Consider the following 144179-nt stretch of genomic DNA (forward strand, 5'->3'; position numbering starts at 1 on the left):
TATGAATGGGAAATCCTGTTTGACGAACCTGTTGGAGTTTTTTGAGGATATTACTAACACAATTGATAAAGGGGTCGGTGGACGTAGTATACTTGGATTTTCCAAAGGCATTTGATAAAGTTCCCCACAGGGTGTTGGTTAGCAAAATTAAAGCACATGGAATAGGAGGTAATATACCGGCATGGATTAAAGATTGGTTAACAGGCAGAAAGCAGAGAGTAGGAATAAACGGGTCATTCTCGCATTGGCAGGCTGTGACTATTGGGGTACTGCAGGGATCAGTGCTTGGGCCCCAGATGTTCAATGATTTGGATGTGGGGACCAAATGTAGTATTTCCAAATTTGCAGATGACACAAAACTAGGTGGGAATGTGTGTTCTGAGGAAGATACAAAGCAGCTTCAAGGGGATTTGGACAGACTTAATGAGTGGGCAAGAACGTGGCAGATGGAATATACTGTGGAAAAATGTGAAGTTATCCACTTTGGTGTAAGGAATGGATGTGCAGAGTATTTCCTAAATGGTAAGAGATTAGAAAGTATAGATGTACAAAGGGACCTGGGTGTCCTTGTCAATAAGTCACTGAAAGCTAACATGCAGGTGCAGCAAGCATTTAGGAAGGCTAATGGTATGTTAGCCTTTATCGCAAGAGGATTGGAGTACAGGAGCAGTGAAGTCTTGGAGTACTGTATGTAGTTTTGGTCCCCTTACCTTAGGAAGAATATTATTGCCAAAGAGGGAGTGCAACGAAGGTTTACCAGACGTTCCTGGGATGGCGGGACTGTCCTATGAAGAGAGATTAGGGAAACTGGGCCTGTATTCTCTAGAGTTTCAAAGAATGAGAGGTGATATTGAAACTTACAAAATACTTAAAGGGATAGACAGGGTAGATGCAGGTAAGATGTTTTCCCTGGATGGGGAGTCTAGAACCAGGGGACATAATTTGAAGATAAGGGGGAAGCCACTTAGGACTGAGATGAGGAGAAATTTCTTTACTCGGAGGGTTGTGAATCTTTGGAATTCTCTATCCCAGAGGGCTGTGGAAGCTCAGTCATTGAGTATGTTTAAAGTAGAGATTGACAGATTTCTAAATACAAATGACATAAGGGGTTATGAGGATAGTGTGGGAAAACGGCAATGAAGTGGATGATCAGCCATGATCATATTGAATGGCGAGGCAGGCTTGATGGGCTGAATGGCCTATTCCTGCTCCTATGTTCCTATCCTAGACTTCTCAAAAAAGGTGATTGCAGAGATAGTGGATGAAATGGTTGCGGTCTTCCAAAATTCCCTATATTATAGAATGATCCCAGTGGATTGGAATGTAGCAAATGTAACACCACTATTCAAGGAAGGAGGGAGAAAGAAAACTGGGAACTACAGGTCACAGACCTAAAACGTTAACTCTATTCCAGTTCCACAGATGCTGCCAGACCTGCTGAGTATTTCTAGCATTTTCTGTTTCTGGTTCAGTTTTCTGACATCTGCAATATTTTGCTTTTGAACAAGCCAGTTAACCTGACATTGTCATCAGGAAAATGCTGGAATCCATTATTAACGAGGTGTTAACAAGGCACTTAGAAAATTATAATATGATTAGGTAAAGGTAAAATGTTTTTATGAAAGGGAAATTGCATTTGACAAATTTATTAGAGTTTTTTGAGGATGTAACTAGCAGAGTAGATAAAGTGGATGCGGTATATAGTATAAAGGGGATATAGTATACCCTAGAGGGCTGTGGATGATCAGTCGTTGAGTATATTCAAGACTGAGATAGATTTTGGACTCTAGGAGAATCAAGGGATATGAGTACCAGACAGGAAAGTGGAGTTGAGGTCAAGATCAGCCATGATCTTATCTCATGGCAGAGCAGACTCAAGGAGCTGTTTCTTACGTTAAAGCTGTTGCAGTGTTGGTGTACTGGGAGCCAATGCAAGCACAAGGCTGATTGGGTGAGCAGTATTTGGTGTGAGTTAGGATATGGGCAGCAGTGTTGGATAAGCTCAAGTTTATGGCAACTATCACTTATAACAATCATCAAAAAATATCAATATGTCAGGACCAAGGTGAATGTGGAAACCGTCCACTTTGAATGTGCTGCTGTAAAGATTTATAAAATACAAATTAAAAAACCATATGATATGGTGGCACCACATATTGGAGCTCAGATATGCTGGACCACTGATAGGACACAATTTCCCACAGGGTAATTTACTGACGTGAGCCATCCCATCATGGACAGGCACCATCAGAAGGCAAGCGCTTACCCTGTGTGAAAGCAGAAAAAATTAGGAGGACAGAATCTCTGCAGCCACAATCAGACACCACCCAGTGAATGGTCATTGCATGACAGATGCTTGATCACAAGTCATATGAAATGTCGTCTGGGATTGGTTCCTAATGCAGAATGCCACTAAGGGGGAGTTATGAGAAACTGAAATAATATGTTAAAAAATAAAGTTACTATATGGAAGTGTATGGATAAATAAAATGTATGTACTTCAAACTGAAAAACCCCCCCAAAACAATAAAGCTTAGCTCCTTTAAAGTGTGTACATTAGTTAGGTAGCTCACATACATCATTTTATCTGTGTGTCAGTAACAACACTGGTACTAGAATTTAACAGCTGCCTTTAGGGTTAACCCAGATAATTACCCCCTAAAAACAATCCCAAAGTTAGGATTAAACACACAAAAAATCCAGCAGCCTCAGCATATCACAGTTCCAAAAGGACACAAGCAACTGCTTTCCTAGTTTGGTGTAGGGAGTGGTTTCTGCACACCAATGGACAGCATCAATGTACAGCGGCCCTTTCAATCGCCTGTGTTACATACACACAGCAGAACAGTTCAATGTGGGAAAGGTGTTGAGGAAATGACTCAGCCCACAACGCACAACAACACTTCTTGGTATTCTGCTGCGTGCAGGCATTTGAGAAGTATTTTATTTGTCCTTTCTGAAACTGTTTTGCTGATTAAACCTAAAGTTTTCTTATTGTGGACATTTTTGATCTGAAAAAGCACATCATTGCTCACAGCTGAGCTGTGTTTCATGTCATAGTCTAATGATAAAACAGTAGACCAATGTTACACTTTCCAACAGAGGAACAGGATTTCTTTCTAAAGTATGAATAATACAAAGGTGCTGCACTGCACAAGTACAGGTGGTTAGGCTTCTCTTTATTCAAATATATAAGCAGGATTTAGTTTAATAGCACAAATTACATTTTGACTACAATTTCTTTTGCTAATATACAATTTAAAAAGACACAGTTCTAATCAATGCCTTTCATGAGAACTGGTTTTAACATCTATTTGATCTCTGGAAGTGTATCAACTTCTTCTCCTTTCTCTTCAGTCAATTTGTGGATTATTCTTGAACAGGTATTCAGCCTTAAAAATAAATATATATATATAAAATACATATTGGTATGGTTGGTCAGTTCTGGATGAGGGTAGAGTGAATTAAAGTTTATAGGAGTATTATGGGGAGGTATAACTGAAGTAGGGAGATGGTAAACCTTTTCTAGTTTTGTGATCATCTGATCATAGAGAACATTGATTAGAAAACCAAATTGAGAGAGGAGCCAGATATAACTGTATGTCTGACCATACCTTCATATTATTATATTATGTCACAGGAGGAACAGGTAAAATAAGTGGACTTTTCAGCTGCTTGATCCTTAAAAACTGCAGAATTGTGAATTTGCTTCAGACATGTAACTACAATTTGCCTCAGCACAGCTGGGCTAGGAGTGGGGGAAATCATCTGAGAACACTAATCCTGATTATTATCCAAGTGATCCCATGGTAGCTTCTGAAATATGGATTGTGGAGCATTCACTGTATATTTATGTACAAATATACAAAGGAGCTACATTTTTCTGAGAGAAATCAACAGAATACTGCTGGCACCTGACAACTCTTCACGAGAAGAGGCTAAAGTTGCTTTCATGTTAAGTGTATAACTGTAGTATGGGAATAAAGATGTTTGGTACTAAATCAGATGTAGTTTACTTGCTTCACAGCTCTTATTTCCTTCACAGCTGTTGGGCCAGTCACAGTTGTGGAAGGTTAGCCTGGGCTGCTGATTGGGATGGAAAACTGGTAATTTCACCCGCACACTGATCATGAGCTGGCATCAGTACTGATTACTGGAGGTGCAATATCCTCACAGTTCAATAATGTTGCATAGAGGGGGTCACTGTTGGTTTGTGAACTGGGGAAGGAGGGAAGGGAGGATAATTAAAAAGGTCAGGGGGTGGGGTGGGGGGGAGAGAATCAATTTTTTACTTTCCTTACCAGAAAATCCACTGGGTCATCGGGTCTGATCTTACAGCACTCAATCAGCCCTTTGGTCAGTGTAGGCATAACGTTCTGCATTAAATAATTTCGTAGTGGAACCGAATGAGCTTCAAGAAATTCCTGTTCTTGTCTCTTTACCTCTTCCAGGCGCTTGTTCTGCATTAAAAAAAAAACCCAGAGACATTAATTTTTCAGCTTACACACAGAAGGGATAAGGGACATGGGGATTGTGCAGGAAGGTGGAGCTGAGGTTGAAGAGCAGTCGTGATCATATTGAATGGTGCAGCAGGCTCAAAGGGCTAAATGGGCTATTCCTGCTGCTATTTCTTAACTTCTTAGCTACAAATACACACATATATATGTAAGTGCAGCTTTCATAAACATGTCAAGCAGTTATTTTCACAGGAACTGACTGTCAATTCCATCAACCTGAAGTAGATTAGAAATGATCAGGGAATGGCCATATTCAATAGAGGAATCCCCAGAAATGCAAAACAGCAAGAACGATTTACAGGGAAAAAAATTGTCTCTGAAAAAATTTCTGAAATTGCTAATATTTACTAAATCCAGACTTCATTCAAGCATGAAGGGTATAGTATTTGTGTTTTATTATGATTTGCAAATGTAAAAAAAACTACTTAAAGCACAAAACAGCTACATTTGCTCATAAACCAACAAAATCATTTGTAAAATATAAAGGAAAAGTGTCAAATGCTAAAAATCTGAAATAAGAACAAAAAATGTTGAAAATACATGCTATTAGCTTTGTAAAGAGTACAGACAGACTGTGACATTCTGGGTGTGTACCCTTTATCAGAACAATTTGTTAACACATGCGGAGGCTGTTTTAAAGCAGCATCTAAAAGTCTTTATTTGTTTGTGAAACACTAACATTAGAGATGGCCATATTAGCACTGGATATCAGTTCTAGATGGAGATAGTACTACAGTACAGTAATACTGGATATAGTATCTTGGAAAATTACAGGGTGAAAAATATAGGAGAAATGAAATAATATTTAAACTCCGGAATTTTCAAATAGCAAAATGCCATTAAATTATGTAACTGAACCAGCAGCTGTAATGCACCTGGTAATTTGTGGTTACCAATTATCCATGTTGCTAATAATTGATAGGATTCTAAGAACCAAGAGATTTGTTTATTTAAACATTAGGTAGAATAACTATGGGATGATGCAGAGAGAAATGTACCGAGGACAATCCTGAACCAACAATCCTGGTGGTTGCTAGCAGCACATAAAGACTGAAGGGAAAATGTACCCGGGTGTAACTATTTCTGTCACAAATATCAGGCAGACATGGACCTGCTGAGATTTTCTGTGCTTTATTAAAGAGATCTCACTGCAGATCATCAATTTAAATTCATGGTGGGAGCTTCTGATAGTGATCAGATGGCAAATTTTGGTGCCCAGTTAAAATTTTAAGGAACATTGTGGGCTATATGGGTTCCAGGTATTATTCGAACCAGACATAATGTTCTATCTTAGAGTATGTTTCCCTCACTTACCCACTCTTCCCAGCGTGCTAATTTTTCTGCAGCTTCTTCTGCCTCCCTGCGTTCTCGTTCTACATGTTCAGCAACCTCTCTGGCCAGGCGTTCATCTGCCTCTTTACGCTGCAACTCTTTCAGCTCTTCGGGTGTGGGCCCATAGTTTTTGGCAACTCCAACGATTTTAATAATTTCATTAACCACTGGGGTGTTTTCAGCATCGTTGTCTTGCGAAACGTCTGAAAGGAACAGTTACAGGCTGCATTGTCAAGTTTTCTTTTAAGCCCATTGCAATCTTCAACACAGTGGAAAATCAACAGTTAACCACAGCATCACAATATTTTGAGGTTTCCCCACCAACAATGCCTAATTATTTATGGAGACAGACGATTTCACTGTACTACATCAAAGAGCTACATTTAACTTTGTCTTTCTAACCAAAATGACCTTTGCATTGTGTTATAGCGATTTACGTCACTTTCCTCTATTTAATGTTCTTATCTACATGCTATTAAACAATTTGGCTGGCACTTTGTAACGCCAGTTACCATACCTGTATTCTTGATCTCTACCCATTATTCTTATCTGTGTTTTGGTCAGTCCTATCAATGGACTCTCCTCCTGACTATGGCAGTTCTAATGAACCTAGGCCATGAACAGACTTATCTTTCTCTTTAAGCTACTGATGGACCTACTGTGTATTCCCAACATTTTATGCTTTTATTTCAGATTTTCACCACTGATGTGTTTTTAAAAAATCTACACCACACTCTAATGAGTTACATCTTTTATTGTGCCACGGAAATCACTAATAATGATTCTGTCAGAGCTAAAAGTAAACCATTCACTAAAATAAGCATCTATATTTATGAAATATATGTGTAAGTACCCAAGATATTCCATACACGCTGTGCCATTAGCACTGACCAGGGGTCAGCAATGTGTCCGTACACAGACACCAGTGTCCATGGTAAAAATTTTGAGGTCAGTGACTGGTAATTTCAGGAACGAGAAATTTCCCATTGACTTCTTCTCCCAGGCCAGTCTGACTTAAAAAAAAAATCACAGTTGTTAGTTTCACAGCTGACAGGTGCTGGGAGCGATTTCTGAACTTCAGACAAGTTCGTGGTTTCTCAGTGGGTTCCAATTTTTTTTTAAAGCCCACTAGAAATTCACAAACTTGTCCAAAGTTCAGAAACTGCTATTTCTGCTGTAAGCACCTGTCAGCTGTGAAACTGACGGCTGCGATTTTTAAAAACTGACCAACCACAAAGCTGAGAGTTCCCGCTCTCTGCAAAGAGAGAGAGAGAGAGAGAGAGAGAGGAGAGAGAGGGGAGGAGACAGAGGGGGGAAAGGGAGGAGGGAGAGAGGGGAGAAGAGGGAGAGAGGGGAGGAGAGCGAGAGGGGGAGAGGGAGGGGGCGGGACAGAGACAGAGAGGGGAGAGAGGGGTACAGAGTGAGAGAGAGGTGGAGATAAAGGGGGGAAAGAGAGGAGTGGAGGGAGGGGGAGAGAGAGAGGGGGAGGGGCAGAGTGAGAGAGAGAAGGGAGAGAGGGCAAGAGAGAGCAGAGAGAGAGAGGGGGAGATAGAGGGAGAGTGGGTGGGGGAGAGAGAAAGAGGGGAACAGATGGGGGGGAGAGGGATGGACAGAGAGGGAGGAGAGAGGGAAGACAGACGGACACAGAGGGGACGGGGAGAGAGATGGGCACAGGAGAGAGGTGGACACAGAGAGGGGATAGGGATTGACACAGAGAGGAGGAGAGAGAGATCAAGATTACTCCTGAGAGATGGACATTTATCCGGATTCTCCGCATCGCTACATCAAGTGTGCGGGCATTGACGACTTGTGCAAGCAAAAACATGGCCAGATATCTCGCTAGAGAGAAATGCATTTTAAATCAGACTGTGTTTTAATGGCATTAGGGTGGCTATACACTTTATATACAGATTAATTGGCCCCATGTCCATCGCTGAGTCAATAATTTTGTCAAATGTTCCTGATGCAACATGTTGGTGCCTATCCCTGCGCTGAACGCAGCTGAGGTACTTCACCTTTGGGAAGGAGAGAAGGAAAGTCACAGGGAAAGTCAGCTATAAGCACTGCAGTTAAAAGAAATACATTTTCCAATAGCACCTTTCAAGACCCCAGGATCTCCCAAAGTGCCTTACAGCCAATGAGGTACTTTACCATTAACCTGTTTATCTTTCTCTTTAAGATAACATCTCCTTGTGCTTGGCTTGAGTGGAGGCAATTTGAGAGCCAGCCGCCTCCCGCTGCAGTTTGATTTGTTCAATTATAGCCTGGTTAATATACTGTACTTTTCATAGCATAAGCCATGGTGCCATTGGATGGTGGAACAGGCTCAAGGGGTTGAATGGCCTACTACTGTTCCTATTTTCCTGTAAAATGTGATCTCGAAATTATCGTGAGCGATTCCATGTGAGGCCCTCCAGTATGAATTAAAAATATGTGCAAGAAACATTTTTTTTCTTTGAAGTGCAAATTTTTCTTGCTAGGTATGATAGAAGCACAACAAGCACTTTAAACAATTAATATCCATTTCTAGTCCAGTACAAGGAAAGGTAGCAAATCAGATAGGTCAAGAGGTCTGATAACCATGGATACCAGGGAGCAGACCATGGTGGATGGCTCTCAGGTGGGAAGCTGTGACAAGGAAGCTGCAAGCTGGTGAGGTGGGGCACGGGCAAGTCAATCAACGCTTAGGTACTCAGAAGCAGGAGGTGGCAGAAGCAGGAGGGAGGGTCAGGATGGAAGGACAAACCTGTAATTGTATTGTCGATTGTTGTAAAAACCCATCTGGTTCACTAATGTCCTTTAGGGAAGGAAATCTGCTGCCCTTACCTGGTCTGGCCTACATGTGACTCCAAACCCACAGAAAGGTGCTTTGCTGGCCTCATGTCCAGCAAGCCACTCAGTTCAAGGGCAATTAGAGATGGACAACAAATGCTGGCCTAGTCAGCAATGCCCACATCACACAAACAAATTTAAAAAAACTACTGAGTGTTTTAAGTGGGAAAAATATGAACATTTTCCAACTCCCTGCTATATTTTCCAGGCCTTGGGTGGGTGGAACTGTGCAGAACAGCATCATTTACTTTGGAGGACTCAGACAAGTATAGTAAATAGCTAAGTTCAAGTATAACAGGCAGGATAGGAAAAAAAGGTAACAGAAAAGTGTTACTGGAAGTAAGTGTTACAGTTGCACGAAGTGCACATTATATGGCCCAACTTATATATTATAGCTGGCACTGCACCATTCTAGGCTGAGACACTCTACTTGGTGGCTGTGCTCAGAATGATTAATATCAACCACCATTGAGATGCAAACATCTTTACAGTTGCTGTAAACGACATCACGATTTGGCTTATTCAGCACATTGGTACCGTACTTTGCAAGTAAAAAAGAGCACAAGGCAATACACTTTCAACAATGTTTCAATATGTTTGTCTCATGATTGCTGCTTTGCAACTACCACCAGTGGCTTACAAATGAAAAGATGAGAAAAGGCTATCGGGCCCTCAATGCTCACCTTATTCATTAGGCCTTCCCCAGTGGTTAATAATGCAACTTCCGGCAGAGGCAAAACAAGAAACAAAGAAAACAACATAAGGATAATTTCTGGGAAATTCCTCCCTGACTCTAAGGCAATATCACAAGTTCAAAGAGGACATGATTATTCAAAACCTATCACTAGGCATGCTTAGCTACCTCCAACCTACACCCAATATCTTGCAATGTTCTTAGTAACTTAATACTGTACAGGACTGGAAAAAGCCATTTTCTGTAACCATCAGTATTACACTCGAATGTTATACAGCTCAAAATACTCTCTCTAACCCTAAGTTATATGGACAAAATCTCTAATTGTGTTACTGGTTGTTTTCAGTTTAAGTGGACACAGAATGAAAATTTTGCATAGCCCTTGCATATATTGAAATTCTAGTAACAGCTCTACAGTCATGTACAGTTTTGGTCTCCATACCTAAATAAGTATATGCTTGCTTTGGAGAGGGTGCAACAGAGAGTCACTCAATTGATTGATGGCGTGAGTGTCTCATGAGGAGAGATGGAATAGAACGGACCTACATTCTCTGGAGTTTAGAAGAATGAGAGGTTATTTCACTGAAACATAAAATTCTTTGAGGGCTTGACAGGGTAGATGCTAAGAGGCTGTTTCCCCCGGCTAGAGACTCTAGAACTAGGGGTGATAGTCTCAGGGTAAAGGTTTAGTCATTCAGGACTGAGATGAGGAGAAATATCTTCACTCATAAGGTTGTGAATCTTTGGAATTCTCTACCCTAGAGAGCTGTGGATGCTCAGTTAGTAAGTATATTCAAGACTGAGACTGATAGATTTTTGAGCACTAAGGGGAATCAAGAGATATGGAGATAGGATGGAAAAGTGGAGTTGATGTAGAAGTTCAACTGTGATCTTACTGAATGGCAGAGCAGGCTCAAGGGTCCAAATCGCCTACTCCTACTTGGCTATTTTATGTTCTTAAGTCAGTCATTTCATTGACATCAATAAGCTTACCAATATGCACAGGATGAATCTCAATCTCATCAAAAAAATTAAGGAGGGTTTCATCTTCCATATTTTGTTCCCTGTAGTGGGAAAGATGGCGAAAGAACCTATCTTGTGTATAATGGGTTCCAACGACAACACTCTCTGGCAGGTTCAAGACACGATTTTTCAGGAACTCATCGGAGGCTTCCAAAGAAAAGATATACTCTGTGGAGAGAAAGCATACAGAGACTTGAATTATTGGCAGAAGTCGTGATAGGTGGAGGGTCAGAGATATGGGAGTTTTTAAAGTAAGTTAAGTGAGGTTTTTTTTATAAGGGTAGATAGTAAGAGGTTGGGGGGAATGTGGGTGGTAATGGAGACAAGGAAGTGGTCAGAGGTAGCCTTGTTGGTGATTGAGACCTCAGGAGCAGAGAGAAGGCGAGGTTGATAAGATGGTGATGGTTGTGGGTTCCATGTATGATGAGATTGAGCGAGAGTAGGCATGTAGAGAAGCCAGAGGAGAAGGGATTGGGGAGCCTAGGTGTAGATCAATTCAATAAGGATGAGGAGTCACTCGTGGAAGTTTTAAATTGCAGCAATACATAAATATTCTGGAATTACCTTTCAGGGTCAGAGAACTTCAAACAAATGTTCCCCTTAGCAGTTAAGAGATGGAATAAAATCCACTATGGGGCAGATTATGCTTGCGAAAAGGGCCAGTTTGATGGGTCAAATGACCTTTTCTCCCTTAGCGCTATTAAGTTGGACCATCAACAGATAGATTCTGTAAATGAATTCAATAGATTTTGCAGGTATTTGCAGGATGACAGCGACAAAAAATAAAGTGTGACTGGTATTATTGAGATAGTTTTTAAAAATCAGAAATACAATGAAACATTACTAACCTGGAGTAATTGTCTTGTCGAATTGTGGTAATTTGCTTAAGGCACTTTCTTCTTCCTCCTCCTCTTCAGCTGCATTACAAGACAAGACAAAATAAGGATGAGGACTGACATGGATGAATTCAGGTTCTAAAGAACACTCTAGTGTCTCTGGTCTGGGACCACAGAAATGTGTGTGTGGAATTTAACTGATCGGGATTGAATGAAATCGATAGTAACATTAGACGTATATGCTTGTGTTTTGCAAGAAGACATTTGATATAGCCTTATCATTTTAGAAGTTTTGTCTGGCTATTTACCTCTCTCAGGTGACTAAATATGTTGGGCACAGCCCATGATATTCCAATTTCATCTGTTGAAAGAAGCGTGTTCAATGAGTTGATGGCATTTTTCATTCAACACTTGACAATGACAATAAATCCAGACCTCTAAGCAGCTCTCAAAAATCTTTAACCTACAAATGTTTGAGGAATACAATCAAAGTTTAAATCTGGTAAGCCCCAAATTTTCTTTGACTCCCACCTTCATGTTTTTCTCCCCTTATTTAGGTATCTCCTACACCCCATTTCCTGACCAGGTCATTTCTACTGTCAGACCTCACCCACTTTGGTACTGTGGACAGCTACTGGGAGGCATAGGTGGACACCATAGTTTGAGCTACCCTCTGAGTGATTTTCCCTTACATGCTGGTGACTGCACATTATCTGTTTTCAGCAGTTTCCTTAGATAACCCATCTGAAGTCAGGATCTTACTGTACAGGGAACTGAACACCTAATCAACATCCTATCACTCCATGGCACAACATTTGGCACATCTCAACTCTATCAGTAGGTCTCCTGAATATTCATGGGATTTTTGTCAGGATGATATAGGTACTGTATTTGTAATTTATTCCAAAAGTTTCTACTTGTAATTACATTTTCCTTGACTCCTCTGTTACTCATTTGCTTTGTTATTCATAAGCACAGTCTTAGCATAGAACAACTTTCACATAACACAATCTCCTCTAGTACTTTACAGGTACAATAGTGAGCATCAAACAGGAAGTGGGAGAGACAGCATGATTCAATATTAAAGAAACAATTAGGAATAATTTTATAGCTATAATTTTATAGAAACACAAAATTAGATAACTACCCCTATTATACTCTAAATTTCCAAAAATAGATATTTAGAACAGGTATCTAAAAATAGAAATAACTGATCATACTTCGGGCTGGATTTTACCAGCCCCCTGACGTCGGGGGTTGTGGTGGGGGGGCCTGGAAAATATCTCCGGGAGAGGCCCGCCATGGGCCTCAATGCTGGGACGGCCCAGTCTCATGTTATCGGCAGCGGCGAGACCTTGTGACGGCACCCTCCCCACCACTGCTCGGAGACAGAACCTTAATTTAAATATTTAAATAAATGTTAACTAATGCATAATCACTTATCTCGTCCCATTCAGAGATCCGAGGCAGAATGCTGGTGGGGAGGGGGGTGAAGTTTTCAGGGTGGGGGGAGAAGCGGGAAAACTCACTATTGGTTGCGGGGATGGTTGGAAGGGTTTGAGGGTCAAAGTTAATAAAGTTTGTGAGGGATAGTTCGGGATCAGAACAAAAGGTTCTTTTGGGGAGAAGGCAATTTATAGATTGATTACTCATTGGGAGGGTGAGAGAGGGGATTCAAAGTGCTATTAAAATTTTAATTGTATTTTTTGCAGACCTTTAAAAATTTAAATGGCTCTGAAGGGCTTGAAGCCCTTTTAAAATGACGCCAGTGCCTGTGCAGTGACACCGGACGCTGCTGCCGGAGCACCCGCCCCCGATGATGACGTCATCAGGGGCGGGCGGTCTGACCCCTCCATGGAAATGAGCCGCCATGCGAAGTATTGCAGTGGGTCCGCGGTGCACATCTCGCGCCTGCACCGATCGGTTGCGAGCTGGAAAAATTCAGCCATGGTGTTCTTCACAGTCAAAAATAAACATTTTGGCCATGAAATTCGGCTCTTTAATGCCTGAACGGATATGGCCTCCTGCTGAAAGACCTTCTCCCCCTCTTACTGCTCCTTTCTTCTCCAGCAGTTTGTCCTGCAAAAAACAAAAGCCTTGCTGCCACACAAAATGCAATAGAGCAGGCCATTGGGGAGATTAAATAACGCTTCTACAGCCTGGATTGCTCTGGAGGAGCCCTGCAGTACTTGCCAGAGCATGTGTCAAGATTCGTAGTGTTCTGTTGCATGCCGCACAATCTTGCCATCATGAGGCACAGCTCTTGCCACCAGCTATAAGACCATTAGCTGAAGAGAAGGCCAGACTGTCTGCGATCCAATCATTCAACTGAGATACGAGTAAATGCAACCCTAACTCCTCATTCACCCTCAGTTCCACAGCTTACCTTCTCTGTTACTGACCATCAGAGACATAATGGCCACAATGCAAAAATAAAAGCCACCATAAAATAAACATTCCAAACCAAATATATAAATGAAACCATACCATTTTGCGTACAAATGTCAACTAATTATCCCTGTGCTTTCCCTTAGTGCCTGCCTTCTGTGTGCCTATGCATGTCCTATGCTCCTAAACAGTGCAATCCCAGTGGCTGCATCATGGAAGGCTGTTGACTTTCAATGGAGGAGAGTGAAAAATGGCCTTGCAGGACAACCTTGAGCAACTCTCTTCCCTAGAAGCCCCGGCTTTGAACTACTCCATCTAAGCATGGGCAGCAGAAGTCTGGGCTGGTTGCCTGACAGTGGTGTGAGAGTGGTGGAAGGATAAATGCTGATATCCTGAGGGAGATGAAGGTACTGCCACTACCCTGGGGCAGCACCTCAGTAATCGTTGTAATTTGTTGGAGGAGAGACTGCTGGACTGCTGTGACAGCCTATTTGAACACTGGTATCCGCAGCCATGATGGCATGAGTCGAAGGCTGCATGGCAGCTAGCTCAACTTGTATGACTTCAGTCTGAACTTCCACTGCAGCATCCAGACACTGGGTGGCTTCTGCTTGTGCTGCAATGGAAGCTGAGACATCGACCATCAGAAGCTTGGGTCCACAACTGTGCTAATGGAGTTGGCCATCACTTCTACGCTGGAAAGGATGGGTTCCAAGCTCTGTGCAAAGCCTCTGTGCCAGACTCCTCCATGCTCCTTGACAGACTTTCTGGCAGGCCAGTCAATACTCCAAGCATTCCCATCAGCCTTCTTTGTAGGTCACCCCATTGAAATCCTCAACTGAGTTCTCTGCAGAAGAATTTGTTGGTGACATTAACTTTACCTTTCTGGTGAGCTCACATTAGTGCTATCCTTAAACCCTTCCCTGGCTGCCTGTGTCTCACCAATTGCAGATCCCGCCTCTATGCTATCCTTTAAAGTACGCAGAGTGTTAATTTCCGAGCTGGTAGCTGCGAGCGTGAGAGTAAGTGACAGTGTTTCTTCTTCATCACTGTCTTCCTGCTCTTGCACCTCTTGCTCTTCCACCACTGCCACGCCAGGTTGCAGTGCTTAGGTGTGTGAAAAGAGAAAGGCTCAATGGTAGGCTTGTGGTGAGGAGAGGGGTGAAAGCAAGGGATGCATGCTTACACCACTTGCAGCTTGTAAGTCAGAGAAAATTATAGGATGCGGGAAAGTGGGATGTGAGAAGCAAGATTGGATATGAAGATGCCGTCATCTTCGATCTTGCAGCCCTGCTGCCGCCACAGTTTCAACCCTGCCTGCTCCAATGATGGTGACCACCATCCCCTCCATTGGGTTAAGGACATGCAGCCGTAACTGTCCCCTGCTGGTCAGCTGCTGCTATCTCCAGTTCTGTACCACCTAGTCCTGCAGGAGAGAGGGAAGTGTGTCAGTAAGTGTAGTGCAATCTGTCTGGGTGATGTGGCTGTCATGGTTGAATAGCTGGCAGTGTGTGCAAGCTGTGAGATGTGGGTGTGAGGTTTGCAGCAGTGTGAAGTGTGTGATGATATAGTGAAGCATATCAATGGCCGCTATGAGTCCTGATTTTTAGATTTAGATTTAGAGATACAGCACTAAAACAGGCCCTACGGCCCACCGAGTCTGTGCCGACCATTAACCACCCATTTATATTAATCCTACACTAATCCCATATTCCTACCACATCCTCACCTGTCCCTATATTCCCCTACCACCTACCTATACTAGGGGCAATTTATAATGGCCAATTTACCTATCAACCTGCAAGTCTTTGGCATGTGGGAGGAAACCGAAGCACCCGGAGGAAACCCACGCAGACACAGGCAGAACTTGCAAACTCCACACAGGCAGTACCCAGAATTGAACCCTGGTCGCTGGAGCTGTGAGGCTGCGGTACTAACCACTGCGCCACTGGTAGGTGAATGATAGGGTTTTGATGAATTGTGTGTGAAGCTAGTGGTTCAGTTGGTATGATATGGCTTATGAAGATGCATTCAACTGACCCTGACCACTCATTGAATTTCTTGTGGCACTGCATCCAGGTCCACAGGGATAGACTCCTGGCATTGACTGCCATGGTTATCTGGTCCTACTGCCTTTGCAAAGTTTGTCTGGAGGGCCTCCCGCACCCCTGTGAATAGATGACATTGCTCCTTCCCTCCACTCTTGCACCAAGGCCTTCATGCAATGTCGGAAAATCTTGGAGCCTGCTCTCTGCCATGTTGTGCCATTATGAGTTGTCCCCAGGTCAAAATCACTTTTAGAAGAACATCCAATACCTGCTCCAGTCAAAATGCACCTCCCCTTTAAGAGGTGCAGGCTGGCTTTAATTCATGCTAGCCTCTCACAATTTTGCATCCCCATGCTCAGGCGTGCAGCCAATCAACAGTCCGCTTAGCGTTGGCTGCACAGCAGAATCATTTAAATTAGCAAGTTTCCATGCTGCCACCATCAGAAGCAACAGATACAGGGTAATCCTGCATTGTGATCCCCACACCCGTTTTCAAATTCGCGGCCCTTGTCTCCCTTTCTGTTCTGTTTCTCAGTTCTCTCTGTCTCTCTAATTCTTTCTATTTGTCGTTTATCCTTTCTCTCTGGATGGATCTCTCAAGTGTTGTTTCCTAGTTATTTCTATTTGTTTCTCAGTCACACTCACTCTTTCTCTTTCCAATTCTCTGTAAATGTCCCTTCCTTTGTCTCCCTTCCCTTCTGTTTGTCTTTCACTGCCTTTCACAATGCCTCACATTGCAGTTTTCCTTGTATTATTTTACTGTTTTTAAAAGCCAGCCAGACAGCAAAATGGCAGCCAATGTGATTTAGGGTCAGGTTTATTAGCTTCAGCTAGAATGGACTGCACCCAGCACCCAAATTCATATCGTCTGTTTGTCCTCCTGCTTTTTTGCTGCAATAGGTAGAAATAGAAAGAATTAGACAGTTGGAGACAACTGAGAAACAGAACAGGAAGAGAGACCAAGGCTGTGAAATTGAAAATGGGCATGAAGATCACGAAGCGGGATTACTCCACACCTGTTGCTTCTCATGGTAGCGGCACATAAACTGCATGGCGCCTTTTTTTATTTGTTCATGGGATGTGAACGTCACTAGGAAGGCCAGCATTTATTGCCCATCCCTAATTGCCCTTGAGAAGATGGGTGGTAAGTCGCCTCCTTGAACTGCAGCAGTCCGTTCTGTCTGGGTCCAACCACAGTGCTGTTAGGAAGGGAGTTCCAGGATTTTGACCCAGCAACAGTGAAGGAACAACAATATAGTTCCAAGTCAGGATGGTGTGTGACTTGGGGGGGAACCGGCAGATGGTGGTGTTCCCATGTATCTACTGCCCTTGTCCTTCTAGGTGGCAGAGGTCGTGGGTTTGAAAGGTGCTGTTGAAAGAGGCTTGGCCAGTTGCTGCAGTGCATCTTGTATATGGTACACACTGCTGCCACTGTGCACCGATAGTGGAGGGAGTGAATGTTTAAGGTGGTGATTGGATATTGATCAAGCAGGCTGCTTTGTCTTCGATGGTGTTGAGCTTCTTGAGTAATGTTGGAACTACACTCACACAGGCAAGTGGTGAGTAATCTATCACTCTCCTGACTTGTGCCTTGCAATTGTAGATGAATCGACTGACTGAACAATAGCAATGAACAGGACTGAATTTTGTTTTACAACACATTCATAAAATGTGTTATCATGGTATGTTCCTTTATTTATTTATTTAGAGATACAGCACTGAAACAGGCCCTTCGGCCCACCGAGTCTGTGCCGACCAACAACCACCCATTTATACTAACCCTACAGTAATCCCATATTCCCTACCACCTACCTACACTAGGGGCAATTTACAATGGCCAATTTACCTATCAACCTGCAAGTCTTTGGCTGTGGGAGGAAACCGGAGCATCCGGCGAAAACCCACGCGGTCACAGGGAGAACTTGCAAACTCCGCACAGGCAGTACCCAGAATCAAACCCGGATCCCTGGAGCTGTGAGGCTGCGGTGCTAACCACTGCGTCACTGTGCTGCCCTTACTTGCAGCATATATATTTGTACATGTACATACATCCCTAGCCTCGTTCTAATCAGCATCTATGTGTGCCTTTGGGCTGGAGTGTCAGGCTGCCCTGGGGCTAACTGGATTTCATGATGATAACTGTCAAATTATAATAGTAAAGTGTGCATAACTTACCACCAAAGAGGTCCTTGGTTTGTAAATACGTTTTAGGAAAGCCATCAAGAATAAAACCCTGGTTCTGGCAAGGCATAGATGTCAGCTTCTCTTTCATAAACCTGATGACATACATATCATCCAGATGACCTACAAAGCCAATAGACAAAGGGCACATCAGTTAAAATACAGAAATAAATTTATTTTTCTCCAAACAAGAGAGTAGTTAGCAAAATAAATGGGATCCTGGGCTTCATAAATAGAGGTATTGAGTACAAAAGCAAGGAAGTTATACTGAACCATTATAAAGTGCTGGTTAGGCCACAAGTAGAGTATTGTGTCCAGTTCTGGTCACCACACTTTAGGAAGGATTGTGAGGGTCCTTGAAAGGGTACAGAGATTTACCAGAATGGTTCCAGACTTGAGAGATTTTAGCTACAATGTTAGGTTGGAAAAGTTGGGGATATTATCCTTGGAGAAAATGAGGTTGAAGTAAGATTTGATAGAGGTGTACAAGAGTATGACAGGTAGACAAAGAACTGCTATTCCCTTCAGCTGATGGTAAAAAGGCTTTGGGCAAGAGATAGAGGAGGGATGCAAGGAGGAACTTTTTTTACGCAGGGAGTGGCAATGACCTGGAACTCGCTGCCTATGAGGATAGTGGAAGCGGAGACAATCAATGATTTCAAAAGCAAGTGGGACGGGCACTTGAGGGAAATAAACTTGCAGGGATGGGGGATAGATCAGGGAATGGAGCTGACTGGATTGCTCTACAGACAGACAGCATGGACTCGATGGGCCAAGTGGCCTCCTTCTGTGCCATAATGACTCTATGCCCCAGTAAGCACTTTAAGATCAGTAAGTTTCTTCAAGTGGTTGAGCAGGCAGTTCGTCTTCCATTTACTTCCGTTTCCTGATCCCATGGAAATCTGGCCAATAACTATTAAATTTAACCCAGGTATACCATGGAAGCCTGATTTAAATACGTTGGTTAAGTGCCCCACCTTTCCAAGGTGGAACACTCACACTGCATGTTACCTGCTGCTGTAAAAATGGCAACAGGCACATAAATGACAGGTTGAGGACAAAAAACGTTTTACTCCCCTCAGCTGATGTGGGGGGGAGGGGTGGGGGGGGAGGGGAGGTGGTTAATACCAAGGCCATTGTGTTCTTACAATAACACAATAATTTCCACGTTTATATTCGATGAAGATGTTTTGGTGATAAGAAGTGTAACAACTAACTTTGAGCCTCTTGGATGCTGTCTGTCCTATTCTAGATTCAAATTACAGAATATAAACATGTTGCTATTGGAAATGGCAAATAAAATATTAATTGCATAACTGGTAACAATTCTTGAACTTGCTAAACAGGATAACTTGTGAGCCACTTATACAATACCTCAGCTCTGCATCAGTACAAAACATACTGCATTACTTAAGACTGAAGTCAGCATGGGGTGTAAGCCCACCCATCTCGCATTACTTCAGCTTTGTACAATGTGCAGCATAACTATAAACTACCACATGCTCTAGTGTCGAAAAGGATTAAGCCACACACAGCAAACAATGTAACACAACTCCGGCCAGTTGTTCATCAGTTCAGTGCAGTAAGGTTACAAGCTGTAAAGGAAATTAAGTTTGATAAAAGTTAATCAAGTTGTTAATGGAGAGCAGTTTGCAATGCAAGCATATCCTGACATTAGGTATTAATCAGTGTTATTAAAATAAGCTACAGGAAAAGAAGCTCAATAATTTCAATCTTCACTGACTGCGGCGCATTATGGGTATATCCTGGCAAGACAAAAATCACAAATGCGGAAATTCTATCAAAGGCAGAGCTCCCAAGTGTGTTGGCACTAATCAAATAGAGGCGACTTTGGTGAATCGGACACATCCGCAAGATAGAAGACAGTCGCGTATCTAAAGACCTTCTGCATGGTGAGGTAGCCAGGGCCAGAGGACCAGTGGGGTGCCCAAAGCTCCGCTTCAAGGCTTGCAAGCACAACACAGAGTCATTGAGTCAGTTACGGCACAGAAGGAGGCCATTCGAATCCATGCCAGCTCTCCATGGAGCTACGCAGCTAGTTCCACTCCCCGGCTCAATCCCCATAGCCCAGCAAGTCTATTTCTCTCAGGTGACCATTCATCTTTCTCTTGAAGTCAGTGATTTGAAGGTCCTAAATGTTGACTCTCACACCTGGGAGTCATGAGCTGGCGAAAGAGGGGCTGCTGTGCACTACCACGATGACCAGTTGCTACAGCAATTTGGCAATAGGCGCCAACGTCAAAAACAACTCACAGCGTCACTTGGCAGCTTCACGTGCAGCATTTGTGGCAGAACCTGCCTCTCAAGGATTGGCCTTCATAATCATCAGCAAAGAAGCACCAAGAGAAGACACCCCATCTAAATGGATTGTTTGCTGTGTGTCCATCATCTTTCATTGATGGAAGGATGCCAACCAACAACCAACCAACTTATGGGGAAAGAATCAAAAATAGGAACAACTGGATTGGTGTAGTGAGAGGAAGTTATGCACTGCATCTACTTGGTCATACATGGACTTACAACTTGATGCAACATTTAAAAGGTTTTGCAACTGTTACCTTGATTTATTCATAAGTAAATATAAATGCAAAACAAAAATCTAACGACATCCATTACCACCATTTTGATCCATATTTTCTCTGATTTGGTCAAGGAGCTCCTGGGCATCTCTGACTCCCATCTCATCAACTTCTTCTTCCTCACCTTCTTCAGCTTCCTCAGTATCAGGCTGCAAACATTTTAATTCCTAAAATGATAAACATTCAGTTTGAAACAAAGCTGTAAAAACTACACAATTGTTTCTTTAAAAAAAGGAAGCCTCAGCTCACCCCAATATCTCAGTTGGTAAAAGCAACCAGCCACCACTGGTCTGTGCTGAGTTATATGTCCCAGCCAGGGTGGAAGGAGATATGCCCCAATTGGCTTCAGTGCCGCTGAGCTAAGGAAGTCAAGAACAACCATGGTTTGTAGTTCAACTGATATCTATTAACTCCTCTTCTGGAAAGGACATGATGTGTGCGGATATCAGCAGAAAACAAGACTATGATCCATAGTTAAATAACCTGCTGCCAACTGTTGTCTAGGCTTATACATGAAAAACAGTCACTTGATGAGGTTCCCGAGGGAAGCTGGTGCCCATGGAACCATACACTAGCATAAGTCAGGATATCTAGGAGAGAAAACTTGCAACAAAAAAAAAATGCAAAGAAAACTGCAAATTTGCAATGTTGCAATATTTCTGGAGAAGCAAATCAATGAAATCTGAAGAGATGTGACCATAGATATATAAGTGGTCCCACGTGTAAAAGCGAGGAGTTAGAGAAGCTGAAGCTTTACACTTGAAAAAGTAGACAATTAAGGTGGATCACATGGAAACATATGAAATATTAAATTGTATAGATTATTACTTCAAAGTGAGTCAGAAAAATTGGAGCAGAGGACATAAATAGAAATTAGTGAAAAGTAAACTTAAAATCTTGCTCAGGAATAAATTGTTTCCTCAAAGAGTGACACGTGTTTGGAACAGTCTGCCAGGCAGGGTAGAAGAAGCAAGAATATTAGGATTGTTCAGCATACAACTGGACAGTCCAATTACAGAGTTAGGGTACTGGAGGGATGATTTTGGATGGGTCAAGTAGTCTTTTCACATTCTTAACTTTTCTTGCGTCTAGTTAGAATAAACGTACCAGATTTGCTATAGCCTCCTCAATTACATCTTTTATTTTGATATGGTGCAGCTTGTAGTGCTTGGCTAGCTTTTCTGCCACGGAGGTTTTCCCCACTGCAGTTGGTCCCAGAATAGCGATTTTTAGTGGCTGTGAAAAAAATATAGTTCATTACAAAAACCTGTTGGCGGCACTTGTCTGAAAACAAGTCAAAACATCCTCCTAGGGTTTCAGAAAAATAACCAAAATCCTTTCGCCGGAAGGCAGAAAACAAACATGGAGGTAGCACGGCCGAAACACCTTATTTGCTAATTTAGCAAAGAGACATGCTCCAGATTTAACTCCAGGTGTGCTTTGGGTGGATGGATGGTGGGGTAAGTATTTGCTGGACCTCATTAACATGCTGCCAGTCCACTTCCCACCTGATACAGTTACTCTGAGGGCCAGATTGCCAGCACTTGGGACCTGTGTGTGACAATGGATGCAGGCTTGAACATCTTTGGTCTAGGCTCACCTATGAAGAATAGTTATTTGGGTGAGATAACAAAGGGAAGCCAACTGTATCCCAGCATGAATCAAGGTCTTCAGAACACAGCAGAAAATAGGAGAGGGAGGAACAACAGTAGAAATAAACACCGCACTCTACCAACTTTCTCACTGCCAACTGTAAGGAAAGAATGAATAGTCTAAAACAGACACAGGAGGGGGAGAGGAAGTGTAGATGGCGTCAAAACATCTTTACTGAATGCAATAAAACTGAAAATGCTGGAAACACTCAGCAGGTCGGGCAGCATTTATGAAGAGAGAAATAAAGTTCATGTTTCAAGTCGATGACTTTCATCAGAGTGCGGTTGTGTATGCTTTCCCCTTAGTTCATTCTTTCTATACATGAAGGAATTGAGTATGAAGATTAATGTAAAATTCCAGATGCTTAAATAGCCAATTGAAATCGCATAAAATAATTTCCACAAGAAATGATTAATCAAGGAGATAATCAACTGCTTTACCAGAAGTGTTCGAGATTGCTTGAATTCTTTGATAAGGTTCTGAATGTTCTCCACAATACCGGCTTCAGCCACCCAGTGGATGTTGAAGTTTTCCTTGATGTAGAAAGCCTCCAACGCCAGATTCACCAGCAAGTGATCAAGATCTGATTGCTGTTAGAACAGAAAGGAAATTTAAACATGAAAACTTCAAATTTTGTAAGGTGAAATGAAATAAATGGCCCATGGAAGGTTTACCTTTTAGGTGAAGCTAATATCACAATTGCAGTGTCCCAAGTGTGTAATGTGAAAAATCTGGTGAAACAAGTCCACTCAACATGTTAAACTGCCTTTTCTTCTTCAGATGATGAAGGAACTCCTGTATATTCATGTATTTTATAGTTTGCGATGTCTATAATTTGGAATGAGTGTAGAAAATAAGCTAGTTTCACCTCCTCCCTCCCCCTGACAGTCAGCACCCTCAGCATGTTTTGCAGCTGTTCCTGCCTCATGCCTTCTCTTCCGACAGTCTGTCCAGTTTTACTCTGGTCCCTCTCTTAAGCCAACTTGTCATTGCCTCTTATTTATCTCCTATTCTTGCGCCCCACTTTCTCCAGCCTTGCTTCTTCCTTTCAATCTACTTAGCCAACTACTCTAACTCTTTATCATTTTTTTCATTCTCTCACAGCTTGCTACTCTGTGCTTTCCCAGTAATGGTTTCTAAGTGCAGTGTGCTGAGCGTCTAAAGTTTGATAAAACCATCCCATCTTTATGAAAGAAACGAAGGCCGTACAAATAAGATTTTCAAATATGAAAGTTATAGAAGAAGGTAGAGAAGGCAACAACAGTGTTTTGGAAATAAACAACATGCTTTTTTTGTTGGAAATACTCAGCAGGTCAGGCAGCATCTGTGGAGAGAGAAGCAGAGTTAACATTTCAAGTCTGTGACCTTTCATCAGAACAGTTCTGATGAAGGGTCACAGACCTGAAACGTTAACTCTGCTTCTCTCTCCATAGATGCTACCTGACCTGCTGAGTATTTTCAGCACTTTCTGTTTTTATTTCAGATTTCCAGCATCTGCAGCATTTTGCTTTTATTTGTGCTTTTTTTGTTTTTAGGATGTGGGCAACACAGGCAAAACTAGAGTGAGCCTCTTATTTGTTACTTTGCTAAATAGAATGGAAACTCAAACAGTTAGCATATGTACAGGTTAAAAAGAGAAATAAATGGTGTACTAACTGTCAAGTCATAGTTCAGCAGGGCATCTCCTTCTGGAAAGAGCTGGATTTTGCCAGGTCCAAGTTTGCTGATTGCCTGTAAAGATAAAGATTATATTTACCAGGTCTCTGAAAATAATAGTACTGGATTGTAGATTAAACTATTCTTTAGAGATCTCCCAATGGTCTAGCGGTTAAGGCATTGCCTAAGATAGCAGTAAGCAATACAGACCAGAAGATCAATGGTTGAATTTCCAATGCTGATAGAGTTGATCTTATAATAAGAGGAAATATCTATATAGTGAATTATCATGTCTAAATATCTCAAAGCATTTCATGCAATTAATCACTTTTGAAATCCATTGACTATTATAAAAGCAAATGAGGCATATATACTGCACTAATAACTTCACACAAACAGAATTTAGATAAATGACCAATCAATCTGTGATATTGGTTGGGAGCAATGTTGTCCAGGACACCATGAGAACTCTGAAATAGAAGCAAAATACTGTGGATGCTGAAAATCTGAAATAAAAAGAGAAAGTGCTGGAAATACTCAGCAGGTCTAGCAGCATCTGTGGAGAGAGAAGCAGAGATAACACTTCAGGTCGATCACATTTCACCAGAACTCTGTTTTCCTTTGAAAATTGCCATTAATATCCACATGAGCAGGGCAACAGAATGACGCTTAATGTGTCAAAGGACAAAATGTCCAACAGTGCAACACCATCTCAATTTATCAGTGGAACTACCTATAACTTTTGTTCTAGAAGTGAGAGTGCTAAGTAGAACAAGATAACATGAAGTTTTGAACAGCAGTCTGGGCTATGCAACTGTCTTCAGTGGTCTGGCATTACAAATTTTGGGTCTGCATTAGATATTTTCCTATAAATGGGCCCTGTACCTCCGATGTTAAGAAGTTTACCTTTCCTGCTGAATATCTAATCATATGAAAGTGTAAACCAGCATTTGTTGAAATAATACCCCTTGTGTATATTGGATACTGTGATCTCATACATACCTAATGTGAATATCTTCTAGCTTCTAGAAGGCAGATCAATAAGCATTTTGTTTAAATAAGGCAATTTTAAAATAAGAAACTGATTTGCTAAAAACAGAATACAGTTTTTAGTTACATTGAATCCAATGCCAAACGCTTCTCTTAATATCAAAGATAATTAATTACATAAATTTGGTCCTCAATATAGGCCTATCTTCACTTATTTACTGAGCATACTAGCTCTAACCATTGGAAAAGGGAGCTCTCTGCAAATCTAGACAGTTTTAAATTGAAACTTGAGTCTTCTTTTCCAGCCAGAGAGACGCTGACTCCTACCCTCACCTATTTAAGTTCAGAATTGGTTCATTGTGCTGTCAGTCAAAATTACCACTGCTGTCTTCCGGCCCGCAGTTATGTGGGTGTCATGGCAACGGATTGTCTATCCAGTTAGGACTCCTGCAGCGTTCAATAAAAGGAAGCTGTTCTAACATTACTTATGCAAATGTCTCCATAATGTACTAATAAACACAAATGTTTCAACCTTATATAGTATTTAAGAAGAACAATTCTGTTAGCCACTCCATCAGGTCCCAGCTACATGATATAATCCATATTCCCAGGTAGCTGTTGGCTGTTTTTAATTCATTCTTGGGTGTGGGCATTGTCACACAAGGTTTTATTTTTGTACTAAACTCTTGGACTGCTATGTGTTTAAAAAAAACTAAACAAAGGATTTTGTTCAGTGAAAGACACCTGCAAATATAATTGGAATTCTTGGAATGTTTTGAAAGGAAGTTCAGAACAAGAGTTAAACCTTATGGGTGTTTTGAAAGGAAGTTAAACTTGTAAAAGGATAGGAAGGCTAGCAGTTTCAAGGAAACCCCAGGGGTTTGACCTTCAGAGATGTTTTTGAACCTGGGGGAGACACTGTGTCTGGACATGTGACCATGTTCAGGTAGGTCCTTTTTTCACTTTGGACTCTCGAAAAAAGCCTGTGAATTGGACAAAGGGCAGGCATTTGACATCTTTGCTTGGCCTGCCTGCAGCAAGAGAGAAAAGACCCAGAAAAGTGCTACCTCTATTTGTAAAGGAGACTCGCATCTCTTGAAAAGGAATCCTGCATTTGAAAGGTGGCAGATTCCTGGTGCCTCCGGTCTCTGAAGAATTTCTGTATCCAGTCAGTTTCCTGCTGCTTCCTGTATTCTAAGAAATCCTGAAATCTGAAGAATTCTTCTACTGCTAGACTGCTGCTTCAAAACCCCGAGCAGACCTGTTGCTACACCCATGAAAGAAGACCTATTTGACACCTGCTGCAGTTAAATTGGGGTGAACACCTACCCATCACAGACTGTTCATCAACCTCACCTGGAGAGACTTCGAGTAGCATCTGACTATTTGACTCTGGGACACCTAACCATACCAAAAACATCCAGAACGTGAAGCTCAATTATTTTTATTATTCCTTCTAATCCTAAGAAACAGCTGTACCAAAAATCCTTTTCCCCGGTTAACCGGTTTCTTTTCGAATGTATGTGTGTGTGCATAAGGGCTAAGGGAATAAGAGACTTTTCATGTATAGATTTACCTTGATAGTAGTTAAGACCTATTATTTATTTTCTAATAAATAGTTAATGTTGTTGTTGTTTAAAGAAACCTGGTTTGATGTGCTTTATTCTGGGGGAAAAATGCAGTGTTTAATTTGGCTATTTTGCAGTAGTTGGGAAACTATTTGATATGCTATGACCTGTGGAGCAGTGGGACTGAATTAACAGTCCATTATTCCCGCCTTGCTCGTAACAGTATTGCTGGCAAGGCTGAAATTTATTGTCCATCTTAGTTACCCTGAGAAGTTGTTGGTGATTCTTCTTCTTGTGCTGTTTTTCTTTGCAGCAGCTTGGTAGAACTGAGTAGCTTGCTAAGCCACGTCATAGGGCAGTTAAGAAACAATCATGTTGGACTAGAATCACATATAGGTCAGAGCAGGTGAGGATGGCTGGTTTTCTTCTCTAAAAGGCACTAGTGAACCAGTTGGGTTTTAATGACAATTCAACACATTCACAGTCACCTATACTGATATCAGCTTGCTTTCTTTTATTTTGAAATTTTTGTGCTAAATTTCATTTGATAGCAACACCTGAATATAAATCAACCCAAAATCCCTCCTAAGGCAAAAAGGCACCAATCTTGAAATGTGACCTGGTTAGGGAGGGGATACATACCAACCAGGATTGCTATCTCACCCCAGCAAACACCTCGGCAAATCCTTACTGCACAAATTCATGCTGACAATGAAGTTTAATGGATTCTTTTAGGAGGAAAGTGAATAGGTTCAAAGCTAACTTATTGCAAACATCATCTCATTTTCTACTGACAGTGTTGTGGAGATGCAGGTGTTGGGAGGGTTGTTCACAAATTTCCCACATGTCAAAATTACGTTAATACAAGCAAATGATGTGTCATTGGAAGCATTTATATACTGTATTATACTTTATATACTTTATCAGATTACATGACACAATCAAAAAAGAACATTACAACAGTGACTACACATCATTGGCTATAAAGCACTTTGAAATGTCTGATGGGTGTGAAAGTCGCCAGATAAATGCAAGTCTTTCTTTCAGGAAGGATCTCTAAATGTTACCTTGGCTATTTCTTTCAGCTTGTGCTTTGAGTCATCCAATGCAAGAATGTAGTATGATCTTGGTTTATGTTCCGATACATTTTGCAACACCCTGCAAGATAAGGCCAAAAAAAGTCACTCCTTTGAAACAAAACAAACACCATGGATTCACTGGTCCACATATTCACTGGAGCAGGAATAACCACAGGTTGTCCTTCACTTTCAACCTGTCTGGAAATTTGAGATAATTTAATAAACGAAAATATTCAATCCAAATGAATGTGACATTTCAGCAAGTCTACATTGAGGGGTGATTCTCTGTTCCCAACGGGAGGAGCCACACTTGACGAGATTGCAAGAATGAGATACTGCAATATTATACCCCAAGTTTGCTGATGACACAAAATTAGGTGGGAATGTGAATTGTGAGGAAGATGCAAAGAGGCTTCAAGGGGATTTAGACAGGCTAGAGTGGGCAAGAACATGGTAGATGGAATATAATGTGGAAAAATGTGAAGTTATCCACTTTGGTAGGAAAAACAGAAGTGCAGAGTATTTCTTACATGGTGAGAGATTGGGAAGTGTTAATGTCCAAAGGGACCTGGGTGTCCTTGTTCATAAGTCACTGAAAGCTAGCATGCAGGTGCAGCAAGCAATTAGGAAGGCTAACAGTATGTTGGCCTTTATTGCAAGAGGATTTGAGTACAACAGTAAAGAAGTCTTGCTGCAATGCATAGATCCTTGGTGAGACCACACCTGGAGTACTCTGCACAGTTTTGCTCTCCTCATCTAAGGACAGATATACTTGTCATAGAGGGAGTGCAACGAAGGTTCACCAGACTGAACCCTAGGATGGCAGGATTGTCCTATGAGGAGAGACTGAGGAGACTGGGCCTATATTCTTTAAAGTTTAGAAGAATGAGAGGCGATCTCATTGAAGCACACAAAATTCTTATAGGGCATGACAGGGTAGATGAAGGAAGGATGTTTCCCCGGCGGGGTTCTAGAACCAGGGGACACAGTCTCAGAATAAGAGGTAGGCCACTTAGAACTAACATTAGGAGGAATTTCTTCACTCAGAGGGTGGTGAATCTTTGGAATTCTCTACACCAGAGGGCTGTGGAGGCTCAGTCATTGAGTATATTCAAGTCAGAGATTGATAGATTTCTAGATACTAAAGATATCAAGGGATATGGGGATAGTACATGAAAATGGCGCTGGGGTAAATCAGCCATGATCTAGTTGAATAGTGGAGCAGGCTTGAGGGGCCGAATAGCCTATTCCTGCTCCTATTTCCTGTGCCCCTAGTAAAGCTGTTCCAGTACAGCTACAACAATGACATCTGCCCAGCAATGTGGAAAACTGCAGATATGTCCTGTCCACAAAAAGCAGGACAAATCCAACCCAGCCAATTACCACCATATCAGCCTATTCTCAAACATCAGCAAAGTGATGGAAGGGGTCATCGACAGAGCTATCAAGTGGCACTTGCTCAGCAAGAACCTGCTCACTGCCACTCAGTTTGGGTTCTGCCAGGGACACTCAGCTCCTGACCTCATTACAGCCTTCATAGAAACATGGACAAAAGAGCTGAACTCGAGGCGAGGTGAGTGTGACTGCCTTTGACACCAAGGCAGCATTTGACCGAGTATGGCATCAACGAGCCCTCGCAAAACTGGAGTCAATGGGAATCAGGGCAAAACTCTCCGTGGTTGGAGTCATACCTAGCGTAAAGGAAGATGGTTGTGTTTGTTAGAGGTCAATCATCTCAGTCCCAAGACATCACTGCAGGAGTTCCTAAGGGCAGTGTCCTAGGGCCAGCCATCTTCAGCTGCTTTATCAATGACCTTCCCACCATCATAAGGTCAGAAGTGGGGATGTTCACTGATGATTGCACAATGTTCAGCACCATTCGCAACTCCTCAGATACTGCAACAGCCTGTGTCCAGATGCAGCAAGACCTGGACAACATCCAGACTTGGGCTGATATGTGGCAAGTAACATTCACGCCACAAAAATGCCAGGCAATGGCCATCTCCAACAGGCGAGAATCTAACCTTCTCCCCTTGATGTTCAATGGCATTGCCATCGCTGAATTCCCCATTATCAACATCCTGGAGGTTACCATTGACCAGAAACTGAACTGGACCAGCCACATAAATGCTGAAGCTACAAGAGCAGGTCAGGGGCTGGGAATCCTATGGCGAGCAACTCACCTCCTGTCTCCCCAATGCCTGTCCACCATCTACAATGCACAAGACAGGAGTGTGGTGGAATACATTCCACTTGCCTGGATGTTCCGACAACACTTAAGGACAAAGCAGCCCGCTTGATTGGCAGGCCATCCACCACCTTCAACATTCATTCCCTCCACCACTAACACACAGTGGCAGCAGTGTGTACCATGTACAAGATGCACTGCAGCAACTCACCAAACCTGCGAACCCGACCATCTAAAAGGACAAGAGCAGCAGATGCATGGGAATACCACCACTTGCAAGTTCCCCTCCAAGCCACACACCATCTTGACTTGGAACTATATCGCTGTGCCTTTACTGTCGCTGGGTCAAAATCCTGGAACTCTCTTCCTAACAGCACTGTTGGTGTACCTACACCTCAAGGACTGCAGCAGTTCAAGAAGGCAGCTCACCACCACCTTCTCAAAGGCAATTAGGGATGGGCAATAAATGCTGGCCTAGCCAATGACAGCCACATCTCATGAACAAATTAAAAAAAAATTCCTGTTCTCTGACCTGCATTCCCATTGAGCACAGCTCCCCGAAGGGAGTGAGGAATCACCCCATACAACTCATTTTAGAACTATTTATTCCCACCTCTCCTGTTGCTACGAAAACCAAAGGAAGATGGCTGTGGTTTTTGGAGGCCAATCATCTCAGTCCCAGGACATCAGTGCAGGAGTTCCTCAGTACAGTGTCCTCAGCTCAACCATCTTCAGCTGCATCATCAGTGACCATCCCTCCATCATGAGTTCAGAGGTAGGAATGTTTGCTGATGATTACGCAGTGTTCAGTTCCATTCGCAACTCATCAGCTAATGAAATGGTCCATGCTCGCATGTAGCAAGACCTGGACAACAGTCAGATCTGAGCAGCTGACTGGCGCCACACAAGTGCCAGACTGACTATTTCCAACAACAGAAAATGTAACTACCTCCTCTTGACATTTAACTGGGGAGGCTGTGGCATAGTGGTATTGTTACTGGACTAGTAACCCAGAGACCCAGGGTATTACTCTGGGGACATGGGTTCAAATCCCACCACAGCAGAAGGTGGAATTTGAATTCAATTAATAAATCTGGAATTAAAAGCTAGTCTAATGATGGCCATGAAATCATTGTCGATTGTTGTAAAAACCCATTTGGTTCACTAATGTCCTTTAGGGAAGGAAATCTGCTGTCCTTACCTGGTCTGGCCAACACGTGACTCCAGACCCATAGCAATGTGGTTGACTCTTACATGCCCTCTGAAATGGCCTGGCAAGCCACTCAGTTGTATCTAACCGCTACGAAGTCAATAAAAAAGAATGAAACCGGACGGACCACCCGGCATCGACCGAGGCATCGGAAAAGACAACGGCAAACCCAGCCCTGTCGACCCTGCAAAGCCCTCCTTGCTAACATCTGGGGGCTTGTGCCAAAGTTGGGAGTGCTGTCCCACAGACTAGTCAAGCAACAGCCTGACATAGTCATACTCACAGAATCATACCTGACAGACAATGTCCCAGACACTGCCTTCACCATCCCTGGGTATGTCCTGTCCCACCGGCAGGACAGACCCAGCAAAGGTGGTGGCACAGTGGTATACAGTCGGGAGGGAGTTGCCCTGGGAGTCCTCAACATCGACTCTGGACCCCATGAAGTCTCATGGCATCAGGTCAAACATGGAGAAGGAAACCTCCTGCTGATTACCACCTACCGTCCTCCCTCAGCTGATGAATCAGTACTCTTCCATGTTGAACAGCACTTGGAGGAAGCACTGAGGGTGGCAAGGGCACTGAATGTACTCTGGGTGGGGTACTTCAATGTCCATCACCAAGAGTGGCTCGGTAGCACCACTACTGACCGAGTTGACCCAATCCTGAAGGACATAGCTGCTAGACTGGGTATGCGGCAGGTGGTGAGGGAACCAACAAGAGGGAAATACATACTTGACCTCGTCCTCACCAATCTGCCTGCCGCAGATGCATCTGTCCATGACTGTATTAGTAGGAGTGACCATCGCACAGTCCTTGTGGAGACAAAGTACCGCCTTCACATTGACGATACCCTCCATCGTGTTGTGTGACACTACCACCATGCTAAATGGGATAGATTTCGAACAGATCTAGCAATGCAAAACTGGGCATCCATGAGGCGCTGTGGGCCATCAGCAGCAGCAGAATTGTACTCAACCTCATAGCCCAGCATATCCCCAACTCTACCATTACCATCAAGCCAGGAGACCAACCCCGGTTCAATGAAGAGTGCAGGAGGGCATGTCAGGAGCAGCACCAGGCATACCTCAAAATGAGGAGTCAACCTGGTGAAGCTACAACACAGGACTATCTGCATGCCAAACTGCGTAAGCAGCATGCAATAGACAGAGCTAAGTGATCCCATAACCAACGGATCAGATCTAAGCTCTGCAGTCCTGCCACATCCAGCCGTGAGTGGTGGTGGACAATTAAACAACTAGCTGGAGGAGGTAGCTCCACAAATGTCCCCATTCTCAATGATGGGGGAACCCAGCATAGCAGTGCGAAAGATAAGGCTGAAGCATTTGCAACAATCTTCAGCCAGAAGTGCCGAGTTGATGATCCATCTCAGCCTCCTCCTGAAGTCCCCAGCATCACAGATGCCAGATTTCAGCCAGTTCGATTCACGCCGTGTGACATCAAGAAACGACAGAAGGCACTGGATACTGACTGCAAAGGCTATGGGCCCTGACAATATTCCGGCATTGTACTGAAGACCTGTGCTCCAGAACTTGCCGCACCCCTAGCCAAGCTGTTCCAGTACAGCTACAACACTGGCAACTACCATGCAAGGTGGAAAATTGCCCAGGTATGTCCTGTACACAAAAAGCAGGACGTCCAACCCAGCCAATTACCGCCCCATCAGCCTACTCTCAATCATCAGTAAAGTGAGGGAAGGTGTCATCAACAGTGCCATCAAGCGGCACTTGCTCAGCAATAACCTGCTCAGTGACGCTCAGGTTCTGCCAGGGCCACTCAGCTCCTGACCTCATTACGGCCTAGGTTCAAACATGGACAAAAGAGCTGAACTCAAGAGGTGAGGTGACAGTGACTGCCCTTTACATCAAGGTAGCATTTGGTTGAGTATGATATCAAGGAGCCCGAGCAAAACTGGAGTCAATGGGAATCGGGGGAAATCTTTCAGCTGGTTGGAGTCATACCTAGCGCAAAGGAAGATGGTTGGGTTGTTGGAGGTCAATCATTTGAGCTCCAGGACATCACTGCAGGAGTTCCTCAGGGTAGTGTCCTAGACCCAACCATCTTCAGCTGCTTCATCAATGACCTTCCTTCAATCATAATGTCAGAAGTGGGGATGTTTGCTGATGATTGCACAATGTTCAGCACCATTCGCAACTCCTCAGATACTGAAGCAGACCGTGTAGAAATGCAGCAAGACTTGTACAATATAGGCTTGGGCTGATAAGTGGTAAGTAACATTCGCGCCACACAAGTGCCAGGCAATGACCATCTCCAACAAGAGAGAATCTAACCATCTCCCCTTGACATTCAATGGCATTACCATCGCTGAATCCCCCACTATCAACATCCTAGGGGCCACCATTGACCAGAAACTAAACTGGAGTAGCCATATAAATACTGTGGCTACAAGAGCAGGTCAGAGGCTAGGAATCCTGAGGCGAGTAACTTAACTCCTGACTCCCCACAGCCTGTCCACCATCTACAAAGCACAAGTCAGGAATGTGATGGAATACTCTCCACTTGCCTGGATGGGTGCAGCTCCAACATCACTCAAGAAGCTCGACACCATCCAGGACAAAGCAGCCCGCTTGATTGGCACTCCACCCACAAACATTCACTCCCTCCAGCACCGACGTACAGTGGCAGCAGTGCGTACCATCTACAAGATGCACTGCAGCAACACATCAAGGCTCCTTAGACAGCACCTTCCAAATCCGCGACCTCTACCAACTAGAAGGTCAAGGGTAGAAAATGCATGGGAACACCACCACCTGCAAGTTCTCCTCCAAGTCACACACCATCCTGACTTGGAACTATATCGCCATTCCTTCACTGTCGCTGGGTCAAAATCCTGGAACTCCTTTCCTAACAGCACTGTGGGTGTACCTACTCCACATGGACTGCAGCAGTTCAAGAAGGCAGCTCACCACCACCTTCTCAACAGCAATTAGGGATGGGCAATAAATGCTGGCCTGGCCAGCGATGCCCACATCCCCTGAATGAATAAAATAAACCAAGTTCAAATTCCCTGCTATCAATATCCAACATTGACCACAGTCACATAAATACTCTGACAACAACTACAGGTCAGAGACAGAGTATTTTGTGGCAAGTGACTCACTTCCTGACTCCCCAAAGGCAGTTCACTACCTATAGGGCAGCAATATGATGGAATAATCTCCATTTGTCTGGATGAGTGCAGCTCCAAAAACACATAAGAAGCTCGACACTATCCAGGACAAAGCAGTCACTTGATCTGCACTGCATTCAACACCTTAAACAGTCACTCCGTCCATCACTGGGACACAGTGGTAGCAGTGTGTATCATCTACAAGATGCACTGCAACAACTTGCAACGCTTTCTTTGGCAGCACCTTCCAAACCCGTAACCACCGCCATCCAGAAGGGCAAGGGCATGGGCACATGAGAACACCACCTTGTCCAAGTCATCCACGATATTGACATGGAAATATATTGCTGTTCTTTCATCGTTGCTGGATCAAAATCCTGGTACTCCCGATCATCACCACATGGACCGCAGCAGTAAGAGAAGGTGCAACACCACCACCTTCTGAAGGGCAATTAGGGATGGGTAATAAATGCTGGCCTTGTCAACGATACCCATATCCGTGAATGAATAAGAAAAAAACAAGTCAGACCAACAAATAAGTACCAGATTGCAGTTTGTTTCTGTGATTCTGGCATTTGGATCTCTATCAAGATATGAACAGTTATTAATGGAACTAAAAAATAAATTGCAAAGGAACTGTAAAGGAAATAAAGGGGAAATAATGTGACATCACAGAAAGCTGTGACCTGATTGCCTGGTAGGGAATTTTTTTTAACTGAATTTGAATATAAAACATTGATAAAAATTGATTAAAACCCTAATTAACTAATTAATAAGTAGAGTAACTAAACCAGAGGGAGGAGATTACTGTATTTAGTTAGCATTTAATATTTATAGTAGGAATCTAGCACTAGGGACCATATAGTTATTATAACAATTTAGTAAGGATTTAATAAGTATTTATTTATCTTAAATTAATTTATTAATTAGTGCGAGAAATGTCAGTTAGAGGGGTGAAGTGCTTCACCTGTGAGATGTGGGAGGTCCGTGACGCTTCCAGCGTTCCGGACGACTACATCTGCTGGAAGTGTACCCAGTTGCAGCTCCTCACAGACCGCATGGATCGGTTGGAGCAGCAACTGGATGCACTTAGGAGCATGCAGGTGGCAGAAAGCAACATAGACAGGAGTTTTAGAGAAGTGGTTACACCCAAGGTGCAGGCAGATAGATGGGTGACCGCTAGAAGGGGCAGGCAGTCAATGCAGGAATCCCCTGCGGCTGTCCCCCTCTCTAACAAGTATACCATTTTGGATACTGTTGGGGGGGGATGGCCTATCAGGGGAAAACAGCAGCAGCCAGAGCAGTGGCACCATGGCTGGCACGGTTGTTCAGCAGGGAGGGACAAAGCTCAGAAGAGCAATAGTTATAGGGGACTCTATAGTCAGGGTCACAGATAGGCACTTCTGTGGACGTGAAAGAGACTCCAGGATGGTATGTTGCCTCCCTGGTGCCAGGGTCAAGGATGTCTCTGAACGGACAGGGGGCATTCTGAAGGGGGAGGGTGAACAGCCAGAGGTTGTGGTACACATCGGTACCAACGACATAGGCAGGAAGAGTGATGAAGTCCTGCAGGGGGAGTTTAGGGAGTTAGGTAGTAAGTTAAAAGACAGGACCTCTAGGGTTGTAATCTCGGGATTACTCCCTGTGCCACGTGCCAGTGAGGCTATAAATAGGAAGATAGCGCAGCTAAACATGTGGCAGAACAGCTGGTGTAGAAGGGAGGGTTTCAGATATCTGGACCATTGGGGTCTCTTCAGGGACAGATGGGACCTGTACAAGAAGGACGGGTTGCATCTAAACTGGAGGGGCACAAATATCCTGGCTGCGAGGTTTGCTAGCGTCACTCGGGAGGGTTTAAACTAGTGTGCCAGGGGGGTGGGAACCAGAGCAGTAGGACAGCAAGTGAAATAAATGAGGGGGAACGAGTAAATAAGGCCAGTAAGACTAAGAGGAAGAGTAGGCAGGGAGATGTTGCGGAGCACAGCGGGACTGGTGGTCTGAAGTGCATTTGTTTCAATGCGAGAAGTATAACAGGTAAAGCAGATGAACTTAGAGCTTGGATTAGTACTTGGAACTATGATGTTGCTATTACAGAGACTTGGTTGAGGGAAGGACAGGATTGCCAGCTAAATGTTCCAGGATGTAGAAGCTTCAGGCGGGATAGAGGGGGATGTAAAAGGGGTGGGGGAGTTGCATTACTTGTTAAGGAGAATATCACAGCTGTACTGCGGGAGGACACCTCGGAGGGGTCGTGCAGTGAGGCAATATGGGTGGAGCTCAGGAATAGGAAGGGTGCAGTCACGATATTGGGAGTTTTCTACAGGCCTCCCAACAGCCAGCGGGAGGTAGAGGAGCAGATATGTAGACAGATTTTGGAAAGATGTAAAGGTAACAGGGTTGTAGTGGTGGGTGATTTTAACTTCCCCTATATTGACTGGGACTCACTTAGTGCTAGGGGCTTGGATGGGGCAGAATTTGTAAGGAGCATCCAGGAGGGCTTCTTGAAACAATATGTAGATAGTCCAACTAGGGATGGGGCCATACTGGACCGCCCAGGTGGTCGAAGTTTCAGTAGGGGAGCATTTCGGGAACAGTGACCATAATTCCATAAGTTTTAAGGTACTTGTGGATAAGGAGAAGAGTAGTCCTCGGGTGAAGGTGCTAAATTGGGGGAAGGCTAATTATAACAATATTAGGCAGGAACTGAAGAATTTAGATTGGGGGCGGCTGTTTGAGGGTAAAACAACATCTGACATGTGGGAGTCTTTCAAATGTCAGTTGATTAGAATCCAGGACCGGCATGTTCCTGTGAGGAAGAAGGATAAGTTTGGCAAGTTTCGGGAACCTTGGATAACGTGGGATATTTTGAGCCTAGTCAAAAAGAAAAAGGAAGCATTCTTAAGGGCTGGAAGGCTAGGAACAGACGAATCCCTTGAGAAATATAAAGACAGTAGGAAGGAACTTAAGCAAGGAGTCAGGAGGGCTAAAAGGGGTCATGAAAAGTCATTGGCAAACAGGATTAAGGATAATCCCAAGGCTTTTTATACGTATATAAAGAGCAAGAGGGTAACCAGGGAAAGGGTTGGCCCACTCAAGGACAGAGAAGGGAATCTATGTGTGGAGCCAGAGGAAATGGGCGAGGTACTAAATGAGTACTTTGCATCAGTATTCACCAGAGAAGGACTTGGTGGATGATGAGCCTAGGGAAGGGAGCGTAGATAGTCTTAGTCATCTCATTATCAAAAAGGAGGAGGTGTTGGGTGTCTTGCAAAGCATTAAGGTAGATAAGTCCCCAGGGCCTGATGGGATCTACCCCAGAATACTAAGGGAGGCAAGGGAAGAAATTGCTGGGGCCTTGACAGAAATCCTTGCATCCTCATTGGCTACAGGTGAGGTCCCAGAGGATTGGAGAATAGCCAATGTTGTTCCTTTGTTTAAGAAGGGTAGCAAGGATAATCCAGGAAATTATAGGCCGGTGAGCCTTACGTCAGTGGTAGGGAAACTATTAGAGAGGATTCTTCGGGACAGGATTTACTCCCATTTGGAAACAAATGAACTTATTAGCGAGAGGCAGCATGGTTTTGTGAAGGGGAGGTCGTGTCTCTCTAATTTGATTGAGTTTTTTGAGGAAGTGACAAAGATGATTGATGAAGGAAGGGCAGTGGATGTTATCTATATGGACTTCAGTAAAGCCTTTGACAAGGTCCCTCATGGCAGACTGGTACAAAAGGTGAAGTCACACGGGATCAAAGGTGAGCTGGCAAGATGGATACTGAACTGGCTCTGTCATAGAAGACAGAGGGTAACAGCGGAAGGATGCTTTTCTGAATGGAGGGATGTGACAAGTGGTGTCCCGCAGGGATCAGTGCTGGGACCTTTGCTCTTTGTAGTATATATAAATGATTTGGAGGAAAATGTAGCTGGTCTGATTAGTAAGTTTGCGGACGACACAAAGGTTGGTGGAGTTGCGGATAGTGATGAGGATTGTCAGAGGATACAGCAGGATATAGATCAGTTGGAGACTTGGGCAGAGAAATGGCAGATGGAGTTTAATCTGGTCAAATGTGACGTAATGCATTTTGGAAGGTCTAATGCAGGTGGGAAGTATACAGTAAATGGCAGAACCCTTAGGAGTATTGACAGGTAGAGATCTGGGTGTACAGGTCCACAGGTCACTGAAAGTGACAACGCAGGTGGATAAGGTAGTCAAGAAGGCATACGTCATGCTTGCCTTCATCGGTCGGGGCATAGAGTATAAAAATTGGCAAGTCATGCTGCAGCTGTACAGAACTTTAGTTAGGCCACACTTAGAATATTGCATGCAATTCTGGTCGCCACACTACCAGAAGGACGTGGAGGTTTTGGAGAGGGTACAGAAGAGGTTTACCAGGATGTTGCCTGGTCTGGAGGGCATTACCTATGAGGAGAGGTTGGATAAACTCAGATTGTTTTCACTGGAACGACGGATGTGGAGGGGTGACATGATAGAGGCTTACAAAGTTATGAGCGGCATGGACAGAGTGGATAGTCAGAAGCTTTTTCCCAGGGTGGAAGAGTCAGTTACTAGGGGACATAGGTTTAAGGTGAGAAGGGCAAACTTTAGAGGGGATGTGCGAGGCAAGTTCTTTACACAGAGGTTGGTGAGTGCCTGGAACTTGTTGCCGGGGGAGGTGGTGGAAGCAGGTACGATAGCGACGTTTAAGAGGCATCTTGACAAATGCATGAATAGGATGGGAATAGAAGGATACGGTCCCTGGAAGTGCAGAAGGTTTTAGTTTAGGCAGGCATCAAGATCGGCGCAGGCTTGGAGGGCCAAATGGCCTGTTCCTGTGCTGTACTGTTCTTTGTTCTTTTGAAATATTTTTTTTAATTGTCAATTTTACATATTACTTGACTACAACTCAATGCCATAAGAACATAAGAAATAGGAACAGCAGTAGGCCATTCGGCCCCTCAAGCCTGCCCCGCCATTCAATAAGATCATGGCTCATCTGCCCCAGACCTCAACTCCTCTTTCGTGCCAGCTCCTTATAGCCCTCAACTCCCTGATATTTCAAAAATCTATCTACCTCCTCTTTAAATACTTCCAGTGATCTAGCCTCCGCAATTCCCTGGGGTAGAAAATTCCTGACATTCACTAACCTCTGAGAGAAGAAATTCCTTCGCATCTCAGTTTTATATGAGTGTCCCCTTATTCTGTAACTGTGGTCGAGATTCCCCCACTAGTGGAGACATCTTCTCAACATCTACCCTGTCAAGCCCCCTCAGAATTTTGTACATTTCAATAAGGTCATCCTTCATTCTTCTAAACTCTAATGAATAAAGGTCTAACCTGCTTAGCAGTTCTTGATAAGTCAACCCCTTCATCCAGGGAATCAGCCGATTGAATCTCTTTTAAACTGCCTCCAATGCCAGTATATCCTTTCTTAAATACGGGGACAAAACTGTACACAGTACACCAGGTGCGGCCTCACCAACATCCTGTACAGTTGTAACAAGACTTCCCTATTTTTAAACTCCAACCCCCTAGCAATAAAAGCCAAAATTCTATTTGCCTTCTTAATTACTTGCTGCACCTGCATGTTAACCTTTTGTGTTTCATGCACAAGAACACCCAGATCCCTCTGTGCTGCACTTTTTTGGAGTCTCTCTCCATTTAAATAATAGTCTGCCTTTTGATTCTTCCTACCAAAGTGCCGCAAATACAATTATTCATTGATTAACTAATAGTTGCAAAAGATACCTTTTGTCAAAACTGAATGAGCGTCCCAATGCAGCTTCATTGTTTGCAATGGGAGCTCTGATTTCAGACCAGGTTGGGATTTGATTTGACGAAACACCCTATCGTCTTGGTGCAAACAACAGAGCTGTTTTGAAGCACAAAGGGATCCTCCCTGTTAATGAAATCACTTTGGCATTAAGTTAAAAAGACTTGCATTTATATAGTGCGTTTCATGACCACTGGATGTCCCAAAGTATTTTACAACCAATTAAGTACTTTTGAAATGTAGTCACTGATGTAAGGGAGGAAATGCAGCAGCCAATTTTTGTACAGCAAATTCCCACAAACAGCAATGTGATAATGACCCAATAATCTGTTTTTTTGTATTGTTGATTGGGGCATAAATATTGGCCAGGACACTGAGCTAACTTCCCTGCTCTTCGCAATAGTGCCATAAGTTCTTTTATGTCCATCTGAGAGGGCAGACAGGCCTTAGTTTAACATCTCATCGGAAAGATGGCACCTCTGACAATGCAGCACTCCCTCAGTACTGCACTACAGAGTCAGCCTTGACTTTTGTGCTCAAGGTCCGGAGTTGAACCTGAACCCACAACCTTCGAACTCAGAGGTGAGCATACTACAAAATGAGCTACGGCTGTGGTAAAGCTATGTTTAAAGTTGATTTTTTTTTTCAAAAAACATTTCCGTTAAACTTCCTGTACTCTTTGTTCTTTACTTCTGAAAACAACTGTTCATGCCTCAGTAGAGACCCAAACACTGGTGCAACTGAAACAACAGAAGACAATGAGACCCAACAAGATAGGACTTTGATTGGGGAAGACAGTTGATGTTATTTTTAAAAATGTCAATTGATATTTTTCAACTGTATTTTTTCCCCAAACACAATGAAGTCTTTTGAACAAAATAGTATTGTAAGAGGCTATCCTAATAGCTCAGCAATTTTATCATGTATCTGAGACATTCAAACCAGGAAGATCTGAGGTGAAAGTCCTTGTTGTGAGGTCAGTTAGTTCATCTCAGCTTTGGGCAATGATAGGGGCGCCATATCACACCCGAGTTAGCAATGGCAAATTTGACCAGGCTGCCCTTCCTGAACACTCCCCAGTGAGTGCTGCTGGAAGTGTAGGGTAGAAATTCATCTTGGATGGGTGCGCTAAATGAGTGTCATTGCATCAGCCGCTTGTTATCTTCCCTGATTCAGTTCTATTAAAGTAAATGGATATCGACTGGTGGCTAAAGCAATACTGCCCATTTTACGATACCACCTGAGACCAATTTCATTTCTGTTGTACCCAGACTTTGTTAAGGACAGGTCAGGCTTAGCTGTGATATTGCTGTGGTCCAATATTCTGCCAACACTCACTCTCAGAATTCACACAGAATAACTGAATTGTTTGTCAGCTGTGGTTCAGTTGGTAGCACTCTTGCCTCTGAGTCAGAATGTTGTGGGGACACTCCAGAGCAGTACTGAGTGGGTGCTGCACTGTTGGAGGTGCCGTCTTTTGGATGAGACATTAAACTGAGGCCCTGTCTACCCTTTCAGGTACTATTTCAAAGAAGAATATGCGAGTTATCCCCTATGTCCTGGTTAATATTTATCCCTCAATGAACATCACAAAAACAATTATCTAGTCATCAAAAACAATTATCTAGTCATATCACATTGCTGTTTGTGGAAGTTTGCTGTGTGAAAATTGGCTGCCACGTTTCCCACATTGCAGCAGTGACTGCACTTCAAAAGTACTTCACTGTCTGTAAAGCACTTTCAGATGTCCGATGGTCATGAAAGGTACTATATAAATGCAAGACTTTCTTTTACTTTTTGAACAGCACTTGGACAATGAAAGAAAATTGACAAGGAAAAAAGGAATTCTCTCTCCTGTTTCCTTTTGTTTTACACTTACGCAGCTAAGTCTTTGACATGAATGGTTGGAACAATATTTTTTCCATCTCCAAAGCATGGTATTGCTGGATTCAGCCCAAGCCAGGCCTCCTGAACACAGAAAGAAAATCACATGAGGTCAGAATTACATGTACTGGCATACTGTTTTAAGCACTTAAACCCCATGAGAATCATATCACTGCATTAAACACAACAATCACACATATGGTCATCAGTACTAGCAGACCAAGGCAACATCCATTTTTGACACACCTAGTGTAACTCAGGTGTGAAACGACATAAACATCTTTGAAAAATATCAGACAATGCCGTCCTGGTCATGGTGAAATTCAACAACAACATATATTTATATAGCATCTTTAACATAATAAAGCATCTCAAGGCACTTCACTGGAGCGTCACAGAACAAAATGAAACACCGAGCCACATAAGGCGATATTGGGCAGATTGCCAAAAGCTTGGCCAAAGAGGTAACTTTTAAGGAGCGTCTTAAAGGAAGAAAGAGAGGTAGAAAGGCGGAGAGGTATAAGGTGTGAAATCCATAGCTTAGGGCTGAGGCAGCTGAAGGCACGGTCACCAATGGTGGAGCAATTAAAATCAGAGATGCTGAAGAGACCACAATTAGATGAGCGCAAATATCTCAGAGGGTTGTGGGGCTGGAAGAGATTACAGAGGTAGGGAGCAGCAAGGCCACGATCGGCTTTGAAAACAAGGATCAGAATTTTAAAATAACTGTATTGCTTGACTGGGAGCCAGTGTAGTTGAGCGAGCACAGGGGTGATGGATGAACGGGACTTGTTGTGAGTCAGGACACAGGCAGCAGAGTTTTGGATGACCTCAATACTCAAGTCTAGAGGTAACAAAGGTACGAATGAGGGTATCAGCAGCAGATGAGCTGAGGCAGGGGGTGGAAATAGGTGGTCTTGGTGATGGAGCGGATATGTGGACAGAAGCTCATCTCAGGGTCAAATATGACACCAAGTTTGTCAACAGTCTGGTTTAATCTCAGAGTTGCCGGGTAGAGGGATGGAATCAGTAGCTAGGGAATGGAGTTTGAAGCGGGGACCAAAGACAATGGCTTTGGTCTTCCCAATCGTTAATTGAAGGAAATTTCTGCTGTTACTGGATGTTGGACTAGCAGTCTGATAATTTAGCAACAGTGAAGGAGTCAACAGAGGTGGTGGGGAGGGAGAGCTCGATGTCGTCAGCATACATGGGAAAACTAACACAGCGCTTTAGGATGATGGAGCAGAGGGGCAGCATGTAGAAATAGGAGGGAACCAAGGACAGATCTTTGGGGGACACCAGAGGTAACAGTGCAGGAACAGGAACAGAAGTCACTATCATAGAATGTCTACAATACAGGAGGCCATTCAGCCCATCATGTATGTACCAGCTCTCTGCAAGAGCAACTCACCTAGTGCCACACCCCAGTCTTTTCCCCATAGCCCTGCAAATTTTTTCCCTTCCGATAATTATGCAATTCTATTTTGAAGGTCTCATTGAATCTGCCTCCACCACACTTTCTGGCAGTGCATTCCAGATCCTAACCATTTGCTGTGTAAAGAAGTTTTTCCTCATGTCCTCTCTGGTTCTTTTGCCAATCAATGTCCTCTGCTTCTGGATCCTTTGGCCAATAGCAACAGTTTCTCCCTATCTACTCTGTCCAGACCTTTCATGATTTTGAACACCTCTATCAAATCTCCTCTTAATCTTAGGAACATAGGAACAGGAGTAGGCCATTCGGCCCATAGAGCCTGCTCCATCATTCAATATGATCATGGCTGATCATCCACTTCAATGCCTTTTTCCCACACTATCCCCACATCCCTTTATGTCATTGGTACTTAGAATCTGTCAATCTCTACCTTAAACATACTCAATGACTGAGCTTCCACAGCCCTGAGGTAGAGAATTCCAAAGATTCATAACCCTCTGAGTAAAGAAATTTCTCCTAATTTCAGTCCTAAGTGGCTTCCCCATTATTTCCAAATTGTGACCACTGGTTCTAAACTCCCCAGCCAGGAGAAACATCTTACCTGCATCTACCCTGTCTATGCCTTTAAGTATTTTGTAGGTTTCAATGAGATCACCTCTCATTCTTCGAAACACTAGAGAATACAGGCTCAGTTTCCCCAATCTCTCTTCATAGAACAGTTCCGCCATCCCAGGATCAAATCTGGTAAACCTTTATTGCACTCTCTCTATGGCAATAATTTTATTATTTATTTATTTTATTTTATTTAGAGATACAGCACTGAAACAGGCCCTTCGGCCCAGCGAGTCTGTGCTGACCAACAACCACCCATTTATACTAATCAACTATTCCCTACCACTTACCTACAGTAGGGGCAATTTATAATGGCCAATTTACCTATCAACCTGCAAGTCTTTGGCTGTGGGAGGAAACCGGAGCACCCGGCGAAAACCCACACGGTCACAGGGAGAACTTGCAAACTCCACACAGGCAGTACCCAGAATCGGACCGGGTCCCTGGAGCTGTGAGGCTGCGGTGCTAACCACTGCGCCACTGTGCTGCCCTATCCTTCCTAAGGTAAGGGGACCAAAACTGCACACAGTACTCCAGGTGAGGTCTAACCAAGGTTCTATACAATTGAAGCAAGTCTTCTACTCCTATACTCAAATCCTCTTGCGATACAGGCTAACATACCAATAGCCTTCTTAATTGCTTGCTGCACCTGCACGTTAGCTTTCAGTGACATTGACGAGGACACCTAGGTCCCTTTGTACATCGACACTTTCTAACCTCTTACCATTTAAGAAATACTCTGCAAATCTATTCCACCTACCAAAATGGATAACCTCACATTTTTCCACATTATATTCCATCTACCATGTTCTTGCCCACTCTAGTCTGTCCAAATCCCCTTCAAGCCGCTTTGCATCTTCCTCACAACACACATTCCCACCTAGTTTTTTGTCACCTGTGAACTTGGAAATAATACATTTGGTCCCCACATCCAAATCATTGATATACATTGTGAACAGCTGGGGCCCAAGTACTGATCCTTGCAGTACCCCACTAGTCACAGCCTGCCAACGCGAGAATGGCCTGTTTATTCCTACTCTCTGTTTTCTGCCTGTTAACCAATCCTTAATCCATGCTGGTATATTACCTCCTACCTCATGTGCTTTAATTTTGCTAACCAACCTCCTTTGGGGGACTCTGTCAAAAGCCTTCTGAACATCCAAGTACACTACATCCACCAACCCCCCTTTATCAATTCTGTTGGTAACATCATCAAAAAACTCCAACAGGTTCGTCAAACATGATTTCCCATTCATAAATCCATGTTGACTATGCCCAATCAGATCATTATTGGCCAAGTGTCCAATTATCACATCTTTTAGAATAGATTCTAACATTTTCCTTACGACTGATGTAAGGCTAACGGGTCTGTAGTTCCCTGTTTTCTCTCTCCCTCCCTTCTTAAAAAGTGGAGTGACATTTACTACCTTCCAATCTGCAGAAACCATTCCAGAATCTACAGAATTTTGGAAGATGATCACCAATGCATCCACTATCTCCATAGCTACCTCTTTCAACACTCTGGGTTGTAAAATATCAGGTCCTGGGGACTTATCAACCTTCAGCCCCATTAATTTCTCCAATACAACCTTCTTACTAATACTAACTTCCTTCAATTCCTCATTTTCCCTAGTCCCTTGGATCTCTAATTCTGGGAGATTTCTTGTATCTTCCTCAGTGCAGACAGACACAGAGTAATCATTTATCTTCTCTGCCATTTCTCTATTCCCCATTGTAAATTCTCTTGACTCTGCCTGTAATGGACTCACATTTGTCTTAGCCAAATGTTTTCTTTTGACATACCTATAAAAGCTTTTACAGTCCATTTTTATGTTTTTTGCTAGTTTACATTCATATTCTATTCTCCCTTTATCAGTTTCTTGGTCCTCCTTTGCTGCATTCTAAAATCCTCCCAATCCTCAGGTTTACTACTATTTCTGGCAACTTTACAGGCCTTTTCTTTTAATCTTATACAATCCTTAACTTCCTTTGTTATCCACGGTTGATTGCCTTTACTTTTGGGGATTTTGTGCCTTGAAGGAATGTATAGTTGCTGTAAACTATGTAATATTTCTTTAAAGACTATCCATTGCCTATGTACCGTCATACCTTTTAATGTATTTTCCAAATCCACCTCAGCCAATTTGCCCCTCATACCTTCATAATTTCCTTTGTTCAAATTTAACACCCTGGCTTCAGATTGAACTACCTCACTTTCAAACATAATGTAAAATTCTATCATATTATGGTCACTCATCCCTAAAGGTTCTTTGACAACAAGATTATTAATTAGCCCTTTCTCATTACATAAAACTAGATCTAAAATAGCCTGTTTTCTAGTCAGTTCCTCAACATACTGCTCTAGAAAACCATCCCTAATGCAATCCAGAAACTCGTCCTCCACAGCATTAGTGCTCATTAGGTTTATCCAGTCTATATGCAGATTGAATTCACCTATGATTATTGTATTACCCATGCCACACACTGCTCTAATCTCCTGATTAATACCATGGCCCACACTACCACTACTGTTTGGTGGCCTAAAATCAACTCCTACCAATGTTTGTTGCCCCTTGCAGTTTCTTAGCTCAACACATTTTGTTCTTCCGATCGGAGATCCTCCCTTACTAATGTACTGTCCCATCCCTTATTATCAGCGCAACAGCACTTCCTTTTCCTTTTTGCCTGTCCTTCCAAAAGTCGAATATCCTTGAATACTCAGTACCTAGTCTTGGTCACCTTGTAGCCACGTTTCCCTAATGGCAATTAGATCATACCCATTTACCTCTATTTGTGCCTTTAAATCATCTACCTTGTTGTGAATGCTGCGAGCATTCAGGTACAGTGTCCTTAGACTTGCCTTCTTGCCATTATTCTGCATTCTAAACCTAGTTGATGCTTGCCTTTGTTTCGCCTGCCTTCTAATATCGCTTGCTACTTTTCTACCTCCTGTTACCAGCTTTACTTCCTTCCAATTTGAGCTCCTCCTCAGATTCCCATTCCCCTGACAAGCTAGTTTAAACCCTCCCCAACAACACTGGGAAATCTCCCCGCGAGGATATTTGTTCTGGTCCTGTTAAGGTGTAGCCTGTCCATCTTGTACAGGTCCCAGCTGCCCCAGAACTGATCCCATTGCCTCAGAAATCTGATGCCCTCCCTCCAACAACAATTCTACAGCCACGTGTTCAATTGATCAATCCTCCTATTCCTATGCTCACTAGCACGTGGCACTGGGAGTAATCCTGAGATTACTGATCTTGAGGTCCTGCTTTTTAATTTCCTTCCTAATTCCCTAAAATCTGATTTCAGGACCTCATCCCTCTTCCTACCTATGTCATTGGTACCAATGTGGACCACGACCTCTGGCTGTTCACCCTCCCCCAGAAGGATGTCCTGCAGCCGCTCCGTGACATCCTTGACCCTGGCACCAGGGACGCAACACACCACCCGGAGTCATGTTTACTGCCGCAGAAACGCCTGTCTGATCCCCTGACTTTTGAATCCCCTATCACTCTTGCTCTTCCACTCTTCTTCCTCCCCTCCTGTGCAGCTGAGCCACCAGTGGTGCCATGGACTTTGCTCTGGCTGCACTCCCCTGAGGAACCATCGCCCTCACTAGTATCCAAAACGGAAAACCGAGGAGAAAGACACCAGTTTCTCCAACCTATCCACATAACTGAAGTTCCTCATCCCTGGAATCATTCTCATGAATCTTTTCTGCACTCTTTCTAATGCCTTCACATCCTTCCTAAAGTGTGCTGCCCAGAACTGGACACAATATTCCAGTTGAGGCCAAAGCAGTGTTTTATACAGGTCATATGGTCATTTACGGCATAGGAGGCCATTTGGCCCATCGAGTCCATGATGGCTCTCTGCAGAACAATCCAGTCAGTCCCACTCTCCCGCTTGATTTCCATAGCCCTGCAAATTTATTTCCTTCAAGTGCCCATAGAATTTCCTTTTGAAATCATTGATAGTTTCTGCTTCCACCACCCTCGTCGGCAGCGAGTTCCAGTTCATTACCACACACTGCCTAAAAAGGTTCTTCCTCACATTCCTCCTGCATCTCTTGCCCAAGACTTTCAATCTGTGTCACCTAGCCCTTGTAGCATCAGTTAATAGGAACAGTTTTTCCTTATCTATCTTATCTAAGTCAGTCATAATCTTGTACACCTCTAGCAAATCTCCCCCCCAATCTCCTTTGCTCCAGGGAGAACAACTCCAGCTTTTCCAACCTAACCTTGTAACTAAAATCTCTGGAACCATTCTGGTAAATATTCTCTGCACCCTCTCAAGGACCCTCACATCCTTCCTAAAATGTGTTTACCAGAACTGGACGCAATACTCTAGTTGTGGCCTAACCAGAGCTTTATAAAGGTTCATGCTTAACTCCTCTGCTTTTGTATTCTATGCCTCTATTTATGAAGCCCAAGATGCCATATGCTTTGCTAACCACTCTCTCAATGTCCTTCCACCTTCAAAGATGCACCCCTAGGTCCATCTGTTCCTGCACATTCTTTAGAACTGAGCCATTACGTTTATATTGCCTCACCCTATTTCTTCTGTCAAAATGCATCAACTCACGTTTGCTGGTATTAAATTCCATCTGCCACTTGTCTGCCCATTCTGTTAGCCTTTACATGTCCTGTTGCAGGCAGCTCGTAACATCCTCATTGTTTGCCACACCTCCAAGTTTGGTATCATTGGCAAATTTTGAAATTCCACTCTGTATTCCAAGATCTAAGTCATTTATATATAGCAAAAAAAGTAGTGGTCCTAGCACTGACCCTTGGGGAATACCTGTCTACCATTCTTCAGTCTGAAAAAAATAATTTACCATGTCTCGCTGTTTTCTGTCCTTATTGGACACTGACCCTCCTATTCCATGAGCTTCAATTTTGTTAACTAACCTTTCATGTGGTATCTTATCAAATGCTTAAAATCTATATAGACAACATCCACCGCATTCCCTCATCAACCTTCTTTGCTACTTCATCAAAAAATTCATCAGTTAGATTAGTCAAGCATGATCTGCTGGCTACCCTTAATTAACTTAATCCTCTCCGAGTGCCTGTTGATATTTTCCCTGATTATTGTTTCTAAACCTTGCCCACCACTGTGGTTAAACAAACTGGACTGTAGTTGCTAGGACTGTCCATGCACCTTTCTTGAATAAAAGTGTTATATTTGCCACTCTCCAATCCTCTGGCACCTCCCCCAGGTTTATCACTGTTTTAAATTTAAACAAAATCCTTTCATGGGATGTGAGCATTTATTGCCCATCCCTAATTGCCCTTGAGAAGGTGGTGGTGAGCTGCCTTTTTGCACCGCTGCAGTCCATGTGGGGTAGGTACACCCACAGTGCTGTTAGTAAGGGAGTTCCAGGATTTTGACCCAGCGACAGTAAAGGCACGGTGATATAGTTCCAAGTCAGGATGGTGTGTGGGTTGGATAGGAACTTGGAGGTGGTAGTGTTCCCATGCATCTGCTGCCCTTGTCCTTCTAGGTGGTAGAGGTTACGGGTTTGGAAGGTGCTGTCCACGGAGCCTTGGTGAGTTGCTGCAGTGCATCTTGTATATGGTATACACAGTTGCCACTGTGTGTCGATGGTGGACGGGGTGAATGTTGAAATTGGTGGATCGGGTGTCAATCAAGCGGGTTGCTTTGGCCTGGATAGTGTCGAGCTTCTTGGGTGTTGTCGGAGCTGCACCCAGCCAGCAAGTGGAGAGTGCTCCATCACACTCGTGACTTGTGCCTTGCAGATGGTGGACAGGTTTTGGGGAGTCAGAAGGTGAGTTACTCGCCGCAGAATTCCCAGCCTCTTAACTGCTTGTAGCCACGGTACTTATATGGCTGGAACAGTTCAGTTTCTAGTCAATGGTAACCCCCAGGATGTTGATAGTGGGGGTTCAACAATGGTAATGCCATAGAATATCAAGGGGAGATGGCTGGATTCTCTCTTTTTGGAGGTGGTCATTGCCTGGCACTTGTGTGACGCGATTGTAACTTGCCATTTATTAGCCCAAGCTAATGAATGTTGTCCAGGTCTTGCTGCATATGGACACGGACTGCCTCAGAAGCTAAGGAGTCACGAATGGTGCTGAACATTGTGCAATCATCAGTGAACATCTCCACCTCTGACCTTATGATGGAGGGAAGGTCATTGATGAAGCACATGAAGATGGTTGGGCCGAGGACACCACCCTGAGGAACTCCTGCAGTGATGTCCTGGGACTGAGATGATTGGCCTCCAACAACCACAACTATCTTCCTTTGTGCTAGGTATGACTCTAACCAGTGGAGAATATTCCAACTGACTTCAGTTTTGCTAGGGCTCCTTGATGTCATACTGGGTCAAATACTGCCTTGATGCCAAGGGCAGTCACTCTCACCTCACCTCTTGAGCTCAGCTCTTTTGTCCATGTTTGGACCAAGGCTGTAATGAGGTCAGCAGCAGATTAGCCCTGGTGGAACCCAAACTGAGCGTCACTGAGCAGGTTATTGCTAAGCAAGTGATGCTTGATAGCTCTGTCAATGACGCCGTCAAGCAATTTGCGGATGATTGAGAGTAGACTGATGGGGCAGGATTTAGTCATAGTCATAGTCATAGAGATACAACACTGAAACAGGTGCTTCGGCCCACCGAGTCTGTGCCGACCAACAACCACCCATTTATACTAATCCTACATTAATCCCATATTCCCTACCACGTCCCCACCATTCTCCTGTGGGAGGAAACCGGAGCACCCGGCGGAAATCCACGCAGTCACAGGGAGAACTTGCAAATTCCACACAGGCAGTACCCAGAATTGGTGCTAACCACTGCGCCACTGTACAGGACATACCTGGGCAATTTTCCACATTGTCAGGTAGATGTCAATGTTGTAGCTGTACTGGAACAGCTTGGCTCGGCGTGTGGCCAGTTCTGGAGCACAAGCCTTTAATACTATTGCCAAAATGTTGTGAGGGCCCATAGCCTTTGCAGTATCCAGTGCCTTCAGCCGTTTCTTGATATCACGTGGAGTGAATCAATTGACTGAAGACTGGCATCTGTGATACTGGGGACCTCAGGAGGAGGCCGAGATGGATCATCCACTCAACAATTCTGGCTGAAGATGGTTGCAAATGCTTCAGCTTTGTCTTTTGTACTGATGTGCTGGGCTCCCCCATCGTTGAGAATGGGGATATTTATGGAGCCTCCTCCTGTTAGTTGTTTAATTGTCCACCACCATTCACGACTGGATGTGGCAGGACTACAGAGCTTAGATCTGATCCATTGGTTGTGGGATTGCTTAGCTCTATCACAAGCTGTTTCCACTGTTTAGCATGCATGTAGTCCTGTGTTGTAGCTTTACCAGGTCGACACCTTAATTTTAGGTATGCCAGGTGTGGTGCCCAGCAAGCCCTCCTGCACTCTTCACTGAACCAGGATTGATCCCCCTGCTTGATGGTAATGGTAAAGTTTGGGATTTGCTGGGCCATAAGATTACAGATTGTGGATGAATACAATTCTGCTGTTGCTGATGTCCCATGGATGCCCAGTCTTGAGTTGCTAGATCTGTTCAAAATCTATCCCATTTAGAACGATGGTTGTGCCACACAACACGATGGAGGGTATCCTCAATGTGAAGACAGGACGTCTTCTTCACAAGGACTGTGCGGTGGTCACTCCTACCAATACTATCATGGACAGATGCATCTGCAACACGCAGATTGATGAGGACTCCGCTTTTTACTACCCTTTTGCTATTGAGATGCCTTTAGGAGACTTTTAGGTTCCCTTTTATGTTAGCTGCTAGTCTTGTCTCATACCATCTCTTTGCTTCACTTATTTGCTTTTTCACTTCCCCTCTGAACTTTCTACATTTTGCCTGGTTCTCAATTGAATTATACACCTGACATCTGTCATATGCACCCTTTTTCTTCTTCATCTTACTCTCTTTAGTCATCCAGGGAGCTCTGGATCTGTTTGCCCTACCTTTCCTCATCACTGGAATGCACATTGACTGTATCCGAGCTATCTTCTCTTTAAATGCAGACCATTGTTCAGTTACAGTTCAGACCATTGTTCAGTTTTGCCTGCCAATCTTTGATTCCAAATTATTTGGGCCAGATCCATTCTCACTCCAGTGAAGTTGGCTCTCCCCCAATTAACAACTGCAAGTGATACCCTGGCTACGATTGGATAGATAAGAATGGAACCATGCGAGTGCAGTCCCACCCGGCTGGAAACAGTGGAGCGGCATTGAACAAAGATGACGCGGTCAATCGTGTCAAAGGAATATAGTTGCTGATCAGGGACAATCCAATAAAGGCAGTAATTAAAGGAAGCTAGAATAAACAAAAGATGAAGAGACTCAAAAGGAAATGTGGTGAAAGGAATGAAGTTGAGATCTCCAGTGGTGTACTTGCTCATCTCCAAATTAACAAAGGTGTGGTTATCCTGTGTTTCCTTTCCAAAATTGAGAAGCCACAGTGATGGGCATAGGCCCAGGAGATAGTTCATCACCACCATGTAAAAGAGTAGGAGATATGTGCCGGGAAAGCCCCATTTCGCCAAAGTTACAGCAGCCGTTTGGGAGAACCCTTGAGAAAATTCACCAGGATCAGGTCAATCAGAGCAACAGAAGTGAAAGGAAGACCGGAGGAGAGGAAAGGACGATTCACAGAAGTTACAAAACACCTTTGGCATAGCATCAGAGGAATTACTAATGAAGACAGCAGTTAGAATCCTAGAATCTAACAATACAGGAAGCTATTTGGAACATCATGCCTGTGCCGGCACTTTGTAAGATTTATCCAATCAGTCCCACTCCTCTGATCTCTCCCCACAGACCTGCAAATTTTATGCACCTTTTCAGTAATATCTGAAGTAAAACAACTAACTCCTGGTGATACAATTCAGAATATATAACAGCACACAAAAGAATTGATGATTTGGGCTGAGTTACGGATTGTATATACTCAACAACCGTCACAGTGAAAAACATGACTTTCCCATATTTTTTACCTTGAAAAAGTAGTGAAATACATCTTCTTCCATTCCATAAACAAGCCCAGATGCAATAACGTATGTAGTGAACTTGCGTTTCTTCTAAAATAAAAGGGATGCAAAATATTCTCTTCACAAATAAACTGATTGATCTATACAGCATTAATACAATTAAATTATACAACATGTTACTATATAAAACAGACCGTTCCAAGCATTGACCATTTAACTTCACTCATTCCTCCACTGAAAAAGTCATCAGTAGCCAGGCTCTGTCCACACACTATCATCAGTAGCCAGGCTCTGTCCTCACACTATCATCAGTAGCCAGGCTCTGCCCTCATGTTATCATCAGCAGCCAGGCTCTGTCCTCACACTATCATCAGTAGCCAGGCTCTGTCCTCACACTATCATCAGTAGCCAGGCTCTGTCCTCACACTAGGGTCAGTAATCAGGCTCTGTCCTCTCGCTGCCATCATTAGCCAGCTCTATACTCATGCTGGGGTTAGTCGTCGTGCTCTGTCCTCACACAGGAATCATTAGCCAATTTGTGAGCTCATGCTGGGATCAGTCGCCAAGCTCTGTCCTCACATTGGGGTTATTTTCCAAGCTCTGTCCTCACGCTGGGGTCAGTAGTTAGGCTCTGTCCTCATGCTATCATCAGTAGCCAAGACCTGAACTCACACTCATGTCAATTTGCATTCTTCCATTCTCATCCATCCGCCATTCCCAAATTGCTGTCAACACCCATGTACTGTCCCTCTGATTTTTCTCTCCTACAGGGAAGGGCCTGACCTTCACTGGATACTTCACCAGATTTGCTGAGTTCAGTAATTAACCATGTGGGGAAATCCCATGCACAGACCTGGCCCTACATACACCCCTCCCCCATAAAAAAAGTTGTATTGCTTTGTCTATATTTTATTCATTATGATCAATTTCCAAAAATCCATTTCTTCACTTGATGTTCTTACTGGCTATATTAAACTTGTAGGGATATATAGGAAGAGGAGTAGGTCATTTAGCCCCTCGCATCTGTTCCACCATTTGATTAGATCATGGCTGAACTCTATCTTAACTCCATTTACCTGCCTTGACTATATAACCCTTAATTAATAAAAATTTACTATTCTCAGTTTTTAAGTTTTTAATTGACGTAGTCTCAATTGCTTTCTGGGAGAGAGAAAATTGACAGTGTGGATCGACTGGCCAACAGCAAAACTGAATTTTATTTTGGGAATGAAAATTAGGTGGATTCTATGCTAGGACGCTGATCCACAATGCCAATTCTGCACTCAGGGAGCAAGTTGATAATCTATCCTGTAAAAGCTATCACATGGCATTGCCTGAGTAATGAAGTTGGTCCTTATATATTTCACTTTTTCTTGACAACAAAATGCTGTTGGAATGTGAAACTATGCATTAAATGCAACACAACACACTCAAACTTGAAATACTACAATTTTCCCCCTTACATACTCTGAAAATAAAATTTCTCAAAGCTTATTAAAAATTGAGTTAGTTGAAATGGAATTTGTTTGAGTCACTCATGGCTTGATACATATAATGGAACATGATATTTATAGTCTTAGAGATTCATCGCAGAGTTAGGAACTGAACACCCAAAACACTGAGGTAAAATAGACCTTACATAGAGTCTGCAGCACAGAAACAGGCCATTTGGCCCAACTGGTCTAAGCCAGCATTTATGCTCTAACAAACCCCCTCACACATCCTTCTTCAGATGTCAGCACATCCTTCCATTTCTTTCTCCCACATGTACTTATCTAGCTTCCCCTTAAATGCATGTATGTTATTTGCCTCAAATACTCCTATGTTGCGCATTCCACATTCTTGCCACTGTTTGGGTAAAGAAGCTTCTCCTGAATTCGCTATTGGATGTCAAACCATTATAGCTGCACACAGGAAAATTACTTTTCTAAGATTCAAATTTTCTTCTGAAGTTACATACAGTTTTTCCAAGTTTGATAACCAGTTTCTCAAGGCTAATGTGATCCTTAAAGTTTGGATGAGCCTTTCTTCTACGGTAGTCATCTTCCGTTAAGGGAGTGTCTGGATCCTCCTGCAAAAAGAAATTAGCAGTTGACTTTATTTTCACGTGCATAAAACACATTAAAGCAGCAATAACCTGCTCACTGATGCCCTGGGTTCCGCCAGGACCACTCAGCTCCTGACCTCATTACAGCCTTGATTTAAACATGGACAAAAGAGCTGACCTCAAGAGGTGAGGTGAGAGTGACTGCCCTTGACATCAAGGAAGCATTTGACCGAATATGGCATCAAGGAGCCCTAGCAAAACTGAAGTCAATGGGAATCAGGGGGAAAACTCTTCACTGGTTGGAGTCATACCCAGCAGTTGTGGTTGTTGGAGGTCAATCATCTCAGCTCCAGGACATCACTGCAGGAGTTCCTCAGGGTAGTGTCCTAGGCCCAACCATCTTCAGCTGCTTCATCAATGACCTTCCTTTAATCATAAGGTCAGAAGTAGGGATGATTGCTGATGATTGCACAATGTTCAGCACCCTTCACAACTCCTCAGATAATGAAGCAGTCCGTGTCGAAATGCAGCAAGACCTGGACAATAACCAGGCTTGGGCTGATAAGTGGCAAGTAACATTCGCGCCACACAAGTGCCAGGCAATGACCATCTCCAACAAGAAAGAATTTAACCATCTCCCCTTGACATTCAATGGCATTACCATCGCTGAATCCCCCACTATCAACATCCTGGGGGTTATCATTGACCAGAAACTGAACTGGAGTAGCCATATAAATACCGTGGCTACAAGAGCAGGTCAGAGGCTAGGAATCCTGCAGCGAGTAACTCACCTCGTGACTGCCAATGCCTGTCCACTATCTACAAGACACAAGTCAGGAATGTGATGGAACACTCTCCACTTGCCTGGATGGGTGCAGCTCCAACAACACTCAAGAAGCTCAACACCATCCAGGACAAAGCAGCCCGTTTGATTGGCACCCCATCTACAAACATTCACTCCCTCCACCACCGACGCACAGTGGCAGCAGTGTGTACCATCTACAAGATGCACTGCAGCAACGCACCAAGGCTCTTTAGACAGCACCTTCCAAGCCCGCAACCTCTAGCACCTAGAAGGACAAGGGCAGCAGATGCATGGGAACACCACCACCTGCAAGTTGCCCTTCAAGCCACACACCATCCTGACTTGGAACTATATTGCCGTTCCATCACTGTCGCTGGGTCAAAATCCTGGAACTCCCTTCCTAACAGCACTGTGGGTGTACCTACCCCACATGGACTGCAACAGTTCAAGAAGGCAGCTCACCACCACCTTCTCATGGTGAATTAGGGATGGACAATAAATGCTGGCCTGGCCAGTGACACCCACATCCCACAAACAAATAGAAAAAGTAATAAAGTAAAAAACATATTAACTTATGGTTCAACTTTTCTCAGATTTATAGAAACATAGGAGCAGGAATAGGCCATTCAGTCCATAGAGCCTGCCCCGCCATTCAATACAATCATGGCTGATCATCCACTTCAATGCCTTTTTCCCACACTATCCTCATATCCCTTTATATCATTGGTATTTAGAAATCTGTCAATCTCTGCTTTAAACATACTCAATGACTGAGCTTCCACAGCCCTCTGGGGTAGAGAATTCCAAAGATTCACAACCCTCTGAGTAAAGAAACTTCTCCTCATCTCTGTGGCTTCCCTCTTATTTTGAAATTGTGTCCCCTGGTTCTGGACTCCCCAACCAGGGAAAACTTCTTAGCTGCATCTATCCTGTCTATCCCTTTAAGTATTTTGTAAGTTTCAATGAGATCACCTTGCATTCTTCGAAACTCTAGAGAATACAGGCCCAGTTTCCCAAATCTCTCTTCATAGAACAGTCCCGCCATCCGGGAACAAGTCTGGTGGACCTTCGTTGCACACCCTCTATGGCAATATTATCCTTCCTAAGGTAAGGGGACCAAAACTGCACACAGTACTCCAGGTGAGGTCTAACCAAGGTTATATACAATTGAAGCAAGTCTTCTACTCCTATACTCAAATCCTCTTGCGATAAAGGCCAACATACCATTTGACTTCTTAATTGCTTGCTGCACCCGCATGTTAGCTTTCAGTGACATTGACAAGGACTCCCAGGTCCCTTTATACATTTACACTTTCTAATCTCTTACCATTTAAGAAATACTCTGCACATCTGTTCCTCCTACCAAAATGGATAACCTCATATTTTTCCACATTATTTTCCAACTGCCACGTTCTTGCCCACTCACGAAGTCTGTTCAAATCCCCTTAAAGCTGCTTTGCATCTTTTATATATGTAGAGTATAAATAATAATGGAGAGACTACAAAGCAGCAATTAAGGCATTCAGATATTTTTCCTTCTCTTGAAGGTGCCAACTCAATCCATGCATGGTTCCACAGGTTCAGCAGCTCACCATTACCTTGCCGAAGGGCCTAATCTGTACGTTTCAGCACAGCCAGTGAGAGTGGTCAGCTACTCAACTGTTCGCAGCATCACAGCTGAATCTAATCCTGCCCTAACCACAGTATGGTTTCCACTCAGTTACACCTTATTTATGAACAAAATTCCAGTGAACCCAATCGAGAAAGTAAAGAAATGATGGATTCCCAAAGGAGACTAGGACAGTAGACCCAATAGCATCATTAAGATACAGGAATACCTGAGTAACCATGACATTAGATGGAGCCCAATCACATTATGTCATGCCTCAGAGGTACAGCATTAAAGAAAGCATGGCACGGAGATCACCATACAGCAAAGCCTCATTAGCTGTATCTGCCAAGGTGTCGCCAATCAAATTTGCAGTGCTGTTGCTTCAACCTTGCAAAAGCTGCAGGAAACTACCTTCACAGGGTCCACACAAAAAACACACATATACAGCAATGTTCCCGCTAAACTGTACATGTGCACAGTTGGCTGGCAGGTACTGCACAGGCCTTGCTCTGTGTTAGATACTGTACATGCGCAGTAGTGCAAGAAAATGTAAAGGTTCTGTGGGTTGAAAAAACTGACTGGGCTGAATTTTAAAAGGAAAATTTATGCACAGCTATGCCATTTGCTTCTCGGACATCTGCAGCAATCAAGCAGTGCAGTAGCTGTCAGCTGAAGCTTCAAACCTGTCTTCACTTTCTTATGGAACAGGGCCTTGGAATAACAAAGAGGGCAATCATTGAATCCAGCACTATACTTTAGCAGTAATCAAACAAGAAATCGATTGTTGGGCTGCACCACTGCTTGATTGCAGACTGGTGCCATGACCTTGGGTTATCTTTTCCTTCACGTTTGCCTGTTACTTCCCATTCCCCTCACCCTTGAGCTCTGGCAAAGGCTCCTAATGTGTTGAGGTGTTTTTCTGGGATTTTCCAGAGCACCTCAGAAATTTTGTCACCCCATTTTGCTATCTCTTTTTCATGGTCCCCAGCCCTTTAAATTTCACCAATTCACATTATGTGCTTTCAGCACTCATACAAACCTGCATCTGGTTTCTAATGAAAGGTCACAGACCTGAAACATTAACTGTTTCTGTCTCCACAGATGCTGTCAAACCTGCTCAGTTTTTCCATCATTTTTTGTTTTTATTTCAGATTTCCAGCATCCGCAGTATTGTGCTTTTATTTATTATTTATTATGTGTCTGGATCTAATTGGACGCAAACAGCATACGTCATTTGGAAATGTCTGAAACTGTCTTCTCGTCATTCAGACCTAAAATGTACCCATGTCAGGAAAATCTAGACATATAAATGCATTTTCCATCCCTAGATAGCAATCAGTAGCAGGAACACCAGTGGCATTTTCCTTTCCCTAATTCAGGGGCACTACGGGCAAATACAGCACCCCTATTGCCAAGCTGCGTGATACAAGCTAACTCGGCAAAGGTTCTCAAACTGGCTCAGTTCATTTGCTGTCTCTACTAGGGCAATTTAGATAGATAGATCAAGACCTGACTGCGCACATGCTCTCTAAACGCAGTGACCGATGGAAGTCCAAGATGGCGGTGCCCATCTGAAACCGCAATTTGAATTTTTATGCAGGAATAATAAAAGCAACATCACAGTTTATGGAGAAACAACTTGCACTTTAAAGAGTAAATCCTTTAACTGTGCACGGTTTATTCACTCAATCAACACATCCACAAAAAGTTTTAGCAGGGTACAGATTAACTCACATGATCATTGGTTTTTGAGCTCTGTATGTCATGTCAACTCAATTGCAATAAACATTGAACTTTGTAATAAAAGCAAAATACTGCGGATGCTGGAAATCTGAAATAAAAACAAGAATGCTGGAACCACTCAGCAGGTCTGGCAGCATCTGTGGAAAGAGAAGCAGAGTTAACGTTTCGGGTCAGTGACCCTTCTTCGGAACTTGAACTTTGTAATATGCTTAAAAGCTGGCTACTATTCAATAAGTTTTTTTAATGATTAAATGGCAAATATCAAAACACTATGAATTTTCCTTACAGGATCGGCAGGTTTGGTGAGTGCCCATGTCATTATTGTTGACAATAGAATGAATATCTTTGGGCTCTCGAAATTTTCTATCTCTGATTGTAGCGCTGCAAATAGAAAAAAGGGAAAAAATAAACATTACCCATTTGCATTGTTTCATTGTTTACTTATCTGGTCCAAAATAAGCCAAGGAAATGTACAACCTTTATACAGAATTGTACTTTTTAATATACTTGCATTCCCTTGAGTTTTGGAAGTGATTCACAACTGGTCAGTTCTCTCTTTCTGTGCTATACTTCTGGTAACTTTAATAGATGCTCTAATAGGTTCATCATGTTTGTCACTGCTTGGGAAATGGGATCAGGCTGCAGTTGGATGGCAATATTCAACTGCACTTCACAAACAAAATGTTTACCCACTTATAATTAATTTTAGATAGAATTACATAGATTAGTACAACAGAGAAACAGGCCATTCAGTCAACTGGTCTACACCAGTGTTTAAGTTCCACACAAGCCTCCTCCCACCCTACTTCATCTAACCTTATCAGCATATCCTTCTAATCATTTTTTCCTCATATGCTTCCCTTAAATGCAGCTATGCTACTTGCCTCAACTATTCCTTATGATAGTGAGGTTCACATTCCAATCACTCTCTCGGTAAAGAAATTTCCCCTGAATTCCTTATTGGATTTATTAGTAACTATATTACATTTATGACCGCTGGCATGAATCAAAAGAAGAGGGAAGTGGAGGAGAGGGGACAAGGAGAAAAAAAGGGTAAGGAAGGGTGGAATTGATGAGGAGATTGTGGGGAAGAGGCAGAAGGATGGGTGGGAAGGAGAGCAAGAGGGGTAGGAGAAAATGGTAAATGGAGAGGAGGGGAAGGAGAGGAGACAGAAGATGAGGTGTAAGGAGGATGGGAGTGGAGAGGTGGGTAGAGGGATGGGAGGAGAAAGGGAGAGGAATGGGAGGAGAGAAGGGCAGAGGGATGGAAGGAAAGAAAAAAGAAAGAAAAGAGAGGGGAGAGAATGGGAGGAAGGGAAGGAAGAGGCCACAGCAAAACAGGGAGGTTCCTTTTATTTCATTGTCTGATTTTTAAATTGGTTTCTGAGGTCCTGCAATGTGCTGGTTCTCTAATGGTTTCCTGTGTTCCTTACATTTCTTTTAAAAATAAATATTTCTTTCCCTGCCATGTTGACCCTAGGCAGCCTTATGTTTAACATGAAGTCATGTAATATGCTCGCAGCACCACCTACAAGTGCAATACCTTTGGAATATTGAGACAACAACAACTTGTACTTATATCGTAGTTTAACATAATAACATCCCAAGGTGCTTCACAGAAGCACTGTCAAACAAAATATAATACTGAGTCACATAGGAGATATTAGGGCTGATGTAGGTTTTAAGGAGTGTCTTAAAGGAGGAAAGCGAGGTAGAGAAGTGGAGAGGTATAGGGAGGGAATTCCAGAGCTTAGATTCTCAGCAGCAGAAGGCTCAGCCACCAATGGTGGAATGATTAAAATTGGGATGCTCCAGAGACCGGAATTAGAGGAGCGCAAATATCTCCAAGGGTTGTAGGGCTGGTGGAGATTGCAGAGATAGGGAAGGGTGAGGCCATGGAGGGATTTGAAAACAAGGATGAGAATTTTAAAATCGAACTATTGTTTAACTGGGAGCCAATACAGATCAGCTAGCACTGGGTGATGAATGAACAGCATCTGATGCGAATTAAGACATGGGCAGCAGAGTTTTGGATGACATCAGGATTATGGAGAGTAGAATGTGGGAGGCCAGCCAGGAGTGCTTAGAATACTCATCTTTTTAAACATATAATGCATGTCATAAATATATATAAATAATCACCCAAACATGAAACATTCTGATCTTAATCCCTGGGATTCCCTAGAATGTCATGTTAAAATACATTAATGAATGTAGATTTTCCTCTATCAGGTTTACCCTATTTACGACCTGATCAGAAAACTAGCCAGTGATCAATTATATTGGATCACTTCCCAATTCATGCCTTTACGGAAAGTAATAAAACAGGAGGGCAGGAAATGCCCACCTGAAAAAGTGTGAGTGTCATTTAAATAATAAAGCATCCTGAAGAAATATCACAAGTCTACCAAATAAAAATGTATTTCAAAATGATTTTTAAAGTTCTCCCTGGCAACTCTCTGAGACGAAACCAGACTGTTCACAACCTTCGTGTCATATTTGACCTTAGGATGAGCTTCTGATCACATAATCGTGCCATCATGAAGACCGTCTATTTCTACAATGCACAATAACATATTACACCAATAAAAAAATTGCCAAATTCGAATTGCTTTAAATTCCTACCTCATTAAAAAGTAAAAGAACTAAGTGCAGAATAATACTTCTCTTTTTCAAGGCTATTTCAAGAGGAATGCAAGTTATCCCAGATACTGATAAAGGGAAAGGCATGCATACAGACCACAAATAAAGTGAAGATGATGCATCAGATTGATGCGAACACTTACATTTTAACCGAAACACTGCTGTAATGTGTATTTTATCAGAGTCCTCTATAGCTTAAATCTCCCTGACAAGTTGCATATCTCAACATTACCAATGTCCATTTGTGTGTCTCAGCTTTCTATGGAAAGGATACCTCAGAGGGGGCTCTGCTCTATACTAATGGGTGAAAGTACAAGCCCCCCTTGGCAGTTTTAATAAAATTCAGCACACCACTTCTTTAACAAATCAAAAAGTCAAATCTTTGCAATTTCTCTGACGGGTAATAAATGCAAGGATTTTTGTTTTGCTCCTGATGGAAATGCTGATCATTTATGAAACAAAATCAAAGAAATTAAGCAGATGATACATAATTATTGTTGGAAAAGCAAAAGGAAAAGCAGAAAAATGAAAGAATAAATCAGGACCTGAAACAGCCCAAGAGGCTTCATCAATTTGCTCAGTTGTTTCTGTGATGTTATAGATGATGGTGTCACATTCCAGAAGATACTCCAATAGCTGCTCCCGTGTATTAAACTGAAATAAGATGTGAAAAATAAATGTTCGCAGTTGACTTTTGCAATACGTTGAGCACATTAATGTCAAACAGTTCCAAAGCAGATTTAAAGCTACTGTTTTCTCTTTCGGATCTCCAGACATACACGCTATATTGATGACTTTCAAATCAATTCAATTTTCTCCTCTCTTTTCTTTACATCTTGGTAGACCTCTCCAATACCACGTCAAAGTGGCTATTTTTCATGTGTGGGTCTAGATAGTGACTATCAGTAGATTGTTTGACTGTGCAGGGCTTTGTAGATGAGCTCAGTCCTATCCTCACTCAATGTCAACACATTCTGACTTTCCAGCAGAAGTCACTGGAATAGAAATTAAGATCGGGGCTCTTGGTTAGTTTTCCCCTCTCTAGCTCAGAGGCATAAAGGCCAGTTGTAGCATGCTAACTGATGCTTCGACTGGGACCAGCTAACTCAACACAGGCCCAATAATGAACTTGAAATAAAAATAGAAAATGCTGGAAATACTCAGCAGGTCTGGCAACAACTGTGGAAAGAAAAACTGAAAGAAATAGAGTTGCTGCTTCAGGTCGATGACTTTGCATCAGAATTGGGAAAAGTTAGAGATGTAACAGGTTTATAGCAGGAAAAGGCGGGAAGGTGGGAAAAAGAACAAAAGAGGTCTGTGATAGGGTGGAGGCCAGGACAGATTAAGTGTCAAAAGGGTTGATGGCGCAAGACTAAAGGGAGTATTAATGAGACAAGTAAAGAAACAAAACGGGTGTTATATGAGATGTAAATGGCAGAATCATGATCAGCTGCCATCTGAAAACAAAAAGAGAAAAACTAAAACTAGCAAAGAAAAAGTAAACAAAATAGGAACAGAGTTTGAACCTGAAACTTGATTTGCAAGACTTTGTACCATACCAGGGATAGGTTTACTTACTTCCAACGGGGGAGATTCAACCTATCAATTTTAATGATTTTATTTCATTGTTGCTCCAGTAGCATTCAAAAACTTAATGGGAACAACTAACTTGACAATTTGTGTGATAAAAGGAAAACTGGAAACGCTAGAAATCTGAAATAAACATAGAAAATAGGAGCAGGAGTAGGCCATTCGGCCCTTCGAGCCTGCTCCGCTATTCATTATGATCATGGCTGATTATCCAAATCAGTAGCCTGTTCCCGCTTTTGCCCCATACCCTTTGATCCCTTTAGACCCAAGAGCTATATCTAACTCCTTCTTGAAAACATACAATGTTTTAGCCTCAACTATAGAAACATCTCGTGCCGTAAGCTGCAGGGCTCAATTCCACAGGCTCACCGCTCTCTGGGTGAAGAAATTTCTCATCTCAGTCCTGAAAAGTTTACCCTGTATCCTTAGACTATGACCCCTGTTTCTGGAGTCCCCCACCATCGGGAACATCCTTCCTGCATCTACCCTGTCAAGTCCTGTTAGAATTTTATAGGTTTCTATGAGATCCCCCCTCACTCTTCTGAACTCCAGCGAATATAAACCGACTCAATCTCTCCTCATATGTCAGTCCCACCATCCCAGGAATCAGTCTGGTAAACCTTCGCTGCACTCCTTCTATAGCAAGAACATCCTTCCTCAGATAAGGAGACCAAAACTGCACACAATATTCCAAGTGTGGCCTCACCAAGGCCCTGTATGATTGCAGCAAGACATCCCTGCTTCTGTACCCGAATCCTCTCGCTATGAAGGCCAACATACTATTTGCCTTTTTTACCGCCTGTTGCACCTGCATGCTTACCTTCAGCGACTGGTGTACGAGAACACCCAGGTCTCGCTGCATAGTCCCCTCTCTCAGTTTATAGCCATTCAGTTAATAACCTGCCTTCCTGTTTTTGCTACCAAAGTGGATAACCTCACATTTATCCACATTATACTGCATCTGCCATGCATTAGCCCACTCACTCAACTTGTCCAAATCACCATGAAGCCTCTCTGCATCCTCCTCACAACTCACCCTCCCACCCAGTTTTGTGTCATCTGCAAATTTGGAGATATTACATTCAGTTCCCTCATCTAAATCATTAATATATATTGTGACTAGCTGGGGTCCTAGCACCGATCCCTGCGGTACCCCACTAGTCACTGCCTGCCATTCCGAAAAAGACCCATTTATCCCTACTCTTTGTTTCCTGTCCGCCACCCAATTTTCTATCCATCGCAATACACTACCCCCAATCCCATGCGTTTTAATTTTATATGTTAATCTCTTATGTGGGGCTTTGTCGAAAGACTTCTGAAAATCCAAATAAACCACATCCACTGGCTCCCCCTCATCAACTCTACTAGTTATATCCTCGAAGAATTCTAGTAAATTTGTCAAGCATGATTTCCCTTTCGTAAATCCATGCTGACTATGCCCGATTCCACTACTGTTCTCTAAGTGCTCTGCAATAAAATCTTTGACAATGGACTCTAGAATTTTCCCCACTACTGACGTCAGGCTGACTGGTCTATAATTCCCTGCATTCTTTCTACCTCCCTTTTTAAATAGTGGGGTTACATTAACTACCCTCCAATCTGTAGGAACTGTTCCAAAGTCTATAGAATCTTGGAAGATGACCACCAGTGCATCCACTATTTCTAGGGCCACTTCCTTAAGTACTCTGGGATGCATACCATCAGGCCCAGGGGATTTATCAGCCTTCGATCCCATCAACTTCCCCAACACCATTTCTCTACTAATACTGATTTCTTTCAGTTCCTCTCTCTCACTAAGCCCTGTGTTCCCCAACATTTCTGGTATGATATTTGTGTCCTCCTTTGTGAAGACAGAAGACAGCTGGAAGTTGACAGCAATGCACAGCAGGTTTATTAGTATCTAAAACAGAAAGACCGATTAAGGTTTCAGGTATAATCTTTCATCAGAACTGGTGCAGTGAACATCAGTAATGTATATATACTGCTTTTAAAGTAGAAAAATATTCCAAGGCACTTCTGAGTTTCAGATCAGACCTCCCAATGCAAGAGGGTAACTAGAGAAAGGATTGGCCCACTCAAGGACAAAGCAGGAAAATTATGCGTGGAGTCAGAGAAAATGGGTGAGATTCTAAACGAGTACTTTGCATCGGTATTCACCGAGGAGAGGGACATGACGGATGTTGAGGTTAGGGATAGATGTTTGATTACTCTAGGTCAAGTCGGCATAAGGAGGGAGGAAGTGTTGGGTATTCTAAAAGGCATTAAGGTGGACAAGTCCCCAGGTCCGGATGGGATCTATCCCAGGTTACTGAGGGAAGCGAGAGAGGAAATAGCTGGGGCCTTAACAGATATCTTTGCAGCATCCTTAAACACGGGTGAGATCCCGGAGGACTGGAGAATTGCTAATGTTGTCCCCTTGTTTAAGAAGGGTAGCAGGGATAATCCAGGTAATTATAGACCGGTGAGCCTGACGTCAGTGGTAGGGAAGCTGCTGGAGAAGATACTGAGGGATAGGATCGATTCCCATTTGGAAGAAAATGGGCTGATCAGTGATAGGCAACATGGTTTTGTGCAGGGAAGGTCATGTCTTACCAACTTAATAGAATTCTTTGAGGAAGTGACAAAGTTGATTGATGAGGGAAGGGCTGTAGATGTCATATACATGGACTTCAGTAAGGCGTTTGATAAGGTTCCCCATGGTAGGTTGATGGAGAAAGTGAAGTCGCATAGGGTCCAGGGTGTACTAGCTAGATGGATAAAGAACTGGCTGGGCAACAGGAGACAGAGAGTAGCAGTGGAAGGGAGTTTCTCAAAATGGAGACATGTGACCAGTGGTGTTCCACAGGGATCCGTGCTGGGACCACTGTTGTTTGTGATATACATAAATGATTTGGAGGAAAGTATAGGTGATCTGATTAGCAAATTTGCAGACGACACTAAGATTGGTGGAGTAGCAGATAGTGAAGGGGACTGTCAGAGAATACAGCAGAATATAGATAGATTGGAGAGTTGGGCAGAGAAATGGCAGATGGAGTTCAATCAGGGCAAATGCGAGGTGATGCATTTTGGAAGATCCAATTCAAGAGTGAACTATACAGTAAATGGAAAAGTCCTGGGGAAAATTGATGTACAGAGAGATTTGGGTGTTCAGGTCCATTGTTCCCTGAAGGTGGCAACGCAGGTCAATAGAGTGGTCAAGAAGGCATACGGCATGCTTTCCTTCATCGGACGGGGTATTGAGTACAAGGGTTGGCAGGTCATGTTACAGTTGTATAAGACTTTGCTTCGGCCACATTTGGAATACTGCGTGCAGTTCTGGTCGCCACATTACCAAAAGGATGTAGATGCTTTGGAGAGGGTGCAGAGGAGGTTCACCAGGATGTTGCCTGGTATGGAGGGCGCTAGCTATGAAGAGAGGTTGAGTAGATTAGGATTATTTTCATTAGAAAGACGGAGATTGAGGGGGGACCTGATTGAGGTGTACAAAATCATGAGAGGTATAGACAGGGTGGATAGCAAGAAGCTTTTTCCCATAGTGGGGGATTCAATTACTAGGGGTCACGAGTTCAAAGTGAGAGGGGAAAAGTTTAGGGAGGATATGCGTGGAAAGTTCTCTACGCAGAGGGTGGTGGGTGCCTGGAACGCGTTGCCAGCGGAGGTGGTAGACGCGGGCACGATAGCGTCTTTTAAGATGCATCTAGACAGATACATGAATGGGCAGGAAGCAAAGAGATAGACTCTTAGAAAATAGGCGACATGTTTAGATAGAGGATCTGGATCGGCGCAGGCTTGGAGGGCCAAAGGGCCTGTTCCTGTGTTGTAATTTTCTTTGTTCTTTGAAGGTAGTTAAACATATTGTTGAGGAGGTAGGTTTTAAGAAGGCTTTTGAAAGTGGGATAGATGAAGTAAGGTTTCCCATGGTTGGTGAGAGACTTCCAGAGGGTGGGTAGAGCAGGGGAGAAAGGAACCAGAGTTGGAAGAGCAAAAGCAGAGACATTTATAGAAGACAATGAAGATGCTGAAGTTGACATGTTGAGGGATGCTAATGAATATTGGTAAGGATATTACTGGCAGGTGAGCAGACATTCCAAAGAATAGGGTTCAGACAGCAGACTTCTGGATGAGTTGGAGTTTATATAGGCTAGGAGGTAGGGATGCCAATGAGGAAGCCATTGAAAAAAATCAGGCTGAAGAAACATTTCTTATACAGTTGATGAGGACAGCTCAAAGAAAATAGATAGAGGGGAGAACAGCAGAATGTAATGTAGGCAAGACAAAGAGAAAGACAAAACAGTGCTCCCAAAATGGATAGGAAAACAGCAGAATGAGAATGATATCTATTAGGAGAATCCGGTCTGAAAATGGGGGGAGCCAGCTGAACTCTGAAGTTGTTCAAGTTGAAGTTGAGCCTGGATGTCTTCTTCAGCCTCACTACGGCAGTTCTGATGAAGGTTACACTTGAAACCTCAACTTATGTTTCTCCTTCAGATTCTGATTGGCCTGTTGTGCATGTGCAGCAATTTTTGGTTTCCCTTTGTGTACTGACATGTGTTGCTTTAACACTCAAACTTGCTATGTGACAAGCAGTTAGTGACGTAGTGAGAAACCATGAACACACGTTTATCTTTGTCTGTCAAACTAACAAAAAAAACCGCAGTCCTGTTTTGAGACATCAGTCTTGTTAATAAATTAAAGAATAATAGTCTTAGGGGTATTTTAGCTTCATAAAGTAAATTTGGGGACTTACAGAGAAAATGTCAAGAGCAAAATCAGGCTTCTTGGCATCAGGATTACTCAACGTCCCCACCACCTGGTACGTCCCTTTGGCCAGTGGAATACTTTTGATTGTTTCAGTCTCTTCCTCATTCAGTTCCTCATCTTCTATCACTTCCTCCAGCGACGATCCAACCACGCAGTTTGACAGGTACTGGAAATGAATCAAGTATCAGAATTTAACTTTTCATTTCATAGAACCATTGAATAGTAGAGCACAGGAGGAGGCCATTCAGCTCAACGAGTTTGTGTCGGCTCATTTAAAAATTAATCCAGTTAGTCCCATTCCCCAGCTCTTTCCTCATACTCCTGATTTTTTTTTATCCTTCAAGCATTTATCCAATTCCCTTTTGAATATTAATATTGAATCTGTAACCCTCAGTCTATCAGGTTGTGCATTCCAAATCCTAATCACTTGTTGCAAAAAAAAAACGTTTCCTCAAGGCAACTCTGGTTCTTTTCCCGATCACCTTAATTCTGTGCCCTCTGGTTATCAACTTTTCAGCCATTGGAAACAGTGTCACTTTATTTACTCTATCTGAACCCTTCATGATTTTAAACACCTCCATCAAATCTCCTCTTAGCCTACTCCACTCTGAGAACAACCTCAGCTTCTCCAGTCTATCCATGCAACTGTAATCCCTCATACTTGGAACCATTCTAGTAAATCTCTTCTGTACCTTCTCCAAAGCCTTCATGTCCTTCTTCAAGTATTGTGCCCAGAATTGGATACAATACCCCAGCTGGATCCCAACTATTGTTTGGTATAAAAACAAGAAATGCTGGAACCACTCAGCAGGTCTGGCAGCATCTGTGAAAAGAGAAGCAGAGTTAACGTTTTGGGTCAGTGACCCGAAACGTTAACTCTGCTTCTCTTTTCACAGATGCTGCCAGACCTGCTGAGTGGTTCCAGCATTTCTTGTTTTTATTTCAGATTTCCAGCATCCGCAGTATTTTGCTTTTATTTTTTTGTTTGGTATAGGTTTAGCGTAACAAGAGTTACAAATAAACATCTGACGATGGAATCTGTGTCACTTTACAAAGAAATTTCAGCACTGGCAATCTTAGCAGAGGTCAGTTTGATAGATGTTTCATGATGGAAGTGTATATTTGGAAAAGTGGCATTTCCATACTCTGAAACCTATGGTAGGGCATTTAACTGCTTTGATGAGAACCTTGGCAAAATTTTCAACTTCAGTGGGCAATAAAACTAGTGGTATCAGATTTTCCACCTCTTATACACCCTGTCCAATTTTCAGCTGCTTCAATACTGCCAACTTTATGCCCCATCGAAGTATCTGCTTCTTGCTTCGATTAAATCAATCTTTCCTGGACTACCAAGTTATCTTACCCAACTGTGTTCCTTCTACTTATGTGGCTGGGAGTTTAATCAGTTGCTTTCATAATGTGATCAGGTCAAGTTGAATTCAGTCCCTATTGTCTGAGCATCAGTCTAAAGACTTTTTATCAAACAATTTTTAATGTGGTACTCATTCATAAAAATGTAATGTTGGAACAAGTTTGCAAAATGACAGAGGAGCACTGTAATAAGTGAAGATGAAGTTCACAAATCACAAGCTGGGTACAGATGAGGAATACCATTCATTACATCTTAGCTCATCCATTGAGAAAGACATTACAAACTCCCCAATGTAGCATCCAAATATTTCTCAAACTGTTTCCAACTGTGTTGCCATTACAGCCCTACAGAGAAATCCACACCACGTATTAACTAACCGTTGTCTGAAAACCTCCTGACATCAGCCCTAAATTTACATTTGAACCTGTATTACTCTTATAGGTTCAGGCTAAATTGTTGTTCTGGATCCACCTTCTCTATACTCTATTCGTCACCCCTCAGTTGCCTCCTTTACACAGTGAAAATCTCCCATTTTCTCCAGTCTTTTCTCCTAATAGTCTTAGAATCATAGAATGATATAGTACAGGACGCCACTCGGTCCATCGCGCCTGTGCCGGCTCTTTGAAAGAGCTATCCAATCAGTCTCAATTCCCTGCCCTTTTCCTCATAGATCTGCAAATTTTCCCCCTTCAAGTATTTATCCAATTTCCTTTTGATATCTATTATTGAATCTGCTTCCACCACCAAATCAGACTGTGCATTTCAGATTATAACATCTCACCTCTGGTTCTTTTGCCAATCACCTTAAATCTGCATCCTTTGGTAATTGACCCTTCTACCTCTTGAAACAGCTTTTCCTTATCTACTCTATCAAAACCTTTCATGATTTTGAACACCTCTATTAATTCTCCTCTCTACCTTCTCTCCTCTAAAGACAATGACTCCAGTTTCTTTAGTCTTGCCGTGTAATTGAAGTCCCGCATCCCTGGTACCATTCTAGTAAATCTCTTGCATCCTCTCTAAGGCCTTGCCATCCATCCTAATGTTGATTTCCACTGCATTCCAACTGAGCCAATATTTATTCCTTGAACACCTCTCACGTTCTCCAGATTTTGTTTTCTTAATTTTATTGCTGCTCATTATGACTTCCTCTGGTAGCAATTTATGGTACTCTGGTACTAGGAATTAGTGAGATGGCTCTTTTCTGAACCGCCACTTTAATGTGATTTGGTGAACCAGACACAACGCAAGGTCCAGGAGGAAGGGTGATAGAAAGATGATTAGGTCATTGAGTGAGTACCTAACCATGCATGGTGGCTGTAGCGGTACATGCCATTTCTTTCTTACTGATCAACTTAGTCTAACACAATTATCAGAATATGGTTCTCTATATAAGCAGGAGCTTCAATATATTTGGATATACTCTCAGCTTTTATCTGCAGGTCCAGCAATCAGAGGGACAGATGGAGGACCAGATAGGTCCAATAAGGTGAAATGGTGAAGGAAAGCAAGAAGTCAAATCCATCGATTCCTCATCTAATGTAGGTGAAAATGATGGATGGCCTCCCGATTCTCAGAACTTCTCCTGCAACAGCTCCTGGCGTGAAACCAAATGCAGAAGATACTCAACCACAGGGGTTGCCCAAACTTTGTACGGTAAGTACAAAACATTGCAAATGTCATGTGATCAAATCAAAGTTGGCAAGTATTAGCATCTGCCAGCCAACAGCTGGATGCTATATAACAAAACCTGCCAGAATTTTCCCAGAGTTGCACACACAAGTATGCACACACATACACTCATTTACATATGAGTGTACATGCAATTACATGCACTTAGCCATACACGAACACATACATGCATGCACACTTACACATGAATATTTACCCACACTCACACTTACATACACGAACACACACGCACTTATATACATGCATACTTACATGCATGCACTTACATGAATATTTACCCACACGCACACTTACCTAGAAGCACACTCACACATGAACACTTACATAACATTCGCATACACGTTCACACACACATACTGCCCCTCAGTAACCAGTTGCCGATCTCACTAACTTTCCCTGCATGAATCCCCACGAATGAGTCTAAATGGTTGAAGAAGATCCGCTTGCTCCGGATTTTCTCCAGCGTCGCCGTCTTCTCCTCCTCTTCCATCTCCGCCCCGGGCCCTTGGATACGCAGCGACAGAGCGCGTTGCTAGGGAGGGTCCTCGGGAGCCGGGGCCAGCGGGCAGGCAGTGAGCGGGACAGCTATAGCTCAGGGTCAGACTGAAGCTGCGCAGCGCAGGCAGAGTGCAGGGGAGGGGAGAGATTCCATTTAAAACAACCACTGCCAGTTCCTGGTGAATCTGCTCTCTCCTGGGATGATGCTGAAGCTTTTTCCCCAAAGGGAAATAAGGGCAGGCTGTTAGACACCGTGTGGGCAATGAGCTGTGGTCAATGCTCTCTGAACTCTGGGACACACCCCAAAGTGTCAATCATGATCGGGCCATGCACACTACAAGTTGGTGGGAAGCACTCTCAGCTTTGCTTGAGGGGGGGAAAAATTGCATTTGTATAAGCACCTTTCACCATCTCAGGGCACCCGAAAATTCTTTACAGCCAATAAGTACTTTATTGAAGTATAACCACTCATAACGATGGAACTGAAGCACTTGCTATTCTTGTCCCTGTCAGCTCATTGTTGGAGCAATTCAAAACTAATCCTGCTGCCCCTCCATCACCCTGTCCCTTGCTTGGTTCAACTACTGGAGCCTAAATTGGGCGTCAAAGCCCACACTTGCTCCAAAGTAGAGTACTTGCTTCTACTTTGTTCTGTTCTTGACAACCATCCTGGATTGTCTAGGAGTCTCTCGCAATAGATAATTGATCTTCCAGGCGCTGCAGCAAGCAACCTGAGAGAAAAGGTGGAAGTGGGGTTTGCAGCAGCGCAGATCTGAAGATCAGGGTCTGCACATCTAAATACCAGCATGCTGAAAAACAATTATAGGAATTGGATTCAGCCCATCTAGCCAGTATTTCAAATTACTAATCTTAGCCCTTCTTCCCCAGCACAGCCCACGCAATGGGAGAATTCTCCCGCCCCCCCCATAGTGATGGGAAGGAAGGAAAACCAGAGAGTTTCCCCATTTACTTGCAACCCCTTCTCATTCACCTCTTAAAGACCCTAGATAGGTCAGAAGTTTTGCCTGGCACGGGAAAGAAACAATAAACCACTGCTTGAATAAATAAATGAAGTGCAACATAGAAAGTTACCAGAGTTGGCATTTTATTAAAAAATGTATTCTTAATGAATGACTTGTTTTTCAGTTTCCGTACAACAAATATGCTTCATGTCATTTATGTCGGAATAATATTCAGGAATTGTACTTTATTTTAAATTGTTAATAGGGGAGGCGGAAGAAGAAAGGGGGAGGGTTCAAACAAGAAGACAATAAATATATTAACTATTCTTTTACAGCATTTTGTTCCTGTTTCTAGATGTCATCGGTGAGGCCAGCTAGCAATATCTAATGGCTAAAACCAAATAGCTGAATTTCTGAAGTAGAGTTCACCTCCTGTCCTCAGTATTTTGATAATTTTAGCTGGAAGACCTGTACTTGTCCGATGAAATGTGACTGTCCTTCACTAGCCATGCCTCCTCCCCCATCCTTTCTTAAAAATCATACCCTTAGAATTGAACAACTTGATACATATGAAATATGCAAACGTCTGGGTAGGACAGTTAATTTATAAGCTCCCATATAATTATTCATTTTAATCTTGAGGGAGAAGAGCTCCTGCAGTTCTTTGAAGGTTGATGTTGATCACTCTTGTCACTAATTGCCAGGTTCTCCAACCTTCAGCTCCCTCAGTAATAATGTGCACAGGAGACATCCCTGCATTGAATTTTGGTTCATCAATTTTTCCATCTGATTTGCTGCAAAACACAATATTCAAAACTACCATTAGCAATGTGACAGATGCATTTTTTTTCATTTATTTATTTTCACTTAGGTAACCCTCACTTCCAGCCATAAAAAAAACCAACTGATTTAACAGGACAGAAATTGTCTCTACTTCTGGAACAGGAAGGTAGTTAGGTAGTTTAGTGTCCCAATTGCAGACTGAGATTATAACTTCCGGCCAGGAGATTTAAGTCAGCTGTCACAGTGCTTCAAACATTGCAGCCCAACATTATGCAAGATTTAAAGACTTGTTTTAACTTACAGAATTGCTCAGGATATAGTCTATCTTTCTCTGTTCTTGTGAGTTTTTCTCCACTTTGTCTCTGTACAAAACTAGCTGCTGTCGGTCTTTAAGATCCCTGTAGGTCTAAATCAGGGAACAAAAAGGAAGGTAAAACAACTTTTGCAAACAACTGCATCATTTACTTTCTGAATCCCAATTTATTTGTATGTCTTCAATTTAGACAACATCTACTGATTGCTGCTGAATTACCACCATCTTGTCTCACCGTTCCTGCAAGACTGATTTTGCCTGCTTTTTTTTTAAGCAGCATTCCCCCAGACCAATAATTACCTTCCAGCTGAACCATTCCCAGGCCTCTAGCAATGACACTCCTAACGCAGGAGGCTCTGAAAATTTTGCATTCTGAACTTATCAATTTATTTTGAAGGCTATTTGGACCTCACGTCCTCACTCGTGAACAAGCTGCTTGGGAGTAGAAAGTGTGCTGAAGACGAATCCTCTTGCAGTGCAGCTCAATTGTACTTCTTGGTGACGGGGTTGGGCAGGGGGTTTGAAGAAAGGCTGCCATTTACAGTGTCCAAGAGGATGTTCAGAAGCTGACTTAATCCATACCATTTCTAACATTAAACACACTTGCTGTTGTGGACTTCTGTAAGCACTCAAATTATATAAACCAGGTCAATCATGGGCACTCTGCTTGAAACTGCACTACTGTTCTTTCCATCACTCAGGTCCTCTCTAAAGCAGCAGAAATAAATGCAACACTTAAACTTACGTCAATCACAATGTTATGGCACTTGTACTTTGTGGCAAGGTTCAACTTCAGTTCTGTGTTATCCACTAAAGCAACATATTCCTGAATAACCTGTAGAAAAATGTTATAGAGTGGTATGAAATGTCATTGCTATCAACAAAAGAACCGGAGGCAACATGAGGAAGAATTTTTTTTTCACACAACGAGTTTGTGTGATCTGGAATGCACTGCCTGAAAGCAGATTCAATAATATCTTTCAAAGGGAATTGGATAAATACATAAAGGGAAAACAGTTACAGGGCTATGGAAAAAGAGCAGGCAAGTGGGACCAATTAGATAGCGCTACCAAAAAACTGGAACAGCCACGATGGGCCAAATGGCCTCCTTCTATGCTTTACCATTCTGTGAAACATCCTTTCTTTTTAGGGTGGTATAGTGTGTTGCAGGAACCCACACATGGTACCACAGACTGATTGTTTTTCAGGTTTAATACCCCATTGCTGATTTCCCAATCCCCATCACACGGTTTCAGGGAGGTTCTGACCTTATTCCGAAAACTATCTCCAACTTACTATTTATTTGCTATGAGAGATGAGACTGGTGGGTAATAACGGACTTTACCCAACATCAAACACCCTTGGGTCAGATATGACATGACTAAGATGCAAAGTACAGTGTCCTCTACAGTATCCAAAACAAAATGCATAGACCCTGACCGCACCTTCACACCTCACCCTCACCTATACCATCAATGTAACATTTTCAATTGCCCCAGCAGTCATTTCAATATCCCAAATAGTTTTTGCTTCAATATTAAAGGTTATCTGTTAATTGCCATTTTCACATGTCAAAATGGAATAGAGATGACACTACATATCATTTTGTAAGTGGGGGTTAAAATGCATGGAAGATACAACTGAATTATTGCAGTATTGAGAACACTCGTGGACGTCAATGGCAAAAAGGTAGCAGACCATGTGGCACTGCCAAGGAAAAAGAAGTTTATAGCAGCGATATTCATCTGATTCTGAAAACACAATCACATGAACCCAGACCTTGGCATTTCCATGACGAGCTCTCCAAGATAATAAACTGCTAAAAAAAAGTGACTTCTAGACCAATGTGGGGCAGCAACAGGAGTGTGCTTGAAGTTGCAACATGGCATCATAGAATGGTAATGCACAGAAGGAGGCTATTTGACCATCGTGGAATTGTAACTGTTGGAACCCCCACCTTATATATGGCGCTGGGACAGGTGTGTAGGCATCAAGGGCATCCTGAAAGATCATCATTCTTGTGCCTCTCCTAGATCATGACCTGTTTTATTTTTACTCAAAGGTGCAGAATGAAGGGAATTGCTTCTCAAAGTATCACAAGCTAGGATCTTACCTCAACTGGAGCATTGTTTTTGTGCAAGATGTCCACAACTCGATGAAATCCAATTGGGGCTTTCTTCTTGGTATATCCTAGCCAATTCTAAAACAAAACAAAACACGCCTGTATATCATCTTTTTTACAGGGAGGAAGGTGATTTGAATGGAATTTAAAAAACATTCATTCACAGGATGTGGGCATTGCTGGCAAGGCCAGCATTTATTACCCATCTGTAATTGCCCTTGAGAAGGTGATGGTGAGTCACCTTCTCGAATACAACCAAGTGGTATGAGAGGCCACTTCAGGGGGCAGTTAAGAGACAACCATATTGTTGTGGGTCTGGAGTCATGTACAGGTTAGACTAGGTAAGGACATCATATTTCTTTTGCTATTTAGGGCATTCTTGAACCAGTGGGTTTTTATGCCAATCCAGTAGTTTCATGGTCACCATTAATGATACTAGCTTTTTATCCAGATTTAAATGAATTTAAATTCCCCAGCTGCTATGGTGGGATTTGAACTCACGTCTCCGAATCAGTAGTCCAAGCCTCTGGATTATTAGTCTGGTATTCTATAATACACAATTATTCTATAATACCCCGGGAATTGAATGACCATAGTAATGGCTTGTGGGAAAACAAAACAAGAAAAAAAAAAATACTTCTCAATTCTAGGCAAAATCACCAAAGGTGGAACAATGCAGAAAAAATATAATTAATTCAAAATTACATCACCATGCTCTGAAATTTAGTTTAATGGAAATAATATTGTCTCTATTTTTCTATTCCTAATTCTACAGAATAATTATGCCAACTGTAGATATTAGCCCCAAATCCTTGTAATTATCTTCTATCCCATTGAAGGCCATGGAGGAGATAAAGATGTAGTGATTGAACCAATGCAATGTGACTGGACTGGAAATCATGAACATAAGGGCATGCACTCTGGAGGAATTTCATGAATGCAGCATGCGTAGGCTTGGATGAGATAAGTTGTACAAGGTCATTAATTTGAAGGTGGTACAGGACAGGAGAGAATGCCCTGGGAGACCTGTGAGTTAATGGAATAAAAAGTATGAGGAAGTGATTCATCAACTACAGCCCAGATAGATCAATTTGAGAGGAAGATAGATTGGCGGGAACATAGCCTTAGTGTGAGGCCAAATAATAGTCAATTGTATAAATCACATCTGGCTACATTAGCCATATGCACCAGCTTTAGTAGAAAATGCCTGTCACAATATGGGTAAATGTGTTTCACATGTATTTAGGTGTCAGCCATGGCTCAGTCACAAGGTTCTGGGTTCAAGTCCCACTCCTGGACTTGAGCACCAAAATCAAGGCAGTGCTGCACTGTCAGAGGTGCTGTCTTTCAGATGAGGCCCCCTTTGCCCTCTCAGATGGATGCAACATCCTAGGGATTACCATTGACCAGAAATCTAACTGGACCAGGTATATAAATACTGAGGTTACAATAGAAGGTCAGAGGCTGGGAATTCTGCAGTGAGTAACTAACCTCCTGACTCCTCAAAGTATACCTACCAGCTAGAAGGCACAAATCAGGATTGTGATGGAGTGCTCTACACGTGTCAGAATGAGTGTGGCTCCACAACACTCAAGAAGCTCGACACCCTTTCTTTAATTGGGCGGCGCAGTGGTTAGCACCGCAGCCTCACAGCTCCAGTGACCCGGGTTCGATTCCGGGTACTGCCTGTGTGGAGTTTGCAAGTTCTCCCTGTGTCTGCGTGGGTTTTCTCCGGGTGCTCCAGTTTCCTCCCACAAGCCAAAAGACTTGCAGGTTGATAGGTAAATTGGCCATTATAAATTGTCACTAGTATAGGTAGGTGGTAGGGAAATATAGGGACAGGTGGGGATGTTTGGTAGGAATATGGGATTAGTGTAGGATTAGTATAAATGGGTGGTTGATGTTCGGCACAGACTCGGTGGGCCGAAGGGCCTGTTTCAGTGCTGTATCTCTAATCAAAAACCATCCAAGACAAAGCAGCCTGTTAGATTGCCACCCACCCCCCACAATCCACCACCTTAAAGATTGACCCTGCACCACAGGCACACATTGGCTGCAAGGTACACTGCAGCAACTTGCCAAGTCTCCTTCGACAGTACCTTCCAAACCTGTGACCTCTACCACCTAGAATGACAAAGGCAGCAGATGCATGGGAAGACCTCTTTTCTATGTTTTTTCTATAACTTTAGGGACTTTCAAACGGCTTTTAGATAGGTATATGGATAAAGGAGAATGATGGGGTATAGATTAAATTGTCCTTGACAGAGGACAAAGGATCGGCACAACATCGTGGGCCGAAGGGCCTGTTCTGTGCTGTATTTTTCTATTTCTACCTCCAAGCCACACACCATCCTGACTTGGAACTGTATTGACATTCCTTCCCGGTCACTGGGTCAAAATCCTGGAACTCCCCGAACAGCACTGTGGGTGTACCTACGCAACATGAACTGCAGCAATTCAAGATGGAGGCTCACCACCACCTTCTCGAGGGCAATTAGGGGCGGGCAATAAATACTCACGATGCTCATATCCCAAGGCACTATTCCGAAGAAGAGCAGGGGAGCTATCCCCGGTGTCCTGGTCAATATTTATCCCTCAATCAATATCACAAAACAGATTATCTGGTCATTATCACATTGCTGTTTGTGGGAGTTTGCTGTGTGCATACTGGCTATTGTGTTTCCCGCATTACAACAATGACTATATTTCAAAAAGTACTTAATTGGCTGTAAAGCTCTTTGAGACAGCCAGTGGTTGTGAAAGGCGCTATATAGTTGCAAATCTTTCTTTCTTTTAATGAACATCAAGCACTATTCAGTAACTGCGGAAGTAAAGTAAACCATCATTTTGCCAACAAACACATAAGTAGATTTAAGTAGTAAAAGAACACATTCTGCTGCAATTACAGGAAAAATAAAAGACTTATAGGGACATAAATTATGACTTTATACAAATAAGTTACCTTTGTAGTAAATAGAGTATCAACGTCTTTCCAAGCTTTCAGTTTGGCACGAGCTGCTAGCGTAGTGAGTAAATACTGCTTGTCGGAAATCTAAAACACAAGCAGAAATAATACTTTCTATTATATATGAATATGCACACAGTTTGTAACCCAACGAAAAGCATTACATAAATCATCTGCAAATGATGCATTTTTCCTTATATCACTTGTGAAACCATGACACATTTTTCTACATTAAAGGCGCAATATATACTCAAGTTGTCTTTATTAACAATTCCTTATTCCCTAACCTTGGCTGGGATACCAACTCAAGATGTTCCAAGTTTGCATGTGATGTATGTGTTCTCCACCACAACCCATGTCAAAAACAGAGGTCACCACAATGCTATCAATACCTGTACCACAACTGGAAGATAATACATCACATACAGAAACTCCTTCCTGACTGGTACACCATAACTTCCTAAGCAGATTCTGTTCATACATGATGTGCTGTGCAATTTCATGTTCTTTTGTTAGTAAAATAAACTTGCCTGTGGACTTTTGGTTCAGTCTATAGGTGGGGGTTTTGTTTTCTGCACAGAATCATCTTCTTAGGCAGTCCCTCAGCACCAAGGATGATTTACTTCCACTTTGGTTCAGTGCGTTCTAACATAGTCTCATGTGGGGCAGGTGGTGTTTGAAGAGTTTGATAGGCGAGTTACTTTGGGGGCTGTGAGCTTCTTCCGCTGCCTGTACTTGGCTTCCGCATACTCCCGTTGAAATCTCTCGAGATGTTTGGTACATTCCTGAATGTACCTCCTCCGCTTTGAGCGGTTGAGGGACAGGTATTCCCATGAGTCGATTGGTATGTTGGATTTCTTGAGAACGTCCCTAAAGCATTTCCTCGGTCTTCCTGGGAATCTTTTACCGTGGCGAAGCTCAGAGCAGAGCAGTTGCTTCGGGAACCTGGGGTCAGGCAAGTGAGTGACGAATCCCAAAAAGTGAATGCACTCCCATTAGATAGGCAAATTATTCCCTAGTTCCTGCTGAGCCTTGCTGGGGTGACAGTAGGATGCTACCGCTAGTTCAGAATCTCTGGTATTAGCGAAGGAAGAAAAACACACAGCCAAGGTCACCATTACAAATTGTATTCAGCATCCGTTTCTGGGAACGTGCATGTGTGAACATCTGTTCCGGACAGGATCAAGTTCAAATATGGTACCTCACCGAGTGGCTTGATGACTCTCACTGTCACAGCTCGCTGACTCATGTCGAGATTGATGACACTTCAGCTATAAGAGGTAACTTTGTGTAACAAATATTAAAAATGCTACAAGCGTGTTAAACTTGTGTCTCAAGGGGTTGGATTTACAAGACAGCAGGGCTGAGAGGTGTAGGTTACAATTCGGATGAGATGACTGATCTAGTGTGCTTCACGTAATAAAATTCAGGTTGGATATTTCAGTGATTGTTCACTGTTCTGATGAGATTTGAGCTCAGTAGCATTAGTTCCCAAGGTGGCCTGGCAAACCTCCCCGTTTTGGGGTCAGAATTTACAAAAAAATGATTCAATGTCAGTCAGACTCTCAATGGCTCCAAGAAAGCAAGTCTGGGCCTGACCTGGGAATCAAGATATAGCAGAATGGTTTTCCCAGCTAGTAACTGAACTGAAAGAAAATATAACAATAAATATTCCTTCCACTATTCTGAAATGCAGGTTACAGAAAGCATTGTAGGCAGAAATTGCTACTTTTGTTCAGTCATGTGAATTCTGCAAAAAAAAAGCTTCTTTTTTCATTAACCTTGACTTGACAGTGTTCATCAGTTTCACATGGAGAAGCACACATTCGGTGGAATCTTTGTGACCCTGCAGAGATGGGTTTGGAGAGGGAACCAGGAGCAAATTATGAAAGTTGCACATTGGTTGGCTCCCTGACCCCTTTGCGGAAAACCTCCGTTCAGTCCGTAAGCATGACTCTGAGCTTCCGGTTTCTTGCCATTTCAACACTCCCCCCTGCTCTCATGCTCACATCTCTGTCCTATAATTGCTGCAGTGTTCCAGCGAACATCAACGCAAGCTCGAGGAACAGCATCTCATTTACAGATTAGGTACGCTACAGCCTGCCGGACTGAACATTGAATTCAATCATTTCAGAGCATGACGGGCCCCCCCTTTTTATGTTTACTTATTTTTTATGTTTTATTTGGTTATTTTATTTTAGGTTTTTTAGTGTATTTAGTTTGTTTCTACTGTGCCTACCCACTGTTCCTGTTTTTTAAAAAATGTTTTAATATTTGTGCTTTGAGTGCTCTGTGCTTTACAGTCTATTCACACCCCCTCTGTACTAACGCTTTGTCTTTCAGCACACCATTAACATACCGTTTGCCTTTGTTCCATCACCCTCTGGTCAGTTATTCTCTGTGACTTTGTTCCATCAACACCTTCTCCTTTGTTATCTCTTGCCCCACCGCCGCACCCCCCCACCCCCCAACCCCGCTTTGCTTGCTTAAAATCTTTTACATTTCTAATATTTGTCAGTTCTGAAGAAGGGTCACTGGCCTGAAACGTTAACTCTGTTTCTCTCGCTACAGATGCGGCCAGACCTGCTGAGTATTTCCAGCATTTCTTGTTTTTATTTCAGATTTCCAGCATCTGCAGTATTTTGCTTTTATTTTAGCATCAATTAAGGGCCCACTTAGGGTCAAGGTGCAGACCCTGCCGGGATTCTCCTGGTATTGGATCAACCCAACTGAATGCGCAGGTGGCCTCTCAGCAGCTGAATGGAGGGCCATCGGTCCCTCATTTCACTGGCCCCATTATTAACTAGTATGATTGCAAAAGACGGAGCCTGGGCCACAACCTTTCCCATGGAGGGCTTTCCCACCCCACCCCCCGCACCCAACTGATGGCATTAAGAGTTGTACGTCTTCTGTATTTTCAAATCTTAGGCTAACTTCCGAGGGCGCCTCCATTTTGTGGCACCCTTTGCTCTCCTAACTGCCTCAGCAGCGCCCACCACTCCCATTGGGGCTGCTGTCAGTCACGTGCTACAGGGCCACTGATTGGCCCTCCCACCTCAGGAACCTATCCTAAATTGGACTGCGAACCTGGAGGCGTCCTCTTAATTGGCTGCCTCCTGGAAGATTCCCCCTCTTGACACATCTCTGATCACACGAGGTCGGGTCGGGAAAATGTTCCGACACCTAAAATATTTCAAAGTGCTGAAGTTTCCGCCCATTTATGCTCTTCTGTGAATAGTGGGATGGTATTTTTTTACATCCACCGGAGCAAGCAGATGGTGCCTCGGTTTAACGTCTCATCTGAAGGACGACACTTTTGGCAGTGCAGAACTCTGCTCAATACTACAACGGAGGGTACTCAATTCTCTGGTGTGGGGCTTGAAACCACAACCTTCTGACTCGGTGGAGGGAGTGCTACCACTGACCCATAATTATAGCATGTTGATGTTTGTTGATTCTTGGGTCAGCTGCTAAAGGAAGCAGACAATAAAATCACAACTTCTCACCTCAGGGGAAACGGCACTACATTTATAAATGTCAAATTGAGGAGGGGAGGGAGAGTTTCTGAGCATTTTCTTTTGACGGATTATATAGGGAGGATGGAATCGATGACAAGCTAGGTTGTACACGGCCAGTGAAATACAAGCACTTATCGGGACCAATGCCTTTTACTCAATGAATGCTTTCTTATGCTCCACTGTAAAGGCTCAGTACTTACTTTGAAAGTATTTTTCAAGTTGGCTGGACTACTGAATGTTCCCTATGAAAAAACAAAATGAGAACACAATTAAAGTCACAAAGTATTTCATTTTTAAGCGAGGACCAGAATATTTCACTATATCATGATACATGTCCAACCACATTCCCTACCCCAACCATCATAGCAATGACACAAGCAGCAGCGCCTGTCCCCTAACTTAAAATAACCGTGCCAATTTACAGAATCTGAAGAAGAACTGTAACCTTATTCTGCATTAGGTGTAGCCCAGCTGATGCTATTGCAATACATGTAACTATGTTTGACCCTGTAACAAAGTTATGTCAATTACTAAATCTACCCAAGCATGAGAGGTACTTTTTAAATGCTTAATCTCATGATGGTATTAATCATTTATGTGTTAATAAAGTGGCTTGAGTATCTGAGCCTGGCTTAATTCTTAATGACTCAGACAAGAGCAAATGAGCTAACTTACTCATTGGAATGCAGGATTCCAACAGCAATTGAGTGATTTGTGTAACTTTTAAAATTGTTTTTGGGTTGTGGAAAGACCCCATTTAACACCTGCCACTAGTTACCATGAAAGGTTGGTGGCAGAATTTCCCTGTGAACTTCTGCAGTCCTTGCAGTGATGATGCTCTCTCAATGGTGTGAGATAGGGAATTCCTGGACATATGTCCAAGTGGGGAACTTCGAGGTAATGCGGGTTCCCATGATGATGCTGCTCTTGTCCTTTTCAGTGGTAGCGGTCACTGGGGAGGGACTGCTAACATACTTTGATCTGGGTAATGTAAGTCAGTTCAAGTGAGCTGAACTTTAGGCATCTAATAAAGGTTAACGATGGAAGGTAAATCTCCAAGTCCATCTCTGATGTGGAGTTGAAGGGAAGGGGTTAAAAATTCATCTGATACTTTTAGACCAACGTTAGTTTATTGATTTACCACTCACAATAAGCAATACCCTGTGCCACTCTTCCACCCAGAATTATAACTATTTCTACATTTATTTATTTGGGGGGGGGGGGGGGGAGGGGGTGAATTTATATTTCTAACCCAAATATGTGCCTGCACTGATGGAATTGAAAATAGCAGCTCTTCCTCAAAGCGATAGTGTATCTGGTCAAAGCACTGCGAAGCAGTTCCCCTACACCATCACTCTCACTATGACTAACACACACGCAGAGACACATATATACATATAAGAAATAATGACTCACATCAGATTCCCCATAATGATAAAAGCAGGAGTAGTAAAGTGTTGTTATTAGCGGCATGTGCAGGATGGAGGCCTTCCTTGGATGTTTCCTGAACGCCTCCATTTGTCCAGACGCCTCAATGCGTTTGTCATTCTCCTGAAAACCCCAAAATGAAAAGGGTCACCTCCAAACCGGTCTCTCATGAATGCACCAATGTTTACATTGTGGTTTAGTTACCTATAAAATCTGATGTATAAGCTGCTCTCTTTTTGCAGTTTAAAGCCACTGCATAATCGCACTGGATTGTATAGTTGGAGGGCATGAAAAGATACAATTGCCCAGATTTTGCAGGCAGTTTCTGTTCCCTATGCTGACAGCTATCCACAGAGGTTTAGTGGGCTTTTGATCGGAGCGTTGCTGTCATCAGGACTCTGATGCAGTGCGGTGTCCTCTACAGGGCATCTGTGGCATGTGAATGCAGCACAAGCAACAGCGAGGCTCTTCAACCAATCAACTTGAAGAATCCTCACTGAGCACGAAATAAAGAGAGGGATTGAAAAGGTGGGAATAAGAGAGAAATAAAAAAAGAGACAGACAAGAAAATTAAAAATAAAAAACTCCACCACTTGTAAAATTACATTTTCGGGGCCAGATGGTTGTGTGGCATTAGTTTTCACGCTGTCACATGTACAAAAAGTGCGATGATGAAAGATTATGGACTAAAACTGAAGAGTTATAAAAATTGACGTTGTCTTTTAAAAAATGGACCTTTCTTTTACAAAGTGAACAATATGCTCCAAAATGGCCACCAAAGGTTAAAAGACATGGCCTTTCTATATTCAAACTGTCTGACAGGGACAAAGGAATGTCTTCAAAGCTATGAGGTGTCAATTGCACCCATCCTACATCTATCCTGAAATATTCCCGAATTAAATGGGTTCTTCTGAAACAAACAAGGTGTGAAGTGGAAACATTATAACTGGATTAGTCTCATCCTGAACCCATCAAGACACACTTTTGAACTGAATGGGTTCTTCTGAAACAAAGAAGGTGTGAAGTAGCCATATCCTAGGCCATTGTTGGTCACCATAGGTAAAGAAAACACCTGTCTTCCAACAGATACGATGTAACAAATCTTTACCTTAAAAGGCAGCCTTAGAAAGAGAGCCAGAGAGACACAGAAAGAAGCTTCCAAACAGCTTTTCCAGCTAAGGGGCTGGAAGAACATCCAGCAAACCAGAAAGCATGTGCCTACTGTAGAATTCTACATCTATACTTCTACAGCAGTGAATTAGAAGTGATTCCACTGTCCTCAACTGAACTTTCAACTAAGAGAGAAACCTAGAATCACCTCAGCCCTACAACTAACAAGAACTTGACTCCCAAGAGAATTCATCAGGTTTACCACGACCCCCAAAACTTACCCCCACTTAACCCTTTTCCTCTCTATCTGTCTTCTTGTGTGTGTATGTTGTGTGTGTGTGCAAGTGAATGCATGAGCGGATGCAGTTGCGATGATTTCGGAATAAGGTGTATTGATCAATAAATAAATAATTTTCTGTTTTTAAACCTACAAGAAAACCTGTTTATTTGACAAGAAAAACACAAAGGGGTTAAACCCCAATAACTCCCGCTCTTCCTTTTCCTTTTGAAACTGCATCTTTTTTTTCAACTGCATCTGTATTTCTTCCCTTTTCATGTGCAACTGGATTCTAGCTGGAACTATCTTTTCAGACTCTGTTTCCATGCTTTCTTCTTCTGGTTCAGGGATAAGTTTAAAATAGTTAGCTAGACTCTTCACCAGTTCAGGTTTCTTTGCTTTTTGTTTGATAGTGATTCCCACATCTGTCGATAAGCTTTTTAAATCTTCAATATTTAATTTATTTAACTTATCATGGGATATCTCTCCCTGCTCTATAAACTCCTTAGCATTAAATGTGGCCATCTCTTTTGTTTCTGGCACCGTAGAGAAAAAAAACATGAAAACCTGTTTGTTTACTTTTCCACAATTTTAGAGGTCAATTTTCCTCCTGTTTTTCAAATCTCTCATTTGTCTGGTAATTCAGATCCTGACTTCGAGACCCCAACTTGTTACAGCTATGTGGTTTGGTGTTCAACTCCCACCTGACTGCAGCAAGTGTGTTTTGTTATTAGGATTTTACTCCTTTGTGTTTTACTTGTCATTTTGGAGCACATTGTTCACTTTTAAAAGAAAGGTCCATTTTTTCAAAGACAAAATCAATTTTTGTAACTCTTCAGTTTTAGTCCATAATTTTTCATCGTTGCACTTCTTGTATGCGTGACACCTTCCCCAAAAGGGTAAAAAGTGGAACTCTTTGGATTTCATTTTTATATATTTATTTGTTTGTTGGGTTTAGAAAGAAAGGAAAATGTAATGAGGTTTAGGGGTCACACCATTGCACACATGGCATCGGTACCTCAATCTCACAACTGCTACAGCTGGCATTGTCTGTAACAGCCACTTCTTGTTCAAGTTTAAGTTTTTACATCATCCTTCCTTTGGATGAGGTATCCTTAAAAAATTGCATTTCGTTTGGGTACGTGTTGTCAAATGGAGTAGTAGTTTCTCTCGCATCAGTTTGTAGTACTTTGGGAACATTAATCTCAATAAGCATGTGGTTGTTGGTGAAGCTTGTCATATGCAAATTTCAGATACTGCTGGTGGTAAGTTGATAGTTCTTACCTCTAGAGTGATAGTGGGTGATAAATTATTCTTTAGCCCCTGTGAGGTGTCTGGGATTTCCTCCTGCCCCTTGTTCTTGTTGAGATCTGAATCTAAATTGTTGTGTTTGATTAGCTTTGGATTTGGAACTGATGGTTAGATTTTTTCAGTGGGTAAATCCACACTATCCTCATTTGAGTTTTCTTGTGATTTTCACAAGTGTTGTTTACTTTGGGGTATTTTACCTTTCATTTTCCTTTTACTCCAGGGATGAATTTTTCCCTAATCTACCCAGTGTCCAGTGAAGCTAAAGTTTTGGGCTAAGCTGCTCACTGCATTTGCTGGCCCACGTAACGCAAGGATTTTCAGTCCATCTGATCTACCTGACTGCCTGAACTGGCAGCAATGTGCGTGTGGCGTGAACATAATACATCAGAATTTTGTCCCCATCTCCTATACACGCCATTGGTCCCTCCCCATACCCACGTTAGTCAAAAGCAAAATGTTTCAAGATTGCCCTTACCTCAATAATGATCTGTCTGTCCAGCAGTGTGTAGTGGTCTTTGACAAAGGTAGCATCATCGTAAGCAAATGGAAGCCTAAAGAGAAAAGCATGGAGATGCAATAAAGTAGAATGGCTGTTTCAACACTTCAACAATCACCATCTCCCAAGGACTTGAAGTAAAGCAGCTCCCCGGTGCAAGACAGACAAAACTGAGAGAAACACCTTTACTCACTGCTTCTTTAACAATGACATAGATTAGAGAGTATTCAAAAAGAATTCAAGGAATTTCTTGCAGAAATGTTCTTAAAATGCTTCACACATATTACTTAAAGTGAAAGGTGCTGCAACAATGGTCAGCCCAAAGAACAATCACACAGTATACAACCAGGTTCACCTCCAACTGCCCCTTGGCACCATGTTAGTCAATGTGTTTGTCAGTGATTGCTGGAGTGAACACACCTTCAACTCCACCGTGTGCCATGTAGAAACACAGAAAGGAACAGGGCACAGAAGGAGGCCATTCGGCCCATCACCTCTATCTGTTCATCGCTCCACTCCTTCAGCCTCGAGTAAAAATGAAGCTTATGTTTTGGGCTAAGCTGCTCACTGGATTTGCTGGCCCACGTAATGCAAAAATATTCAGTCCATCTCATCCACCTGACAGTACATTCAGAGCTGGCAGCAATCAGTGTGTGGCGTGATCCCAACATAATACATCAGAATACAGGGCATGAGAGAATCAGAAATAAGGCATTTTCCATATGGTTCAAGGATGGCACCAGGTTTAATTCCTGGTAAACACTGAGTTAGTGTATCTCAGCTGAGCAACTATAGAGGGAGGGCTGCGATTGGTCACCCGGGCTAGAGAAGAGAAAAAACAAAAATAACACGGCCAGGTTCCTACAGCAACAACAACTTGCATTTCTATAGCACATTTACATAGTTAAAAATGTCCCAAGGCACTTCATAGGAGTGTTATCACACAAAATTTGATACCGAGTCACATAAGGAGATAATAGGACAAGTGACCAAAGGTTTGGTCATAGGGGTAGGTTTTAATGAGCGCCTTAGAGGAGGAACGAAGGTTAGAGAGGCAGAGGTTTAGGTTGGGAATTCCAAAGCTTAGGACCTAGGCAGCTGAAGGCACGACTGCCAATGCTGGATTGATTAAAACCAGGGATGCACAAAAGGCCAGAATTGAAGGAGCACAGATACTGCAGTGTTGTAGCACACAGTAAACCCTCCTGGAAAGCATGCAGGTATGAAGGTCAGGTGAGGATGAGATTGTGATGGGGTTCAATTGCAGCATGCTCGACATAGCCCTTCGACACTAACTGCCTCAACTCACATAAAAAACAGCCACTTGGTGAGGTACCAGATGACAAGGACTTTAGATTGGAGTGGGTAGAACAAGGCCCCTTGTGTAATTATTATTTTTTTAATTCAGGGAGTAACTAATTAACCAAAGTGTAACTCATGGCAGGAGAGCTCAGCCCCGTGATATGCTCCTCCTGCGCTATGTGGGAAATCAGGGACGCTTCCAGTGTCGCTGATGACCATGTGTGCAGGAAGTGTATCCATCTGCAGCTACTGGCTACCCGCATTACGGAGATGGAGCTGCGGGTGGATTCACTGTGGAGCATCCGCGATGCTGAGGATGTCATGGATAGCACGTTTAGTGAGGTGGTCACACCGCAGGTAATGGCTGCACAGGCAGAAAAGAGATGGGTGACCACCAGATGGAGTAGTAGGCACAGGCAGGTAGTGCAGGAGTCCCCTGTGGCCATCCCCTTCTCAAACAGATACACCGCTTTGGATAGTGTTGGGGGGGATGACCTCCCAGGGGAAAGCAGCAACAGCCAAGTTCGTGGCACCACAGAGAGCTCTGCTGCACAGCAGGGGAGGAAAAGGAAGAGCTATAGTGATATGGGATTCTATCGTAAGGGGTGCAGATAGGCGTTTCTGTGGCCACAAACGAGACTCCAGGATAGCATGTTGTCTCCCTGGTGCTAGGGTGAAGGATGTCTCGGAGCGGCTGCAGGACATTCTGAAAGGGGAGGGTGAGCAGCCAGAGGTCGTGGTCCATATTGGTACTAACGACATAGGCAGGAAGAGAGCTGAGGTCCTGCAAACTGAATATAGGGAGTTAGGCAGAAGGTTAAAAAGCAGGACCTCTAGGGTTGTAATCCCAGGATTACTCACTGTGCCAAGTGTTAGTGAGGGTAGGAATAGGAGGATAAGACAAATGAATGTGTGTCTGAAGAGCTGGTGTAGGAGGGAGGGCTTCAGCTACTTGGATCATTGGGATTTCTTCTGGTCAGAGGTGACCTGTACAAGAAGGACGGGTTGCATCTAAACTGGACAACATCCTTGCGGGGAGGTTTGCTGGTACTACTCGGGAGGGTTTAAACTGGTCTTGCAGGGTGGGGGGGGGGGGGGGGGGTGGTGGGGGGGACCAAAGTAGTAGTCACTCTGATGAGATAATTGAGGCAAAAGTAGAGGTTAAAGCAAGCAAGTCCAGTAGGCAGGCCGGGCAGGGGCAGGACAGGGAGCGTGGAAGGTCTGGTAGGTTAAACTGCATTTACTTTAATGCAAGAAGCCTTACAAGTAAGGCAGATGAACTCAGAGCATGGCGGGTACATGGGATTGTGATATTATAGTTATTACGGAAACGTGGTTGAGGGACGGGCAGGACTGGCAGCTCAATGTTCCGGGGTACTGATGCTTCCGGCGTGACAGAGGTGGAGGTAAGAGAGGAGGGGGAGTTGCACTATTGATTAGAGAGGACATCACAGCAGTACTTAAGATATCCCGGGGGGAAGGTCCAGCGAGGCCATATGGGTAGAACTTAGAAATAAGAAAGGGGTGATCACTTTGATGGGATTATACTACAGGCCCCCCAATAGTCAGAGGGAAGTGGAAGAGCAATATGTAGGGAAATCACTGATAGGTGTAGGAATTATAAGGTTGTAATTGTAGGTGATTTTAACTTCCCTAATATTGACTGGGACTGCCTTAGTGCTAAGGGATCAATGGGGAAGAATTTGTTAAGTGTGTCCAGGATAGTTTTCTGAAGCAGTATATGGATGGCCCTACTACAGAAGGGGCTACACTCGACCTCCTCTTAGGAAATGAGGATGGGCAGGTGGTTGATGTGTCAGTGGGGCAGCACTTTGGGACCAGTGACCATAACTCTATTAGCTTCAAGATAGTTATGGAAAAGGATAGGACTGGTCCTCAGGTTGAAGTCCTAAATTGGGGGAAGGCTAATTTCGATGGCATCAGACAGGAACTCTCAAAAGTTGAATGGGAGAGGCTGTTTACAGGTAAAGGGACGTCTAGCAAGTGGGAGGCTTTTAAAAGTGAGATAGGAGGAGTTTAGGGCCGGCATGTTCTTGTTAGATCGAAGGACAAGGCTGGCAAGTTTAGGGAACGTTGGTTGACAAGGGATTTTGAGGGTCTGGTCAGGACAAAGAAGGAGGCATATGTCAGGTATAGGCAGCTGGGATCAAGCGAGTCCCTTGAGGAGTATAGGGGATGTAGGACTACACTTAAGAAGGAAATTAGGAGAGGCCATGAGATTTCCCTGGCAGATCACAGAATAATACAGTGCAGAAGAGGCCCTTTGGCCCATCGAGTCTGCTCCGATGCATAAATGACACCTGACCTGTCGACCTAATCCCATTTGCCAGCACGGCCCATAGCCTTGAATGTTATGACATGCCAAGTGCTCATCCAGGTACTTTTTAAAGGATGTGAGGCAACCCGCCTCTACCACCCTCCCAGGCAGTGCATTCCATACCGTCACCACCCTCTGGGTAAAAAAAGTTCTTCCTCAAATCCCCCTTAAACCTCCTGCCCCTCACCTTAAACTTGTGTCCCCTTGTAACTAACCCTTCAACTAAGGGGAACAGCTGCTCCCTATCCACCCTGTCCATGCCCCTCATAATCTTGTACACATCAATCAGGTCACCCCTCAGTCTTCTCTGCTACAGCGAAAACAACCCAAGCCTATCCAACCTCTCTTCATAGATTAAATGTTCCATCCCAGGTAACATCCTGGTGAGACAGAAACAAGAAATGCTGGAATCACTCAGCAGGTCTGGCAGCATCTGTGGAAAGAGAAGCAGAGTTAACGTTTCGGGTCAGTGACCCTTCTTCAGAACTGACAAATATTAGAAAAGTCACAGATTATAAACAAGTGAGGTGGGGGTGGGGCAAGAGATAACAAAGGAGAAGGTGCAGATTGGACCAGGCCACATAGCTGACCAAAAGGTCACGGAGCAAAGGCAAACAATATGTTAATGGTGTGTTGAAAGACAAAGCATTAGTACAGATTAGGTGTGAATATACTGAATATTGAACAGCAGCAAGTGCAAACCTGAAGAAAAACAACCTAAAAAAAACAGTGGGTAAGCAAACTGAACAAACTAAGATGAAATGAAATAAATGCAAAAAAAAAATTGTAAAAAATGTAAAAAGGAATGTAAAAAAAAAGGAAGAAAAAATAACTAAAAATGAAAGTAAAATGGGGGGCTGTCATGCTCTGAAATTATTGAACTCAATGTTCAGTCCGGCAGGCTGTAGTGTGCCTAATCGGTAGATGAGATGCTGTTCCTCGAGCTTGCGTTGATGTTCACTGGAACACTGCAGCAATCCCAGGACAGAGAAGTGAGCATGAGAGCAGGGGGGAGTGTTGAAATGGCAAGCAACCGGAAGCTCAGGGTCCTGCTTGCGGACTGAGCGAGATGTTCCGCAAAGCGGTCACCCAGTCTACCCGGGTGAATCGCCTCTGCACCCCCTCCAGTGTAATCACATCCTTCCTATAATGTGGCGACCAGAATTGCACACGTGAGCCGCATGGAAGATGGCAGGATCCCCAAAGACACATTGTACAGCGAGCTCGCCACTGGTATCAGACCCACCGGCCGTCCATGTCTCCGCTTTAAAGACGTCTGCAAACGGGACATGAAATCCTGTGACATTGATCACAAGTCATGGCAGTCAGTTGCCAGCGTTCGCCAGAGCTGGCGGGCAGCCATAAAGGCGGGGCTAAAGTGTGGTGAGTCGAAGAGACTTAGTAGTTGGCAGGAAAAAAGACAGAGGCACAAGGAGAGAGCCAACTGTGTAACAGCCCCGACAAACAAATTTTTCTGCAGCACCTGTGGAAGAGCCTGTCACTCTAGAATTGGCCTTTATTGCCACTCCAGGCGCTGCTCCACACACCACTGACCACCTCCAGGCGCTTACCCATTGTCTCTCGAGATAAGGAGGCCAAAGATAAGAATTGCACACAGTACTCCAGCCTTACCAAAGTTCTCTACAACTCCAACATGACCTCCCTGCTTTTGTAATCAATGCCTCGATTGATAAAGGCAAGTGTCCCATATGCCTTTTTCACCACCCTATTAACCTGCCCTTCTGCCTTTAGAGATCTATGGACAAACACGCCAAGGTCCCTTTGTTCCTCGGAATTTCCCAGTGTCAGGCCATTCATTGAATATTTCCGTGTCACATTACTCCTTCCAAAGTGTATCACCTCACAGTTTTCAGGGTAAAATTTCATCTGCCACTTTTCTGCCTATTTGACCATCCCGTCTATACCTTCCTGTAACCCAAGACACTCAACCTCACTGTTAACCACTCGGCCAATCTTTGTGTCATCCGTGAACTTACTGATCCTACCCCCCACATAGTCATCTATGTCGTTTATATAAATGACAAACAATAGGGGACCCAGCACAGATCCCTGTGGTACGCCACTGGACACTGGCTTCCAGTCACTAAAACAGCCGTCTGTCATCACTCTCTGTCTCCTACAGCTAAGCCAATTTTGAATCCACCTTATCATGTTACCCTGTATCCCATGTGCATTTGCTTTCTTGATAAGTCTCCCATGTGGGACCTTGTCAAAGGCTTTGCTGAAATCCATGTAAACTACATCAACTGCACTACCCTCATCTACACACCTGGTCACATGCTCAAAAAAATTCAATTAAATTTGTTAGGCATGACCTTATTCTGACAAAGCCATGCTGACTATTCCTGACAATCAAATTTTGCCTCTCCAAGTGGAGATAGATTCTCTCCTTCAGAATTTTCTCCAATAGTTTCCCTACCACTGACGTGAGACTCACTGGTCTGTAGTTCCCTGGCTTATTTCTACAACTTTTCTTAAATAGTGGGACCACATTAGCTGTTCTCATCCTCTGGCACCTCCCCTGTGGCCAGAAAGGAATTAAAAATTTGGGTCAGAGCCCCTGCAATCTCCACCCTCGCCTCCCACAGCATCCTGGGACACAAAAGTGGAGGTTTGTCCACTTTTAAACCTGCCAAAACCTCCAATACCTTGTCACTCCCTATGACAATTTGCTCAAGAACCTCACCGTCTCTCTCTCTGAGTTCCATATCTACATCCTCACTCTCGTGGGTGAAGACAGATGTGAAGTATTCGTTCAACACCCTACCAATGTCCTCTGGCTCCACCCACAGATTTCCCCCTTGGTCCCTAATGGGTCCTACTCTTTCCCTGGTTGTCCTCTTCCCGTTGATATACTTATAGAATATCTTGGGATTTTCCCTACTTTTACCAGCCAGAGCTTTCTCATATCCCCTCTTTGCTCTCCTAATTGCTTTCTTAAGCTCCATCCTACACTTTCTGTACGCCACTAATGCTTCCGTTGATTTGCTCTCCTTGTATTTGCTAAAAGCCTCTCTTTTCTTTCTCATTGTACCCTGAATGTTTCTGGTCATCCATGGTTCTCTGGGCTTGTTGCTCCTACCTATTACCCTAAAAGGAACATGTTGGGCCTGTACCCTCCCCATTTCCTTTTTGAATGCCCCCCACTGCTCTTCTGTAGATTTCCCGACAAGTAACTCTTTCCAGTCTACCTTGGCCAGATCCTGCCTTATTTTACTAATATTCGCTCTCCCCCAATCCAAAACCTTTTTCTGCAACTTGTCTATTTCTTTCTCCATAACAAGCTTAAATTGTACCATTCAGCAGGTCTGGCAGCATCTGTGGAAAGAGAAGCAGAGTTAACGTTTCGGGTCAGTGACCCTTCTTCGGAACTTCCGAAGAACCAGTTCCGAAGAAGGGTCACTGACCCGAAACATTAACTCTGCTTCTCTTTCCACAGATGCTGCCAGACCTGCTGAGTGATTCCAGCATTTCTTGTTTTTGTTTCAGATTTCCAGCATCCGCAGTATTTTGCTTTTATTAAATTGTACCATGTTGTGGTCGCTATCGCCAAAATGCTCCCCCACCAACACATCAACCACCTGTCCGGCTTCATTCCCCAGAATTAGGTCCAGCACTGCACCCTCCCTTGTTGGATCCTCTACATATTAAGCTAAAAAGTTCTCCTGTATACATTTTAAGAACTCCACTCCATCTAAGCCCTGAACATGATGACTATCCCAATTAATGTTGGGAAAGTTGATTAGATTAGAGATACAGCACTGAAACAGGCCCTTCGGCCCACCGAGTCTGTGCCGAACATCAACCACCCATTTTATACTAATCCTACACTAATCCCATATTCCCAACAAACATCCCCACCTATCCCTATATTTCCCTACCACCTACCTATACTAGTGACAATTTATAATGGCCAATTTACCTATCAACCTGCAAGTCTTTTGGCTTGTGGGAGGAAACCGGAGCACCCGGAGAAAACCCACGCAGACACAGGGAGAACTTGCAAACTCCACACAGGCAGTACCCGGAATCGAACCCGGGTCCCTGGAGCTGTGAGGCTGCGGTGCTAACCACACCTAATATAATTACCCCATTAGGGGGTCTATAATAAACACCTAGCAACGTGGCTGTCCCTTTTTTATTCCTAAACTCTACCCATAAAGCTTCATTTGATGCCCCCTCCAAGATATCATCTCTCCTTACTGCAGTACCGACTCCTTAACTAATATTGCAATGCCCCCTCCTCTTTTACCCCCTCCTCTGTCTCGCCTGCAGATTCTATATCCCGGGATATTAAGCTGCCAATCCTGCCCCTCCCTCAACCATGTCTCTGTGATGGCTACTATATCTCAATTCCAAGTGTCAATCCTTGCCCTTAACTCATCCGTTTTACCTGTAATACTCCTGGCATTAAAGTAGAGGCCATCCATCCTGGTCTTACTCCCTTGAAACTTACTTCCACTGTATTCCCTCTGACTTGTTTGCTTTCCTGTGTTTAGCTGTGTCCCTATCCTGCTAGGAGTCTGCATCCCCTCCCCCTGCCAAATTAGTTTAAACTCCTCCCAACAGCACTAGCAAACCCGCCAGCAAGGATGTTAGTCCCCCTATGGTTCAGATGTAGACCGTCCCGCTTGTACAGGTCTCACCGTCCCCAGAAATGGTCCCAGTGGTCCAGGAATCTAAAACCCTCCCTCCTGCACCAACTCTTAAGCCACGCATTCATCTGTGTTATTCTCCTATTTCTATACTCGCTAGCACGTGGCACTGAGAGTAATCCAGAGATTACAACCCAAGAGGTCCTGCTTTTTAGTCTACTGCCTAACTCCCTGAATTCTTGATGCAAGACCTCATCCCTCTTTCTACCTATGTCATTGGTACCAAGATGTACCATGACCTCTGCCTTATCACCCTCCCCCTTCAGGATGCCCTGCAGCCGTTCAGTGACATCCTGGACCCTTGCACCAGGGAGGCAACACACCATCCTGGAGTCACGTTGACGGCTACAGTAGCGCCTATCTGGTCCCCTGACTACAGAATCCCCTATTACTATTGCTCTTCCTCTCTTTCCCCCTTCCTGTGCAGACAGGCTGCTTGTGGTGCCAGAAGCTTGGCTCTGTCCGCACTCCCTGGAGGAACCAGCCTCATTCGCCTCCAAAATGGAATACCGATTTGCAAGCGGGACCCCAGGGGACTCCTGAACGACCTGCCTGTTTCTCTTGGACTGCCTGGTGGTCACCCATTCCCTTCCTTCCTCAAGTCCCTTCAGCTGCGTGTGACCACCTCTCTAAAACGATAAGATAAAAGAGAATCCTAAAAGATTCTATAAGTATATTAAGAGTAAAAGGGTAGCTAGGGAGAGAGTAGGTCCCCTTAAGGATCAGTGTGGTAATCTATGTGTGGAGCCACAGGAAATGGGTGAGGTCTTAAATGAATACTTCTCGTCTGTATTTACCTTGGAGAAGGTCATGGAAGCTAGTGAGTTCAAGGGAGGGAACAGCGATATCCTGGAGCATATCAACGTAACAAAGGAGGAGGTGTTGGAGGTTTTGAAGCGCATTAAGGTGGCTAAATCCCCAGGGCCTAACCAGGTGTATCCTAGGATGCTATGGGAAGCAATGGAGGAGATTGCTGGGGCACTGGCAGAGATTTTTGTATCATCGTTAGCCACGGGTGAGGTACCAGAAGACTGGAGGAAAGCTAATGTTGTGCCTTTATTTAAGGAGGGCAGCAGGGAATAGCAAGGGAACTACAGGCCGGTGAGCCTTACATCAGTGGTGGGAAAGTTATTGGAAGGGATTCTGAGAGACAGGATTTATATGCATTTGGAAAGGCATGGTCTGATTAGGGATAGTCAGCCTGGCTTTATGCGTGGAAAATCATATCTCATGAATTTGATTGAGTTGTCCGAGGAGGATTGACGAGGGCAGGGCGATCGACATTGTCTACATGGACTTTAGCAAGGCCTTTGACAAGGTCCCGCATGGTAGGCTGGTCCAGAAGGTTCGAACACATGGGATCCAGGGTGAGCTGGCAAATTGGATACAAGATTGGCTTGGCGATAGGAGGCAGAGGGTGGTAGTGGAGGGTGGTTTTTCAGATTGGAGGCCGGCGACCAGTGGTGTGCCGCAGGGATCAGTGCTGGGCCCTCTGTTGTTTACCATATATACTAATGACTTGGATGTGAATGTAGGGGGCATGATTAGTAAGTTTGCAGATGACACCAAAATAAGTGGTATAGTGGACAGTGAAGAAGGTTGTCGAAGGCTACAACAGGATATAGATAAACTGGGAAAGTGGGCAAGGGATTGGCAAATGGAATTTAACGCAGACAAGTGCGAAGTGCTGCATTTTGGGAAGTTAAACCAGGGCAGGACATATACAGTGAATGGCAGGGCCCTGGGGAGTGTTGTTGAGCAGAGAGACCTTGGGGTGCAAGTACATAGTTCCCTGAAAGTGGCAACACAGGTAGACAGGGTGGTGAAGAAGGCATATGGCATGCTTGCCTTCATCAGCCGAGGCACTGAGTACAAGAGTTGAGACGTCATGTTACAGTTGTACATAACGTTGGTTAGGCCGCATTTGGAGTACTGTCTGCAGTTCTGGTCGCCGCACTACAGGAAAGATGTGATTAAGCTAGAGAGGGTGCAGAAAAGATTCACAAGGATGTTGCCTGGTTTGGAGGGCTTGAGTTATGAAGAGAGATTGGATAGGCTGAGTCTGTTTTCCCTGGAGCGAAGGAGGCTGAGAGGGGACATGATAGAGGTATATAAAATTGAGAGGCATAGATAGGGTAGATAGCCAGAGTCTGTTTCCCATGGTAGGGGTGACTAAAACTATAGGGCATAGATTTAAGGTGAGAGGGAGGAGGTTTAAAGGGAATCAAAGGGGTAAATTTTTCACACAAAGAATAGTGGGTATCTGGAATAAGCTGCCTGAGGAGGTGGTGGAGACAGGAACAGTAGCAACATTTAAGAGGCATCTGGACAGGTACTTGAATGAGCAAGGCATAGAGGGATATGGAATTAAAGCAGGCAGGTGGGATTAGTATAGATAGGCATTATGGGCGGCATGGACACGGTGGGCCGAAGGGCCTGTTTCTATGCTGTACGACTCTATGACTCTAAGAGCGAACAGAGCACAAAACCACACCACAGCAAGATGTCAACATCTGCAGGAAAAGAGGAGAGAAAATGGAAGATAGAAATTGTTAGAAATTACCAGTGCAGATAGCTTCGCTTCCATTCAGCTACTTGTTTATATCTCTTCGGGACACTTACCCAATGCAGTTTTTTAAATATTCTGTTTTTTTTACTTGGCCTTTGATATTCAGATGTTCCTTGTACTGCAAGATCTGTAACAAGAAATAAAACAATTCTACATAATAACCATGCTGAGGTATAATGATCTCTATTGAATCTAAGTATCATTCAATGTCTCTTGTGAATTTGCTTCAGATGATGTGAAAAAGTGTTTGTCACCAATTTAACAACTGGAAACTCACAAACCAAACCACCCACTTGGCAACAAGGGAACAATGCAAATGGTGGAATTCTGGAATGAAATCAAAAATTCTGGGAGGCACAAAAAAGGGAACAAACAAGTTAATGTTTTGGGTGCAAATGTTTAACAGTTCTGATGAAGGATCTAGATGTGAAACACTAACCCAACCTTTGTCTCTTCAGAGACTGATGGGTCTGTTCTGTATTCCCAGGATTCTCTGCTTTTGCCTCAAGGCTTTTGCAGATACCTCCCCTCTACCCCACCATGTATTTTGATAAGTGATGCAGTTAACAATTCCGTGGGTGGGAGGGAGCACAGTGTGTTACTAGAATGTCACATCAATTTGAATTCTGCAACAGTGGGCATTTTGAAAGGTCGTTTAATCATTCTGTGTGGTGTAAGGAAGGTAAAAGATCACTTTGGGCCGAAAGTGTTTGAGTTCGAAAATAAAATGATTCCCGGGATACACGCAATTATACTCAGGCCAGATACGGCACGGAATTAAATACAGGGGAGGGTGGGATAATCCCTCATTCTCACACCTCTGGGCCTGGGATTCAGTTCCGGCCCAGACCTGAGGAGATGGCTGTTTTCTCTCTACCAGTTTGCCGGCGTGTTGGCCCATTAAAAAAAAAATTAGCTATCCATAATCGAGCATTAAGTGGTTTTGCAATGGGGAACCTCATTCAGAAAGGCTGTGCTGGAACTGAAAATGATACACCAATGCAGCAGAGGGATACTCACCTGAGGGCTGAGGTCATGGTATCATGGTACATTGTTGAGAAAGTTATACACCTCACCCACACTACACTAAACATGGAGTTTTTGATGGAGAGGTGTAGGGGGAACTCTACCCTGCATTTTACATTTATTTTTAATTCACTCTCAGGATGGGCATCACGGTTATTAGCAGCATTTATTGTCCATCTCTAGGTGCCGTGTGAGAGTGGTGGTGATGGGAAGCCTTTTTCTTGAAGCACTGCAGCAGTTTAATACAACTGAGTGGCATGCTTGGGCAGTTAAGAGTCAACCACATCAGTGTGGGAATAGAAGCAAAATACTGCGGATGCTGGAAATCTGAAATAAAAACAAGAAATGCTGGAACCACTCAGCAGGTCTGGCAGCATCTGTGAAAAGAGAAGCAGAGTTAACGTTTCGGGTCAGCGACCCTTCTTTGGAATAGAGCTTTTGGGAATAGAGTTACATATAGGACAGATCAGGAAAGGGTGGCGGGTTTCCTTCCTTAAAAGACATTAGTTGGGATTTTGCAACAATCCAACAGCTTCATAATAACTTCTACTGATGCCAGCTCTTTATTTCCAGATATTTTAACTGAAATCAGGCTCTCTGGGTGCTTCTGTGATTCTGCGACTAGTCCAGTAACATAACACCACCATACCCCAAACGTTACTGGACTCAATCTAGGAATGTTTGAGTGGATCGGACACAGCTCTGTTCTGCATCTCAGCTGCAGCATACTTACTGCAGCCTCTTCTGTTCGCCCCAGAACCCTGTATTCAAAGAAACAAAGTATATTGTAATGTCATTTTGCATACCCATTTGCAGAAGATATTTATCTTGATTTAACTCACTTTCTTTACCTACTTCTGAAGCAATCACTTGCTGGATTTGCTTTTACTGATGCTAGCTGGCAAAATCTAATTCCACCCCCACCCAGTGGTTACTGGATATTAATCGGGACTGGTGGGAATCCTGGTTAATTCCATACTCCCTTTCCCATCAATGAGGCCCATTTGAGCATCCTTAGTGCTATCTCACTTCAGATCAGTTCATTGAGGAAAAATGGGAGTCAAATGTTGTCTAACTTGCTGCTTTCTTTATATTTAGCATTCCCTTCTCCTTCTTTGCCTCCTCTTCACCCTCTTGGTGAGATGGAGGTAGGGTGGGATTTGTCTGTTCTCCAGGCCCTTTGCCTATTAACCGGCTGTTCTCAATAATGGCCTTTCTCTCCTGTTCTCCAAGAGCAGCATTCCTCTCTTTGCACTACTTAGTGCCAATCTGCTGTTTATTTGTATTGTGCTTCTATGCTGTATTTTCTTTGTTTCCTTATTCTAAAACCAAAAGCAAACATTAACAAAAACTACAGAATATAAAAATAGCCGCCTTACTTGAGCATTTCCAACAGCAGTTTCTGTTCCCCTATCTCTTTCAGATAGTAGACAAAATGTTGTAAGGCGACCTGTCTGTCCTCCAACTCTCGAAACAGTACTTCTGCAATATATAGACAGGTATATTTCCAGATAAGCACAGTAAATTTCCAGCACAGAAAAAAACATTCCTACATCAAACTGCTCAGTTGAGGGATAAACTTTTGAAAAATATATATTCATCAATCTCCATTGTGTTAGGCGTAAAAACATACAATGATACAGCGTAAAAGACAGCCATTTGGCCCATCACAGCTTTGACAACTCTCTGAAAGAGTGATCCACTTAGTCCCATTCCTTTCCCCAAGTCAGTTAAAATTTTTCCTTTTCGAATATTTATTCTCTTCCCTTTTAAAAGTGACTGTGGATTCTTCTTTCACCACTGTTTCTGGTGGTGCATTCCATTTCAGAGGCCCTCCTGATCATGTAACACCCAACATGCCCCCGCCCTGCTAGAACTAAGAGCTGCTGGCCCGCTGATTGGTTGGCAGCTCCATTAGGTGGGACATCCTGCCTCAATGGGGTGAAAGTCCCGCCTAGGACCAATTAAGGGCGTGGGGACTGTAAAAATCCAGGCCCGGCGGAGACGGGATCACCACCAACCTTTTGGTCGGTGGACGGCTCCCCTTTGCCCACCGTAAAATTCTGGCCCCCATCTGCTTGCTCGGGTGGATGCAAGAGATCCCATGGCACTATTTCGAAGAACAACAGGGGAGTTTTCCCTGGTGTCCTGGCCAATATTTATCCCTCAATCAACATCACAAAAACAGATTATCTGGTCATTATCACATTACTGTTTGTGGGAGTTTGCTGTGCGCAAATTGGCTGCTGTATTTCCTGCACCACAATAGTAATTACACTTCAAAAAGTACTTCATTGACTGTAAAGCACTTTGAGATGGGCAGTGGTTGTGAAAGGTGTTATATATGTGCAAGTCTTTTTTTTCCCCATTGTATCTTCAAATATTTATCCAATTTTCTCTTATAAGATGTGAGTCTCTCTGATTCAAGAGACGCCTGTGGAAAAGCATTTCATGCTTTAATAACTCCCTCCATAAAGAAATTTCTCCTGGCTTCTCTCCTCAATCACAGTGACAATTATAATTTATCACCACTTTCCCAACCAGAAGAAATAATCTTTCCTTATTTGCTCCATCAAAAACCCTTCATGACTTTAATAACTTCCATTCATACTACTCAGCCTTCCTTGCTCCAATGGAAATGGCACTCAATATCTCAAGTTTTTCCTCATAAAATGATACAGCACAGGAAGCCATTCAGCTCATTGTGCCTGTGCTAGATGGTTTCCTTGGTATTAACTATATTTATTCTGGTACTCTATGGGGTACCATTTCCACTTTGCTTGCAAATTGAGCTCAGATTTGCGCTGGTTTTGCATTTACGTTCACATTCTTGCTGAAACTCATTTGCATAAATGTAAAATCGTCCATGAACTAGCACAATCGGGCAGCATTTTAAAAGGTAATTTTTTTTGTGTCAGCAAATATTCCTTGATGTATTTGGTGCAGTTTTATTAATACAGCTGAAGATGGGTTTATCAGAAAAAATAAGCATTTTCGTCCACGACCCAATTTTAAAGAACTGAAAATGACTTTAAAAAACTATACAGAACCATTTACTAGTTCCATTGGTATACTGCAATAAGTTTCTCAGTAAATTAAGTATTTTTTAATATTTAAAAGCCTTACAAATCTGCCTATGAGCGCTGTTACACCTAAAAATAAAGCTTAATTTCAAGAGCCTCCTCAAAAGCCCACAAACTGGAGTGATTAGCAGAAACTCACCAGCGTGATTAATTCAACCTGGTGTGGCCAGTTTTGTGGGAGGTTTTTATTTAAACCAGTGTAAAAGATCATGAAATTTCAAGTGTGAGTTACGCTCAGCGCAAATCAAGTTTCTGTGATCTTTTGTGCTGGTCTGGCCAATTCTGGGTGAATCGCGCTGAAAATAACCACGACCGATGCCTCCATTTACGTTTGCAGAGAGAATTGACAGTACCACCCCTGGTCAAAGAAAGAACAGCAGTCTCGTAATATCTTATAATATTAGTTTTAACATGTAACAGTGCCATCGAGCGGAGAAAGCAAGAATAGCAGGCACTACCACCATCAGTAATTGCAGTGTTACAAATTCAACAGTAGGTATACATTTTTATTTGAAACATCTGTCGACATGATTGGTGGTACTGGCTTGGAACGGGTTGATGATTCCAAGAGCTGAATTTAAGGTTAAGGATCATAGGTAAGGTAAGGGCAGTGAGAATATTGTCTGTGTGAAGTATTCCCTCAACTTCTCTCAAACAGGTGGAAAGGTGGGGGAATACTGTCCTGCGACTTCAGTGACAGGACACGTTGGTCTGCTGGCCTTTTTACACAATCACTGTTATAACTGTCCCAGTCTACAATTACACTGCCAAAAAATACGGAGTGACAGGAAGCTAACAATCTCGGCACACAATGAAGGGTTACATACTCTTAGGCACTGAAGCAATAACTAACTAATGGCACTGTACAAAAGTATAGTGCATTAATATATGGTTCCTGCATTTCTGCACAGGACCCAGGCTTAAATCATAGACTAATGGATGAATATTGTTTTCCACTTCCTCCTTCTATTTCCATCCTCTTGTCAGGGACCTATAAACAAAAATTAGCTTGGGCAATCCACCCCAGATGCCTGTAGGTATGGGCTAATAGGATTACCTGCCCACAATTCAGCAAAATGGCAAAAGGCAAAATACTGCAGATGCTGAAAATCTGAAATATAAACAGGAAATGCTGAAAACACCCAGCAGGTCAGGCAGCATCTGTGGAGACAGAAGCAGAAATTCTGACTAGCATTTTCTATTTATATTTCAGTAAAATGACAATTGGACTCACAGGCCACAGGGATGCTTGGTGACAGTAGTGGAGCAAATTTATCGTTACTGCAATGGGGTGAGAAAGCCATAACTTTAAACCCCTTCTTTTTTTCTCCATCCAATTTCTCCCCTTTCCTGATGGTGTAGGTTCCTTGCTGATCTATAATCCCACCTATGCCCTGCAGCAGTTTACCCAAGTACATGGAATTAAGCCACAGATCAGCCATTATCTCATTGAACGGCGAACAGGCTCGAGGGGGCTAAATGGCCTCCTCCTGTTCATGTATGGACTGAATGTGTGAATTTCAGTAGGCTCTTCAACTTTGAAAGGCACATAGCTTATCTGTCTTTGCCTGACAGGGGTCACTGGACAGTAAAAGATGATCAGGAACCCTACCAGGCTCACCCCATTTCCCCTTTGCCCCCACTTTAGGAACACACAAAGGTGTGTAATTGTAGCTCTCGTATCCCTGCCCCCAGGTTGAGATCACATTACTCAGCACAGAGCAGAGGTTAAGCGTGGGACCTTACTGATCTGTATAATCCCAACTCCTCAGTGCATTAGACAGCTGAACCACCAGGAGAGAAATGTCCCTTGCTCAGACTGAGTAGATGGGGCTTTATAGTCTCCTTAATTCTGGTCCCCGGTTGCTACAAACATAGAAATTGTACAAGAACAAATTACCTTTGCTTAATGATTTTTTCAGGAATATCAAAACCTATAAGAAAATAAGATACAAGTAAAGATTTTGTAACACAGACTCTAAGACAATAGCATTGAACAGATAATTTACCAACCTCCACAAAGATTGTCAGTTCAAGCTTCCTTATAATCCATAAGCAAGACTTTGCGAGAATAATGTTGGATGCGAATATAATTAAACTACTTAAAAAATATTAACTTGGGAGGAGAGGAAAACTTTTTCATGCAGTGAGTGGTTAAGGTCTGGAATGCACTGCCTGAGAGTGTGGTGGAGGCCGGTTCAAATGAAGCAGTCAGAAGGGAATTAGACTGTTATATGAAAAGGAAGAATGTGCAGGGTTACAGGGAGAAGGCGGGGGAATGGCACTAGGCAAATTGCTCATTCGGAGAGCTGGTGCAGACATGATGGGCCGAATGGCCTCCATCTGCACCTTAACAATTCTGTAATAACCTATAAGTTACTAACCATTTCACATTTAACTGATCAGCTTCCAAGTATAACCTCCAACTTGCAAACTGACTAATGGTTAGATTATTTAATTTATTGACACTCTGAAACCCTCATCGTCAAACCGATGGATCATTCCAATAGGTACCCCTCTATTTATATTTCCCACCACTTGCTCATGCTTCTTCTAGAGCCCAAGCACTGCAAGCACGAGGAAGTGACCAACTGACCTGCTCCTGCAATTACAGGTTAATCTCCCAGTAACTCCTGCAAACAACCCAGGAGAAAAATTACAGGAACATTTCCTTGCCTTGTTTCACGTCGGCCAGACTCGCAACAAACAAACATGCCCAGGATGCAACGTGGCTCTGCTGCATACGTGATCTGGTAAAACTTTGCAATGGATAGAGCGGTTTCCGTAGCATAGAGCATTGTGGGTATTGCAGCCACCATTTTTGACTGATTGCCGTATCAGGTCACCAATGGAGGGAGCACAAGGCAGGGCGGTTAGAGACAGGAGCTCATGAGCTGAAACCTCCTAGAATGCAGTCCAATTAGTGTGGGCAACCCTACTCTGCAGTTTCCCTCACTCTGCTTCCACCCCAACTCCCACCCAGGATACATTCCATTTACACTACAACCCTGCTAGGCTATGTAGAGTTTTACAGCACAGAAACATGCCATTTGGCCCAACTGGTCTACGACAGTGGGTAAAATATAGCCTATATATGTCTCAGGACAATGACGTAGCCCCAACAGTTCAAATTCAACAGTTAGGGAAAACAGTCATGGCGGGAGACAGAACATGATGCAGGCTAGCAGACATGGTACAACTTGTTATCTTATATGTCGCTCAGATTGTGGTACTGGGAGTTTAGCTCATTTTGGTCTGTTGGCTTAGAGGTGTTATAAGATATTAAAATAAGAAAGTAGATAGACATGAAATAACAATAATTGCCATGTATCAGAAGAAGCTCTTTTCCCTCAAGGTGGGGACTGTAGAAATATGGCGGTCACCATTTTTATACCATTGAAATATAGAGTCGTACAGCATAGAAACAGGCCCTTCGGCCCACCGCGTCCATGCCGACCATAATGCCTATCTATACTAATCCCATCTGCCTGCATTAATTCCATATCCCTCTATGCCTTGCTCATTCAAGTCCCTGTCCAGATGCCTCTTAAATGTCGCTACTGTATATAATGGATTAACTCTTCTAAATTACTGGCAGATGTCCTTAACCTCATTAGCTGTTAACAATTTATATAATTGCATGCTTTGATGGTTGATTGGAGGGAGCTCACACCTAATTCTAGGTAATGGTTGGTTGAAGTTAGGCAGAGTGTAGTCAATCAGGCTGTGTGTGATGAGTCTTGGCTGATGCAAAAGCATGTGTGGCACAACAGAGCTATAAAGGAAGGTGAAATAAGTGCGAAAGTGCAAACAGAAATTCCACTGTCTGCACTATTCTAGACCTTTTTATTAAAGATAAAGAGAGCTCAGCAGGGATTAAAACAACAAGTCATAGAGTAATTTACGGCAAAGAAGGAGGCCATTCAGTCCATGCCGGCTTTCCACAGAGCTACGCAGTCAGTCCCTCTCCCTGACTCGATCCAAGTAGCCCTATTTCTCTCAGGTGGCCATCAACTTCCTCTTGAAGTTACTGATCGTCTTTGCTTCCACCACTCTTGTGGGCAGCGAGCTCCAGGTGATTACCACCCGTTGGGTAAAAAAGTGCTTCAATACAACTACAAAACCATCTGCAACAGCTGCAAATCCACCGACACCAATGCTGTGCAGCAGATGCACTGGAGCGATGTATGGCAAGTGTAACAAGGGAAGGTGGTGCTTGAATCTTAACCCTGTGGGTTGCCGGGAGCACAGCAAGGTGTGAAGATGCTGAACTCTGGTATCAACAGGCAGGGGATACATTTCTGTGAGAGTTCATAAACCTCTGCAACCTCTTCCAGCCCCACAACCTGCCAAGATATCTGCACTCCTCCAATTCTGGCCTCTTGCGCATCCCTAATTTTAGTCACTCCACTTTTGGTAGCCTTCAGCTGCCAATACCATAAGCTCAGGAATTCACTCCCGAAATCTGTCCGCCTCTCTACCGCTCCTACTTTCAGATGCTCCTTAAAACCTACTTCTTTAGCCTTGTTTTTCGGCATCTGTCCTAATGGCTCATGTGGCTCGCTGTCAAATTTTATTTGCTAACGCTCCTGAGAAGAGCTTTGGGCGGCGCAGTGGTTAGCACCGCAGCCTTACAGCTCCAGTGACCCAGGTTCAGTTCTAGGTACTGCCTGTGTGGAGTTTGCAAGTTCTCCCTGTGACCGCGTGGGTTTCCGCCAGGTGCTCCAGTTTCCTCCCACCGCCAAAGACTTGCAGGTTGATAGGTAAATTGGCCATTGTAAGTTGCCCCTAGTGTAGGTAGGAGAATGATAGGGAATATGGGATTAATGTAGGAGGGGATGTGGTAGGGAATATGGGATTAATGTAGGATTAGTATAAATGGGTGGTTGATGGTCAGCACAGACTCAGTGGGCCGAAGGGCCTGTTTCAGTGCTGTATCTCTCTATGACTATGACTTTCTCTATGACTATGTTTTACCATGTTAAAGGCGCTATATAAATGCAAGTTGTTGTTGTTCTGTATTCTGGGACAGAGCCTTAGCAAAGGTCAGGAAAGCATTCCACAGACAGGTGTGACTGTAGGTGTGTGTCTAGCATCAGAGAGAGATCACCCGACAACACCTCTGGGAGAGAGGCAGGCTGAATCTTAACGGGCTGGAATATCCCTTTCACGCTCGCTGCTCTTCAATACTGTCCATCAGACCAAGATTCGCATCATGTGTTCAGCGAGACAACTGATAGATTTTGAGCAGAGTTTCCAATGAGCACTCACCGCAGTGATGACATTCCCATCGTGCGTTTGAACAGCTTGATCCACAAGATTCAGTTTGTCATTCAAGGAGCGAAACCGCTCCAAGGAGTACATCTGGAAACCAAATCGGTACAAGAGTGAGCAAAAATAAATGCTCGTTACATAAAGAGAGAAAGTGCGTGTGTGTATGTGACAGACACTACCTTCAGTTTAGAGCAATCCTTCCACCTCCAAATTAAATATTCTATTTTTCAAGTTTTAAAACAAGAGCTAGTGTTAGCACTCGCTGGCTCACTGCCACGATCGGCCCCAGCCACTGGCTCGCTACTTCAATCGGCCTTGGCCACTGGCTCGCTGCTTCAATCGGCCTTGGCCACTGGCTCGCTGCTGCAATCGGCCTTGGCCACTGGCTCGCTGCTGCAATCGGCCTTGGCCACTGGCTCGCTGCTGCAATCGGCCTTGGCCACTGGCTCGCTGCTGCAATCGGTCTCGGCCACTGGCTCGCTACTTCAATCGGCCTTGGCCACTGGCTCGCTGCCACAATCGGCCACGGCCACTGGTTCGCTGCCGCGATCGGTCTCGGCCACTGGCTCGCTACTTCAATCGGCCTTGGCCACTGGCTCGCTGCCGCGATCGGCCTCGGCCACTGGCTCGCTACTTCAATCGGCCTCGGCCACTGGCTCGCTGCTGCAATCGGCCTTGGCCACTGGCTCGCTACTTCAATCGGCCTCGGCCACTGGCTTGCTGCTGCAATCGGCCTCGGCCACTGGCTCGCTGCTGCAATCGGCCTCGGCCACTGGCTCGCTGCCGCGATCGGCCTCGGCCACTGGCTCGCTGCCGCGATCGGCCTCGGCCACTGGCTCGCTACTTCAATCGGCCTCGGCCACTGGCTCGCTGCTGCAATCGGTCTTGGCCACTGGCTGGTTGAAATCGGCCAGTGTCCCTGAGTTGAAGGGGGGAATAAATCATCCATCCAACAATCCCAGGAAAGCGAGCATGTGTGAATGACAGATGAGGACAAGTCAGGCTCAGCCGAGGATGAATTTCCAGCAGACACTCACCGTCCAGACTCGCACATTAATAATGACCACTGGAGAAAAGCAAAGGCCAGTGGAACAGTACCTCAAATTCAGGAAAGGAGGAGGGAACAAGGGAGAAAAAGTGCAAAAGAATATTTGTGACTATTTCACCATACCCTGCCTTTCTGCATCTGTCTAACCGTCTCCAGCGGACTCCGGTCAATTGAAATGTCCTATGGAAAGGGAGCGGGAAAAACAACAGAACAAGCTTCACAATAACATATAATTAGTTCAGTACCAACTCCTTTAACCTCACTTTTTTTTTTAAATTCATTCACAGGATGTGGGTGCTGCTGGCTAGGCCAGCATTTATTGCCCATCCCTAATTACCCTTAGGAAGGTGGTGGTGAGCCGCTTTCTGGAACCATTGCAGCCATTGGTGCTGATTGGCGTTACTGATACTAGCTTCTTATTCCAGATTTATTCAATTAAGTGAATTTAAATTCCCCAGTTGCCATGGAGAGATATGAACTCCAGATCATGAGTTTAGGCCTCTGGATTACTAGTCTAGTACCATACCCCCAATGGACAGCACATATTTCATTTAAGTGATATAAGGTTCCTAAAGGGCAAGGAACATGAAGGAAAAAGCACATTCCCACATATATGTTTTAATGCATTCAATGCAAGAAACTGTAAATATCCGTCTTTCACAAAAAAATTTCAATATCTGATACTGTTTTTTAATTAAGCAACATCTTCTGTTACAGAGAAGAGAATGCAACGTTTTCCTTTCCCAGAATCTATATCCTGGATTTATATGGCATATTTAATGTTCATAAACGTTCCAAGGTAGTTCACAAAACCACAATCAGCTGCCAAACTGCTACGAGGTAAAAATGTGTCTTTGGGAGTTGGAGATTCTGATGCTGCAGCTTTCCATAACCTTTTGGTGAGAGGAATTGGGGGAGGGGGAGAGGTGCAGCGAGTTCGCGCAATGCTCTTCGACCTTTGTGATGCTGCTTCAAATTGAATGCAGGCGGATGGAATAAAAGTCCTCCCTCCCCGTATGGGCCAGGGCAATGGACTACTGCCAATGATTCTACATCACTCAGCATCAAACCTGATGACCCTGTCTAGGGAGGTCACAAGGAGAACGTGGGCATAGGAAACGTAAAACTAGTGCTGTAACAGTCCTACTCTGGAGACTGTGTAGAAAGGGAGGCGTCACTTTACAGCTGGGTAGGTTATGGTTGAGCCAAGAGGGTCTGCTACTGTCATAAGTGTTCCATTTCTCCTGGGCTGGCAACTCACACCAAAAATTGGCCAAAGGGATTAATTTTAAAAATCCCTAGTCTTTAATTTCATTGAAATGTATAAAATTCTTAAGGGACTTTACGGTGTAAATGTTGAGAGGTTGTTTCCCCTGGCTGGGGAGTCTAGACTAAGGACCATAGTCTCAGAATAAAGGATCAGCCATTCAGGACTGAGACGAGATTTCTTCACTCAGAGGGTTGTGAATCTTTAGAATTCTCTACCCCAGAGAGCTGTGGATGCTCAGTCAATGAGTATATTCAAAACTGAAATAGATAGATTTTTGGACACTAAGGGAGTCAAAGGATAAGGGGATAGGGCAGGAAAGTGGAACTGAAGTAGAAGATCACCCATGCTTTTACTGAATGGCGGAGCAGGCTGAGGTCGTATGGCCTACTGCTGCTCCTATTACTTATGTTTCAGTTTACAACCCAGCTAGTAACTTGTACAGACAGATTAAATAAATTTATTAAACCCACCTTGTAATCGGCCTTTGATTTACGTAGATCGGGTGCATAGCTCGTGGTGGTTGAACCTATGACAGCTGGCAGAAGTATTGAAGAGTGATTTAAGCGAACGAGAACCTCCCCTTCAATTTTTTTTAAATTCCCCTTGCCCTTCCCCCATGTTGCACACTCTCTCAGGTGACCAGCTCTTCCACCAAGACATATGTAAGCCAACATTCACAACTCTCTCAAAGGAAGGTCCCAACACCAGGTCCAAGAGAGAGTCTCAAGAGAGTGGCCAAAGCGGCTCTTCCAGCCGCTATCGGAGACTGTGGGACTCCCTGCTAAAACTGTGTGAGTGTTGCCAACACTGCAACCCTCCCTCAATTTCCTCCTCCTCCCCTTTTAGAGGATGGGAAGAATTGAGTAATGCCCTGCTGTGCCAAGCAGAGATTGGAGAGTCCGTGTGTAGAAAGCAGCGATCCTGAGCTTAGTTCCTGTAACTCTGCCACCCCCTGAAGAACAGACTCCAACAAAACCAACTCCCTCTCCTGCCAACATCTTACATTATTTTTATACTTTCACTTCAAAAGAGGGGAGATGAGCCGAGTTGTCAGGACCTGCAACTCTCTGCCTTAACGGATGGTGGAAGCCGATTCCATAAATAATTTTAAATGGGCGCTGGGCAGCTACTGCGGCGACAGTGCAATTCAGTGCAACTCTAATCAGCAAAGGTTAGCAATTCAGGAGAAATTATAAGGTTTTGCATAAACAACATGGAGAGGTTATACCTATCAGGAACGGTTGAACAGGCTGGGGTGCTTTTCTCCAGTAAAAAGACTGAAGGCTGACCTGAAAGAGGCCTTTGAGGTTATAGAAGGGTTGGATAGGGTAGATGAAGAGATGATATTTCCAATTGTGGAGGGGAACCAAAACTAGAGAATGTAAATATAAGATAATCACAAATAAATCCAGTAAGAGGAACTTCTTTACTCAGAGAGCGGTTAGGATATGGAACGCACTACTATGTGGAGTGGTTGAGGTGAATAGCATTGTTATATTTATGAGAAAGCTGGACAAACACACGAGGGAGAAGGAAACAGAAGGATATGGTGATAGAGTAACATGAAGTAGAGTGGGAGTAGGCTCATGTGCAGCATAAACAGAACATGGACCAGCTGGTCTGAATGGCCTATTTCTGTGCTGTCCATTCTATGTAATACTAGGTAAACTTAACTTACAATCAGAAAGCGACTGGAAACTCCCAAGCCGACTGATCCCAAATAAAGCACTCGAAGGATCTTTTTTACCTGTAAATAAAACAGTCCCAAAGTCAGGTGAGCACAGGACAGTCCAAGACTGAGTAACACTTGTTCCACTTCCTTTACAAGAGCCGTATTTATTCAGCATTGGAATACTTTGGCATTACCACAGTGAGAGAAGTCACAGTACATTTCAGCCTTTGACATTTAACTGGGCATACACTTAAACAGGATTACCACCGCTTATTTATTATGTAATGCACATATATGCTTTGAAAAATCCGGTCGGAGAGACGTTCTGCTTGCCACAGACCCACTCCGGCTGTATTACGTCCAGTGATTCTGGCATCAGGAATACGAATTGTAATAGCAAGCATACAACACAAAGCAGAGTACATGACGTGCTCCACTCAAGGGCAGCGATAGTAAGGATTCCACTTAATTACAGATTGTTCACCATCCCAACCCCCTCAATTGTTGTATTGCAGAAAGCCAGGCAGTGATGGATAGAACTGGAGCCAATCTTTACATGCTTTTATCTAGAGATACATTTTCCAAACATCACTTCCTAACCCAACAGAATTTCAGTTTGTTCCTATTTATAGGCGCACACTTGAATTCCCAATTAATGCCCAACCTGCATTCAATTAAATACAATTAATATACAATTTACACTAACCTCCTCAATCAGGATTCCCACTGCTGACTGAAATACAGGGAGCACTCCAGGCATGTGTGAGCACGTGGATGTCGAGTTGTACCAAAAATAACTTTTTTTATATACTGCCTTTAACATAGTAAAACCTCCCATGGTGCTTCACATGAGCAACATTTTCATAAAATCAAACAAACTTTGACATCAGACTACACAATGAGATATTAGGAAAGGTGACCAAAAGCTTGGTCAATCGTAGGTTTTCAGGAATATCTTAAAGGGGCTGAGAGAGATGTAGAGGGGTGGAGAAATTTAGGGAGGGATTGGTGGAAAACTGAAAATCGGTGATACAGAAGAGGCAGGAATTGGATTTCCGATATCGCAGAGGACTGGAGGAGTTCACAGAGTTATGGGAGGGTGGAGGGGTGGAAATTGGGAGATGGCAAAGGCTGTTGAGGGATTTAAACGCAGGTTGAGAATGATAAAGTTGAGGCACTGCCAGATAGAAGCCAAGGATGATGTCTAAACAGGACTTGGAGGGGAACTTTTTGCTCCCTCTATAGTTGAATAAATTGAAGACACGGATCATCATGGCCCTCACATGAAGGACATTTTGGGCGGGGTATCTATCAGAAGAAATCCAGAGCCCATGGGACTGAACGGGAGTCAATGCTGTTGGGGCGGGGTGGCAGAAACTGACAAAGCATGCGGTGAGTGTCTTGCTTTCGGAATAAGGAGGAGTTCAAAGCTCAGCGGTGGAGTTCTGACACGTTACTGTGCAGTTGCTGAACTGAGCAGTGGTGAGGAAAATCTACAGGCGCCTGGGGGTTAGGGGGTGGGCTGGGGTGGAGGTCAGAGAGGAATTTTCCAGTTACTTTTTTTTCCCCGTAATGGCCCTGGGATCCCCCCACTCTGAGATTACATGGCTGCGAAGCAGGGGTTTGGCAGTGGGCTGGGGCGATTAGAAGTGACTATTCACCATGCTCCAGCCACAATGAGTATGGGGGGCAGGCTTGATAAGCTGTTTTTTTCCTGCACAGCAATCTTGTTGATTCATCTGTCACAAAGTAAGTTGAATCAACGCCACTACCTTTGAAAAAGCTGCTTAGAGAATATGCAGAGATAGGCTTGGAAATAGTCTGCTGCGTTGTGTCGGAGAGAGATCTTACAGGTCCCAGGTCTCGGACGTCACCTGCTCGGATCCCTGTTGCGCTCTCTTTGATTGACCAGGAGATACCTGGGGAAAAAGAAATATATAATTCAGATACAGGCGCAAGGTTCCAAGGCACTTTAGTTGCATTCCAAACACTTCCAATGCCCGTGCTGCCAGGTCTATTCCAATGCAACATTTCAACCATTTCCCAGTTCAATGAAGAACTAGAATCCCTTTATATTTGTGATTTTTCTCTGCCTGTTACATTATAGTGGTGACGATACTGCAGAAGGTACTTTATTGGTTGTAAAGATTTGGGATGTCCTGAGGTCATGAAAGGCAATGTTTTTCTGTGAGGGATCCCTCTGTAGGGTAACCCCAATCCAGACCTCACCTTTAAAGAATTATATACTATATCAAAATACTACGTCTCTTTGTTCAACTTTCAAGGACGTAGGCTTTTCTCCTGAAGGCACCAGCTCCCTCACTCAAATGCTGGTTCCCCTCTAGGTATCTTGCCTAACCAGGCTGAGGTATGATCCCTCAGGTTCAGTGACCCTCAAGTGGCAGTCCTCCATGCATGGAGCTATGTAGGCTATTCATCCATGTGAGGCATCAATGCTTTACCAATCCCGTCCACAAACATGACGTTTGTCCAGGTTAATCAGAGTGGATGTGGGGGGGCGGGGAATGGTGGGGAGGTGGGCTGGTGGTGCTGGGGAGAAGAGTTGCGATGAAGAGAGCGGGGGAGAAAAATTGGGGGGAAGAGAGCGGGGGAGAGAAGACCGGCTGGGGGCTGGGAAGAGTTGAGTGTTGTGAGGGTGGTGGTGGGGGGGGGGGGGCGGTGGGGGGGAGAGGGTGGATGGAGGAGGCAGAGAGAAGGTGGAGAAGGGGCAGTGGGTGCTGTACTTACTTCCCACAGGCTCCCCGCTCCAGCTGACCCTCTCCACATCATCGTCATCATCTTCCACAATGCTGCGGAGGCTGTTCACCGCCCGTTTGGATGCTTTCAGCTAAAGTGACAATACAAAGCAAACTGTCATACAAAATGCAACCGACCATAAATGTGGCAGCTGAGTATGATAGGGCGTGAGCACATACAATAGGGCACCGCATGTCATTTCAATGTCCACACACATGCACATGCCAGCAGGGATCACTGGCTAGCTCTAAAGGATATGAACCCCAGGCCAGTTATACCAGCCCCATTGCCAACCCAGTCCATATCACCTAACTCAGTACAGAGCAAAGTAATAATATTTACAACTCTCCAGAAATGATGCACAGTATTAAAAAAGATTTTAAAAATTGGTTATTCTGTGATTTGTTCTTCAGATAATTAATTCAAGTGTGAAACTGGATGAAGTTTTACTCAGTCCCCATCTGTATTTCCTTTTTACTATCTTCAGAAACGAGTTCTATTTATATAAATGTTTACTCAGGTAATGAGTATTGCAGAGTGCTTTGCCAGTAACACATACTCGACGAAACAGTGGACAGAACAAAGAAGCATGTGTGTGTGTGTATATATATATATATATATATATATATATATATATATAGTGACACCTCGATTCACGGCGATGATTGGGTAATTCCCCCAACCATCACACTTGGAGACCGCACTGCTACAACAACAGCAAATTGTAAAACATTCCAAGGCACATCACAGGAACATGAAAAGACTGGGATTGATTTAATGCACATCACAGAATTGTTACAGCACGGAAGGAGGCCATTCAGCCCATCCTGTTTGCACCGGCTATCCGAATGAGCAATTCACCTAGTGCCACTCCCCCGCCTTCTCCCCGTAGCCCTGTACATTCTTCCTTTTCATATAACAGTCTAATTCCCTTTTGAATGCTTCAGTTGAACCAGCCTCCACTGGGCTCTCAGGCAGTGCATTCCAGACCATAACCACTCGCTGCGTGAAAAAGTTTTTCCTCATGTCGCTTTTGCTTCTTTTACCAATGACTTTACCACTACACATAACTTGAATTATCCAACTGACATCCATTCACTGCATTTTGCTGAAGGAATATTCAATTTGTATTATAAAATTATGTAGAGTGTACCAGGGATTGTTACTTAGAGCAATATGTTGCAGAACCTACCCAGGAACAGGCTATTTTAGATCTAGTAATTTGTAATGAGGTAGGATTAATAAGAGATATCGTAGTTAAGGATCCTCTAGGGGGTAGCAATCACAACATGGGAGAATTTCAAATTCAGTTTGAGGGCGAGCAACTCGGGTCTCAAACCAGTGTTCTCAACTTAAACAAGGGCAATTAGGGAGGTTTGAAGAAAGAGTTGTCTAAAGCGGGCTGGGAAAATAGACTAAGGGGAAGGTCAGTGGATATGCAGTGGCAGACATTTAAACAGGTATTTCATAACACATAATTTATCGCGGTCAAAAAGAAGGACTCGATGAGAAGGATGAACCAACCGTTGGTAACAAAGGCGGTCAAGGAGAGTATCCAATCAAAAGCTAAGGCATACAAAGCAGCGAAAACTAGTGGTAGGCCAGAGGATTGGGAATTTTTTAAGGAACCAGCAGCGGATGACTAAAAAGCTAATAAAGAGGGAGAAAATTGATTATGAATGTAAATTGGCAAGATATATAAAAACAAGAGCAGGTCAGAGGCTCGGAATCCTGCGGCAAGTAACTCACCTCCTGACTCCCCAAAGCCTGTCCACCATCTACAAGGCACAAGTCAGGAGTGTGATGGAATACTCTCCACTTGCCTGGATGGGTGTAGCTCCAACAACACTCAAGAAGCTCGACACCATCCAGGACAAAGCAGCCCGCTTGATTGGCACCCCATCTACAAACATTCACTCCCTCCACCACCGACGCAGTGACAGCAGTGTGTACCATCTACAAGATGCACTGCAGCAATGCACCAAGGCTCCTTAGACAGCACCTTCCAAACCCGTGACCTCTACCATCTAGAAGGACAAGGGCAGCAAATGCATGGGAACACCACCACCTGCAAGTTCCCCTCCAAGTCACACACCATCCTGACTTGGAACTATATCGCCGTTCCTTCACTGTCGCTGGGTCAAAATCCTGGAACTCCCTTCCTAACAGCACTGTGGGTATACCTACCCCACATGGACTGCAGCGGTTCAAGAAGGCAGCTCACCACCACCTTCTCAAGGGCAATTAGGGATGGGCAATAAATGCTGGCCTGGCCAGCGATGCCCACATCCCATGAATGAATTTTTAAAAATAGCAAAAGCTTCACGGGTATATAGAGAGTAGCTAAAGTGAGCGTGGGACCCATGGAGGACATGACTGAAGAATTGATAACAGGGAACAGGGAAACGGCAGATAATTTAAACCAATATTTTGCATTGGTCTTCACGGTGGAGGACACTATAAACATTCCACAGATATCAGATAAACAAGGAGTTAATGGGAGGAAAGATCTTGTAACAGTCTCTATCACGAGGGACAAAGTATTTGACAAACAAATGGGATGAAAGGCAGACAAGTCACCAGGACCTGATGGCCTACATCCAAGGGTTTTAAAGGAAGTGACTGCAGAGATAGTGGCGGCATTGGTCGAAATATTCCAGAACTCACTGGATTCCAGGAGAGTCCCAGCGGATTGGAAAATCGCTAATGTGACGACCCTGTTCAAGAAGGGAGGGAGAAACAAAGCAGGAAACTATAGGCCTGTCAGCCTAACGTCGGTCGTTGGGAAAATGCTAGAGTCCATTATTAAGGAAGAAATAGCAGGACATTTAGAAAAGCTTAACACAATCAAACAGAGTCAACATGGTTTTGTGAAAGGGAAATCATGTTTGACAAATTTGCTAGAGTTCTTTGAGGATATAACAAGCAGAGTTGATAAAGGGGAACCGGTAGATGTAGTGTATTTAGATTTCCAGAAGGCATTCGATAAGGTGCCACATAAAAGATTATTATACAAGATAGGAGCTCATGGTATTGGGGGTAATGTATTAGCATGGATTGAGGATTGGTTAACTCACAGAAGACAGAGAGTCAGGATTAATGGGTCTTTTTCAAGTTGGAAAGGCAAAACTAGTGGAGTGCCACAAGGATCAGTCCTAGGGCCTCAATTATTTACTCTCAATATTAATGACTTGGAGGAGGGGGCAGAGTGTAATATATCCAAATTTGCTGGCGATACAAAAATAGGTGGGAGAGCATGTTGTGATGAGGACATAAGGAATCTGCAAGGGGATACAGATAGGTTGAGTGAGTGGGCAAAAACTTAGCAGATGGAGTTTAATGTAGGAAAGTGTGAGAATCAAAAGGCAGACTATTATTTGAATGGAGAAAGACTTCAAACAAATGCAGTACAGAGGGATCTGGGTGTTCTTGTGCATGAAACACAAAAAATTAGCATGCAGGTGCAGCAAGTAATTAAGAAGGCAAATGGAATTTTGGCCTTTATTGCTCGGGGATTAGGGAATTCTTGTTGCAACTGTACAGGGTGTTGGTGAGGCTGCACCTGGAGTACTGTGTACAGTTTTGGCTCCCGTATTTAAGAAAGGATATACTGGCATTGGAGGCAATTCAAAAGAGGTTCACTGGGCTGATACCCGGGATGAAGGGGTTGACTTATCAAGAATGGCTAAACAGGTTAGGCCTTTATTCACTAGAGTTTAGAAGAATGAGGGGTGATCTTATTGAAACGTACAGGATTCTGAGGTGGCTTGACAAGGTAGATGTTGAGAAGATGTTTCCACTGGTGGGGGAATCTCGAACATAGCTACAGAATAAGGGGAAACTCATTTAAAACTGAGATGCGAAGGAATTTCTTCTCTCAGAGGGTAATGAATGTCTGGAATTCTCTACCCCATAGAGTTGCGGAGGCTAGATCACTGAAAGTATTTAAAGAGGAGGTAGATAGATTTCTGAAATATCGGGGAGTTGAGGGCTATGAGGAGCTGGCACGAAAGAGGAGTTGAGGTCTGGGGCAGATCAGCCATGATCTCATTGAATGGCGGGGCAGGTTTGAGGGGCCGAATGGCCTACTCCTGCTCCTATTTCTTACGTTCTTATTCCATTCACTGCATTTTGTTGGAGAAATAACCCTGCTGTTATCTGAAGACTGCTACAAATTTGGTCAGAAGTTCCGTTTGCTGTAGTTTGTAGAGACTCTGTAGACTGCTGTAGTGCGTTATCTAAATAGACTGTTTGACAGTAAATGGACTTTGCTGTTTGCCTTAAGTCCTGCCCATCACAGTGGTGTCAATAGGCACTCCAAACAAAGAATGCCCAATCCCAAGCAATTTAAAGAGTCATCTAAGTTCAATGGTGGAACAGGCTTGAAGGGCTGCGTGGCCTCTCCTGTTCCTACATCGGCCCCAAGGGAAAGTAAGCGACAATTGATCGCAACCTCTCTGCTATGAGGAATGAGGCAGAACAGAGTCTAGGCACTTTGATGCGAGAAACACAGTCATTGTGCATCATTCACTTGCAACTCCAAGAAGCTAGCCCAGAGACTTATCAGACGCTTGTGGGCAGATCACCTGTGATTGGGGTATGCAAAAGGAAGACTTCAGGAGGCAGGGTGTAAATTTAGAAAAATGAATAAATGAGATTATATAGACTTTAGCCATCCTAAAGTTACATCCTTCAAAAGAATGAGGTTAAATAAGCCGTTAAAGCAAGATCTCGTCTGCCAGTACGAGAGACAGCAAAGATTTTATGGCACTATCCAGAAGAAAAACAAGGAGTTCTCCTAGTAACCTGGGCAACGTTCCTCACCCAACCAATTCCATAATAAAAATATTAGCTGGTCAAATACTGAGTTCCTGTTTGTGGGATCTTGCCGTGTACAAATCAGTGCTGCAATTGTCTACAGAGTCGACTCCAACGGTTGAGTGTGGTTTGGATTGTCCTGAGGATATTATAAGATGCTACAAAAATGTAAGTTCCGTTCTTTCCCCTAAAGAGGATCATTAAGCAGGACAGAGCAGCTCCAAATCAATTCCCCCTCAAAAAATCTGATCAGGAAATTTAAATACAGGCAATTTACTCGCCTCTGTATATTCATCATCATCATCATCAAACATGAAAGCTTTGCATTTTGTGCTGTTCCAATATTCTTCTTCATCATTTTTAGTTCTGCTCATCTGTAAATATAATAGAAAAACTGGACAAATTTGTATTAATCACAGTGTTTATAAAATACTGGAACAGAATCCAGCTTTAAACAATGCTGTGTTTTCTGCTCTTTATGGAGCCCCACTTGCCACTTCTCTCATCAGTGTTAACAGATCACTGGTAGTTCAGGGGGCTAATGCACCAGCCTGGTGAGCCGATCTCTGGCAAGGCAGCTGTGCAGGCACAAGAACTGACTCCAGCATCTCGGATGAAAGAGCAACACAATCAGCCATATCACTTGCTCCCTGCCACCTCTGGCTGGATGGGGTGCACACGTGGACTGAGTTTTGCTTCTCTCCAGCACAGAATGGCCTATTGACCAACTGACGGTCATATGTGTGAATCTAGGCAGTCAGTTGGTCAAGGTACTGGAGGGTAGGCTGTGGGCATCTGAAGAACTGTAGTCCAGCAATGAGTCTGTCTACCAGAAAACTGAAAATGTAAAAAAAAATAACAATTATATCCTTCAGGCGGTGAAATGAGAGACAGGAAGTAAATTTTGACCTGATTGCCAACATTTTTAAATATAAAGCAACAACAAAGAACACTCCCTCACAAAGACAATGCCACTTTAATGCTGAATGCTGACCCTCTGGAGGGGTTTGGCTGTCCTGTAGTGCAGAGACAGTCTCAGGACACAAACCTCACAACTGATGAGTGTCACTCAGACTCACACACATACACTTGGAGGAAAGTACTAGGAACAGCCTACTTTTGTTTTAAAACACCAGGTACGTTTGTTAGTGCGTTTATTATACCCATGTTTACATAAAGTAAATTAATGCTGACAGATCCCTACCCCGACCAGCCACTCACTCACCCCTGAACTCACTCACTTCCCTGCATCAGCCTCTCAGGAACAGGCAGCTCGCCGGGATTGCGCATGCGCATGGGGCGCAAGGGCCGCCTGGGGCTGTAGTTTTAAAGCCTCCTCAAACTACAGCTCCCGGCAGCGCCTGCGAGGGCAATCTTCCAGTGCATGGCCCTACCATCACTTCGAAAGCACAGGAGCAGATAACGTCGTGCTTATGCAGCAGCAACAATGGTTAATTTTATTTATTTTTATTGTCGCTTTTTTAAATTACAGAGTCGTTGACGGAGTTCACTTCAGAGATGTATATTACTGCTGCACAATGCGTGCATCGATAAACTAGTTCCGTGCAGCATCCAGTTACTTTTACTTACGGCCCGCATGATCAAAGTACCAGGCTTTGAGCTCCTGGTCAGACAGGCCTTTCCAATCAAGCGCTAAAATAAAAATAAAACACTGCGGATGCTGGAAATCTGAAATAAAAACAGAAAGTGCTGGAAACATTCAGCAGGTCTGACAGCATCTGTGGAGAGAGAAGCAGAGTTAACGTTTCAGGTCAATGACCTTAAGAACTGACATATTAGAAATGTCAAAGATTTTAAGCAAGTAAAGTGGGGGTGGGACAAGAGATAACAAAGGAGAAGGTGTAGATAGGTAAAGGTCACAGAATAGCTGCCCAGAAGGTCATGGAGCAAAGATATGTTAATGGTGTGTTGAAAGACAAAGCATTAGTACAGATACGGTGTTGACAGACTGAAAATTGAACAACCGCAAGTTCAAACATGAAAAAAAAGTGGGTAAGCAAACTGAACAAACTAAGATAAAATAAAATAAACACAAAAAAATATAAAAAAGAAAAAATAACTAAAAATAAAAGTAAAATGGAGGGCCCGTCACGCTCTGAAAATATTGAACTCAATGTTCAGTCCAGCAGGCTGTAATGTGCCTAATTGGTAAATGAGATGCTGTTCCTCGAGCTTGTGTTGATGTTCACTGGAACACTGCAGCAATCCCAGGACAGAGATGTGAGCATGAGAGCAGAGGGGGGTGAGGGCGTGGGTGTTGAAATGGCAAGCAACTGGAAGCTCAGGGTCATGCTTTTGGACTGAACAGAGGTGTTCCGCAAAGTGGTCACCCAATCTGCGTTTGGTCTCCCCAATGTAGAGGAGACCACGTTGTGAGAAGCGAATACAATATACTACATTGAAAAAAGTACAAGTAAATCGCTGCTTCACCTGAAAGGAGTGTTTGGGGCCTGAATAGTGAGGAGAGAGGAGGTAAATGGGCAGGTATTACACCACCTGTCATTGCAGGGGAAAGTGCCGTGGGAAGGGGACGAGATGATGGGGGTAATGGAGGGGTGGACCAGGGTGTGGCCCTAAGCTCTGGAATACCCCCCCCCCCCCAACACACACACACTTCTCCACCTCACTTTCTTCCTTTAAGACAGTACTTAAAATCTACCTCTTTGACCAAACTTTTGGTCATCTGACCTAATATTTCCTCTTGTGGCTCGGTGACTTACTTTAGAACATAGAACAGTACAGCACAGTACAGGCCCTTCGGCCCACGATGTTGTGCCGAACGTTTAACCTACTCTAAGATCTAAGTAACTACCTACCCTTCATTCTACTATCATCCATGTACCTATCCAAGAGTCGCTTAAATGCCCCTAATGTATCTGCTTCTACTACCACCGCTGGCAGCGCATTCCACGCACCCACCACTCTCTGTAAAGAACCTACCTCTGACATCTCCCCGAAACCTTCCTCCAATCACCCTAAAATTATGCCCCCTGGTGATAGCCCTTTCCACCCTGGGAAAAAGTCTCTGGCTATCCACTCTATCTATGCCTCTCATCATCTTGTACACCTCTATCAAGTCACCTCTCATCCTTCTTCGCTCCAATGAGAAAAGCCCTAGCTCCCTCAGTCTTTCTTCGTAGGACATGCCCTCCAGTCCAGGCAGCATCCTGGTAAATCTCCTCTGCACCCTCTCTAAAGCTTCCACATCCTTCCTATAATGAGGCGACCAGAACTGAACACAATATTCCAAGTGTGGTCGAACCAGGGCCTTATAGAGCTGCAGCATAACCTCGCGGCTCTTAAACTCAATCCCCCTGTTAATGACAGCCAACACACCATACGCCTTCTTAACAACCCTATCAACTTGGGTGGCAACTTTGAGCGATCTATGGACATGGACCCCAAGATCCCTCTGTTCCTCCACACTACCAAGAATCCTGTCTTTAAGCCTGTATTCCGCATTCAAATTCGACCTTCCAAAATGAATCACTTCACACTTTTCCAGGTTGAACTCCATCTGACACTTCTCAGCCCAGTTCTGCATCCTGTCAATGTCCCGTTGCAACCTACAACAGCCTTCCACACTATCCACAACTCCAGCAACCTTCGTGTCATCGGCAAACTTGCTAACCCAGCCTTCCACTTCCTCATCCAAGTCATTTATAAAAATCACAAAGAGCAGAGGTCCCAGAACAGATCCTTGTGGAACACCACTGGTCACCGAGCTCCATGCCGAATACTTTCCATCTACTACCACCCTCTGACTTCTATGGGCCAGCCAATTTTGGATCCAGACAGCCAACTTTCCCTGTATCCCATGCCTCCTTACTTTCTGAATGAGCCTACCATGGGGAACCTTATCAAATGCCTTGCTAAAATCCATATACACCACATCCACTGCTCTTCCTTCATCAATGTGTTTTGTCACATCTTCAAAGAATTCAGTAAGGCTTGTGAGGCATGACCTGCCCCTCACAAAGCCATGCTGACTGTCTCTAATCAAACCATGCTTTTCCAAGTAATCATAAATCCTGTCTCTCAGAATCCTCTCCAATAATTTGCCCACTACCGACGTAAGACTGACTGGTCTATAATTCCCAGGGTTATCCCTATTCCCTTTCTTGAACAAGGGAACAACATTTGCCACCCTCCAATCATCTGGTACTACTCCATATCATTCAAAATTTCCAGCACATCCTCCCTCTTAACCTCAACCTGTTCAAGCATATCAGCCTGTTCCACACTGTCCTCACAAACGACCAGGTTCCTCTCACTAGTGAATACTGAAGCAAAGTATTCATTTAGGACCTCCCCTACCTCCTTCAACTCCAGGCACAAGTTCCCTCCACTATCCCTGATCGGCCCTACCCTCACTCTGGCCATCCTCTTGTTCCTCACATAAGTGTAGAACGCCTTGGGATTTTCCTTAATCCTACCCGCCAATACTTTTTCATGTCCCCTTCTAGCTCTCCTAAGTCCATTCTTCAGTTCCTTCCTGGCTACCTTGTAACCCTCTAGAGCCCTGTCTGATCCTTGCTTCCTCAACCTTAAGTAAGCTTCCTTCTTCCTCTTGACTTGCTGTTCCACATCTCTCGTCATCCAAGGTTCCTTCACCCTACCATCCCTTCCCTGCCTCATCGGGACAAACCTATCCAGCAGTCGCAGCAAGTGCTCCCTAAACAACCTCCACATTTCTGTCGTGCATTTCCCTGAGAACATCTGTTCCCAATTTATGCTCCCCAGTTCCTGCCTAATAGCATTGTAATTCCCCCTCACCCAATTAGATATTTTCCCATCCCGTCTGCTCCTGTCCCTCTGCATGACTATAGTAAAGGTCAGGGAGTTGTGATCACTATCACCGAAATGCTCTCCCACTGAGAGATCTGCCACCTGGCCTGGTTCGTTGCCAAGCACCAAGTCCAACATAGTCTCCCCTCTAGTCGGCCTATCTACATATTGAGTCAGGAAACCTTCCTGGACACACCTGACAAAAACTGCTCCATCCAAACTATTTGCACTAAGGAGGTTCCAATCAATAGTAGGGAAGTTGAAGTCACCCATGACAACAACCCCGTTACTTCTGCACCTTTCCAAAATCTGACTCCCAATCTGTTCCTCCATGTCTCTGCTGCTATTGGGGGGTCTATAGAAAACTCCGAACAAAGTGACTGCTCCTTTCATGTTTCTGACTTCCACCCATAATGACTCAGTAGACAAACCCTCCTCGACGACCTCCCTTTCTGCAGCTGTGATACTATCCCTGATTAACAATGCCACTCCCCCACCTCTTTTACCTCCCTCCCTATTCCTTTTGAAACATCTAAACCCTGGAACATCCAACATCCATTCCTGCCCTTGTGGTATCCACGTCTCCGTAATGGCCACAACATCGTGGCTCCAAGTACTGATCCATGCTCTAAGTTCATCATCCTTATTCCTGACACTTCTTGCGTTAAAATAGACACACTTCAACCCATCATACTGGCTGCAACTTTGCCCTGTCAACTGTCTAACCTTCCTCACAGACTCTCTGCACTCGGTATCTGCCTGTACAACAGCTACCCCATCCACTGATCCATGGCTCCGGTTCCCATCCCCCTGCCAAACTAGTTTAAACCCTCCCGAAGAGCTCTAGCAAACCTCCCGCCCAGAATATTGGTGCCCCTCCAGTTCAGATGCAACCCGTCCTTCTTGTACAGGTCCCACCTTCCCCAGAAGGTATCCCAATGATCCACATATCTGAATCCCTCCCTCCTACACCAGTTCTGTAGCCACGTGTTCAGCTGCACTCGCTTTGTTTTATAATGCTCCTGTGAAGCGCCTTGGGACATTTTATTACGTTAAAGGCACGATATAAATATAAGTTATTGTTTGATTCAGAAGGTTGTGAGTTCAGACCCCACTCCAGAGGATATAACCTAGTCTGACACTTCAGTGCAGTACCGAGTGAGTGCTGTTTTGCCACAGGGCTGTCCTCTTGCATATTTACAGCCTAGGTGAATGTAAAAGATCCCATGGAAGTATATGGAGAACATGGAGCTCTGAAGATATCCTGGTTGTCATTCTTCCCTCAGTTAACACTATCCTGAGGATTTGAAAGGCACGATATAAAAGCATGGTCTTTCTTTACCAACAAAATACTACATTATCAGAGGTACCGCCCCTCAGATAGGCCATTAGAGCAAGAACCAGTTATGGTGAACGTTAAAGCTCCCTGATACCATTCTTCCGGCGTCCTGGCCAACATTCGTCCCACACCCAATCAGTCAGTATGGCAGCCTAGTGGGTATGACACTAAAATAATTACACAGAAATTGTGTTCAAATCTCACCATGACAAGTTGGAAAATAAAATTCAATAAATCTGGTAATTTGTAGTCTATGCAACAGAAAATTACAATGAAAGCTGCTTTACTGTTGTAGAAAGACTTGCATACATAAATGCACCTTTCATCATCTCAGGGCATCCCAAAATGCTTGACAGCCAATGAATATTTTTGAAGTGTAGTTACTGTTCTAACATCGGAAATACAGCAGCCAATTTGCACAGCAAGCTCCCACAGAGAGCAATGTAATAATGACCAGTATTTTTTTGTGATGTTGATTGAGGGAATAAAGATTGGCCAGGACTCTTCTCCACAATAACGCCATGAGACCTTTTACATTCACCTGAGAGGGCAGACGGGGCATCAGTTTAACGTTGTAAGATCTGGTGTTTGCTTTAACTTAATTGTAAGATTTAAGCCCTCAATTACAATTATAGACTAAGTTGGGAGAGCAGATCTAAAAGGGACTTCCTACTCAGACTAGCTACAAAACCACAAGTACGAGGGTGTTTTCGCAATCTTCGCAGACTTGATTTAAGTTTTCCACAATAAGCACAAAATCATGATACTTAGCAAAGGGCAGTGGTCAGCAGCTGCATTCACAATGGAACACTGGTCCTCAACCTCCGGTTAACTGCGGTGCCTTGTCTCTTGATTGAACACTATCGCCTGTCTTTTCTTCTTCTTGATGATGCGCACTTTGTGTCTTACGAATCCTTGACAACGCAACCACTAAGTGGCGCAGTACTGGCACACGCGCAAATACAGCTTCATTCACTGAAATGTCACTGTCTGCGACCTCAAGGCAGCTTCCAGTAATGAAGATGGCGCTGCTCCATTTATCACAGAAAACAAATTAAGCCCATATCCCCTCAATGGCTGCGATCACCACCTCCATCCCATCCCCAACAGCACCCCAGCTCTCTTCTGCCACCATGCTTTTCTTCACTGCTCCCTCCCCCGCCCATCTGCTCGCTCCCTGCCTTCCCTCAGCCGCTTGCACTTTGGCAGCTCGTTCACCGTTTCTTAGGGCAGCGCAGCAGGGAGCGATCAGCCGAGGGGGGGAAGCAGCAAGGCCTGACGTGAGCGGTGGGGGTGGTGTGGAAGAGGGTGAAGCAGGATGCAAGCGGCCAAGGGGAGGAAGCGGCGAGGCCTGGAGCAAGTGGCCGAGGGGGGTGGGGGAGAAGCAGCGAGGCCTGGAGCAAGAGGCCGAGTTTCGGGGGGGTTGCGGGTGGTGAAGCAGGGTGTGAGCAGCTAAGGGGGAAGAAGTGGCAAGGCCTGGAGTGAACGGCCAAGTGGGGGGAAAGCAGCGAGGCCTGGAGTGAGTGGCCAGGGTTCGGGTGTGGGGGGTGGTGAAAGCGGGGTGCGTGTGGCTAGGGGGGCGGTGGGGAAGGCCAGGAGCGAGTGGCTGAGAGAAGGCAGCATTAAGGCCGGGAGTGAGTAGCTGAGGGAAGGCAGCAGAGAGGCCAGGAGCGAGCAGCCCTGTTCCAGCATGCGATGACGTTTTAGAGCGCATGCACAAATTAGTCCTGACAAGCTGGGTGCTGACACAGCACCTACTGGCAGGAAGAAACCGTTCTGTTCATGTGTGCAGCTGGAAATGCACTGATGACGTCAGTGCTTGGCTGCATTGTCAGGAGTCACTTTGTGATTTAATACTCCTTTCCCAGCTTGGCTCTGTGCCATATTAGGTAAAATTCCTTTTCCAACCATCTCATTGGTCAGTAATTACCTAACTGTTCTTCTATGATGGTACCTTGCTGGAGCCTGGTACATAATCCATGATTTTCATGACCTCTTAGCAGCTGGTTTTTGCTTCCTTGACTCTATGAGCTCCTTCACAAAAGGTCATATCTTGAACCGGTGCCGCCATGCTGTGGCTGTTCATCCACAGTAACCGTTTAACGGGATTGATATGTGCTAATCTCATTTCACAGCTTTGTGACCAGATAGGGATTGTTTACGGGTTTTTTTAACCAGTTAGAAAGCTAACAGTCTCCCTGGGGTAAGCCACAGTCTATTGACTTTTACATAAAGGGTCTTAAAGGCCTGCTCGGGTCTGTAAAGGAAACCCGACCCGAGCCTGACAGAACGACATCCGATCCGAGCCCTTTCATTTTTTCCCGCGCCTGACCCAACCCGAAATAAAGTTGGTTATATTAAAGAGGTTGTGCTCTATCTTCGATGGAATCATTCACTGCAGACTAGTGCGGAGTGTTTCCCACCTTGACGTCCTGGCTATCACTGTGTCCGATCCGGCCCGACACGTCGTCGAGTCCCGTCGGGTTCAGGTCAGGTAGCCATGCTCTAAAAGGTCTATACATAGCCTGAATTAACCTTTCCATCACTTCTTGACATGTCATGACTTGTACAGAACTTTAGCCAACATCCTTTGTAGTTATGTTACATACGGAATACAATTTAAACCATTACATTTAAGGATATGACAACTAAGTCCTAACAGTCCAACTAAGTTCTAACAGTCCTATAATAAAACAAAGTGATTATTGACAACGCAGCCGGCAGCTGACGTCATCAGACTGCGCCAATCTGCGCACATTGGCTCCTGCTCTCTGCGCATGCGCTGCATTCCGCAATGCCAGGACTGGTTGGCGCATGCGCAGATGATGTCATCACATAACGCGGGCAGAGAGCGGGGTGGGGGAAGCGGGCAGAGAGTGGGGGTGGGGGAAGTGGGGAGAGCATGGCCGAAAACCTTGGTGGTGATGGGTGCACTCTCCTCCTCCCCAGCCCGCCCACTCGCCCCCCCCCCCCACCCCCCCACCAGCCAGCTCACTTGCTGGCCCCCCACTCCACCGCCCCACCCAGCCCACTCACTATCTCCCTCCAGCCATTGTGTGCTGCCATGTGTTTAGGTTGCCTTTGTGTGAATATTTGAGCAGCGCCATCTTTAGTCCTGGTAGCTGTCTGACGTCGCAGACTGTGACGTTTTAGTGGTAGAGGCTGCATTTGCGTATGTGCCACTGCAGTGCCGCCTAGTAGTAGCGTTGTCAGCAAACGCAGCCATAATAAAATGAACTCAATCCTACCATGTCTCATCCAAAAGATGGCACTTCTGACTGCACAACACTCCCTCAGTACTACACTGCAGTGTCAGCCTAGATATTTGTGCTCAAGTCTCTGGAGTGAGGCTTGATCTACAACCTTCTGACTCAAAGACAAGAGTGTGACCAACTGAGCCACAGCTGACACTTAGAAACCCAAGTGGCTCACTAATGCCATTCTGGGAAGGGAACCTCCCATCCATACCTGATCTGACTGTTACTAGTACTAAATAGAAACCCCCAAACCAATTTAAAGAATTACACAAGATTTCACATTTTAATACGTTATAATAACAAAAAGAAATCCCCATTAACCAGACAGTACTTTGTAATTAGCTGAAACGCCAGATTACAAAGGTATTTTCTTTACTTATCAAATTACTTGAAGACCTCACATCACATTTATAAGTTGTGCAGTCCTTTTTGATGGCAAAATCCTTTGCGGTTAAAAGTCCCAAACTCCGACCAGTAGCAATGGGTTGGATCCATGAATAAGGTGATTCCCAGTGATCCTGCTGGTCTACTTCTCCACAAGCTTCAACTTTCAAAACAAGTTCAAGTCTTTGCAGCCTTTGAAGCCAGGCTTCCGAGAGCAGGTGTACCCTTTCTCTTGAGGCTGCAACTGCCGGGTTCCTTTCTTACAGCCTGCCTTGAGGCCCTAACTGCTGGTTTCTTCTCTTACAGCCTGTTTGCCTTCGGAAAGTCTGTTAAATTTATCTGGACTTAAAAGTCATAGCTTATTATCCTGTTCCAATATGCAATGTTCAGAAGTCTAGTTTCACACAGCCAGCTGGGCCTTCCAATGTTCCTAGGTGTTAACAGCTGCTCGGTATATTTGCATCTTCAAAACCACTGACCCCTTGTTTTACAATCTGATAGTCTGGGAGGGTGAAACCCATTGTTCTTCAGATGTTACCCCTTGTTGTAGGGTATTCCCAAGCGCAGAGGCACCTGCCGTAAATATCATAATGTTTAAATATTATTTGAGTAACCTTCTTCTTTGGCCTCCTTATCTCGAGAGACAATGGATAAGCACCTGGAGGTGGTCAGTGGTTTGTGAAGCAGCGCCTGGAGTGGCTATAAAGGCCAATTCTAGAGTGACAGGTTCTTCCACAGGTGCTTCAGAGAAATTTGTTTGTCGGGGCTGTTACACAGTTGGCTCTCCCCTTGCGCCTCTGTCTTTTTTCCTGCCAACTACTCAGTCTCTTCGACTTGCCACACTTTAGCCCCGTCTTTATGGCTGCCCGCCAGCTCTGGTGATCGCTGGCAACTGACTCCCACGACTTGTGATCAATGTCACAGGATTTCATGTCGCGTTTGCAGACGTCTTTATAGCGGAGACATGGACGGCTGGTGGGTCTGATACCAGTGGCGAGCTCGCTGTACAATGTGTCTTTGGGGATCCTGTCATCTTCCATGCGGCTCACATGGCCAAGCCATCTCAAGCGCCGCTGACTCAGTAGTGTGTATAAGCTGGGGATGTTGGCCGCCTCGAGGACTTCTGTGTTGGAGATACGGTCCTGCCACCTGATGCCAAGTATTCTCCGGAGGCAGCGAAGATGGAAAGAATTGAGACGTCGCTCTTGGCTGACATACGTTGTCCAGGCCTCGCTGCCATAGAGCAAGGTACTGAGGACACAGGCCTGATACACTCGGACTTTTGTGTTCCGTGTCAGTGCGCCATTTTCCCACACTCTCTTGGCCAGTCTGGACATAGCAGTGGAAGCCTTTCCCATGCGCTTGTTGATTTCTGCATCGAGAGACAGGTTACTGGTGATAGTTGAGCCTAGGTAGATGAACTCATGAACCACTTCCAGAGCGTGGTCGCCAATATTGATGGATGGAGCATTTCTGACGTCCTGCCCCATGATGTTCGTTTTCTTGAGGCTGATGGTTAGGCCAAATTCATTGCAGGCAGCCGCAAACCTGTCGATGAGACTCTGCAGGCACTCTTCAGTGTGAGATGTTAAAGCAGCATCGTCAGCAAAGAGGAGTTCCCTGATGAGGACTTTCTGTACTTTGGACTTCGCTCTTAGACGGGCAAGGTTGAACAACCTGCCCCCTGATCTTGTGTGGAGGAAAATTCCTTCTTCAAAGGACTTGAACGCATGTGAAAGCAGCAGGGAGAAGAAAATCCCAAAAAGTGTGGGTGCGAGAACACAGCCCTGTTTCACGCCACTCAGGATAGGAAAGGGCTCTGATGAGGAACCACCATGTTGAATTGTGCCTTTCATATTGTCATGGAATGAGGTGATGATACTTAGTAGCTTTGGTGGGCATCCAATCTTTTCTAGTAGTCTGAAGAGACCACATCTGCTGACGAGGTCAAAGGCTTTGGTGAGATCAATGAAAGCAATGTAGAGGGGCGTCTGTTGTTCACGGCATTTCTCCTGTATCTGACGAAGGGAGAACAGCATGTCAACGGTCGATCTCTCTGCACGAAAGCCACACTGTGCCTCAGGGTAGATGCGCTCGGCCAGCTTCTGGAGCCTGTTTAATGTTTAAATATTATTTAAGTAACCAGTAACATATAATATTAGTGAACAGTGAGGAGGTTGCAAAGCACCATGGGGCTCAGTTAACTTGACCACATTCCACAGGAGCTGAGTAATCCATTCTCAAACAAAAGGCTAATTAAAATGAAAAGCAGACGCCCTTGTGGAATGCTGACAAAGGTGCTAGCTGTAACGAGGTGAAAACATCATGAGTAATCCCCTATCTGTGTATGGGCCGGTAACGAGGTGAAGATAAGGGGGTATGGAAAACATCATGAGTAATCCCCAATCTGTGTATGGGCCGGTCATGCAGCCCCTCTATGCCTAGTAACCGCTTCTATTGGCTTTAATAATCCATGTATATAATCGATAATTGTTGTGATTGGACCATGTCCGGCCGGGATGGGCTGAGTAACTGTTTGAAAATGTATAAGTATGGATGATTTTCCTTTGTTCAGTGGAGAGGCATCTGGACAGCCCAGTGACCTACTCCCCGCTGGCGTAACTTAATAAACTGTTTGACATTGGAGCAGACCTGAGTGTCGAGTGATTCTTCTAGATTCATTCCTGCTAACACCCCTGCAGTCTCTGTTTTTTTCACACAAAAAAAATCTTTGATCTGTGTTCTCTGTTGTCCTGGTAATCAAGACTTCTGCCTTGTCCTTTTGCGGAGTGGATGTGAAATCACCTGACCTTCCGGACTTTTAAAATTCTCGAATTTTTAAAAAACATAATCATGTTACAAAGTCCAGAGTTCAACACTGATTTACATGTAACTCCATACCAAACTGTGCAGTTGAATCTTAATGCCCTCAGGGTAACCAGGAATGGGCAATAAATACACAGCACATCCCATGAACAAACTCAAAGCACAATACTCCCATCATAGAGGATACAAGTAAGATCCCTGAAATAGCTGTAATTCAGGAAATGGAAGGGAGGGAGGAACTCAAGAAAATTACAATCACCAGGGAAGTGGTACTGAGGAAATTGTTGGAGCTGCGAGCTGACAAGTACCCGGGTCCTGATGGACATCATCCTAGGATCCTAAAAGAAGTGGCTAGTGAGATAGTTGATGCGTTGGTTTTAATTTTCCAAAATTCCCTAGATTCAGAGAAGGTTCCATTAGATTGGAACATAGTCTATGTAACTCCTTTTATTCAAAAAGGGAGGGAGACAGAAAGCAGGAAACTAAAGGCCAGTTAGCTTAACATCTGTCTTAGGGAAAATGTTAGAAGCTATTATTAAAGATGTTATAGGAGGGCACTTAGAAAAATTCAAAGTAATCAGGTAGAGTCAACAAGGTTTTGTGAAAGGGAAATTATGTTTAACCAATTTATTGGAATTCTTTGAAGAAATAACATATGCTGTGGATAAAGGGGAACCGGTGGACGTACTGTACTTAGATTTCCAGAAGGCATTTGATAAGGTGCCACATCAAAGGTTATTGCGGAAAATAAAAGCTCATGGTGAAGGGGGTAACATATTGGCATGAAGATTGGCTAGCTAACAAGAAACAGAGAGCAGGCATAAATGGGTCATTTTCTGGTTGGCAAGATGTAATGAGTGATGTGCCACAGGGATCTGTGCTGTGGCCTCAACTTTTTACAATTTATATAAATGACTTAGATGAAGGCACCGAAGGTATGGTTGCTACATTTGCTGATGACACAAAGATAGGTAGGAAAGTAAGTTGTGAAGAAGACATAAGGAGGGTACAAAGGGATATTATTCGTTTGTGGGATGTGGGCGTCTCTGGCTAGGCCAGCCCATCCCTAATTGCCCTTGAACTGAGTGGCTTGCTATGCCATTTCAGAGAGCAATTAAGAGTTAACCACATTGCTGTGGGTCTGGGGTCACATGTAGGCCAGACTAGGTAAGGACGGCAGACTTCCTTCCCTAAAGGGCATGAGTGAACCAGATGGGTTTTTACAACAATCGACAATGGTTTCATTAGCACCATTAGACTAGCTTTTCAATTCCAGATTTATTAATTGAATTCAAATTTCACCATCTGCCATGGTGGGATTTGAATCTGTGCCCACACAGCATTAGCCTGGGCTCTGGAGTACCAGTCTAGTGACATAACCACTAGGCCACCGCCTCCCCTATAGATATGGGCACAGATCTGGCAAATGGAGTATAATGTGGGAAAATGTGAAATTGTCCATTTTGGCAGAAAGAATAAAAAAGAAATGGAGAGATTGCAGAGCTCAGAGATGCAGAGAGATCTGGGTGTCCTAGTGTATGACTTGCAAAAGGTTAGTATGTAGGTTAAGCAAGTAATTAGGAAAGCTAATAGAATGTTATCAGTTATTGCGAGTGGAATCGAATACAAAAGTAGGGATGTTATGCTTCAGCTATACAGAGCATTGGTGAGACCACATCTGGAGTAGTATGTACAGTATTGGTCTCCTTATTTAAGGAAGGATGGAAACACGTTGGAAGCAGTTCAGAGCAGGTTTACTATACTAATACCTGGAATGGTGTCTGATGAAGAAAGGCTGGACATTTTAGGCTTGTATCCACTGGAATTTAGAAGAGGAAGAGGCAACTTGATTGAAACATACAAGATCCTGAGGGGTCTTGACAGGGTGGATGTGGAAAGGATGTTCCCTCTTGTGGGAGGATTTAGAACTAGGGGGTCACTGTTTAACAATAAGGGGTCGCCCATTTAAGACAGAGATGAGGAGAAACTTTTTCTCTGAGGGTCGTGAGTCTTTGGAACTCTCTTCCTCAAAAGGCAGTGGAAGCAGAGTCTTTAAGGCAGAGGTAAATAGATTCTTGATGCACAAGGGAGTGAAAGGTTATTGGAGTAGGCCGGAATGTGGAGTTGAGGTTACCATCAGATCAGCCATGATGTTATTGAATGGTGGAGCAGGCTCGAGGGGGCCTACTCCTGCTCCTAGTTCATATGTATCAAAAAATAGATTAATTGGTGTTTGTGGGATCTAATAATGCACAAATTGGCAGCTGTTTTCAATGTGTACATTGTACATCTTCCCACAAAAAAGTAACAGCACTTCAAGAGTTAAAAAAACCACTAATGGAATACTTTTGTTTCATGTGAAGTATTGAATATAATAGTCAAGACCTAATGATGAATTGACATAAATCCTTACTAAGACCAGAGTTAGTGTACAGTTTTGGGCACCACACAGTATCTTATCTTGCACGGAGTGGTCGTTTAAGTATGTACCTCAGTCTCCAGAGTGGTACTTGAACCCTTAGCCTTCTGACTCGGACACAAGAGAACTACCAATGACCCAAGGCTGACACCTTAAACTTAAATATGAGATTTAGAGCATGAGATTCTTTTTACATAGTGTATGGGGCTATGTGAAGCTCAGTCAAAAGTAGGCCATTCCGAAAGCGTTATCTAAGGACTAAACATTAAGGACTTTCTGAACACAAGTTATAAGCTGTACCACCGGAAGGTGGTATGAGGTCTTCCGGAAATTAACCATATGGAAAGTTCAACGCGCGATGACGTCCGTTTTTCTGGCATTTTCTAAACGGGCGACGGCCCGGGGAACAAAATAAAAATCCGCCTTCAATCACAGATCGGACATCTGCCGCCTAAAAGCAAAAAACAAACACTATCAGCCAAATAATCAGAGGAAAAAAATAGAAAATAAATCTGGTGTGTTCAGTCACGGACCTCGGGTAGACGCCGGAAGTGGGGAGGGGGCGGGAGTGCCGTAATGTGTTCGTCAGACAATGAGCGGGGCGGAAGTGCTGAAACGTCATGACAGGCGGGGCGGAAGTGCTGAAACGTCATGGCAATGAGCGGGGCAGGGGGGTGGGTGGTTAAAGACGGAGAGTGTGGGGCGGAAGTTCTTTTGGCGTCATCGGCCACCAGCGGGCGGTGCGGATAAAGGGGAGAGAGGGGGTGGGCCGAGGCGGCGATGACGTCACGGCTTTCTAGCATGTTCTGACGGCGACCGGATAAAGACGCGAGGAGACCGGCTACGGGGCGCTTTGGCGAAGAGGGGTGGCCTTGGCTGGGGTCTGTAACCGGTGGCCTGGCGATCTACCCGTATTCTGACCTTGCCCCTTCCGCAGTTATACGGAAATCTCCCGGCGGCGAGGCGTTAGATTCCTGTTTTAATTCATTTGTTCCGCTTCCACTCGTGCTACTGTCACTATGGCTAAGTGGGGACAGGGGGACCCGCGTTGGATCGTGGAGGAGCGGGCCGACGCCACTAATGTCAATAACTGGCATTGGTAAGGGCAGTAACAGCCTGTGTCTACTTCTCTCTATGTGTTTGTCTATCTGCATCTCTCTCTATTTTTGTCTCTTTCCTTCTTCTCGTTTTCTTTCTCTAGATGTCTTGCGCTCTCTCTATCTATCTGCCTCTTTTGTGCACTTTGTCACATATAACGTGTGTAACACACGCACCCACCAATCATTTAAGTTTTAATATTTCCTCTGAGCCGAGGAGAAACTTTTACAGGCGTGTGAGTTGAGAATGCTTTGTCTCAAAATACTTGTTTAACACTCCTGGTGGTCTGCAGGGGCCCCTCTATTTATAGCTGTCATATTTTCTATATATAAAATTTTCTGGGCTATGTGCCACCTTTTTGCTTAAATATGATGTGAGCAAGGGCTGCTGCAGTTGGGATGTAAATTTTATATTCTTGAAAAGAGAGAGATGCTGTCGAAGCCTTTTGTCTTGTACTCCTCGGGACAGATACATGAATGCCAAATTTCAAAAGAATCAACATTGTTCCCTTTGAAATTTTATATTCTTGTATCTGTCCGGATGATTGCAAGATAAAAAGCTTTGACAGCATGTTTCTGTATTTCAGCAATACTCCAGTTCTGTACTGTCAAGTCACTATTTTATATTATCCTCCTTCCCCACTATCTGATCTCTTTCTCCTGCCCGCCACACACACTCTGGTTTGTGAGGGGTTACATTTTTGTGAGGGTGTGATGGTTTGATCTTCCTTTTGTAAGCTTGGGGGCTCTGGTTTATGTACTTGAGGGAAACTTGTGCTTAAATGTCACAAGATAGTATGTCGAAAAGGGAAGTCTGGTATTTTTTTAAACTAGCCTGTTGAAAGTAGGACAAGGGGTTGGAGCTTGAAGCTAGAAAAGGAAAACTTGAGGGCTGAGTTCTGGATGTGCTCCCTCATACTGTCCTTCACAACTTTGAACTGGTTCCCAGATAGATTAGTGGAGGTAGAAACATTGGAATCATTTCAGAAGTATGATTGGATGCTGCAATGGGGAGGGTTTTATGCTGTTTTTGGATGTAAGAATCAAGATAGATGTGGAATGCCTTCCTCAACTGTACATGTACTGTTAATTTTCAATCTCTCTCCCCTTTGTGTCCTCATTAGCCATACTGGTGGTTGAAGTGGGTCAGAGAAAGAATGTGTGAATGAAGAATATGCATGTAATAGCAGGAGGAGGTAAATCATGCATATTCAAAAGTATTTTGCTTTTGATGCTGGAAATCTGAAATGAAACAGAAAATGCTGGAAATACTCAGCAGACATGGCAGCATCAGGAGAGAGAGAGAGAGAGAGAGAGAGAGAGAATTCTCTGTTTTGATTAAAAAGCATGCATAGTTCTAACACTGACTTTCCTGTGATGGCTTTAGTATTGTGTATACTTTCCCTGGAAAGTAAAGTAGTGATCTGATTTTTGTTTGAGATTATATAGTATTAAAGGAACTGGAAATGTTTTTTGTGTTGGATAAAGTCTTGAACAGTGTTAGTTTGCTATCGTGTGAATTCTTAAGGTACTGTAAAGAAAGCTAGGTGTCCCTGGGTTTGGGAAGGTATAATTAGGATTCCTGATTGTTATCCAGTGGTACCTGCTGAAATTGTACAAATTTATTTGCTTGGCATTATCCTGTCCACTGTCAACAGCCTGCTGTAACAAGCTTGGTCCACCCTTGTGATGAATGGCTTTCTTGGTCAAAGCAGTAGATGTCAACTCATGTGGGTCACCTCTTTTGGGAGAGGGGCAAAGGGGAAATTTTGATGAGAAGGAGGAAGTTTAGGATAAGGAAGGGAGGGGAACTGCCATGTTCTGCATGGATCAAAAGGGTGCCTTAAAGGTATTGATTTGCAGATATGATGCAAGGGGTGTCGGTCTTGATTTCTGCATTTTGTTGTTGGAATTCTGTCTAGCTTTGAGATGATGCTAAGGGAAAAGGGGATTCTTGTCTCTTTCTAATGAGAGCAAAAGCTCATTGCATCTTAGGCTTCTGAGACCACAGAATTTGGCATGGATTGTCTATGCTGGTTCTTTTGCTAGAGCCATCTCAAACTAATCCTAATGTCCTGCTCTTTCCTCAGATCCTTGTATCTTTTTATCTGTTTCAAATATTTATCCAGTGTTACCATTGTGATGAAGATGTAATTATAGCTTGCCATATAGTTTCCATTATAAATGGAAAAAGCTGACAAGTGCACATAGATGTAAAGTTTTTAATAAAGAGGGCACTTTATTTAACCTACATGATAGAAGTAAAAGGAATGAGGGGAAAAAAAAACCTTCTCCTGTCCTAGATGGGTAAGGATTTGTTGAAATCAGGACAAAGCTGAGTCAAGCAATGCTCTTGCTGAGAATGGCATGTGGAGGCTGCTATTAAAGCATGCTTCCATTTGCTGCAGTAAATGACAGTTCTGAATGATGAAAGCAGCTTGTATAAATTTTGACAGATTTGTGTTTTTTCAGAATGTCAATTTCTGTTCTCTTCTGTATTTGAAAATTGTATAGGGTAGGATGTTGCATTTACTGGCAAAATATTGCTTTCTGTCATACTTGGTGAAAGATAAAAGCTTCAAAGCTAGCATGTACAGATTGATCTAAAGCTTCAGACTTTAGTCATTGGGGATGATCTTAACCTGTCCACAGTAAAGCTGACCTTCATATCCATCCACAGGACAGAAAGAGATGCCTCGAATTGGTCCATAGATAAACTTAAGTCACTGTTGCTGGCAGTCAATGTAGAAAACGAAGAGGGAGTGTGCGAAGTGACCGAGGTGAGCAAGACTGATGGTGAAGCTTCAATTAACAACAGAAAAGGAAAACTGATTTTCTTCTTTGAGTGGAATATCCACATGTCATGGATAGGTGAGTATGCAGAACCACACAAGTTATTTTGAAACTTTGACCAAAGTGACTCATTCAACTTGTCCAGTGAGTAGTGGAGTATTACAGATCAGAAAAGTTTGGCCCCTGCCTGTTAACCGACCTCAGCCCAGACAGTGAGGTTGTTGCAGTACCCCTTGAAGAAATAGAAAACAGCCAGCAGTCCCATTCTTAATCACTTTCCAGTGATTCCTACTGGAGTACGTGTGGATATCAATGAAGACATGATTGGTCTAAGCTCTGACCATCCTGACAGTGGAGTAACATGCTGACATGATGTGACTCTTCGGTACCATGCCTGCATGGCTATTCATCAGATGATCAACATCTGAGGAACAATATCCCAGCAAAGTTAAAGCCTTTATGTGCAAGGGAATAAATGAGTGATTTGGAAGAGGGAGGGAAAAGAAAATCATGTTTTCATCTGCATTCAAATCCAGGCTGTTGACCCATTTCTTTCAGTAATAATGCATGTTATTAGGACAGAGTTTTAACCTTCCTCTTGTCTGTAAGAGTGCTTAATTGTGTCACTGCATGTCCAAAGTTGAATTGTTTCCTTTCCCAGTACTGACATTTTCACCTTGGTTTCAGTTCATAAAAATTCATGTACTTTTTTCCCCCCACAAAGAACATAAACCAGGTCATTTCCTTCCTAATTTTCAAGTTGAAATCACATTCTTATTAACAATGATTTCATTTTCCCTCCTCATAGATAATAAGAAATAGGAGCAGGAGTAGGCCATTTGGCCCGTCGAGCCTGCTCCACCATTAAAACAGATCATGGCTGATCATCTACCTCTGTGCCATTTTTCCCCACTATCCCCATATCCCTTGATATCATTAGTATTCAGAAAACTATCGATTTTCTGTCTTGAACATGCTCAATGATTGAGCTCCCACAGTTCTCTGGGGTAGAGAATTCCACAGATTCACCACCACCTGCGGAAATAAATTCCTCCTCATCGCGGTCTTAAATGGTTTGCCCCTTATTCTGAGACTATTTCCCCTTGTTCTAGACTCACCAGCCAGAGGAAACATCCTATCTACATCTACCCTGTCACGCCCTGTAAGAATTTTGTAAGATCATCTCCATCAAACATTATGCATTACTTATGCTGGGGCTCAGTTCTATGGATGCTGGCAGCTATTTGATATGTTAACCAAGTGCTAGTTAGACAAGTTGTCATGCAGCAAAGGCTGATTCAGTCTACCTGTGTAGAATTACCAGCAGTAAATATATCCAGTTTTCCTTTGGAAACAAGTCTACGTTGGAGAGGAGATGAGTTCAGTCACGAAAGATTCTACTACAGAAAGATGCATCAGGGACAGGTTGGACCTGAGCAAGAGATAGGGGGATGACCAGAAGTGTGGTTGGGGGTAAAAATACAATTTAATGTGTCTTTTTGAAGGTTGACAGAGGTGTAGCTGTAGAATTTGAATATGGAGGCAAAATTATCGAAGGCACTATCAATTTTGAAATTGCACTTAAGGTTGGGGATCCCAGTATGATTATGTAACCAAGGCAATGCAAACCTATGCACTTTAGTGACCTGTGTAGCCCATTACCATACCAGGTATGCATGTTAAACTTTGTTTTTCACTCCTTCCTCTGAGAGAAAGTGTCTTCTGATGTGTAGGCCTCATCTATACATAAAACATTTATCTAATGCCTACCTTATTGGATGGGAGCCTTAATTTCAAGGTGTGAAATCTTTAGTATGCTTTGGGAAGGTGGAAATATTTTCAGATTGGAAAAAGCAGGGCTAATCTGATTTTTATTCTGTACTTGCCTTGAGAAATTTCTTAACCGATCTCTTTGGCCTCCTTGGCTCGGGAGACAATGGGTAAGCGCCTGCAGGTGGTCAGTGGTTTGTGAAGCAGTGCTTGGAGTGGCTATCAAGGCCAATTCTAGAGTGACAGACTCTTCCACAGGTGCTGCAGATAAAATTGGTTGTCGGGGCTGTTTTGTATTTGGCTCTCTCCTTGCGCTTCTGTCTTTTTTCCTGCCAACTGCTAAGTCTCTTCAACTCGCCACACTTTAGCCCCGCCTTTATGGCTGCCTGCCAGCTCTGGCAATCGCTGGCAACTGACTCCCACGACTTGTGATCAATGTCACAGGACTTCATGTCGCGTTTGCAAACGTCTTTAAAGCGGAGGCATGGATGGCCTGTGGGTCTGATACCAGTGACGAGCTCGCTGTACACTGTGTTCTTGGAAATCCTGCCATCTTCCATGAGGCTCACATGGCCAAGCCATCTCAAGCACCACTGACTCAGTAGGGTGTGTAAGCTGGGGATGTTGGCTGCCTCGAGGACTTCTGAGTTGGAGATACAGTCCTGCCACCTGATGCCAAGGATTCTCTGGAGGCAGCGAAGATGGAATGAATTGAGACATCGCTCTTGGCTGACATACATTGTCCAGGCCTCGCTGCTGTAGAGCAAGGTACTGAGGACACAGGCTTGATACACTCGGACTTTTGTGTTCCGTGTCAGTGCACCATTTTCCCGCACTCTCTTGGCCAGTCTGTACATAGCAGTGGAAGCCTCTCCCATGCACTCGTTGATTTCTGCATCGAGAGAGTTATTGGTGATAATTGAGCCTAGGTAGACGAACTCTTGAACCACTTCCAGAGAGTGGTCGCCGATATTGATGGATGGAGCATTACTGATGTCCTGTCTCATGATGTTCGTTTTCTTGAGGCTGATGGTTAGGCCAAAGGTTTGCGGCTGCCTGCAACGAATGTCGATGAGATTCTGCAGACACTCTTCAATGTGAGATGTTAAAGCAGCATCGTCGGCAAAGAGGAGTTCCCTGATGAGGACTTTCCGTACTTTGGTCTTCGCTCTGAGACGGGCAAGGTTGAACAACCTGCCACCTGATTTTGCGTGAAGGAAAATTCCTTCTTTTGAAGAATTGAACGCATGTGAGAGCAGCAGGGAGAAGAAAATCCCAAACAGTGTAGGTGCGAGAACACAGCCCTGTTTCACGCCACTCAGGATAGGAAAGGGGTCTGATGAGGTGCCGCTATGCTGAATTGTGCTTTTCATATTGTCATGGAATGAGGTGATGATACTTAGTAGCTTTGGTGGACATCCGATCTTTTCTAGTAGTCTGAAGGGACCACGTCTGCTGATGAGGTCAAAGGCTTTGGTGAGATCAATGAAAGCAACGTAGAGGGGCATCTGTTGTTCGCGGCATTTCTCCTGTAGTTGATGAAGGGAGAACAGCATGTCAATAGTCGATCTCTGTGCTCGAAAGCCACACTGTGCCTCAGGGTAGACGTGCTCGGCCAGCTTCTGGAGCTTGTTTAAAGCGACTCGAGCAAAGACTTTCCCCACTATGCTGAGCAGGGAGATTCCACGGTAGTTGTTGCAGTCACCGTGGTCACCTTTGTTTTTATAGAGGGTGATGATATTGGCATCGCGCATGTCCTGTGGTACTGCTCCCTCATCCCAGCACAGGCAAAGCAATTCGTAGAGTGCTGAGAGTATAGCAGGCTTAGCACTCTTAATTATTTCAGGGGTAATGCTGTCCTTCCCAGGGGCTTTTCCACTGGCTAGAGAATCAATGTCATTACTGAGTTCCGATTTTGTTGGCTGTACATCCAGCTCATCCATGACTGGCAGAGGCTGGGCTGCATTGAGGGCGGTCTCAGTGACAACATTCTCCCTGGAGTACAGTTCTAGGTAGTGCTCAACCCAGCGGTCCATTTGCTTGCGTTGGTCAGTGATTGTGTCCCCTGATTTATATTTGAGGGGGGCGATCTTCTTGACGGTTGGTCCAAAAGCTCTCAATGCCATCATACATTCATCTGATGTTTCTGTTGTCAGAGGCCAGCTGAATATGACTGCATAGGTGTTGCCAGTAGTCATTTACGCAGCGCTTCTGGCTGTTTTAAGTGCTACGGATGTTAACTGGCTGGGGGCTTTCTTGTAGTTCAGCAGTGCAATGCGCTTAGCGGCTGTGATAGGTTCCAGCTCTTCAAAGTGAGATTGAAACCAGTCTGCATTCCACTTCACGCGTTTGCCATAGGTGGTCATTGCTGAGTCATAGATGGTGTCTCTGATGTGGGCCCACTTGGTCTCTGCTGTAGGAGTGTTTTGAAGGGCTTTTTCATGTGAATTTAGAAATTTTTGTAACAGCTGTGGATAAGAAATTCTGCTCGTGTTGATGCGCGGGTGGTCCTTCTGCTTGGAGTGATGTAACTTCTTTGGTTTGAGTCTAACCTTGCTGCACACCAGGGAGTGGTCGGTGTCGCAGTCCGCACTGTGGAAGCTGCGTGTGGTTTGAACGCTGTTTAAAGATGCTCGCCTTGTGACTGAGGTCCAGCTGGTGCCAACGACATGATTTTGGGTGCCTCCAAGAAACCTGGTGACAGGGTTTATTGTGAAAGAGTGAGTTGGTGATGCAGAGGTTATAGATACACAACTCAAGCAGTCTCTGTCCATTCTCATTCATCCTTCCAATGCCATAGCACCCAAGGCAGAAGGGCCATGAGTCATGGTCGGCCCCAATCCTGGCATTAAAGTCCCCCAGCAGGAACAGATGTTCGGTATTGGGGATGCTACTAATATTATGGAGTTCCTCGTAGAACTTGTCTTTAGCTTCAGGTGGGGAGCAGTGTTGGAGCATAGATACTGAGTAGGTGTACTGGACCAGAGGCGGTGAGCAGTCGGATGGACCGTATGCGTTATGAGCCATTTGAGGGTGGCTCTATCATGCTGAGCAGAGTTTCTGATGGCGAAGCCCACTCCATGCTGTCTTGGTTCTTCAGGATACCTACCCTGCCAGTAGAAAGTATAGTCTTGCTCTGTTAGAGATCTGCTCGCAGGGAGGCGTGTCTCCTGAAGTGCTGCAATGTCCACATTGAGTCTACTGAGCTTGTTGATGATGGCGGTCTTCCGAGAATCGTTGATTTGTTTAAGGTCTTCCGACAGGTCAGGACACATAGTTCTGAAATTCCAGCTTGCAAAACGAAGGGGTCGTACCTCCTTTTTTTTTTTTTTTTTTTGTCGTGCTGTTTGGTGCGGTATTGCAGTCCGCTTTTCGGCCAACGGCCCTGAGCTCCAAGCACCCATTGAAGCAGGTGGACTGTGGCGGGACAGAACCTTATTGACCGGGGTCTGCCCGGTTTGAGGCGGGCGGTAGCTGTCCAGTGAGGTGCGATGACCTCTCCCACCGACAAAGGCAACCCGTGGCGCCCAATCTCTGCGCCAATTGAGCTGGACTTATAACCTGTAACTGCTGCCTTCCGTGTTTTGGTCGCTGTGAGGCGACTATGGAGTGACCTAATTAAGAATAAAGTGAAAAAATTATCCAGATCACTTCCCCTGCTTCTGCCCACCCACACCCCCCCCCCCCAACCTGTGCAAATTAATAGTTTTGTTGAAAAAAATTATGCTTGTATCACTGCATACACTTTGTATCCTTCTATTGTAGGAACTTCAAAAACTGGAATTAAATATAAAGGAACTGTGGAAATACCAAACCTGTCAGATGAAAATGATGTTGATGATGTAGATGTAAGTTGTTTTTTTTAAAAAAAAATATAATTATTCCTATTCTACTCTTAGAGTCAGCACAGTTGCAACAGGTCAAATGTTCTCCTGTGCTGTAAGCTGCTATGATTCTTTCCTACATTTTTCTGGTTTGCTTTGCCTGACTGAGGCTGGACCTGCTCCCAAGTTTTTTTTTTCAATGCTGCTAGACAGCATGATACCATCTTTTCAGGGTTTTTCCCATCGGTTCCAATTTTTTTCCTGCCTGGTCCCCATTTGGGATGATCAGGATTGGAACCAAAGCGTGTGTGAAGTTGAACCTGTATCCTTCCATGCATTGAAATCATGGTTATCCAACATACTGCCACAGGTTCTCTGAAACTTAACTCTGTTCATTACATCAAGATCTCCTTGGGTGCAGTCAACTTTGTTTAAATGTAAAGTGGAGAGAAAATTGTGCACCAAAAAGAGCCATTTGGGCCTTTTTAATGAATAGAAGTGTGTTAATTAATAGTATGAAACTGGGTTATTTCTGCTCTCTAGCTGTAGCTCTAAGCTAGAAGAGGCTAAGTGCTGCTTTTGCATTTATAATTTTGAAAAAATGCTTAAAGTCAAACCAGTCCAAGCCCATCTTTTGAGACTGACTTGAACTCTAAGATTGACTTTTTTTGCTGTGGTAAAATGAGCATTGATTTTAGTTTAAGATATTTTGAAACTTGTTTTTAAAGCATCTGTAACTGCAGTACCCTTCCCTTGTGTTGCCTGGTAAACTTCACGATATTTAGGTTGAGTTTTCTCTTCCGCATACTTTCTTTTCTCTCCCACCCAAAAATAATTGCCATTGTGCAATCCTTACTGTTCCCAGTTGTACTTTATAAAACGAAATTTGTACATTTGTTCTATGACTGGGAAGATAATACTTCATCCCCCTGAAGTAATGACATGATGAATGCTGAGATTTGTGATCGTGTTAATGCAGGAAAAAGTATTTGCAAGAAGCTGGCAATAAACGTGATTCTATATAAAGGATGCAGTATGTATAAAAGCTTTTGGAAATTTAATATTTTGGACTCTGTAGGTAATTGTAGCTTTTGTTTATTTTTTTGGAGCCTGTCTGAATTAAATGTTTGGAAT

The 144179-nt window shown here is 43.8% G+C and overlaps 3 protein-coding genes across 6 annotated transcripts in view; 1 reads left to right on the forward strand and 2 right to left on the reverse strand.

The window, feature by feature from the left end:
- Window positions 1–3158: 3158 nt before the first annotated feature.
- ak7b (adenylate kinase 7b) lies at window positions 3159–71443 on the reverse strand. Of its 2 annotated transcripts, XM_068038614.1 has the most exons (18): window positions 71303–71441; window positions 67834–68013; window positions 62042–62150; window positions 59140–59234; window positions 54607–54717; window positions 52653–52736; window positions 41594–41682; window positions 27386–27476; window positions 23761–23835; window positions 22545–22694; window positions 21559–21687; window positions 20489–20618; window positions 17846–17974; window positions 11247–11315; window positions 10369–10566; window positions 5832–6052; window positions 4302–4460; window positions 3159–3392 (listed from the first exon to the last, which is right to left on the reverse strand). In XM_068038614.1, exons 1-18 carry the CDS (start codon window positions 71399–71401, stop codon window positions 3354–3356), a joined length of 2157 nt encoding a protein of 718 aa, XP_067894715.1. In that variant the 5' UTR covers window positions 71402–71441; the 3' UTR covers window positions 3159–3353. The 2 variants fall into 2 exon arrangements, with proteins under 2 accessions (XP_067894715.1, XP_067894716.1); XM_068038615.1 differs by lacking the exons at window positions 3159–3392; window positions 4302–4460 and adding an exon at window positions 9365–9402 and having other exon boundaries at window positions 5943–6052; window positions 71303–71443.
- A 1054-nt stretch (window positions 71444–72497) lies between these two features.
- Window positions 72498–119813, reverse strand: vipas39 (VPS33B interacting protein, apical-basolateral polarity regulator, spe-39 homolog). 3 transcript variants are annotated; one of them, XM_068038616.1, is made up of 20 exons: window positions 119753–119813; window positions 118809–118901; window positions 113701–113800; window positions 112725–112871; window positions 110959–111027; window positions 109751–109815; window positions 108134–108190; window positions 106960–107052; window positions 103589–103622; window positions 99985–100087; window positions 99339–99366; window positions 97633–97706; window positions 86674–86749; window positions 83489–83623; window positions 82273–82314; window positions 78552–78641; window positions 75581–75667; window positions 74213–74302; window positions 73456–73560; window positions 72498–73165 (listed from the first exon to the last, which is right to left on the reverse strand). In XM_068038616.1, exons 2-20 carry the CDS (start codon window positions 118899–118901, stop codon window positions 73145–73147), a joined length of 1509 nt encoding a protein of 502 aa, XP_067894717.1. In that variant the 5' UTR covers window positions 119753–119813; the 3' UTR covers window positions 72498–73144. The 3 variants fall into 3 exon arrangements, with proteins under 3 accessions (XP_067894717.1, XP_067894719.1, XP_067894718.1); XM_068038618.1 differs by having other exon boundaries at window positions 119769–119788; XM_068038617.1 differs by having other exon boundaries at window positions 119765–119783.
- Window positions 119814–134293: 14480 nt separating this feature from the next.
- LOC137373606 (activator of 90 kDa heat shock protein ATPase homolog 1-like) overlaps window positions 134294–144179 on the forward strand; it is a 43460-nt gene continuing 33574 nt past the window's right edge. The window contains exons 1-3 of the mRNA XM_068038621.1: window positions 134294–134660; window positions 137339–137529; window positions 142987–143069. Coding sequence (XP_067894722.1) covers window positions 134581–134660; window positions 137339–137529; window positions 142987–143069 — 354 coding nt within the window. The 5' untranslated portion in view covers window positions 134294–134580. The remainder of the gene's footprint in view (window positions 134661–137338; window positions 137530–142986; window positions 143070–144179) is intronic.

Source organism: Heterodontus francisci, chromosome 9 (genome assembly GCF_036365525.1).
Source record: "Heterodontus francisci isolate sHetFra1 chromosome 9, sHetFra1.hap1, whole genome shotgun sequence".
In the NCBI taxonomy this organism is placed as follows: Eukaryota; Metazoa; Chordata; class Chondrichthyes; order Heterodontiformes; family Heterodontidae; genus Heterodontus; species Heterodontus francisci.

Excerpts from the sequence above, each read along its gene's own strand:
- ak7b (XM_068038614.1), bottom strand. The coding sequence starts at position 71,401 with ATGGAAGAGGAGGAGAAGACGGCGACGCTGGAGAAAATCCGGAGCAAG. Across the intron at positions 20,619-21,558 it reads AGGAGGCTATAGCAAATCTG|GAATTAAAATGTTTGCAGCC; the intron begins GTACGTTTATTC and ends TTATCATTTTAG. Across the intron at positions 10,567-11,246 it reads CGACAAGACAATTACTCCAG|AGTATATCTTTTCTTTGGAA; the intron begins GTTAGTAATGTT and ends TTCTCTCCACAG.
- vipas39 (XM_068038616.1), bottom strand. The coding sequence starts at position 118,901 with ATGAGCAGAACTAAAAATGATGAAGAAGAATATTGGAACAGCACAAAA. Across the intron at positions 112,872-113,700 it reads GAGCGGGGAGCCTGTGGGAA|GTATCTCCTGGTCAATCAAA; the intron begins GTAAGTACAGCA and ends CTTTTTCCCCAG. Across the intron at positions 73,561-74,212 it reads GCCATAACATTGTGATTGAC|ACCTACAGGGATCTTAAAGA; the intron begins GTAAGTTTAAGT and ends TCCCTGATTTAG.